This window comes from Aquarana catesbeiana, linkage group LG01 (genome assembly GCF_042186555.1).
Source record: "Aquarana catesbeiana isolate 2022-GZ linkage group LG01, ASM4218655v1, whole genome shotgun sequence".
NCBI lineage: Eukaryota > Metazoa > Chordata > Amphibia > Anura > Ranidae > Aquarana > Aquarana catesbeiana.
Window position 1 is genome coordinate 351,038,367 of NC_133324.1, and position 144,179 is coordinate 351,182,545.

General features: G+C 42.8%; 2 protein-coding genes across 2 annotated transcripts; one reads left to right on the forward strand and one right to left on the reverse strand.

Moving 5' to 3' along the window:
- Positions 1–807: 807 nt before the first annotated feature.
- Positions 808–40,176, forward strand: LOC141145776 (myosin-6). Its single transcript, XM_073632655.1, has 39 exons — positions 808–871; positions 3,765–3,809; positions 6,940–7,148; positions 7,292–7,435; positions 7,575–7,731; positions 8,354–8,381; positions 8,470–8,575; positions 8,807–8,899; positions 9,091–9,154; positions 9,578–9,676; positions 11,729–11,832; positions 13,694–13,832; positions 15,556–15,674; positions 15,823–15,972; positions 21,596–21,766; positions 21,907–22,219; positions 22,307–22,374; positions 22,871–22,958; positions 23,155–23,272; positions 23,354–23,477; positions 23,567–23,703; positions 27,666–27,921; positions 28,536–28,778; positions 28,868–29,044; positions 32,491–32,636; positions 32,717–32,807; positions 32,969–33,358; positions 34,934–35,179; positions 35,526–35,722; positions 36,235–36,418; positions 36,506–36,671; positions 36,796–36,920; positions 37,386–37,694; positions 37,941–38,144; positions 38,637–38,762; positions 38,843–39,118; positions 39,340–39,435; positions 39,773–39,907; positions 40,055–40,176. The coding sequence occupies exons 3-39, from the start codon at positions 6,948–6,950 to the stop codon at positions 40,076–40,078; spliced, it is 5,814 nt and encodes a 1,937-aa protein (XP_073488756.1). The 5' UTR covers positions 808–871; positions 3,765–3,809; positions 6,940–6,947; the 3' UTR covers positions 40,079–40,176.
- A 21,489-nt stretch (positions 40,177–61,665) lies between these two features.
- CMTM5 (CKLF like MARVEL transmembrane domain containing 5) lies at positions 61,666–112,837 on the reverse strand. The gene is made up of 5 exons (XM_073632660.1): positions 112,296–112,837; positions 93,776–93,928; positions 81,981–82,079; positions 67,397–67,484; positions 61,666–62,149 (listed from the first exon to the last, which is right to left on the reverse strand). Exons 1-5 carry the CDS (start codon positions 112,389–112,391, stop codon positions 62,133–62,135), a joined length of 453 nt encoding a protein of 150 aa, XP_073488761.1. The 5' UTR covers positions 112,392–112,837; the 3' UTR covers positions 61,666–62,132.
- Positions 112,838–144,179: the final 31,342 nt, after the last annotated feature.

Here is a 144,179-nt window from a genome sequence, read left to right on the forward strand (position 1 = left end):
CTGAGATTCATTCCCTCCCTTTGGAGATATGTCATCTCATTTCCTTTTATATCTAAATGACAGGAAGTGCAGGGAAATCTCCCCAAAAGGACACAGAGGGTGAAATAAATCTGACAGATTTACCTATTTCTTACTCCATTTAAAATGTGAAAAGGCTTTGGCTATATACGTTCATTTGTTTCATTGTTCTTTGTTTTCTGCCCAATACATAGAATCAGTGAGTGTTGCATAGAACAATAGGATGATCAGTGACTCAAGTCAGCTGTGTGTTGCAGGAATGAGTTAATACAGTGAGTATTGTGATCAGCTGCATCTTAAAAATAACTTTCTGAAACAAAAGGTTGTCAAGACGGAATATTGTATCAGAGTGAATTCACCATGCTGCCAGCAGACAGCTCAAGGCCACCCTGCTCCCTGAAATAGCTCCTCACTCTCACTCTGCCTATTGTCCTAGCCTCCGGAATGCACACAAGTGGATCCTAAATCTAGCTCTTGCAGAGGGCAGAGGGGTCAAGGAGTAAAGAGAGGGGGGCGAGGGTGTGAAATTTTAAGTGGTACCAGTCGCTCCATACATGGAAAACATGCCTTTTCTGTGTCACTGTCATCTCAACAAAATCTGCTCCATGTCATTCAAGGGTTGTGTTACACATACGCACAAACTTACGCACACACCCCCACCCAAAATTGCTGAGACAATGGCTTGTAGGTGAATGGGACTGGACAATAGATTTGGAAAGGACAGGGGGGGGGGGGTTGCCCACAATAGAATTAGATGACATGTTCCTAATATGGGAGAGAGTTGGGGATATAAGAGAACAAAAGAGGCACATATGCTATTGTCACCAAGGAAAAGTGAGCAGCCAGGTCTGGGGTAAGTCTATTGCGCATACACATTATAGGTATATGGACATAGCAGGTAGCCCATTCAAAAAGCAAGCTTTGTTGTGCAAGTGTGCATCTCTGAAATTATGCTCAGACTTTTCAATTTATATACTTCACTTTTCATACTACACTTCAGTTTATATTTTGACAGCTACAATTGTTTTGCATTACTTGGCAGTAACACAGATGCAGTGTTTTGTCAAGGTAAAGCCCCTGGCCCATGACCATCTTCCATTCTATGACAGCAGAAACAGATCCCCTACTGAGTCAGATCAGCACAGGGCCGATGTCACTTTTGTGACTTTTGTGTTTTTCTTGATTTTCTCTACATCTTGTGATGGAAGAAAAATGGACCCATGCAATCAGAATCAGAATACGTTATTAATCCCAACGGAAGATTATTGCAATCTCTATAGGGTGGATGTGCGCCTGTTCACATCAGTGTTTATTCAATCTATCCCATTCAGGTGTTTTTGTGGAGCTAAATTTACTTGGATGTGGACAGATGGAAATGGATGGACATCCGTTTACATCTGCCCATCCAAAGAAATACATTGGGGTTGATTTACAAAAACTGCAAAGTATATAATCTGGTGCAGCTCTGCATGGAAACCAATCAGCTTCCAGTTTTTTTTTTTGTTGTCAAAGCTTCATTGAACAAGCTGAAGTTAGGAGCTGATTGGCTACCATGTACAGCTGCACCAGATTTTGCATTCTCCAGTTTTAGTAAATCAACCCCATTGTCTTCTGTCTAGATCTGTACAAAATACGCACTTATCTGAAGGAGGCCTAAAGGTTAACGAGAACCCCAAACACCGAAAATACATCATTCAAAAGAGATGAGCAGGAGATTTAGGTCAGAGAGATCTTCTACAGCTATTATCACAAGATAATAATGACACACACCTCTTGGTGCCAAATAACTGCAGTGCTTTCAGTCTCAAGTTATATCCCTGTTACATGGCATTGCCAAAAATAAATGCAACTCTCTATAATCATAATGCAGTCTACCAGATGTTCTAATGAGACACAGGAAGCCATGCAGTTTATCTGCAGTCATAGGCATACAGTTTGATTACCTGAGCAATGTACCCGTGCTGCCCTATAGACACAGATAACCAAATAGCCTGCCTCTGGTTACATTGATTAAAACAAATTACATTTAATCATGCACAAACGTAATTTCCATTCCCTGTAAGGCTTTGTCATTGCTTACAAAATGTTTTAATGATATAATATAATATACTGTTAATCATAGTATTAAAATATTTAAAGTAAGAAAATACTTAAAGTACTAATTAGTACTTATTGAAGTTCTAACACATATAGCATTCTAGAAACATATAGACCATGAAAAAATGCAATGTAAAACTGGCTATACAATCTGATTTTAGTATCTCTGTACAATCTTCTCTAGCGTTACCAAAGGTATGGTATATGAGGGCCAACTGAACAATCCATTCATTTTGTAGTATTTCAGAAGGGCCCTAGCGCTACATAGTCAATGGTAGATCTAAAGAAGATTGTACAATCAGATTTTATGTTGAATGGTCGGATTAAATCATCAATTTAAGATACATGTATAGCTGTTTGATGCAAAGGTCCACACAATCCTTTCGATAGCTAATCTTCTTAAAGCAGAATTTGCATAGTGTATTTTATGTTATTATTCATTAAGCTACATGTGAGTATATTAAATACAGCAGAACAATGTAATTAAATTAAAGATTTACTAGAGTAGTTATACTACCCCAATATTTGCAATTATGGCAATATGTAAACCAACTATTCCTAATTTTTCGGTACCATATGGCATTTTAATAATAGGATCAAATTCTCAATGTAGTTGCCCCTAGACATGTTTTGGTTAATTCATATTAATTATTTAGGTTATAAAGGTTCTCTTGTTCTATGTGCTTAATGCAGCTCTGATTATCTGTTCTTGTTATGTATATTTTTAGCGCATATCCTTTTGTGCATACATATCCTATAGCTTGCTTTTGTCTGGTGCATTGTCAACGTATGTGCCTCTTGAGATGTAACATGCACCCTCATATTACTGTGCTGGCTTTTAATTTTAAATATTGGCAACTGAAGTACATTGTGCTATAGAACAAAATCTTTTTATGTTTTTCTGTAGCATACGTTTATAAGAATATTAGAGCACCTGTAATTATTTTATCACTGTAGCAATACACTGGGCAGTCTTCATAGTTAACCTTTAGAAGTTGCATAGATAAATATCACATATAACATTTTAAATTCATCGCCATCGTGGTATGTCTATAGTGACATATAGGGAAAAAGAGACATTCTTCATAAAAATTGTTTGTAACTTTAATGTGCTAAGATGTACAATTGCTAGTTCCTTGCCCTCTCTAAAGTGTATGCCTATCAGTAGAGCTTCCATTTTATCCTTATACAGTAGTAATATTTAATAGCTTCTTTTGTTCATAGCTACACATTTCAAAGTATTTCAAATACATAATCTGTGTTGATGTAGAAAGAATTTACTATGGGGTGTTAAATTAAGCTGAGTGCTTGAATAAATTTGATTATACATTTCTGTGGTCCGCACATAGTTTGATATGATAACGGTGAGATGTCCTGTCTATGCCACTATGTTTCATGTCATCTCCAACACCTCAATTATCTGTCTTGCAGTTTCTTCATATCATCCCTGTTCTATAAATAATGCTGTGCCCTTATTCTGTATCTGAATCCTTTTATCATTTGGCTCCTCTTCCTATCTCATGTTCCTCTAAAATGTTAGCTATTATTCCCAAGATTGCCTCTGCAGTAGATACTTCCAGGAACTTCCTGAGTACTTATCATATGTCTTCCCTTGCCAAGGTTTAATTGTGCTTTTTCTTTTTGCCCAGAACGAGTCCTCCCTTTGCTTCTTGTGTTGAGCAGTTGAGAACAAGGTAAGAAAAACTGTTTCTAAATTATACTTATTCAATGACACCATTTATTCCCAATAGCATCCTGAACATAAATGTGAAGATCTTTATGGTTAAAGTGACACTAAACTCTAGTATAAAAAAAACATAATAAAGTATGTCATTTAAGTACCTTCTACTTGCGTCCAGCCTCCTCCAAATCTCCAAATTCCTTTTTTTTTTGCTGCTGTGATCCAACTACCTATTAAAGAGTGGCTACATTCGTCCTCCATTGTCCAACTGTATGTATGAACATAGCCACCATCTCTTTCTCACTCTTGAGATAAATTATGGGCTATGGAATATTGGATTTGTAGTGTGCATATAGCACATGATCACAACTAAAGTGCATTGCTGGCTTCAAATTAACAAAACTGAAAAGGCGAGGTAAAGGTGAGGATCAGGTCCTCATGCAGGATGTTACAAGAGGCAGAAAAATACACTAAGAAAAAATGTAATGAAAAATAGATTACAGGGCCATTAAGTAGTGGATGTGTATGGATTATTTTTTGAGAATAAGCATATTGTTTAGTGTCACTTTAACAACTAACAGACAACACAGCTGGATACATTTTCAAACAATAGTTAGACTAATTACAGAATACAGTAATATCTTACCACTGTAGGCTTGGTCAGTAAAGCTGGGTACACATTACAGTTTTTTTTTATGCAACCCCACAGGTTGCACAAAAAATAACTGACAGCTCTGGTCAGGAGCCACTGTACTAACCATGCAAAGTTAGTCCAGCAATCTCCGACGCTGAGCTGTTGTGTTATGACAGGTGGACACCCCCCCCCCTTCCCCGCCAGAACACTCTGATCAGTGCTCTCTGCCATTGGCTGAGAGCGCTGATCGGGAGTCGGGCGCCTGCTGGTTTTCCAGCATGCACATTCGACAAAATCCGGCCGAACAGCCGGCTTCTATCGGACAGGCCAACATACACACAGGCAGAATGTTAACCGGTATTTTTTGTACCAGCAAATGTCTCCCGACATTCTGCCCCTGAGTGCAGGATTTAAGTGTCACAATAAATTTGAATGCATGATGAACATACAGAAAGCATTGATTGGTCTAATTAGCCCATGATAATTAGTTACTAAGAAACACATGCAAGCTGTAATTTAGTTATATTACTTATCTGAACCTGTGTCCTATACTTAAAACATACTAAGGCATATTTACAGAGGGAATAGGGGTTTTTGTGTGACCGGGTCAATGATACCAAGGTGCCCAAGCATAAATGCAGCTTTTCTTCATTTTCATTTACAAGTCTATTAGAAATAGACTTGAAAAACTTAACATTAATAAGTCACCGGGACCAGATGCCTTGCACTCGAAGGTCCTTAGGGAACTCAGTCAAATAATTCCCAGACCATTGTTCCTAATTTTTACTGACAATCTACTGACTGGAATGGTACCAGCTGATTGGAGAAAAGCCAATGTAGTACCAATATTTAAAAAAGGGCCAAAATACATCACTGGGAATTACAGACCAGTTAGCCTAACACCAATAGTATGCAAGCTCTTGGAGGGGATGATAAGGGACTATATACAAGATTTTACTAATGAAAACTGTATCATTAGCAGTAATCAGCATGGATTCATGAAGAATCGTTCTTGCCAAACCAATCTATTAACCGTCTATGAGGAGGTGAGCTGCCATCTAGATAAAGGGAGGCCCGTAGACGTGGTGTATCTGGATTTTGCAAAAGCATTTGATACATTTACCCATAAACGTTTACTGTGCAAAGTAAGGTCCGTTGGCATGATCCATAGGTTGAGTACATGGATTGAAAACTGGCTACAAGGGCGAGTTCAGGGGGTAGTGATAAATGGGGAGTACTTGGAATGGTCAGGGGTGGAAAGTGGGGTCCCCCAGGGTTCTGTCCTAGGACCAATCCTATTTAATTTGTTCATAAAAGATCTGGAGGATGGGGTAAACAGTTTAATCTCTGTACGTGCAGACGATACTAAGCTAAGCAGGGCCATAACTTCTCTGCAGGATGTGGAAGGAAACCTTGCAAGTAGATCTGAACAAATTAATGGGGTGGGCAACTACATGGCAAATGAGGTTTAATGTGGAAAAATGTAAAATAATTCATTTGGGTGGCAAAAATATGAATGCAATCTACTCACTGGGGGGAGAAACTCTGGGGGAATCAAGGATGGAAAAGGACCCGGGGGTCCTAGTAGATGATAGGCGCAGCAATGGCATGTAATGCCAAGCTGCTGCAAACAAAGCAGACAGAATATTGGCATGCATTAACAAGGGGATTTACTCCAGTGATAAAATGATAATTCTTCCGCACTACAAGACTCTAGGCCAGCAGCACCTGGTGTATGCTGTCCAGTTCTGGGCACCAGTCCTCAGGAAGGATGTACTGGAAATGGAACGAGTACAGAGAAGGGCAACAAAACTAATAAAGGGACTGGAGGACATTAGTTATGAAGAAAGGTTACGAGCACTGAACTTACTCTCTCTGGAGAAGAGACGCTTAAGAGGGGATATGATTTCAATTTACAAATACCATACTGGTGACCCCACAATAGGGTTAAAACTTTTCAGCGAAACAGAGTTTAATAAGACACGTGGCCACTCATTAAAATTAGAAGAAAAGAGGTTTAACCTTAAACTGCATAGAGGGTTCTTTACTGTAAGAGCAGCAAGGATGTGGAATTCCCTTCCACAGGCGGTGGTTTCAGCGGGGAGCATCGATAGTTTAAAAAAAATATTAGATAAATATTAGATAAGCACCTGAACGACCACAACATACAGGCATATACAATATAATACTGACATATAATCACACACATAGGTTGGACTTGATGAACTTGTGTCTTTTTTCAACCTCACCTACTATGTAACTATGTAGCTATGTAACTAGCTCTATGCTCACATTACATTATTTTCAAACTAAAACAACAGTTTCCTTTTCATCCATGTATCCATTCATCTATCTATCTATAGATCAAGACCATTTACCTATCTATCTATAGATCAAGAAACACTTTATTTAAAAGGGAGTGCTGTTGCAATTTTGCACATGCGCCCATGTAATATGTAAAAGCATAACATTATATATGAGGTACTCTTAATTCTGCTTTTATTTGTAGACTTCAAAATGTCTGAAGCAGAATTGTCTGAATTTGGGGCAGCTGCTTCGTACCTCCGAAAGTCTGGCAAGGAGCGACTAGAGGCTCAGACTCGTCTTTTTGACATCAAGACTGAGTGTTTTGTGCCAGATACCACAGAGGAGTATGTAAAAGCTAAGATCAAAAGTCGTGATGGTGGCAAAGTGACAGTTGAAACTTCAGCTGGCAAGGTGTGTGAAATAAAGTCTTATGCAGGGTTCTTATCGGTCTTTGTGATTCTTTCTTTATTATTTTTATGAATGAATGAATTCTTTCTCTGTATCTGACATGCTGGAATAGTAATTCTATACATTTTATGGTTCTATCTATCTAGACTGTCACTGTGAAGGAAAGTGACGTCCACCAGCAAAATCCACCAAAGTTCGATAAAATTGAAGACATGGCCATGCTCACCTTTCTGCATGAACCAGCTGTGTTGTACAACCTCAAAGAGCGTTATGCAGCCTGGATGATCTATGTAAGAGATTTGAATATTATTGATATTACATCCCATATGTATTCAGAATACTAATAAATGTCTTTTGAGTGTCCTAGTATATTATCTGTCTCTTTTAGATGCAGCTGTACATTATTTGTATCATTCTTTGTTCTACTAGACATACTCAGGACTCTTCTGTGTGACAGTAAACCCCTACAAGTGGCTCCCTGTGTACAATGCAGAGGTTGTGAATGCTTACCGTGGGAAGAAGAGGAGTGAAGCCCCACCTCATATCTTCTCCATCTCTGACAACGCCTATCAATCCATGCTGACAGGTCAGCTGCCTTGGTCATTGCCCGACCTTTTTAATATTATAATAAGTATGGGATATTAGACTACTGTCAATAACAGTGGTGATCATCTTTCTAGATATTGAGGGGCCTTGAGTGCAGCCACCTGACATCGCCAAAGGGCCACACAAAAAAATCTGTTATTTTTCATTATCAGAGACAGCAGACACACAACAGGTTATAGTCAAAGACTATGGTCATGATACAAGAAATGGTCAGAGACTGTGGACATGATAAAAGAGGTGGTCAGAGACTGTGAACATAATACAAGAGAAGATCAAAGACTACAGACCTGCCTTAGGAGACTGTCAGAGACTGTGAACATGCTATTGCAGTTGTTAGAGACTGAGGACATGCTTCAGGAGACAGTCATAGACTGCAGACATTTTACATGAGGCTGCTAGAAATCACTACTATAACGGGGCAATAGGACCGAGGGCCACACAAAAAGTGCCAAAGGGCAGCACATCAGGCACCAGGAGCTTATACTATTGGACTGTTAATCTAGTGTTATTTATATTTTTCTCTCTGAAGATGATCCGTAGACATTTAAGTTGTACTATGGGTGTATTTTTGGTAATTTTTAGTGTTTTCTTTTTACTACTAGATCGTGAGAATCAGTCCATCCTGATCACGTAAGCTGGCATTTTTTGTATCACTAGCTCTTAGGTAGATTGATGTTTTCCTAAAATATTAACACTACCTCCATCTTCTTCTACTTAGTGGAGAATCTGGTGCTGGGAAGACCGTAAACACCAAGCGTGTCATTCAGTACTTTGCCAGCATTGCAGCCATTGGAGGAAAAAAGGACTCAGCAAATGCCAACAAGGTGAGGGGGAATACAGGGGACAAAAAGGGTTGGTTACAGTAAGGGAAACTTAAGAAGTAAAAAGGGAGGAATGAGAGATTATAGAGGTGATGTAAGCAAAACCGGTTAGGAACACAACAAATAAATAATTGGAATATAGCAAACATTTTACCAAGTTGCTCATTGAAACAATGTTGGGGCATATGAAAAAATTTGAATACCTATTCATGAATAATATCAATATTTTATCAGGGAACTCTGGAGGATCAAATCATCCAGGCTAACCCTGCATTGGAAGCTTTTGGGAATGCCAAAACAGTCCGGAATGACAACTCTTCACGATTTGTGAGTACAATTGCCACATGTTCCATTAGCCAATAGCTATTTCTTCTGTACCTCTACACTACATACCTTGCTTTATTCCAATTTGCTGTGGTTGCCCTCTTTGATGTTTCCTTCTTCCGAGCAGTGGATTCTCATTCTTTCCTGATCTCTATTCCTCTGTCTTACTTCTTGTCATCTTTCACATTGGCCAGGGTAAATTCATCCGGATCCACTTTGGTGCCTCCGGGAAGCTGGCTTCTGCTGACATAGAAACCTGTGAGTTCCTCTACTTTCTCTCCCTTCATATCACTGGATGCTTTGTGCACCAGTAATAACGTTTATTTAAAAATTCTCACCTTTTTGTATGCTAAACTGCATTTAGTATACTTTAGATCAGTGGTTCTCAACCCTGTCCTCAAGTACCCCCAACAGGCCATGTTTTTGGAATTTCTCTTAGATAAAATAGCTGTCCAAAATACAAAGCCATTGACTCTGATTTAAAACACCTGTGCAAGATAAAGGAAAACCTGCAAACATGGCCTGTTGTGGGTACTTGAGGACAGGGTTAAGAACCACTGCTTTAGATCACTTACTTACAGTAATGTATTTTAATTAATATATTTAATTATAACATTGTTCATTTATTTCCAACTAAACTTTACCATCTTCTGTTTAACTAATATAATTTTGTCTGTTTAGATCTTCTGGAAAAATCTCGTTGCATCTTCCAGCTGAAGTCTGAAAGGAATTATCACATCTTCTACCAGATTTTGTCCATGAAAAAGCCAGAGCTTCTAGGTGGGTCTTGGTTTTGTCCATGTCATGTAAATCTAATTTAGAAATAGAATCTTGGAGCTGAACTCTGAGAATTAGACAAAATCTATTTTTGCAGTGGGATACCGTGCACTGCAAGGGTTAAATGCTTGTGTAGCACTACCCCTGCAAAAGGCAGCTGGTTGGGTCTTTTCTCTCTGTATAGCAGCAGCCAGGCACACAGCAGAATTTACTCCTCTGGCTCAATGAATAGCCTAAGCAAAAGTGCACCAAGGGGTTAACAGCAGCACAGGCACCCAGGTTCTGCTCTCAGGTCAGGTCAGGTCAGGTCACAAGTCCTTAAGTAGTTGGATGCTTTCCTCCTGCAGCAGGCAGACATTTGAAAAGTGGACTCTTCAGACTGAACCCTGGGTGAGACTACCCTTCTTCATTAGCCTCCGAGATTTCTAGCTTTGTGTCTGATGGGACCTCGTTGAGCTTCTTGGTAGGCATCAGCTAAGCAGCATGGGAGGGCAATAGCCCTCCATGCTGGGTGCCTCTCCTCTTGGAACAGGACCTTGACTGATCAAGCCCCAGAATATTTATGTTCTCTCCAGCCACCTTCTGAGAACGCCCCCCCAGGGATTGGCTGAGACCTCAAAAATATTCAGATTGCTCACTTAGCCTGCTCCATTCCTATGTTCTGGTGCTTTCCAGAAAGCAGGGAAAAGCAATCAAGTGTACAGCCTGGGGGACCCAGATCAGTCCAGAACAATCAACAACTGCTCCACTGATTACAGAGGAGCACAAAAATAATTAAAATGACCTGACAACTTTGCACCTAGCTAGGAGGGTGCTACACTTATTTAGTTTGGAGGTGTAGGGATAAGGTATATTACTTACCCTAACCCTTGGTCCAGCAAGCTCCAGAGTTGTTCTCTTCTACATTTTAGCACCTGTTGTTGGGCTGTGGTCAGTCCATTGGCGTTATTACATACAGTGCAGTGCTATTAAAGTAAAACTCAGGTTCCGCTGTTACTAACTGCAAGCAGGCAGGTTCGTTATTGCAGAAGAGACATGCAATGTCTCTTCTGCAATAAAATACACTTACCTGCCTGCTCTCAGCAGTCTCTGGCATTTGTAAACTGAGCTACACAGCTCAGCTTACAGAGCCAGCCTGATCCCTGGGTGCCGGGATGGCTGATGTCATCCCACTCCAGCCAATGAAGATGGAACACAAAAGAAGATGCCGAAACCAATGAGGACCAGGGACCATTGTAGGAAGGGTAAGTATAGCTCCCTTTAGTTTCACTTTAACCCTGCATTTTACATGAAGGAAGCTGCAGCCACAGCTGAGTTCGCCTTGGAGAGGAGGCAGTTACATGGATGGAGGAAGCCTGTCAGAGCTAGAAATGGGGTAATTGTTACAACTTATCCCTGCACACCTAGACTAAATGAGCACTTAACACTTATGCCCTGTACACACGATAGGATTTTCCAATGGAAAATGTGTGATAGGACCTTGTTGTCGGAAATTACGACCGTGTGTAGGCTCCATCACACATTTTCCATAGGAATTTCCGACACACAATGTTTGAGAGCTTGCTATAAAATTTTCCGACAACAAAATTCGTTGTCGGAAATTCCGATCGTGTGTACACAAATCCGACGCACAAAGTGCCACATATGCTCAGAATAAATTAAGAGAGGAAAGCTATTGGCTACTGCCCTGTTTATAGTCCCGACGTACGCGTTTTACGTCACCGCGTTTAGAACAATCGGATTTTCCGACAACTTTGTGTGACCGTGTGTATGCAAGACAAGTTTGAGCCAACATCCGTCGGAAAAAATCCATGGATTTTGTTGTCGGAATGTCTGATCAATGTCCGACCGTGTGTACAGGGCATAACAGTGCAGGAGGGCCCCACTGTAAGGGTAGATTTTGCCTAATTTCTGGAGTACAACTTTAATAATACACACATACAAACTGTCTCTGTTAAGCACCTCTGTTCATAATGGTCTAAAAGGCATGTCTGGTGTTTATTATATTAAGTATTAAAATATTTTGGTTAATTTCTATTTTGTCCTCAATGGCAGATATGCTTCTGGTTACAAACAACCCATATGACTATTCCTACATCTCCCAAGGAGAAGTCACTGTCGCCTCCATAGATGATTCTGATGAACTCATGGCAACAGATGTAAGACTAGTTTCTTTGAAGGAATTGATATACATCTAGTTTGTCTGATTACAAATATAGAATAAAAATAAGAATTACATTTTTTACATAAAACTAGCATAAGTATACGAATCTAACTTTATATCAGTCTTCAGTAATCCCTGTAAAGAAACATATTTTAATAGTGGGTAGGGCAGCAGTGTCAGCCAATACGAGCTTAAAACTGGCCATACACTGATAAAAATTGTCAGGTTTAGGCTGTTCAATATTATTCAAATATTACCATTATAAATGGGATTCATATGGTATATACACATATATTAAAGAAGGGCCACACTAGTACCACACCCATACATTCAAAATACCTACAGAGAAAAACATAAGAATGATATTTTTCTAATATTCAGACTTTACAGGTACATTTGGAGACAACAACAGTGTTTAAAACAAACATAGTTGTATTTCTACATAATAGTCAAAAGGGTATATGGGCCAATTAATGATCCTAAAATTAGTATAAAGGTTATACAGATCTAAACCTTAAAAAATGTCACCATGGCGGTTCTAGAGGGGTGGATGTCTGTGCCCCAACAAATGGCCTATATTTCCACAATAACCATTATTAAATGATATTTTGATGTAGTATACACAATATTAACAGAGGCCTTTGGCAAAGCGTCCTCTTTTTTCAACACATTTTACAGATTAAATCTGCTTCTTCAGGACAGAACTCAAACATAATAGTGTATTAGATATAACTGAAAACAATCAGTTAAAAAAAATATGACCAAAATTATGATTTTAAAAAGTAACTACAGTAGCAATGATGTATACAGTGTACACAAACTCAATTCATGTTACATCACCTCCACCTCATGGCATAAAACTCACTGCAATTGTTTGACCACCAACTATAGGTAAGTCAGCAGTGCTTGTTTCTTATCTCCTAAAAATCATTCTCCAAAAAAAATATCCCATCCATACAAGTTCCAAACTTCTTTTGTATAATAGCCACCTCATATATCCAGTATATCATTAGTAAAGCATGACATCTGAGAACAGAGGTTACTCATAGTCTAGACCTTTAATATCAAAATGAATACATTAAAAATGAATGCACTCACATATAAAAAGTGCCCCAAGAGCTATGACTGCAAACATATAAGTTATATGGGTATCTACTTCGATTCAAAATCAAAGATCTAGCAGCATGTGTGCCTACATCTCCAACCCTACCTCGGCACGTGCACTGCTGGATCTATGGCAAGGATCGTGAGTTTGAACTAAATACCAACAAATATGGTACTTGAAGCACTTTTGCTTGGACATAAGTTACTTTGATTTACCTATAGTGAGTCAGTAGTCAAACAATAGTGGTGAGTTTTAGCCCATAAGTTGGAGGCAACAAACACAAGTTAAGTTTGCATAAACCGGGTAAAGTAAATTTAAGCTTGTCATACATGGCTTGAATTTCTGTTGGTACCACCTGGCTCGACAAAAGACCAATCAAAAATCTAGGGAGCTAGATGTTAAATTGTGGTCTATCAGCTGTAGTCACTGTTCAGGTATTTAGACAGTTTCAGGTGCTGTGGCTGTCTGAATACAAAGCCGGCAGGGGAGATTCCTCCAGCCCTGCTGTTTAGCAGGGCTGGAGGAATCAAGTATGGCTAGCCTTATTATTGTGAAGAGGAGGACAATGTGTATGAACTGGAGTATGGTTTTTCAGTAAAAATAATTAACTAATAATAGTAATACACTGAAACTTAGGCAATTTATCGTTAGGATTAATAAGGTTATATTTTTGTTGGTTATCAATCAGATTTAGTTATTTGTTTTTCACATTATATTAAACTCACATTGTCTGACACCCCCTGTCTCCCAGAATGCCTTTGATGTTCTGGGTTTCACAGCGGAGGAAAAAGCTGGTGTGTACAAGTTGACTGGAGCCATCATGCATTCTGGCAACATGAAATTCAAGCAGAAGCAAAGGGAAGAACAAGCAGAACCAGATGGGACTGAGGGTGAGATATGCAACTGAATTAGTAGATGTATTCAATATAAACCACACTGTACTGTAACTTTAAAGTTGGCCATATACAGTATCTCACAAAAGTGAGTACACCCTTCACATTTTTGTAAATATTTTATCATATCTTTTTATGTGACAACACTTAAGAAATTACAATTTTCTACAATGTAAAGTAGTGATTGTACAGCTTGTATAACAGTGTAAATTTTCTGTCCCCTCAAAATAACTCAACACACAGCCATTAATGTCTAAACCGCTGGCCACAAAAGTGAGTACACCCCTAAGTGAAAATGTCCAAATTGAGCCCAAAGTGTCAATATTTTGTGTGGCCACCACTATTTTCCAGCACTACCTTAACCCTCTTGGGCATGGAGTTCACCAGAGCTTCACAGGTTGCCACTGGAGTCCTCTTCCACTCCTCCATGATGACATCACAGAGCTGGTGGATGTTAGAGACCTTGCGCTCCTCCACCTTCCGTTTGAGGATGCCCCACAGATGCTCAATAGGGTTTAGGTCTGGAGACGTGCTTGGCCAGTCTATCACCTTTACCATCAGCTTCTTTAGCAAGGCAGTGGTCGTCTTGGAGGTGTGTTTGGGGTCGTTATCATGTTGGAATACTACCCTGCGGCCCAGATCATGCTCTGTTTCAGTATGTCACAGTACATGTTGGCATTCATGGTTCCCTCAATGAACTGTAGCTCCCCAGTTCCGGCAGCACTCATGCAGCCCCAGACCATGACATTCCTACCACCATGCTTGACTGTAGGCAAGACACACTTGTCTTTGTACTCCCCACCTGGCTGCTGCCACACATGCTTGACACCATTTGAACCAACTTTTATGGTTACGGTACATAAATTTGTGTTTTCCTATTAAGCTTTAAGGCTGAATGAAACAGAACTAACAGAAGCCTTCACCAATGTTATACAGCGCGGATGGAGGAACCTTCCACTATGGCTATTGTATTTATGACTCAAACAGAGGCTGCATCTGATTGGATGTAGCCTCTGTTTGGCCAAACATTTGCCAGCAAGAACATTCAACTAAAGTGGATTGAACTATTGATTTTTCTGAAACAGAACAGAGCCAGATGGGCCACCCACTGACCAAATTTTGGCTGACCAGCTTAGGTTTCACACATCACTAAGTCACATGACCTGCAGTTACAGCTATCATTGTGATGCAGGTGCCTGCTAGATTTAAAACTGTTTTATGTGTTTATTGTAGTTTGATATGTTCCTGGGTGAAGCCTGTTGGTTTCTGGGAACACTGTCATTTCAAATTATTCTTTATTCAGATTTGCTTAACTATGACACAAATGTTCTATGGTATTTCTTGCACATAAGGACCCTATAACTGTGTCTTTTTCACCAAAAGTTGTTTTTTTGACATTGCAAGGGAATTATCTTATTTGGTCAATTGATATAGAAATAGTGCCATAAATTGCTAAAAAAAAAAAAAAATTCCATAGATTATGGAGAGGAGGTTTTCCTTAAGCTCAATATTGGTGGCAAACAGTAAAAAAACATATAATTAAAAATATATTGTATTGAACTGAAATGCAACACTGCTATTATCAATGTAAAAGGGTCATGGCTTGCAAAAAAAAAATACAAAAGTGATGCTGTTTGGCTATGGTGTGCACATAAATATATTTAATCCATCTTATAAATGCTTCTTGCTGAATGCTGGTAATACTGTACTCATGTTGCAGAGGCTGACAAATGTGCCTACCTCATGGGCCTGAATTCTGCTGACATCCTGAAAGGATTGTGCCACCCCCGGGTCAAGGTTGGGAATGAGTATGTCACCAAGGGCCAAAATGTCCAACAGGTGAAGACGATTTTATCTTGAAATATCTTTTTCTATATATTTGATTTTTAATTAAATAAGGCTTCTTTAAACAAACACTTTCTTTTGCTGTCTTCTCTATTTGTCTGCCTTTCATAATCATAACACATCAATTTTCCTCATTGTTTAGGTAAACTATTCCATCGGTGCCCTGGCCAAGTCAGTGTATGAAAAGATGTTTTTGTGGATGGTGGTTAGAATAAACACCACCCTGGAAACTAAACAGCCCAGACAATACTTTATTGGAGTGCTGGACATTGCAGGATTTGAGATCTTTGATGTAAGTATTATATAATAAAGTGTGAATTAAAACTTGAATCAAATTACAATCGTTGCACTATCAAAGGTATAAGCATAAATGCTAATCGTAAGATTTCTGTGAAATGGTAAAATAACCAATACTTAGTGATACAAAAAGATATACATATACAGTCAAGTGATTAATAACCATAAATATAAAGTGACAATGTGCAATCATATATTAGTGAAAAGTTTACATCAAGTCCGTGGGAAACAAAAATATCAATAAATCCCAAATACTGGTATTAAAAAAGTGCTGCTGTGCATTGTGAAAGTTCAAATTAATTCAATCTACAGGTGATCTACACTTAATGCGATTCAGTATGCTGTGAAAACAATCCAATAACCAGATGCTGTGTCTCTCACTCAAGTGCTCACCTTAAGATGTGTGACCTTGCTGTTAAGCTTGGTTGATACACACTTTTAGAACCACTACAGGGTTCAGCAATGTATCCGGATTCCTGTATCAGTCTCCAATATGCCTCAGTGAATCAATGGAGAAAAGAGGATTTCATGGTAAAATATGTTTATACAATTTTATTGAAACCAAAATTAAGTCCGACCGGTAACGGGATGATAAGTTGATCGTTCCTAACAGCTGATCTGCTCAACGTTCCGTCCTGTCCCCTTCCCCAACATGTGTCGATACTAGGGATTTCCGTATCTTCCTCAGGGGGCAATGTCACATACGGAAATCCCTAGTATTGACACATGTTGGGGAAGGGGACAGGGCAGAACATTGAGCAGATCAGCTGTTAGGAACAATCAACTTATCATCCCGTTACCAGCCGGTTTAGCCTACTCATTTTATGTTTGATGTAGAATGGTGCACTGAAGCGCCAAGCTAGTGTAAGTACCCTGTGTGGGACTTATTTTTGGTTTCAATAAAATTGTATAAACATACTATACCATGAAATCCTCTTTTCTCCATTAATTCACTGAGGCATTTTGGAGACTGATCCAGGAATCCGGATACATTGCTGAACCTTGTAGTGGTTCTAAAAGTGTGTATCGACCAAGCTTAACAGCAAGGTCACACATCTTAAGGTGAGCCTTCAATACATGGGGGGGAGCACTTGAGTAAGAGACACAGCATCTGGTTATTGGATCGTTTTCACAGCATACTGAATCGCATGAAGTGTGGAGCACCTGTGGATTGAATTAATTTGAACTTTCACAATGCACAGCAGCACTTTTTTAATTCCAGTATTTGGGATTTATTGATATTTTTGTTTTTTGTAAACTTTTCATTACTATATGATTGCACATTGTCACTTAGACATGTGCACACTGAAATATTTCATTCGGAATTTCGTTTTCTTCGGGAAAAATCAATTTATTTAGTTACTCCCGAAATTCATTTTTATTTATTTCGTTTTTCGTTAAAAATTGCATTCGTCAGAAAATCCAAATTAAGGTTGAATCTGTCATTGAAGGCTTATGGTGTCTGTCGAATGTTCAAAGAAGATTCGACGGAACAGCTAAACTGTACGACGCCGTATAGTTTACCTGCTCCGTCGAATCTTCTTAGAACTTTCAACAGACACCATAAGCCAAAGTACGTGTGTACTTAGTTCTAGCTATTTTACTGCTCCTCCTCTTTGGTTACAATCAGCCAATAACATTCATCATCATCATTATTTTTATTGATCTTTTCTCCCCTACGTCGAATCTTTTCTCCCCTAGTTCGAATCTTTTCTCTCTATGTCGAATCTTTTCTCTCTATGTAGAATAATCTTGGACTAATAGAGTTAAGGTTAGGCACATTCGACCACATTCGACCACAGGTTTGATGGACACAGATTGTTATTGTCATCATCATGTCGAATCTCCGATCTATATCGAACTGTTGTAGCAACGAAAACGAAAATAAAGCATTTGTTTATGTCGGATCTTTAGTTTTTCGGATTCTGCACTTTCGTAACAAAAATACCTGAAATTCCGACGAAAATGCATGCACATGTCTTTATATTTATGGTTATTAATCACTTGACTGTATATGTATATCTTTTTGTATCACTAAGTATTGGTTATTTTACCATTTCACAGAAATCTTAGGATTAGCATTTATGCTTATACCTTTGATAGTGCAGCGATTGTAATTTGATTCTAGTATTTTTGCATGGTGTATGAGACATGGTCATCGCTTGCAGCTGAGTCAAAGAGGGCTTAGTGGCTTTTATTGTTAGTGGAGACTCACAGGACGTTTTACACATATTTGAATTAAAACTTGATAGTACAGAGGTTTCTGTAAAACCACAGGAAGAGAAGAAAGGATAATGGCCAAGGATTTCCGAGATTAAACTGCAAATCTAGAAAAAAGCGAATGCCTAGGTTTGTGTATGTCCAAACATGAACAAGCTGGCCCACTCATGACATTTAAATATTGTGTGGTGCCACCCCCATAGGGGCCGCTGGAAGATGACTGTCCCCAGAGGTTGCCCTGACCTTGCAAGCTTCTCTGACACCCTGGATTCTGACATAATTCAAAGAGAGAGTGCAAATGCAAAAGACACCAAGAAATAATAGAGATTGCAAATTTATATTTTACTAGATATTCTTGAGATTACAAGGGGAAAAAAATGTAAAATGCAGGTATTCTTCAAATTGCAAACTTTACCATTAAACAGAGTTACAGAGATATGCAATGAAATGGCAGTAACAGTGAACCTGGCGGTAAAAGCCAACAGGCCTTAAGAGAACCTATGACCCCAAGTACAAGAGGGGGAGAGAAGACTTTTTGTCAGTCAACTCCCTCTAAGCCCTGATGTCACAGGTGAAAAGAAAAATCAAAAGACAATGTGTAAAACCTGGGTAAGGGTTCCCCTTTAAGATAAACAGGTGCTACACTTTGAACAATTTAACTGATGCTGTAGGCTGATTCCTTTGGGTGGAGGAGTCCTTGAAGTAAGGGTATCTGAGATCTTCAGCTATCTATGAAAGGGCCCAAAGATGTTGCTGTGCAATGGCAACCAGCAAAGGTAATTAGAATAAGCAAGGTGTTTCCAGCAAAACGCCTTTGAAGTAGAAAAGGGGGGGGGGGTAAAGGTGTCTACATGCAGTGTCTCTGAATGTAATGTTAAAGGTGAGCTTCTGCAGGCTCATTAATCCCAGAGATACCAAGTCTTGTGAAGATAGGATGTCCCAGAACAGGCTATTGAAGGATCTGCAGCCAGATGAAGGATGCCTGACTGGCAACCTAACGACCCAGGAATTCAGTGGTGCTTGTGTGGGTGTATCCACGCTGTCCAGGCCCTGGCGCCCACGCACACTGGCCAGGGGGGATAGCCTCTTGCTTCTGCAGCTGTAGGTCCTGTGTCCCAAGAGAGTGAGCCTGCCCAGGACAGTTTAATTTATCTGCTTGCCCAGAATTCTTTTAGCCTTTCAGCACTCTGGAACTTGTAGTTTCAAACAGTTTTAAGTCTAGTGTAAATCCAGGTGACCGGACTACATGTCCCACAATCCTCTGCTATCAGTGAATGGCTTGTCCTCTGCATTCAGGAAGTGATGTGATTATTCCCCATGTAAAGCACTAGAGGGAAAGTGCTCCATGTATAGCACACAAAGGAGTGTCCCTGAGTGAAGGTAAAAACACAGCTAACACTTGGCTACATCTGCAATTTCTCTCAACACCACTATTACATTAAAACTAGGTTAAAGCAGCCCACAAAAGCTCACCTGGGTCCCTGTGAACACACAAAGAACCAGCCTTTTGACAAATGCCAGAGCTGTCAGACTAACAGTCAGGGACTGAGAATACCAAACAGCAAAAAGATCCGAACTGCTTTATACTATTTGTTAAAGCTGTGTTCCACCCGCAATTTTTTTTTTTTTTTAAGTCAGCAAGCACTGTAGCTGCTGACTTTTAATAAGGACACTTACCTGTCCAGGGAGCCCGTGATGTCAGCCCCCCGAGGCCAATCCATTCATTGGAATGGGTGCAGGTGCCGCCATTCTAATTAAGGGAGACCGGCAGTGGAGCCTTGCGGCTTCACTGCCCATTTCCCACTGCCCATGCGCGTGTCACGCGGCGATTTGTGAATGGCTGGCTGTCTTCGGGGACACACACAGGTCCCAGAAGACAGCGGGGGGGGCTCGCTGAAGAAGAAGATATGACGTCCTGAGCCGCGGACCGGATGGATCAGGAGTACAGGCTGTACTTCATAAAAAGGTAAGTTATGCCGCGTACACACGAGCGGACTTTACGGCAGACTTTGCCCGGCGGACTTTTCGACGGACTTTACGACAGACTTTCTGAATGAACGGACTTGCCTACACACAATCAACCAAAGTCCATCGAATTCGTACGTAATGACGTACGACCGGACTAAAACAAGGAAGTTCATAGCCAGTAGCCAATAGCTGCCCTAGCGTGGCTTTTTGTCCGTCGAACTAGCATACAGACGAGCGGACTTTTCGACCGGACTCGATTTCGACGGATTGATTTAAAACATGTTTCAAATCTAAGTCCATCCAACTTTTGAGAAAACAAAGTCCGCTGGAGCCCACACACGATCGAATTGTCTGACGAAATCCAGTACGCCAGACCAAGTCTGCCGTAAAGTCCGCTCGTGTGTACGCGGCATTAGACAAAAAAAAATTACTAGCCAAAAACAAGGGCTGGAGAGGTGGACTTTTGTTTAAGATCACCTCTCAAAAGTGGGTGGAACTCCGCTTTAAGTAAAGCCATGTATGGTCACTAATTGACTGCAAAAGGTAACAAGAGAATGTAGGGCAAATTATTAGATACCATAACTTTAAAACTGAACTCAAGTCTTCACTTCAGTTTTGCACAGTTGCACAGGCTCCTCTACTGCACTGAAATTACTTACTCTGATTTCGCTGCACACTGTGAGTTTCTCAAAGTGTGCATTAGAAGCTGCAGGAAGTCAATTCAAGCCTTCCTGCTTTCCTGGATGATGGGTGCCCAGCGTCATCTAGCACTTTCCTTCCTAAGCTCGCTGTCCTTGGCCTGCCCCTATTATTCATTGAATTTTAGTTCTTTCAATCATGGAGGCATTTAGAATCATGTGTGTGCATGGCCTTGCTTGGTCTGCATGGAAATGCAGCCTGCCTAGAAACATCCATTCCTCCAGACTGAAATCCACCTATCAAGGCATTTTGATATTTACATACTCCCAAGAGCTAGCCCACTGCTTACATCTGGGCTCAGAGCTCTTGAGAGGAATACTGAGACAGGGTGCTGAAATGATTTCAGGAAGCTATGTACAGCACCCTGTCCGCCCCTCCCACTAGCCATGATCTACCTGCATTGCATAAAAGTTCAGAGACCAAGTGATGATATCACTGGAACAAAAATAAGGTATGTAATGAACACACAAAGGTTTTATTTAAAAATGTAATTAGCATGTTGATGCTAATGAAGTGAGGAAAGAAAGAACCAGGGAATGCAAAATATATGCAGAACAAACTTCAACTTTAACATTGATTATATATATAATAAAATAGAGCATGAAGAGCACTGTTAGTGAGAATGTTTGAATTGTATGTGTATTTTGTATGTATCTTTCTATCATGAGTAAATATTCATTTTGCTTACATTGGCCTTTCTTCTTTGTCTAACACATTTTTTACACCTTCAGTTCAACAGCCTTGAGCAGCTGTGCATTAACTTCACTAATGAGAAGTTGCAGCAGTTCTTCAACCACCACATGTTCGTGTTGGAGCAGGAGGAATACAAGAAAGAGGGAATTGAATGGGAGTTCATTGACTTTGGTATGGATCTGCAGGCCTGTATTGATCTCATAGAGAAGGTGAGAGTGACGGGAACTACTTTATTTTTCATATACTGTATGTATATATATGTGCTTCTCATGTTCTTTCTTGTCTTACTTTTCCTTTTTACATATTTACTTTTTCCCTTTATGATACACTAAGCTCTTTATTTCCACAGCCCATGGGTATCATGTCCATCCTTGAAGAGGAGTGTATGTTTCCCAAGGCCTCCGATGTGACCTTTAAAGCCAAACTGTATGACAATCATCTGGGCAAAACCAACAACTTCCAGAAGCCACGTAATCCCAAAGGAAAGCCAGAGGCTCACTTTGCTCTGGTCCACTATGCTGGCACTGTGGACTATAATATCCTTGGTTGGCTAGAAAAGAATAAGGACCCTCTTAATGAGACCGTTGTTGGATTGTATCAAAAGTCATCACTTAAGCTTTTGGCACTCCTGTTTGCCAACTATTCTGCGTCTGACAGCGCAGGTAGGACCTGCTTAGAACATTAAGAACATTGAATTAGATTGCTGCTTTTCACTGTACATTAACCCTGTGTTTTATTCCATATTCTAGATGCAGGAAAAGGTAAAGGTGCGAAGAAGAAAGGATCTTCTTTCCAGACTGTGTCTGCTCTCCACAGAGTAAGAATTTTTTTTTTTAGCTGAAGTATTTTTTGGTGACATAATAAAAATGTTCATTCTTGTTTTTCACAATTTTTTTGTGTTGAAATGCTGCGCATAATCATGTTTCAATTGCTATTGCATCCGATTATTATATACTGCAGTCTGAATGGTTGAATCTTTTTGCTGGCTGTGAAATACCCAGATAGTTCTTCAAAACAATTTGAAAACTAAGGCTAGCCATACATTATACAATTTTCATATTCAATTTCATTTAGATTTACCTTCAAATATTTAGTGCAAGGGACCTGATTGCATACAAATTGAAAGCGTTTAGGTTTGACCTCATATTATATGGTTGTTGGTAAATCTAAAGGAAAATTGTACAAGAAGATTGCATAATGTATGGCCTACCTAAGGCTACTAATTTCTAATGTTTTTGGTGGTGAACCGTGAATGTCTCCAGCAGGATGTGTTGGAACATGTCACCCTCCTTGACATTTTTTTGCTTCAACAGGAGAATCTGAACAAGCTCATGACGAACCTGAGAACAACTCACCCTCACTTTGTGCGTTGTATCATTCCTAATGAACGAAAAGCTCCAGGTAATAACTAGTCAGGAAATCAGTCAGAGTCCTATCTTTCCTTTTAGTAATACTTAGCTCTTCTTTGACCTTACCATGGCTGAAATGTAATTTTTGTCTTAGTCCTCCTAATAACCACCCCTTTCCACCTTAACTACCACCACTAGCGTAAGTTTTTTGTCTTTTCGGACACTAAATGTGTATATGTGCTTTTCAGGTGAGATGGACAATCCTTTGGTGATGCACCAGCTCCGTTGTAATGGTGTGCTGGAGGGTATTAGAATCTGCAGAAAGGGATTTCCCAACCGCATCTTGTATGGTGATTTCAAACAGCGGTAGGCACATTTACTAGAAATGAGTAGCAGTGAGCATAAAGTATAATTCAACATTTGTTTAAGAAGTGTTATTCTCAACAGCTACCGTATCCTGAATCCTTCTGCCATACCTGAAGGACAGTTCATAGACAGCAGGAAAGGTGCTGAAAAGCTTTTGGGCTCACTGGAGATTGATCACACTCAGTACAAATTTGGACATACAAAGGTAAATATGTATTTGTATCATTTTTTCCAACATTTGTGCCATTCAATTTCATTGGAAAATTACAAACAATACCCTACATTTTCATACAGGTGTTCTTTAAAGCCGGTCTTTTGGGTTCCCTGGAAGAAATGAGAGATGAAAGACTCTCTAAGATCATTACACGAATCCAAGCCCAGTCTCGAGGATTGCTGATGAGAATAGAATTTAAGAAGATTTTGGAGCGCAGGTAAATTTATGTACACTCAAAATTCAATTAGAGACACAAATAGTTTAGAACAGACAGGGATTTATAGCGCCACATGCAGGTGTAGGACACTAGGCGGAAAAGAACTTGGCACTTCCTATGGGCAGTCCTCTCTAGATATAATACCCACCCTCTGCTATAGGCAAGACAAGGAGAAAGAACCTGGCTCCCTGCTGGAACCCCGGGGTGGGGGGTCAGTAACTGCTCTGGTGGGGATCTGTGGGCGCTGTTCTCTCTCTGGGGGGTTCAAGAAATCTGATTGTGGCCGCCATGTGAGATTAACTAATTCTTTTTTGTATAATACTCCTTAAAGGGGATGTATCCTATGCCTACATGCGTTTGCTAATAGGTGTCCCTCGTTCCCATGTCAAAAAGTTGGTTTCTTTCTCTCCAATCTTTGGCTCTCACCAGAGCACCTACAGGACCTTTATGGGGCTTTGCAGGAACTGTTGTTTCGAGGAGTAATTGTCCCAGTACCCGAGTCAGAGAGGTACCAGGGATTTTACCTCAAGCAGTTTACAGTTCCCAAGAAGGACCCGATCCTAGACCTTAAAGCCTAGAATGCCTTTGTGTGGGTTCAAATGTTCAAGATTAAATCCATTCCCACTGTGGTGGCCTCTCTTCATCAAGGGGATTTCCTGGCCTCCATAGACATCAAGGACGCCTACCTGCACATTCCCATCTGTGAGGGATACCAGCGTTCCTTATGCTTTGCAAATGGGGATGCACATTATCATTTTGTAGTGCTTTCCTCTGGTCTGGCCTCCACTCCTCAGGTGTTTGCCAAGGTTTTGCTAAGACAGCGAGGGATTGCTGTGATCGGTTACCTGGACAATCTGCTCCTGCATGCGGAGACTCACTCGCAGAGGCATATCTAGTGAAATTGGTGCCTATGGCAAGCACTAAAACTGCACCCCTGTCAAAACATTTGAAACCCATCTTTCAGATAACCTTAACACTGATGCATTAATGGCTGACCAGTGGCAGTACATTAATCCCCCCCAATGCTGCATATTACAGAAATTTCAAATAGGTAGAATACTAACATTAGTAATGTCCCCCTCAGATTCCTCCCCTCCCCCAGTCGGATCTGGACAGTTCATTATTAAGTCAGTCAGATGGCCATATCCCACATGGAATTTGGCAATGGCAATGGATCATTCATTATAACACTCAGCTTAGCTTATACACACTTTTCCCTGAACTTGCTGGATACTCCTCGGGGGCTCCTCTTGGTTGCAGCTTAGGCACCGGCGGCAGCTCTTCAACCTCCTCCCATCCCACCTCCGGCCGTGAGTGACGTCACGCCCCCGGGACAGGACTACTAAGCGTCTTAGGGGGAGTGAAGTGGCAGCACTGACAGGGATGTCTGGTGCTTGTGCCGAAGCGCACTGGGCACATTGTTACAGTAAGGTAGAGAGACTCAGACCACTACAGTACAGCTAGCGGCGGCTAGTGTGTACTGTTTGAAGCACTGCTGGGCCCTTCACCTGCGCCCCCTCCCTCCAGCAAATTGTACTGTCCAGCCCAGGGTATCCGCCCCTATCTTGTATAGGTGCGGTGCTCAAAGTAATGGCTGTGCGGCTCGCACAGCCATTACTTTGACACAGGCTGGCTGTCTGATACAGAAACCGGCCCACTGAGCCATCAGCCCACCAGGAAACCCCGGTAGTCCTGATGCCCAGTACATCCCTGCTGCCCAGCCACTCACGAGCGCCTTCATATGGCGCCCATGGCACTTGCCATATGTGTCATACCCTGAATACGCCACTGATAACTCGGCCTTGGTGGACAGTGTAGAAGTCACCATGTGCTCCTGGCAGGACTTCAAGTGATTGTAAAGGTTCTTTTTTTTTTAAAATAACAAACATGTTATACTTACCTGCTTGTGTAAGGGTTTTGCACAGAGCAAAATCTGGTGGTGCTCCTGGCTCCTCCTCTTCATTGAGTGCCCCCATGGAGAGCCGCATTCCATAGGGGCACCTGTGCGGGTGCGCTCCCAAGTCTCGCTGCTGTGTCCATTGACACAGACAGCAGGATTCGGCCCCACCCCGGCTCCCGTGTCCCTGGATTTGATTGACAGCAGTGGGAGCCAATGGCTCCTGCTGCTATCAATCTATCCAATGAGGATCCAAGACAGCGGGTGGAGCTGCTGGGCTTGTGCTCATCACTGGAACGATCAGGTTCAGGTAAGAAAAAGGGAGGCTCTGGGGGGAAGCTGCAGCGCAGAAGATTTTTCACCTTAACGCATAGATTTCATTAAGGTGAAAAACCACGAGACTTTGCAACTCCTTTAAGTTGGATGTTGAACCTCAGGAAGTCTGCCTTGACTCCTTCCAGGCATCTGGAGTATCTGGGCCTATTTAAAGTTCTTGGGGGGCCCTTTGGGAAAGTTTAGAGTGTTGGCGTGTTTGCCTGGTTGTTTCCTGTGTTCGTTTGCCCACCCCTTGTTGTGGCACTGCTTTGGGACATCCCTGTTTGGTCAAGAAAAAAGAAGATAAGTGGTGTCCATCAATGAATGTTAGATAAAACAGGATTTTTTGTTACTCACTGTAAAATACCTTTCTCTGAGTTCATTGACAGACACAGTACCCACCCCTCTATTGGAGTTTTTACTTCTGACACTGCTTGTGACTAACTGGCTTGCCTACAGCACAGAGAGGGCTTTATACCCAGAGGGAATTGCCCATAGGAGGTGCTGAGTTTTTTCTGCCCAATTTCCTACTCCTGTAGTTGGCGCTATAAAACCCTGTTTGGTCAAGAATAAACAGGAGAGGCTGTGTCCGTCAATAAACTTGAGAAAGAGATTTTATAGTAACAAAAAATCTAGTTTTTGTATGTGTGGCAGTGCAAATAGCAATTATTATGGGAAAAGTGCACATTTCATACAATTCGATTTCAGTTTACTGTGGAAAAAGCAGTAAAAGATACTTTATGTTTCAGTATAAAAAACTTTATGTTTGGTGTTACTGCACTTATACCTATTACCATTGCTTTATTCAGTTACCTATTAAAAAAGCCTAAATACATTGTCCATTCTTCATTGGTTAAAGAATGCAGACTTTAAAGAATTAAATTACTATTTCTTTAGTAACATTATTTGTAACTGGACTCCACATACCTGAAAGCTAAAAAGTAACTGTAAGTCGAACAAGAAATTCCATCACTCTTTCTATGGCCATTTCTTAACAAATACTGTATTTTACTAGTGCCTAATATCACTGACTTTTTATCTCCCTTTCAAAGCTGAACTCCAGCCAAACTGCTTCATACACAGTTTAAATATTTGAACTGTCAAAACATTTTTCATTTTTCTCAGCCAGTCTTGTTATAATAATAATAATTGTATTAACAATACTAATAAAAATACGCTTGCCCTCCTTTTTCCTGTTTCACTCTTGGGGGGTTAATGAAGACAGAATGCAGGGACTAAAGATAGCCTTAGACCTGTAGAATTTCATTCTAACATTCAGATGACAAAGTATACAAATCACTTATTCACCCATTCAGTGATGCCTTCATGGACTCAACTAATTTTGACTGGCTTTTCATTCAAGCACAATGTCAATGTCTTGGTTATCATCAAACGAACATTCTACTTCCAGATTACCTTTGGCAAGCGCATAGGACCAGTTATGATTTTTTTTCAGCCGGGAACTAATTTATCAATTAGAAATTCATTTATACCCATTAATTAAAAATTGTCCATTCTTGTCCTTTGATTTGTTAACTCATTCTGGTCAAAACGGATTGATCCCTTTAACTCCTAGTCAATTGAACGAACATTTTGAAAATTCAAATTTCCTAACAAGATTCCACAGGTGTATTTAAAACATTTTGTGTGTTTTTTTTTTTTTAATCTGGCCAAAGTTTGGCTTAATGCAATACTATGTATTGCATTTGCAGCTTTCTTGGTTTATTCTTTATATTATTTATCATTTCAGAGACGCTCTTCTGGTTATTCAGTGGAACATTCGTGCTTTCATGGGTGTCAAGAATTGGCCATGGATGAAGCTTTACTTCAAGATCAAGCCACTGCTTAAGAGTGCAGAGACAGAGAAAGAGATGGCAAACATAAAGGAAGAGTTCCAGAGGTTAAAGGACGCCCTGGAGAAGTCTGATGCCAGACGCAAGGAGCTGGAAGAGAAGATGGTCTCCTTGTTACAAGAGAAGAATGATCTGCAACTTCAAGTGCAATCTGTAAGTCTACCTTAACATACTTTCCTATTAGGAAATTCACCTATTACACATACACAATAATTGTAATACTTCAGTACTTTCAGTTTGAATCTCTTTATTAAAAATAGTTAAGTTATTGAATATTGTGGCAGTACAAACAATTAGGTTTTGGGAAAAAACCTACATTAAATTTAACTGTACATTCAGACCCCCTGAAATACTGATGTTTATATAAGACATGAGCAGTCTTTCAGAAACCCCTGACTGGGTAATCCACTGATGCAGGCTAAACAGCACCCACCAGTGTACATTAAGGGATAGAAAAACAGAAGAAATTGGTAGCAAAGGGCAGAAGATTACACCGTGATATGCTTTTTTTGCCTATAACTTAAATTCCAATATAACAGTTTTTTTTAATGAACACATATTGTGATTATATCTATGTCAAGGCTAAGATAGTTCATGTGCACTAAACAGAGGTGAATAATTAAATAATCATGTAATTTAATATGGAATATCTATCACAAATGACCTTCGGAAAGCAGTACAGAATTTTCGTATAGGTTTATATATGGTAATGTTTTTTACATTTTTGCTTAAAAGTTGTATTTCTGCATAAAATCTTGTTTTAATAGGAGCAAGACAATTTAAATGATGCTGATGAAAGATGTGAACAGCTAATTAAAAACAAAATCCAACTAGAAGCCAAGCTTAAGGAGCAGACAGAACGGTTGGAAGATGAAGAGGAAATGAATGCAGAGCTGACAGCTAAAAAGAGGAAGCTGGAGGATGAATGTTCTGAGCTCAAGAAGGATATTGATGATCTGGAGCTGACATTAGCCAAAGTGGAAAAGGAAAAGCATGCCACAGAGAACAAGGTACCGTAATACTTTTTTCTTCTGGAACCTTACTCTAGTCAATGACAGTTCTCCTTTCCCTTTTAGTGTCAGCTCTTCTTTTTTTCCAGGTTAAAAATCTTACCGAAGAGATGGTTGGCTTGGATGAGATCATTGCAAAACTTACCAAAGAGAAAAAGGCCCTCCAAGAGGCCCATCAGCAAACACTAGATGACCTCCAGGCTGAAGAAGACAAAGTCAACGTGCTGACAAAGGCCAAAGCTAAGCTTGAACAGCAGGTTGATGATGTAAGTGACACCTGTACTCTGTGTAGCGGTACCCCCATAGGGGCTGCTAAGTGAAGTGGCCTCAGACACTCCAAGGCAATGAACAGTCCACTAGCTTTGTTTTTGTATTTCTATTGAGGGGATTGAACTTGGATGGGGTATAGGAAGTATGGATTTAGAACAAATAATTGGGACAACTTATATACAACTTATATACACTGTGGTATATATAGATCTCTCTTCCTCCAGCACAACTTTTACTGCAGACTATTTTTCCTCAGCTCCTCGCGCAATCTACTTGCTTGAGCTTTCAGGCACAGCTAGCACCGAATGGTTAGGCCTGACACTGGCTCAGCCAGGCCCCTTTAGTGTAGCAATGAAAAGTTCTTGGTGCTAGCTGCCCTAACTTTGTTTACTAAGCTCAATAACCCATCTTCACGCCCTGCGAGCCTCCTGGCTGCTGTTGCCCTTCTCCACTGCCCATAACATCACAGTCCACACTACTGGCTCTGCACCCATCCCAGACTGCATGCTCCGACCTTTCTTTGAAGACTTGCCCAGCAATGCTAGCTCCCGCTGTCCTCTCTTGCTCCTCCTGTGCTTCCTGTCCAGAACCTTCATGTTTTCTTGAAGTGCTCTGTCTGCACTGAAACCCCAGGCCCAAGGTCACCCCCAGACTGGGGAGCTCCCTCAAAGGCCCTGACAGCCTAGTACTCCATCTTCAAGCTCTGAACAACTCCAACTCCCCGGGCCCCCCCCCCCCCAAACTGGGCTGACCCTGGATATTTAAGGAGGCCTGCCCTCCAGTTCAAGTGAAGGTAAATTGGGTATCTGGTGCTCCAGGAGGCAATGCCCTTAGTTTGTAATAATGTACATTTGATTAGTCAGTCTTTAGGTAAAAACAAAGTTGAACCACAGTAAGGGGTGATTTAAAAAGAGGCAGCCATCCTCAGAGTGTGTCCAGCAACTCTGCAAAACATAAAAAAAACAAGGGGGGGGGTGCCTTTCTAAGTGTAGTATTAAAACAGTATAATTTATTGCACAAGATTAAAAACACTTACAAGATATAAGTGGGAGTCATGCTCGTCAGCTGGGAAAGGTTGTGGTGAGTTGTGTTGAATAGCTGTACATTCAGGAAAACCAGGAAGTAGTCAGCTCCATGTAGTCAGATGGAGCTGACTACTTCCTGGCTTTCCTCAATGTACAGCTATTCCTATACATTCTTGCAACAGAGAAAACGTCCCTCCATTGGCCACAGCCAGGGTGGCAGGCTGGTCTGATCTTGCAAAGTCAGGGAAAGAAGGCACATCCTGCTACTCTCCAACAGTCCATGTGACACATTTTCATGACCAACTGTACTCCCCACAGTCTCTTCAGGCATAAAAATGTGGGTCAGGCAGTCTCTTCCTACCTTCCTCTTTCTCCCTTATGGAGACTAAATGGCTGACATGGAAGTGGCCGGCATTTCAGGGACATTTGGCTCCTGCTTGGCAGTATTTACAGTGGCCAGGTCCCTGACCAGACTGCAGGCCATGACAGACTCCTCTTCCCTTATGTCCTCTATCTTCGCGGGGGGAGTCACTAGGCCTCGACTCTGGCTATTTAACTTCATTTTTCTCGGTTCGTCGTACATGTTGTACGTCACCGCGTTCTTGATGTTCGAAATTTCCGACAAGATTTGTGTGACTGTGTGTATGCAAGACAAGTTTGAGCCAAGATCCTTCGAAAAAAAAAACATGTATTTTGTTGTCGGAATGTGCGATCGCATGTACGCGGCGTTATAGACAGTTTATTCAACTACTACATTTATGAATTATTTAATTATTTTGTAGTTCAACTCATGCATCCAACTCTTGACGATTGGCAACAGGCCATGAAACGCGTTGAGTGTTAATCTAAGGATGCCAAGTCAAGCTTGCTCCAATAACTGCAACAAATCACCATGTTTATCGTCTGTATATATTATATGAATCAAGTATCCATTATTTTTATGTACTTAACGTTTTATGATTCCCATTGTTTGTCACAAATCATGTCTAGTAATGAATTGTTTAATATTAAATATATTATTATGTTATCAATTATATTGACTTTTTATAATTATATTTTATATCATAAATGTTTTATCTTATTGGTTAATCATGTTTACCATCATTACTATCATGAACTGCCCCTAGGGGATTGTGACATCCAATTTATCTATATTTATAATTATTTCATACATCATTATACACATCAGCATGCCTCATGTAAAGTCCCAACTTTGTTCTCCAATTTTTCTCGCATATATTTAGGGATGGAGGCATGCTGATGTTAGTTTTAGGTTGTGATAGGTCACATTCATTTTTTAGCCTCTTACTGCAGACTTACTCCTAAGCTCCTCCAGCAATCTTCTTGCTTGAGCTTTCAGGCACAGCTAGCACCGAATGGTTAGGCCTGACACTGGCTCAGCCAGGCCTTAGCAACTGCCTTTTGCAGGCAGGGACCGCGGGCCCCTTTAGTGTAGCAATGAAAAGTTCTTGTTGCTAGCTGCCCTAACTTCGGTTAATAAGCCCACTAACCTATCTTCAGGCCCTGCTAGCCCTCCTGGCTGCAGCTGCCCTTCTCTACTGCCCATAACATCACAGTCCACTCTACTGGCTCTGTACCCATACCAGACTGCGTGCTTCCAGTCCTCTCAGGCATGCCTCCCCAGTGCTCTTGACTGTGCATGTCACTCACCAGCCCTCTCCTGGCTGTGACCAGTTGTTCCTCTCCTTGAAGACTTGCCCGGCAATGCTAGCTTCCGCTGTCCTCTCTTGCTCCTCCTGTCCAGAACCTTCACGCTTTCTTGAAGGGCTCTGTCTGCACCGGAGCCCAGGCCCCAGACTGGGGAGCTCCCTCAAAGGCCCCGACAGCCTAGCACTCCATCTTCAAGTTCTGAACAACTCCAACCCCCCCCCCCCAGCTGGGCTGACCCTGAGTTTTTAAGAAGGTCTGCCCCCTGCCTTCTCTGTCTGCACCGGAGCCCAGACCCCAGACTGGGGAGCTCCCTCAAAGGCCCCGACAGCCTAGCACTCCATCTTCAAGTTCTGAACAACTCCAACCCCCCCAGCTGGGCTGACCCTGGGTTTTTAAGAAGGCCTGCCCCCTACCAATCCAGGTTGAGCATTGGTCAGAACACCCCCAGGCAGCTCCTCCTCTCCTCTCCTTCTCTCTTTCTAGTACCTTCCAGAAGGCTCTAGAAAAAAGAGGGAGGTCTTATTGATGCTGCTTGTGAGTCACCAGCTGCTACTCTGAGCCACTCCAGGCCCAGAATCAAAACAAACAGGCCTAGCAACCAGCCAGGCCTGCCTAAATGTATCTACTCTATCAACCTCTCTTGGACTTACCTACCTAGAGGGTGCTACACTTGCATGTTCCATTTATTAATATTATGTATCTGGTATGATATGAGCTTGATTGTGACACCTTTTCATTCCCAATAGCTGGAGGGATCTTTAGAACAAGAGAAAAAAATAAGAATGGATTTGGAACGAGTCAAACGAAAACAGGAGGGTGATCTGAAACTGACTCAAGAGAATGTTATGGATCTCGAGAATGCCAAGCAACAGCTGGAGGAAAAGTTAAAGAAGTATGTTACCTCAGAATTTCTTTTTTTGTTCTTAGTGGGCCTTGGTGATGTTGATATATTGTATAATATTTCTTTGACAGGAAGGAGTTTGAGACCAGCCAGCTAAATAGCAAAATAGAGGACGAGCAACTTTTAGGCATGCAACTTCAAAAGAAACTCAAAGAGCACCAGGTACATGATGCAAATATGTTACCAAATTTCCCATATTGACCACCTGAATAATATATTTATTTTAACAAATGATCTACTTAATAAATGCCTACAGTAAATACACCTATTATCTTTCCTGTTTTATATGTTTTTCCTTTTTAATACATATGTTTCTTTTTTAGGCTCGTATAGAAGAGCTGGAGGAGGAACTGGAAGCTGAGCGAACAGCAAGAGCCAAAATAGAAAAACTTCGCTCTGATCTGTCAAGAGAGCTAGAGGAGATAAGTGAGCGTTTAGAAGAAGCTGGAGGAGCTACTTCTGTGCAAATGGAGCTCAACAAAAAGAGGGAGGCTGAATTCTTGAAACTTCGGCGGGATCTTGAAGAGTCCACTCTGCAATCAGAGGCCACAGCTGCTACTCTACGTAAGAAACATGCTGATTCTGTGGCAGAGCTCAGTGAGCAGATAGACAACCTTCAGAGAGTCAAACAGAAACTGGAAAAGGAGAAGAGTGAATTCAAACTGGAGCTTGATGATATAGGATCTAATATGGAGCAGGTGGTGAAAGCCAAGGTAAGGGCATTAGTATGTTGTCCTGCAGTTTTTCAAAACCAGCTATATCCCTCCTGTTTTGTTTGACTTAAATCCAGATTTAAGTCTTAATCCATTTCAAATCTGTATCCTTATATCACATTATTTCTGACAGATTTTTGGAAATACCTTAACTTTCTATGGAAATGCTGCTTCCTACCCTTCCCCTTCAATTATCTAAACTGGCACAGCTGAGTATTAGCCACACCCTTCAGCACAAGTGTCATTGACTTGTACTGCAGCGGAAGAGAGAGGTGTATCAGACCAGTGCTGCTTGCCTTTATTAGATTTATTTTTGTGTGTCCTAGTATCCAAAGTATAACCTTTAGATTCATTAAAAACAATTCAGTTTATATTAAAGTATCATTCCAGTCAAATCCTAACCATACCTAAACCTGCCCCCTCCCCCATTCTAAGCCTATTCTAACTACCCTGCAAAGGAAAGATGTTTATACTTACCTTTTGTGTGTTGCTCAGGTCTCATGATCTCTCCAGCAGCCTGCTTCAGTGAAGAGGAAAGAATGCCGACAATGGTTGCAGAGCCTGAGCGATGATGTCACCCATAGGCTATAGGACATCCGTTGTCAGCTGCCACTCTAAGGCCCCTTTCACACTGGGGCGGTGGGGGCGTCGGCGGTACAACAGCGCTATTTTTAGCGCTGCTGTACCGTCGTTCTTGCAGCGGTATTCGGCCGCTAGCGGTTCGGTTTTAACCCCCGCTGGCGGCCGAAAAAGGGTTAAATCCACTCATACAGCGAGGCTATAGCCGCGGTATTACTGCGGTATAGCCGCGCTGTCCCATTGATTTCAATGGGCAGGAGCGGTGAAGGAGCGGTGAATACACCGCTCCTTCCCCGCTCCAAAAAAGCGCTTTGCAGGACTTTTTTCCGCCCTGCCTGCGCACCGCTTCAGTGTGAAAGCCCTCGGGCTTTCACACTGAACAAACAGCGGAGGCTGTTTAGGGGCGGTTTTCAGGCGGTATTTTTAGGGCAATACCGCCTGAAAACCGCTCCAGTGTGAAAGGGGCCTAAGACACTGAAGCAGGTGCTGAGAACTGATCATGTGACCCGACCAGAACGCACTCAGCTAGGTATCATGGGAGTAAAGTCTTTGTTATTCTCATATTTAATTTATGCCACGTGGTCAATGTGTGATAGGGAATCAATTTTCTTTTTTATATTATTATGCAAGTAGGTAAGCTGGCTGGACAAATCTATTTTCTGGGGACTTTATTCCAGTACCTGTTATCTCATACTCTTGCTTGCCTTGAGTGTCCATGTCTTATGAAGCGATACCTTATATCAGGTTTATTTACTATATCCCATTGGGGAGATAGGTGTTGCTAAGCTCAGTGCTCATGGTGCTCCAAAGTAAAATCCAGCCACAGTTTTCCAGGTCTTTGGCACAAGAAGCGAGCATGCTTCATTTGATCCAGATGTTAGTTTGCAATCTACAAACAGTACAGAATTGTTTAGTAATAATGGTGATTTACTGTTTAAGCAGAAGCAATCATTTTCTCCACACTACTTCCTCTCACTTCTACATTATGATTTCCAGGTTAATTTAGAGAAGATATGCCGAACATTGGAGGACCAGATGAATGAACATCGCACCAAGTATGAAGAGAGTCAAAGAACACTCAATGAGTTTACTTCTCAAAAGGCTAAACTACAGACAGAGAATGGAGAGTTGTCCCGCAGACTGGATGAAAAAGAAGCATTAGTGTCCCAACTAACACGTGGAAAGCAAACCTACACACAGCAAATGGAAGACCTTAAGAGGCAGCTGGAGGAAGAGAACAAGGTAAATATTATTAAGTTACTAAGATAAACAATCTCAACCAACTCTGGAATGATCTTTAAAGGGCTCAAACTTATAGACTCTAGATAATTACATTTTGACCAAAAATAGTGATATGATTTTATTTTTTTATCTTGCATGTCTTTCTGGGATACTAAAGGTGGCAAACTACTAAAGAGCTAAGTTCGCACCACATAGTATTTACACGATTTATTTATATTCAGGAGATAATTTTAAAATGGGGTACTTACAGCTGCTTTTGAAACCTCAAATAGATTTTAGTTGTCAGTTTTTTTAGGTAATTAAATATGCCTAGTTTCTTAGACAGCATTGTTTCTCTCTTTATTAGGCTAAAAATGCTCTAGCCCATGCCTTGCAGTCTGCCCGTCATGACTGTGATCTCCTACGGGAGCAGTATGAGGAAGAACAGGAAGCCAAGGCAGAGCTGCAAAGAATTCTATCCAAAGCCAACTCAGAGGTGGCTCAGTGGAGAACCAAGTATGAGACAGATGCCATACAAAGGACTGAGGAACTGGAGGAGGCCAAGTGAGTGATAACATCCTTCTAAATGCACTGTATGTAATCAGTGCCGTAATTATTAGTTAATTACTTACACAGGTGTTTTTTCCCCTTTACTCTTTGGCATTAAAAATACTTGTCATTATCTATCTCCTGCAGCTCACCCTGCTATAATAATTAATTGCTTCTTTAACATTTGGCCAGGTATCTTAATGCATCCCAGCTAAAATTCCTTTCAACAGAGAAGCTTTTTGCTTGGATTATGTTTCATACTGTTGTATAAGACGAGCATAAAGCTTGTTTGTTAGAAGGCTCTGCTTCAGCCTTTTCTATCCAGGTGGGTGAAAGAACATGAGAGTACCCAAAGTATATGTAAATGACTGCATGAACATTTCTGAGCATGACCCTTAAGGGTGAATGTCTGTTTACATATTCTTTTCTTTATTATTGCTGTTTCCACATCATGATATATAGAGATTAATGGTCCGTTAGTTCCCAAAAACACATGTATTTTGTAATTATTGCAACCTTTCCTTCAGGAAAAAGTTGGCTCAAAGGCTTCAAGAAGCAGAAGAGGCTGTAGAGGCTGTAAATGCCAAATGCTCATCTCTTGAGAAGACCAAACATCGTTTACAGAATGAAATTGAGGATTTGATGGTTGACTTAGAGAGGTCAAATGCTGCATCTGCTGCACTCGACAAAAAACAAAGGAACTTTGATAAGGTAATAAAGAAACGCTTCAGCGAAGGGGAATGCTATAACTGGTAAAATGTTTCATGTATAGTTTCTAAACTTTTTTTAATCGTTAAGATCCTTGCTGAGGGGAAGCAGAAATTTGAGGAGTCCCAGGCAGAGCTGGAGGCATCACAGAAAGAAGCTCGAACTCTAAGCACTGAACTATTCAAGCTAAAGAATGCCTATGAAGAATCTCTGGAGCATCTTGAAACTTGCAAGAGAGAAAATAAAAATCTCCAGGGTGAGAAAATTAGACCAATATTCTACTAATTGAAAAGATGAAAATGAGCTAAATGTCTATTAGGAATTCATGGGTGGATTAATATCTTAAGATGAACTTCACTAATAATAAAATTATTTCACAGAGGAAATCTCAGACCTCACAGAGCAGCTGGGAGAGGGTGGAAAGAGTATTCATGAACTAGAAAAGGTTAGAAAGCAGCTGGAACAGGAGAAGATGGAATTGCAGGCTGCACTGGAGGAAGCAGAAGTAAGTAACACCAACACTTGGTTATAATAATATTAATTAATGAAACCACTTCAGCAACTCAGTATATATATATATATATATATATATATATATATATATATATATATATATATATATACCCTGTTTCCCCCAAAATAAGACCTAGCGTGATTGTCTGTGATGGCTGCAATATAAGCCCTACCCCCCAAATAAGCCCTAGTTAAAGTCCTTGTAGGTCTTATTTTCAGGGTAGGGCTTATTTTCGGGGAAACAGGGTAGGGCTTATTTGGGGGGTAGGGCTTATATTGCAGCCAACACTGACAATCACGCTAGGTCTTATTTTCGGGGAAACAGGGTATATATATATATATATATATATATATATATATATATATATATATCAACATGTTAAAATAGCATGCATGAAAAATGCCAGTCTTTGAATGCGTTTGAAATGTTTCTACATGTAAATGTGTTTGTCTTCAGGCTTCATTGGAACATGAAGAGGGCAAGATCCTGCGTACCCAGCTGGAATATAACCAAGTGAAGTCTGAGATTGAGCGTAAACTGTCAGAAAAGGATGAAGAGATGGAGCAACTTAAGAGAAACCATCAGCGTTTGGTGGAATCATTGCAGACCTCACTGGAGGCTGAGACCAGGAGCCGAAATGAGGCCCTCAGGATAAAGAAAAAGATGGAGGGTGATCTAAATGAAATGGAAATTCAGCTTAGCCAGGCCAACCGTGCAGCAGCTGAGGCTCACAAACACTTGAAGGTGGCCCATGGTACCCTTAAGGTAAGCATATATGTAGACTCTGAATAGCTTTAATGTTTTCTAAAATTCAGTCATGATCATACTATTTATGCATTGACTATTAAAATAATAATAGTAATAAGTCTCAGGATGCTAAAAATTTTAAACTACAAATTCTAGTTTTATGGAGACCAAAGCCCCACCCTAATAAATCTGTGACTTGCACTGAACTACAACCAACTGCCAGAGGTACAGGTGAAAGTAACTCTTTTGTTTTGTCACTTACAGGACACTCAAATTCAACTGGATGACACACTAAGAGCTAATGATGATCTTAAAGAAAATATTGCAATTGTAGAGAGGAGAAACATGCTGCTCCAGGCTGAACTGGAGGAACTGCGGTCTCTAGTGGAGCAGACTGAGAGGGGACGGAAGCTTGCAGAGCAAGAACTGATAGAGACCAGTGAGAGAGTACAGCTCCTTCATTCACAGGTCAGAAAGGAACCAGGTTTTCTCAATCAATGCCTATCATATAAGCCAAAACACATGTAACACATGTAACACATGTAGCACACCACTCAGGCAAATCAGTGAAGCAATTGACAGCTGTGGGTGCTCCCCTCGGCTCGCCACCATGGATGCAATATAGGAAAAACAAGGAATGGTGGCACACCACAGACGTAGTCAAAATTCTTTGACGATATTAATTGATCATCCAGCCAGACATATACACAAGATACGTTGACACGTTTCACTCGAGCTTACTCCTAACTTGTTAGGAGTAAGCTCGAGTGACTTGAGTGAAACTTGTCAACGTATCTTGTGTATGTCTGGCTGGATGATCAATTAGTATCTTCAAAGAATTTTCACTATGTCTGTAGTGTGCCACCATTCCTTGTTTTTTCTATATCATATACGTCACTTAGACTCTCTCATAATATTGATATTCATACAGATTGTAACACTTATTATTTTCCTGAACAGAACACCAGTTTGATCAATCAGAAGAAGAAGATGGAATCTGACTTGTCTCAGCTGCAGACAGAGGTGGAGGAAGCAGTGCAGGAGTGCCGTAATGCAGAGGAAAAAGCTAAGAAAGCAATCACTGATGTATGTAAATTTTGAAAACAAAAAACTCTATTACATCCCATTATTTTCTCTTTAACTGTTTAAAAATGTCTATAACTTAGGCTGCTATGATGGCAGAAGAGCTAAAGAAAGAGCAGGACACAAGTTCCCACCTTGAGAGGATGAAGAAGAATATGGAGCAAACAATCAAAGATCTCCAGCAACGTCTGGACGAGGCTGAGCAGATTGCAATGAAAGGTGGTAAGAAGCAGGTGCAGAAGCTGGAGGCTCGAGTTCGGGAACTGGACAATGAGCTGGAAGCTGAGCAGAAACGCAACGCTGAGTCTGTGAAGGGCGTGAGGAAGTATGAAAGGAGGATTAAAGAGCTTACATACCAGGTATGACAGGTCAAACATAAATATTAAAATGTAATTTACATTTCTATATTATTTTGCATGGTAGGGGAACAATACAATAATTAAGGTTGTGGTGAACTCAGGCTGAGCTCCTTGTTTTTGGGATTGTGCTAGAAGTAAGGATGTGTAAATACCTTATGTTGTAAGAATGCAATGCTCACAGCCAAGGAGCAATTCTCACAATCACTTTCCATTTTCTACAGACAGAAGAGGACAGGAAGAACTTAGCTCGTCTTCAGGACCTGGTTGATAAGTTACAGCTTAAAGTGAAAGCTTACAAGAGACAGGCAGAAGAGGCTGTAAGTGTCTATAACAGTCTCTCTCAACTCCAGTCCTCAAGGTGCCCTAACAGGTCATGTTTTCAGACTTTCCCTCGGATGAAACGGCTGTGGTTATTACTAAGGCAGTGAAACTGATCAAATCACCTATGCGAAATAATGGAAATCCTGAAAACATGACCTGCTGGGGCATCTTGAGGACTGGAGTTGAGAAACACTGGTCTATAATATATATATATATATATATATATATATATATATATATATATATATATATTGTAATTTCTCCACTCACATTATTTTTTTGCCTGCTTTCTTCATGCATCTTCTACTCTCTTATGTTTTTTTTTTTTTTTAGGAGGAACAAGCTAATACAAATCTAGCCAAATTTCGTAAAGTACAGCATGAGCTGGATGAGGCCGAAGAACGAGCAGACATTGCTGAGTCCCAGGTCAACAAGCTACGAACCAAGACTAGAGATGTTGGTGGCAAGGTGAGTATAACATTTATCTTGACCTGGTAAAATATTTCTCCTTCATGACATGTTCCTATAGATCATTGCTGTTGTTTCTGTTTACTAGCAAATACACTATATGCTCCTATGCTTTGATACCTCAACACTGGTGTTTTATTTCAACAGCAAAAGCTCCATGATGAAGAGTAGAAAGGCTCTGCTCCAAGAAGTTCTAAAGATTCTATTGAAACTGTACATATTGTGTAAAACAAACTTAAATAAAGATTGTCTGCATAATGCAACCTCAATTTTTTTTCGCCTCCTATTTTTTCAGTGCTGTAGTTTGTGTGTTTGTACACTAATGCCCTTACTATAAAAAATAATTTGAAAACAGAAAGCCCTTGCTGTCCCATGTCTGTCAAAGCCAAAAGGTAGCAAAGGGGTTCAGGAAATTCCCCTACTTGTAAAAAAAAAAATATATAATTTGCATGAATACTTCATTCCTGATAAAGCGGTTGCGGTTTTGTGGGTAAAACAATGTTATCTGGTACTTGCTTTTAACTGATCTCTATCCACTCTAATAAACGTATGTGAATATTTCTGATGATATATTGAGGGGATTTACTAAAACTGGTGCACACAGAATCTGGTGCAGCTGTACATAGTAACAGCTTCTAGGTTTTAAAGCGGGAGTCCGGCGACCAATCTGTCGCTTATGCTGTTACAAATTCAAAAATAATTACATTTAGTTCGCAGATAAGAAAACTCGTGGTAATTAAGACCACCTCTGAGTTGGCTTACAGAAGGACAAAATGTCTTGGGAAGCTGTGGTCATATTTGGACAATGATGTCAACCAGCATCCCTGCCCATTGGTTTACTTTCAGCTGTTGGCTGAGGACTATATTGTTTAATGGGGCCAGGGATGAGTCTTTGGTTGCTAAGTTGCTGTCGGCTGCTCAGCTGATGGTGTCCTAGCTAGCAAGGAGCTGATCATGAACTGAGAACAGTATGGACACTCTGACCTCTGTGCCACTCCTCTCCATGCCACAGATTTATGTACCTGTCTGTATTCTATATGAAATCCAGGGAAAAATTTAACACAGAGATAATATTTTCATATAAAAAGAGAAAGCCTGTTTTGTATTACCAAAATGTTTATTTGCAGATATCACACATGCCTATATGCTTTGTTCCCTGTTTCTTGTTGTGTATCCCCTGTGTGGGTGATCAGTAGGGATGGGCCGAACAGACCCCTGTACGGTTTGCACCAGAACTTTTGAATACCGCGAAAGTTCGGACCCGAATAACGAACCCCATTAAAGTCAATGGGACCCGAACGTCAAAAATCAAAAGTACCCATTTTAAAGGCTTATATACATGTAAATGTGCATACAATGGTTATCTGGGTCCGGGTCCTGCCCTGGGGGACATGTATCAATAAAAAAAAAGTTTGTGAAAAACGTCATTTTTAAATGAGAAGTGATTTTGAAAGTGAAAGCATAAAAATGAAAATTCCTTCCTGGGGGGTCCCCTTAGTCTACCTGTAAAGTGGCAGATCTGTACCATGTCTAGAATCTGCTGCAGCAATAACTGAATTTATAAAGCCAAAACAAATGACATTTTCCCTACAAGTTGCCTTTATTTTGCTCAGCAACAGCTGGGGAGTCAGTGTGTATGATGAGGCCACAATGTAGTGCACTGGGAACAAGATTAGAGATTTTTTGGATACATTCTGGTGTCACTTTGACTTTGAATAGAAGTAACAGGTGCAGAAAAATTGGTCTTTGGGTGTCGGTGGCGCCTTCCCACCGTAACCCTATAGAGGTGCTCTTGATGAAGGCAAAAAATTGCAATGATATGCACCTGTCAAACAGGTGCTGAAAAATTGGTCTTTGGGTGTTGTGCCCATGAAACCTATACCAAAAACATTCTTCCAGATGAAATGATTGAACACCCTCAAAGCTATGCAGCCTTGAAGTCCTGCAGAGATTCCACATCCCAAAAAGATTTAATCAGTGACATCGGCATCAAAGGGCTTCATAGCTGGTAATCCAGGACTGATTCATTTTTATAAAGGTCAAACGGTCCATGGAGACTGTGGACAGACGCATTCTATGATCAGTAATGAAACCTACTGCCGCACTGAATGCCTGTTCTGAAAGCACGCTGGATGCAGGGCAGCCCAACAACTCAATAGCATTGAGGTGTCTGGATAAAGTGGGCCTTGAGAGGAAAGGAAATCCTTCTCTTCCTCCTGCTGCTCTGCCTCCAGTGCCCCGTCCATAATGCCACACAGAGTCTGCTCCAGCAGGAACACAACAGGGATTGTGTCACTGATGCATGCACTGTCACGGCTCATCATCCTTGTGGCCTCCTCAAATGGTGACAATACAGTGCATGCATCCTTAATGATCAGCCATTGGCATGAGGAAAAAAATCTGAGGCGGCCTGAGCTTGTCGTTGTGCCGTATTCGCATAGGTACTCATTGACGGCCCTCTGCTGCATGTATAGCTGCTGCAGCATTGACAAAGTCGAGTTCCACCTAGTGGGCAAGTCACAAATCAGGCAGTTTATGGGCAGGTGGATTTCCCACTGAATTTCAGCCAACCGAGCACTGGCTGTGTATGACAGCCTGAAATGGCTACAGACTCTTCTGGCTAGCTTTAGCACATCTTGCAACCCTGGGTATGTATTTAAGAAATGCTGCACCACCAAATTGAGGACATGTGCCAGGCATGGCACATGTGTGAACTTTCCATGCCTAAGGGCGGACAGGAGGTTTGAGTCATTATCGCACACCACCATTCCAGGCTCCAGCTGGCGTGGTGTGAACCACCTCTGGGCCTGTCCCTGCAGAGCTGCAAGAATCTCTGCTCCGGTGTGGTTCCTGTCCCCTAAACACACCAGCTGAAGCACTGCATGGCACCTTTTAGCCTGACTCTGGGAATAGCCCTTGGAACGCTTAGGGGGTACCTGATGTTCATAGGACAATTCTGAAGAGGAGGGCATGAAGGTGGCAGAGGAGGAGGAGGAGGGGGTAGAGCTCACAGGTCTGGCATCACCACCAGCTGTATGGAGACGTGGGGGCACAAGCTGCAGCACCAAGTCCTGTCCTGCATCCTTTCGAGTTGCAAGCAGCGTTACCCAGTGTGCTGTGAACAAAATATATCGTCCCTGCCCATGCTTTCTGGACCACATGTCAGCAGTAAGGTGGATTTTACGGCTGACTGCCTTGCCCAATGATGCCAGAACATTCCCTTCCACGTGATGGTAGAGAGATGGAACGGCCTTACGTAAAAAGTAGTAGCGACTGGAACCTGCCATTGTGGTACAGCACATTGTGCGAATTCACGGAGGAGGCAGAATCCACCAGGCTGAAAAGCAAAAGTTGGAGAGCCAACAGCTTTGACAAGCTTGCATTTAGACGCTGGGCATGTGGGTGGCAGGGACTGTATTTTTTTTCGCTGCAGCAGATGGGGCAGAGAAATTTGCCAGCTACAGTCTACAGCTGGGGGTGTGCTGCTGGCAGATGTGCTGCTAGGACCTGGGACACCCTGTGCTATACCATCATCCCTGTCACTGGAGGCTGCTGAGAGGTAATGACTTGGTACAGCAGGGGCAGACTGAAGTGGGTAAGGAGGAGGAGGGACAGATTTGTGCCCCTTTTGTGTGGCTTTTAGGTGCTCTTGCCAACGGGCTGAGTGGTTGGACGTTAAATGCCTTGTTAAGCATGTGGTACCCAAATGGCTGGTGTTTTTGCCACATTTGATGTGCCTGAGACGCAGTTTGCAGATAGCAACAGTGCGATCTGCTGCAGATGTGCTGAAAAAGGCCCAGACAGCTGAGCTTTCGGGAGTGGGCCGGGAGATAGCTGCAGAATGTGATGGAATAGGGTGGCTGCTCTCTACTCTTTCTTGATGTCGGCCTCCTTGCGGTTGTGATCCCTCACCTTCTGTTTCCCCCTCTGCTCTATCTGGTACCCAAGTCGCATCAGTGACATCATCATCATCATCATCTCCATCTCTCCCATCATCATCATTGGAGACAATTGGCAATACGCTGTGGCTGGGGGAACATGAATGCCAATTTGTCTACCAGTGTTCTCCCCTCTCTCTAAGCTCATGTTCCTGTCATCCCCAACCTCAGAACCAATATCTGAATCCAGTAATGGCTGGGCATCATCAAGGAGGAAGTGGCTGACGCTGTGGTCAAATAACTCAGCTGACTCCTCCATGGCTGATGTTGGGGCTATGGCAGGAATAGATGTGGACAAGGAGGCAGGTTTATCCATTCTGGCAACTGCAGGGGACTGCACACTTGTCTCTGCTTGCGTGACAGAGGATGAGGATGATGAGGAAGGTTTAGTAAGCCAGTCCACCACCTCCTCTGCATGTTGTGGCTGGATAGCACGGGCAAACTCACTAAACAGAGAAAATGATGCCCTGCCTTAGGACTGACCACCACATCCACCTATGCCTGTGGACACATTTGTTGCTGGCCAGTGGCAAGGGAACGTCTGCCTCTCCTTGTTGTCCTCCCAGACATTATTGGGAGGGAGGGGGCGGTGCTTATAAGCAACTGTAGAGAAAAAGGGAAAATCTGTATGTAGATGCACTTTAATCAATGTAAAGTGGTGTTTGGTGCACTTTAATTTGAGTACTCACACTACACACTCCACAGATACACTATAATATACTACAATATAATGCGCCAAACGTACAGTGACGCACAGAACTATATGGCATTAAACTTGCAGTAACGCACACAGAAGTAAATGGCGTTAAACTTGCAGTAATGCACAAAACTATATGGTGTTAAACTGGCAGTAACGCACACAGAACTATATGGTGTTAAACTGGCAGTAACACACACAGAACTATATGGCATTAAACTGACAGTAACGCACACAAAACTATATGGCGTTAAACTGGCAGTAACGCACACAGAAGTAAATGGTGTTAAACTTGCAGTAACGCACAAAACTATATGGCATTAAACTGGCAGTAACGCACAAAAAACTGTATGGCGTTAAACTGGCAGTAACGCACAAAAAAACTATATGACGTTAAACTGGCAGTAACGCACTGGCAGTAACGCACAAAACTATATGGTGTTAAACTGGCAGTAACACACACAGAAGTAAATGGCGTTAAACTGGCAGTAACGCACTGGCAGTAACGCACAAAAAACTATATGGCGTTAAACTGGCAGTAACGCACACAAAAGTAAAAGGCGTTAAACTTGCAGTAACGCACAAAACTATATGGTGTTTAACTGGCAGTAACACACACAGAAGTAAATGGCGTTAAGCTTGCAGTAACGCACACAGAACTATATAGCATTAAACTGGCAGTAACACACACAAAACTATATAGCGTTAACCTGGCAGTAACGCACACAGAACTATATGGCATTAAACTGCCAGTAACGCAGTAACGCATGTTGTGGCTGGATAGCACGGGCAAACTCACTAAACAGAGAAAATGATGCCCTGCCTTAGGACTGACCACCACGTCCACCTATGCCTGTGGACACATTTGTTGCTGGCCAGTGGCAAGGGAACGTCTGCCTCTCCTTGTTGTCCTCCCAGACATTATTGGGAGGAAGGGTGCGGTGCTTATAAGCAAATGTAGAGAAAAAGGGAAAATCTGTACGTTGTTGCACTTTAATCAATGTAAAGTGGTGTTTGGTGCACTTTAATTTGAGTACTCACACTACACAGACACACTTCACAGATACACTATAATATACTACAATATAATGCGCCAAACGTACAGTGACGCACAGAACTATATGGCATTAAACTTGCAGTAACGCACACAGAAGTAAATGGCATTAAACTGACAGTAACGCACACAAAACTATATGACGTTAAACTGGCAGTAACGCACACAGAAGTAAATGGTGTTAAACTTGCAGTAACGCACAAAACTATATGGCATTAAACTGGCAGTAATGCACAAAAAACTATATGGCGTTGAACTGGCAGTAACACACTGGCAGTAACGCACAAAAAACTATATGGCGTTAAACTGTCAGTAACGCACACAGAAGTAAATGGAGTTAAACTGTCAGTAACGCACAAAAAACTGTATGGCGTTAAACTGGCAGTAACGCACAAAAAACTATATGGCGTTAAACTGGCAGTAACACACTGGCAGTAACGCACAAAAAACTATATGGCGTTAAACTGGCAGGAACACACACAGAAGTAAATGGCATTAAACTTGCAGTAACGCATAAAACGATATGGCGTTAAACTGGTAGTAATGCACACAGAACTATATAGCGTTAAACTGGCAGTAACGCACACAGAACTATATAGCATTAAACTGGCAGTAATGCACACAAAACTTTATAGCGTTAAACTTGCAGTAACGCACACAGAAGTAAATGGCATTAAACTGACAGTAACGCACACAAAACTATATCACGTTAAACTGGCAGTAACGCACACAGAAGTAAATGTTGTTAAACTTGCAGTAACCCACAAAACTATATGGCATTAAACTGGCAGTAACGCACAAAAAACTGTATGGCGTTAAACTGGCAGTAACGCACAAAAAACTATATGGCGTTAAACTGGCAGTAACACACTGGCAGTAACGCACAAAAAACTATATGGCGTTAAACTGGCAGTAACGCACACAGAAGTAAATGGAGTTAAACTTGCAGTAACGCACAAAACTATATGGCATTAAACTGTCAGTAATGCACAAAAAACTATATGGCGTTAAACTGGCAGTAACACACTGGCAGTAACGCACAAAAAACTATATGGCGTTAAACTGGCAGTAACGCACACAGAAGTAAATGGAGTTAAACTGGCAATAACGCACAAAAAACTGTATGGCGTTAAACTGGCAGTTAGGCACAAAAAACTATATGGCGTTAAACTGGCAGTAACACACTGGCAGTAACGCACAAAAAACTATATGGCGTTAAACTGGCAGTAACGCACACAGAAGTAAATGGAGTTAAACTGGCAGTAACGCACAAAAAACTGTATGGCATTAAACTTGCAGTAACACGTAAAACGATATGGCGTTAAACTGGTAGTAACGCACACAGAACTATATAGCGTTAAACTGGCAGTAACGCACACAGAACTATATGGCGTTAAACTGCCAGTAACGCAGTAACGCATGTTGTGGCTGGATAGCACGGGCAAACTCACTAAACAGAGAAAATGATGCCCTGCCTTAGGACTGACCACCACGTCCACCTATGCCTGTGGACACATTTGTTGCTGGCCAGTGGCAAGGGAATGTCTGCCTCTCCTTGTTGTCCTCCCAAACATTATTGGGAGGAAGGGGGCGGTGCTTATAAGCAAATGTAGAGAAAAAGGGAAAATCTGTACATTGTTGCACTTTAATCAATGTAAAGTGGTGTTTGGTGCACTTTAATTTGAGTACTCACACTACACAGACACACTTCACAGATACACTATAATATACTACAATATAATGCGCCAAATGTACAGTGACGCACAGAACTATATGGCATTAAACTTGCAGTAACGCACACAGAAGTAAATGGCATTAAACTGACAGTAACGCACACAAAACTATATGACGTTAAACTGACAGTAACGCACACAGAAGTAAATGGTGTTAAACTTGCAGTAACGCACAAAACTATATGGCATACAACTGGCAGTAACGCACAAAAAACTGTATGGCGTTAAACTGGCAGTAACGCACAAAAAACTATATGGCGTTAAACTGGCAGTAACACACTGGCAGTAACGCACAAAAAACTATATGGCGTTAAACTGGCAGTATCGCACACAGAAGTAAATGCAGTTAAACTTGCAGTAACGCACAAAACTATATGGCGTTAAACTGGCAGTAACGCACACAGAAGTAAATGTTGTTAAACTTGCAGTAACGCACAAAACTATATGGCATTAAACTGGCAGTAACGCACACAAAACTATATGGCGTTAAACTGGCAGTAAAGCACACAGAAGTAAATGTTGTTAAACTTGCAGTAACGCACAAAACTATATGGCATTAAACTGGCAGTAACGCACAAAAAACTGTATGGCGTTAAACTGGCAGTAACGCACAAAAAACTATATGGCGTTAAACTGGCAGTAACACACTGGCAGTAACGCACAAAAAACTATATGGCGTTAAACTGGCAGTAACGCACACAGAAGTAAATGGAGTTAAACTTGCAGTAACGCACAAAACTATATGGCATTAAACTGGCAGTAATGCACAAAAAACTATATGGCGTTAAACTGGCAGTAACACACACAGAAGTAAATGGCATTGATCTTGCAGTAATGCATAAAACGATATGGCGTTAAACTGGTAGTAACGCACACAGAACTATATGGCATTAAACTGGCAGTAACGCACACAGAACTATATAGCATTAAACTGGCACTAACGCACACAAAACTATATAGCGTTAAACTGTCAGTAACGCACACAGAACTATATGGCGTTAAACTGCCAGTAACGCACACAAAACTATATGATGTTAAACTAGCAGTAACACACAAAACTATATGGCGTTAAAGTGGCAGTAACGCACAAAAAACTATTTGGCGTTAAACTGGCAGTAATGCACACAGAAGTAAATGGTGTTAAACTTGCAGTACCGCACACAACTATATGGCGTTAAACTGGCAGTAACGCACACGGAACTATATGGCGTTAAACTGGCAGTAACGCACAAAGAAGTAAATGGCATTAAACAGGCAGTAGCGCACACAGAAGTAAATGGCGTTAAACTGGCAGTAATGCAATCAAATAGACGATGTGCAACCGTCACTACACTGACGCTATCTGAACTGTCCCTACTCTAGCTATACACTAATGTCAAGATTACTGACACGATCGCACCACACTACACTGGAACTATCTGAGCTGTCCCTACTCTAGCTGCACACTATGCAAAGCTGAATGATGGTCCTCCTCACGACACTTACACTATCCCTAGACTGATACTAAACTAATTTTCTACACTGACAATTGAAGCAAAATATCACAATTTAGCACACAAACTAATTAATAGCACTGAACAGAACCCTGTTCTATCTCTCTCCATGCCAAAATCACACTGAAAATGGCTGCCATTGAAAGGATACTTTTATACTGTGGGGTGGGAATGAGCCATAATTGGATAAAGTCATGATGATAGTGTCCAATCATGACTCTGACAGTGCTCTGTGCCCAGATTGGCTGAAGCTTTCACTGTTTCAGCCAATCACGGCTTGCAATGCACTGTTCAGCGCTGCAATGCATTGTGGTCGGTTTGGGGGGGCGAACAACCGGTCGAACGACCCGTTTGTTCGGCTGTTCACCGAACGTCCGAACAACGAAAGTTAGGTCTGAACTTATGCTGGGCCGAACCTTTCGCTCATCCCTAATGATCAGGTTTACTATTGTACCAGAAAAAGGGAAAGTCCAACTGCACATGGTATTTTCTAAATTACTTAAAATATATGTGCACTGTCACTGAAGAAAACTGTAATAAATTAAAGAAATATTATGTTGATCCCATAATTGTATTTATGTATGTGAAAGATAAACCTTTATTACCTTTATTTGTTCTTCTTTTCACCACTCACGACTGCAGAGCCTTGTATTTGTTCCTTATTAAGCATAGCAGGGGGTGTGTCAACTTTACGTACATTGCGCTTCACAAGTGTGCCCCTCCTCCTTCACTGGCAATAAACCTAACCGCATTGGGTGGGGGGCGTGTCTGGTAAACTGAATATAGAGATACATGAACACTTATGCCCTGTACACACGGGCAGACTTTTCGGCAACAAAGGTCCGACAGGCTTTCCGACGGACTTTTGATGGACTTCCGATGGACTTTCTAACGAACGGACTTGCCTACACACGATCACACCAGAGTCTGACGGATTCGTACGTGATGACGTACGACGGGACTAAAATAAGGAAGTTGATAGCCAGGAGCCAATAGCTGCCCTAGCGTCGGTTTTCGTCCGTCGGACTAGCATGCAGACGAGCGGATTTTTCGACCAGACTCGAGTCCGTCGGACAAATTTAAAACATGTTCCAAATCTAAAGTCCGTCAGATTTTCGACCGAAAAAGTCTGCTGCAGGTCCGATGGAGCCCACACACGGTCGGATTGTCCACCGGATTCGGTCCGTCGGACCAGTTCGGTCGAAAAGTCCGCTCGTGTGTACGCGGCATGAGATGCAAACTGACCATATCAGCATTGATCTGCTTCCTAACTTGTTCATCTTGGAAACCACAGCAGGGGGACTAGCAGGATCACCAGATATTGGTGTGCAAAGAGACAAAAACTAACACAGGATACATTTTGACAAATCCACTTAGAAAATCGGGAATACAAAAATTTAGGGGTAGCAAACAAGTATATTTATAAATAACATGTAGCATAGTTGCCAACAGTCCTGATTTTCCCGGGACAATCCCGATTTTGGGACCCTCGTCCCGATCGGAGGCTGTCCCGAATCGGGATTTTGCCCAGGGAAATTGGGAATGTTTGCTTTTTAATTTTTGGAGAAGCTGGCTTCAGCAAAATGGCCGCCGGCGCCACCGCAGGATCGTTCCCCCTTGTGTTCAGTGGAAAGAGGAAGGGGGCTCGATCCGTGCAGCCAATGAATCGGCTTCTCCTCTCACAATACTGAAGCAGGGGTTAGCTGCACGGATCGGCCCCTGCCCTCTCCACTGAACACCCGGCGCCGGCCGCTCCTGGAGTTCTTTCTGCTCTTGACAAATGAACATGTGCTGAGGGGCATTATGGGTGGGGAGGTTCTGCACTGGCACTGATGGAGGGGGTGGTCTGCACTGAGGGAGGCCTGCACTAATAGGGGGGCTGCACTAATAGAGGGGGGTCTGCACTGAGGGGGTTCTGCACTAATAGAGGGGGGGTCTGCACTGAGGGGGGTCTGCACTAATAGAGGGGGGTCTGCACTGAGGGGGGTCTGCACTAATAGAGGGGGGTCTGCATTGAGGGGGGTCTGCACTAATAGAGGATCTGCACTGATAGAGGGGGTCTGCACTGAGGGGGGTCTGCACTAATAGAAAGGGGGTCTGCACTGAGGGGGTTCTGCACTAATAGAGGGGGTCTGCACTGAGGAGGGTCTGCACTAATAGGGGGGTCTGCACTGAGGTGGTCTGCACTGATAGAGGGGGGTCTGCACTAAGGGGGGTCTGCACTGCTAGAGGGGGGTCTGCACTGATAGAGGGGGGATCTGCACTGAGGGGGGTCTACACTGATAGAGGGGGGTCTGAACTGCTAGAGGGGGGTCTGCACTGATAGAGGGGGTCTGCACTGATAGAGGGGGGATCTGCACTGAGGGGGGTCTGCACTGGTAGAGGGGGGTTTGCACTGAGGGGGGTCTGCACTGATAGAGGGGGGTCTGCACTGATAGAGGGGGGTCTGTACTGAGGGGGCCTGCACTGATAGAGGGGGGTCTGCACTGATAGAGGGGGGTCTGTACTGAGGGGGCCTGCACTGATAGAGGGGGGTCTGCACTGATGGAGGGGGGTCTGCACTGAGGGGGGTCTGCACTGAGGTGATCTGCACTCATGAAGGTGGGTCTGCACTGAGGGGGTCTGCACTGAGGGGGTCTGCACTGATGGAGGGGGGTCTGCACTGAGGGGGTCTATACTGATAGATGGGGGGACCACACTGAGCGGGGTCTGTATTGAGGGAGAGGAGTCTGTACTGAGGGGATCTATACTGATGAGGGGGGTCTACACTGAGGGGGTCTAAACTGATGGAGGGGGTCTGTACTTAGTGGGGGGGTCTGTACTGAGGGAGTAGGATCTATACTGCTGGAGGGGCGGTCTGTACTTAGTGGGGGGGTCTTTACTGAGGGAGGGGGTCTGTACTGAAGGGGGACCATAGTTGGTGGAGGGGGGGTGACACCACCTGGTGACACCAGCTGTAGTGACACCACTGGCTGTTGTCTCTGCAGCAATTTAACTTTAATATACAGGAGGAGGGGGTAATTATATACAGGAAGGGGGGTTAGCTATATAAAGGAGGAGGGGGTTTAGCTATATACAGGAGGAGGGGGGTTAACTATATACAGGAGGGAGGGGTTAGATATATACAGGAGGAGGGGGGTTAGCTATATACAGGAGAAAGGGGGTTAACTATATACAGGAGGAGGGGGGTTGGCTATATACAGGAGGAGGGGGGTTAACTATATACAGGAGGGGGAGGGTTAACTATATACAGGAGGGGGAGGGTTAACTATATACAGGAGAGGGGTTAACTATATACAGGAGGGGGGTTAACTATATACCGGAGAGGGGAGGGTTAACTATATACAGGAGGGGGGTTAACTATTTACAGGAGGGGGTTAACTATTTACAGGAGGGGGGTTAACTATGTACAGGAGGGGTTACTATGTACAGTGGGGGGAACTATGTACAGGGGGATACTATGTACAGGGGGGGTAACTATGTACAGGGGGGTAACTAGGGGGAGAGGGGAAACTATGTACAGGGGGAGGGGGTAACTATGTACAGGGGGGGTAACTATGGTTCTGCCTGGGACACTGATTTAAGGACTGAGGCTGGGAACACTGGTGTAAAGACTGACTCTGCTGGGGGCAACTGATGCAAGAAGGGACTCTGCTGGTGGCAGGCAATGTGGCTAGTGACACGCTCAGGGATCCCACTGATTCGGCATTATGGTGAGTTGAATGATTTCATTTTATATTACAATGTAATAATAAAAATAATGCACTTCAATCATCCTGACACCATAACAATCATGGTGCCTGGATGATTGAAGCGCTAACACCAGGTGTTTGGAGTACCTTTATCTGCTGATTGTTAAACTTTCTAGAATAAACATATTTCTATTGTTGTGTAGGATCTGGGCCTGCTGTCCCTCCATTCCTCTCTCCCCCGTTCCCTCTCCATCCCTCATTCATCTCAGACTCTAACCACAACCCCTTTGAGCCACGCCCATTTAAGCCACGCCCACGATTTCACGTAAACCACGCCCATTCTTCATCACGGCGCGCCTCATTTTTCTTTTTTATTGCTATGCCACGCCTACAAATGCATGCCCCCGCCCCCTAATTATTATACGGCTCCGTCTACAGACAAAAAAGTGTCACACAAATTTTTTTTGCAATGTTGGCAACTATGCTGTAGTGAGAATAAAATATGGCTTAATATATAAGGCTGACCTCCTTCTGAAAATGATGAAGGTTTAAATATTTTCTTAGTCCAGCAAGCTGCCTCTGACAGGTGAAATCAGGACTCCTCCTAATCACAATGCATATTCTGGATCAGTGATTTCCAAATTAATGAAGTGTTTGAATCAGTTTGACAACTAGGCAACTAGCATTTTCAAAAGAAGAATCCAGCATTTCCATTTTACATACTTTCCCAGTATAGGCGTTCTTTAAAGCTTTTATAACCACTACATTAACATGATATGAAGAGTATAGTATGCAAAATAGTGTTAAATATTGCTAAATCTTTATATGTGGATTCTGATTATCCAGATAAATACAAAAAAGGTTAGAGATTTATGAGTAAGAATAAGGAAAGCCTTCATATCTCTGATATAATTGCTTTACACCATAGTTCTTTGATATAAAGGCAGATCGCACAATTTTATTAATTTGCCTAATCCCAGTTTTTATAAATCATTAATCTATCTTCTATTTCTCTACGCACTGTTGCCTTTACTTTAATACTTGTCTACATATTTATTTCTCTTTTACATTTTCTTGCGGCTTGTACATTATTGGATACCGTTGCTTTAAGTTAGTGCTGCACTCAGCCTTTTGATCTGCAAAACACCCTGCAATATGTGTACACAGCGGGTAAAATAAGTATTGAACACGTCAACATTTTTCTAGGTAAATATATTTCTAAAGGTGCTATTGACATGAAATTTTCACCACATGTCGGTAACAACTCATGCAATGCATACATACAAAGAAACAAAATCAAATACGTTCAGAAATGAAGTTATGTGTAATAAAATGGAATGACACAGGGAAAAAGTATTGAACACGCTAACTGAAATATATTTAATACTTCGTACAAAATCCTTTGTTGGTAATGACAGCTTATTAAAGACGCCTCCTGTATGGAGAAACTTGTCACATGCATTGTTCAGGTGTGATTTTGGCTCATTGTTCCACACAGTCTTTAAATCTTGAATGTTCCTTGGGCCTCTTCTATGAGCTCTAATCTTTAGTTCTTTCCATGGATTTTCTATTGGATTCAAGTCAGGTGATTGGCTGGGCCATTCTAGCAGCTTTATTTTCTTTCTTTGAAACCAATTGAGAGTTTCCTTGGCTTTGTGTTTGGGATCATTGTCTTGCTGAAATGTCCACCCTTGTTTCTTCTTCATAATCCTGTTAGATGGTAGCAGATCTTTAACAAGAATGTCTTGGTACATTTTTCCATTCATCCTATTCAATGATATGAAGTTTGCCAGTACTATATGCTGAAAAACAGCTCCACAAACTTCCAAACTTCACTTTTGGTATTGGGGTGTTTTTGGGGTGATGTGCAGTGCCATTTGACCTCCAAACATGGTGTGTATTATGGCATCCAAAGAGTCTCATCTGACCGGGCTATATTCTCCCAGTATTTCACAGGCTTGTCTAAATGTTGTGCAGCAAACTTTAAACGAGCTTCAACATGCTTTTTCTTCAGCAATGGAGTCTTGCGTGGTGAGCGTGCATACAGGCCATGGCGGTTGAGTGCATTACTTATTGTTTTCTGTGAAACAATTGTACCTGCTAATTCCAGGTCTTTCTGAAGCTCTCCACAAGTGGTCCTTGGCTCTTGGACAACTCTTCTGATAATTCTTTTCACTCCTTGGTCAGAAAAAGCCGGTTTATGGTGAAATGGTGTTCTTTCCACTTCTGGATTATGGCCCCAACAGTGCTCACTGGAACATTCAGAAGTTTAGAAATCCTTCTGTAACCAATAAAATCAGTATGTTTTGCAACAATAAGGTCGCAAGGGTCTTGAGAGAACTCTTTGCTTTTACCCATCATAAGAGGTTTCTTGTGTGACACCTTGGTAATGAGACACCTTTTTATAGGCCATCAGTTTAGACTGAACCAGCTGATTAATTTGCACTGACAAGGGGCAGGATTGCTTTCTAATTACTGACAGATTTAAGCTTGTGTCTTGGTTTTCCATGCTTTTTTGTACCCCCCTTTCTTCATGTGTTCAATGCTTTTTCCCTGTGCCATTCAATTGTTGATTTGGTTTCTTAGTATGTATGGATTGCATGTGTTGTTACAGATAGAGGTCGACCACTATATCACCCGATATTTGGCCTTTTTTAAGAAATCGGCTTCGGCCGAATATTATGCAAATGCGACCGATTAACACTGACCACACCGTGCCCTGTCGGCCCACAAGTGTTCCTCCTCCCTTCCCCACACTCCATTGGCAGAGCGGCGCTTGACGCTTGCCAGAGCCGCTGAGTGTGTGAAACTGACATATTTAACTGAATGCAGAGAGAGAGAGGAGCTGTCAAAATTCAGCATTGATGTTGGGGGTGGGCGGGACCTGGGGAGGGCGGGACCCAGCAGCTATCAAACACAAGCCAATGGGATGGGATCTTGGTGGGCCACTATGTGTATGTGGCCTGTCCCTTTCTTAAGCAGCCCAATCATTGGCTGGTGTTTGATAGCTGCTGGGTCCCACCCACCCCAGGTCCTGCCCACCCCCGACATCAATGCTGAATTTTGACAGCTCCTCTCTCTGCATTCAGTTACATATGTCAGTTTCACACATTCAGCGGCTCTGTCAAGCACCCACCCTGGGTACCGGCCACCCCCGACATCACCGCTGAATTATATATTGACTATATTGGCTCAGTGTGAAACCTGCCAGTGCCAATCAGTGCCACTTGCCAGTGCATCTGTCAGTGCCAATCAGTGCCAACCAGTGCCAATCTGTGCCACCTGCCAGAGCCAATCAGTGCCAACTGCCAGTGCCAACCAGTGCCACCTGCCAGTGCACACCAGTGCCAACCAGTGCCACCTACCAGTGCCAATCAGTGCCAACTGTCACTGCCAATCAGTGCCAACCAGTGCCACCTGCCAGTGCCAATCAGTGGCAACTGCCAGTGCCAACCAATGCCACCTGCCAGTGCCAACCAGTGCCACTTGCCAGTGCTTGTCAGTGCCAACCAGTGCCATCTGCCAGTGCCAATCTGTGCCACCTGCCAGTGCCAATCTGTGCCAACCAGTGCCACCCGCCAATCAGTGCCAACTGCCAATCAGTGCCAACCAGTGCCACCTGCCAGTGCCAATCAGTGCCACCTGCCTATGCCTATCAGTGCCACCTGCCAAAAAAAGAAAAAATCGGCATCATATATATCGGCCATCGGCCGCCCCAATTTCTAAATATCGGCATCGGCCAGAGAAAAACACATATAGGTCGACCTCTAGTTATCGACATGTGGTGAACATTTCATGTCAATAGCACCTTTAGAAATATATTTACCTAGAAAAATGGTGATGTGTTCAATACTTATTTTACCCGCTGTATGTATGAACACATAGTTTGTGCTTAGCAGGGTGAGTACTTCATGCAAATTGCATGTGCCTGGCAGTGTATCTCTGTAACACTGCTGATTTTCTGTAATTGTCTATACACATCCTGTGTAGAAAATTGCTTGCTTACTAAAGCTGTGCAAACGGCAAAGGTGATATGCAATGATTCATAGCCAATAGCAAGCAATCAGATTTCTATTTACTAAGGCTACATCAGTGGAAGATAAGTGCTGATTTTTTGCTATGGGCGCTGCATTTTGATTGTTGTTGAATATATTTGTGTACATTGTGTCCCTAATGTATCTGCAGTTTGCTGTAAATTGATTGCCATGACTTATTTATAAGTATATATTCTGTTTTGACCAGAACTGCTTGTATCTACTCATTAGTCCTGGGAAGGAAAAGGAAGACACTAGAGTACATACATCTTTGCAGTCAATTCACGGCAAACTACAAGATACAAAAGTAGAAATAAAAGAATTGTTCCACTCCAGGCCCACACTGTCACCAATGTTAAGAGCAGTATATAGCTGTCATAGCCATAATCATAAGAAGCTCCTTGCTGAGTGAAACGCTTCAGAATGTTTGCACCTCAGATGGACTGTTCTGTCTTGGATTGAGGAATAAATGAGGCAGTTAATACAGTGAATGGTTCCTTTTTCCTCTTTGGAGCTTGAGGATACAAAAGAAAATGACTTTTGGCCTACTAGTCCCCCTTACAGTAGACAGACAAATTGGCTGCCCAAATGTCCCAAAGCTTCGCTCTTTCCTAGAGTAGGGTCCCACAGAGTCTCTGCAGCTGCTGCTTCATACTCACTTCTGCCTATTAGCCATGGTGAAGAACTGGAGCTGTCTGAGGTTATGTGCTCAGGGAAGGCCAGTCAATGGCAGATTTTTGTTCAAACAGATCCGGTCTTTTGTCATAGTTAGTAGACAGAAATTTGATGAGAAAGGTAAGCATTTGTGGGAGTCAGACTAAAATTTGGTTAACAAGGAATATTCATGGACCACCAGTCTATTTTTCACTTTAGGCCCCCTTAAGATCAGGTGTAAGAAAAAAAGTTCTCACAGAATATTAAAAAGATCTAAATAATCTAAACCATTAATTTGATGTACACAATACTGCTACTAAATCTGTAACACACTCAGTACTGCCAAATAGTATCTTCAGGAAACATCAAAGACTCATCACATTATGCTATAGGGCAGTCATTCAGGAAAATTCATTGCTTTCATTAATAATACATTGGAAGCTTTATATATGGATAATTTATAAAAATGAATACACAATTTGTGAACCATTCATTTTTCTTCATTCTTCTATCATGAAGAAAGGTAGTAAGCAATGGTGTTAAAACTGCATATGGCACAAGAGAGGTACAGTGCCTTGAAAAAGTATTCATACCCCTTGCCATTGTCCACATTTTGTCATGTTACAGCCAAAAATGTAAATGTATTTTATTGGGATTTTATGTGATAGACCAACACAAATGGCACATAATTGTGAAGTGGAAGGAAAATGATAAATGGTTTTTAATTTTTTTTACAAATAAATATCTGAAAAGTGTGGCGTGCATTTGTATTCAGCCCCCCAGTCAATACTTTGTAGAACCACCTTTCGCTGCAATTACAGCTGCAAGTCTTTTTGGGGATGTCTCTACCAGCTTTGCACATCTAGAGAGTGAGATTTTTGCTCATTCTTTATTGCAAAATACCTCAAACTCTGTCAGATTGGATGGAGAGCGTCTGTGAACAGCAATTTTCAAGTCTTGCCACAGATTCTCAATTGGATTTAGGTCTGGACTTTGACTGGGCCATTCTAACACATGAATATGCTTTGATCTAAACTATTTCATTGTATTTCTGGCTGTATGTTTAGAGTCCTTGTCCTGCTGGGAGGTGAACTTCCGCCCCAGTCTCAAGTCTGTTGCAGACTCTAAGGTTTTCTTCTTAAGCTGCGTACACACGAGCGGAATGTCCGACGGAAGCTTTTCATCGTCTATTCCGATTGTGTGTGTGCCTCATCTGACTTTTTTTTTTCGAAAATTCTGACGGACCTAGAAATAGAACATAGAATATTTCCGACGGAACCAATTTCTATCGAGAAAACCACTTGTCTGTATGCTGTTCCGACGGACCAAAAACGACGCTTGCTCTGAAGCAAGTACGAGACGAAAGCTTTTGCCTACTGGCTATTGAACTTCCTTTTTCTAGTCCCTATGTACGTGCTGTACGTCACTGTGTTCTGGACGGTCGGACTTTGGTCGGACTTTGGTTTGACCATGTGTTCCGTCGGAGAAACTATCAGAGTTTATTCCAACGGCAAAACCGGTCATGTGTACGCGGCATAAGATTTCCCTGTATTTGGCTCCATCCATCTTCCCATCAACTCTCACCAGCTTCCCTGTCCCTGTTGAAGAAAAGCATCCCCACAACATGATGCTGCCACCACCGTGTTTCATGGTGGGGATGGGGTGTTCAGGGTGGTCTGCAGTGTTAGTTTTCCACCACAACTTTTTTTTAGGCCAAAAAGTTCAATTTTGGCCTCATCTGACCAGAGCACCTTCTTCCACATGTTTGCTGTATCTCCCACGTGGCTTCTCGCAAACTGCAAACAGGACTTCTTATGGCTTTCTTTCAACAATGGCTTTCTTCTTGCTTTCTTCCATGAAGGCCAGATTTGTGGAGTGCACGTCTAATAGTTGTCCTGTGGACAGATTCTCCCACCTGAGCTTTGGATCTATGGAGCTCCTCCAGAGTTACCATGGGCATCTTGGCTGCTTCTCTGATTAATGCTCTCCTTGCCCGGTCTGTCAGTTTAGATGGACGTCCGTATCTTGGTAGGTTTGCAGTTGTGCCATACTCTTTCCATTTTCGGATGATGGATTGAACAGTGCTCCATGAGAGGTTCAAAGCTTGGTGTATTTTTTATGACCTAACACTGCTTTCAACTTCTCCACAACTTTATCCCTGACCTGTCTGGTGTGTTCCTTGGCCTTCATGATGCTGTTTGTTCGCTAAAGTTCTCTAACAAACCTCTGAGGACCTCTCAGAACAGCTGTATTTTTACTGAGATTAAATCACACACAGGTGGACTCTATTAACTAATTGGGGGACTTCTGAAGGCAATTGGTTCCACTAGATTAAGTGCCACTTTGTGTTGTCTATCACGTAAAATCCCAATAAAATACATATACGTTTTTGGTTGTAAAATGACAAAATGTGTACAATTTCAAGGGGTATGAATACTTTTTCAAGGCAATGTACACTGGAAATTAGACCAGTGGCCAGTCTTGGCACAAAATAAGGCTCTACTGGCATCCAGTGAGATTCTCTGATACAAAAAGAACCTGTCCTCAGCCATGACAGTTAAATGTCAGCAGTCAGCCAGATCTAGAGGGAGCTTGCGTCAGCAAAAAGGTATTTCAGGGCTCTAATTGTAACTGTTTCTAGAAGCAGCCAACATAAGTGGTTGACTTAAAGCGGAGCTCCACCCAAAAGGGAAAGCGCCGCTTGTTCACCCCTCCACTGCCACATTTGGCACGTTTTTTGGGGGGGGGTGACGGATACCTGGATTTGACAGGTACCCACCCTGACTTCCAAGTAAGATCGCCGCTGCGATCTCCGAGAATGTCTGGCATGCGCATTAGGAAACCGGCTGTGAAGCCTGAAGGCTTCACTGCCAATTTCCCTTAGTGAAGATGCCGGCGCCTGCACCCGAAGCAGACTGAAGAATCGGCTTGGGAGGCTGACATTGCTGGATCCCTGAACAAGTAAGTGTCCTTATATTAAAAGTCAGCAGCTACAGTATTTGCAGCTGCTGACTTATATTTTTTTTTGCCCAGACTTAAGCTCCTCTAAAGTATTTGTAAATTCTAAATCTATTTTTCAGTAGGTTTATCACCATCACTCACTGTATACTGTTTATTTAGGTAAATCATTTTTTTTAAATATGTTGCAGGGTTTCCTACCTGGAGATGCCGCCAGTAATCGCATTTCCTGTGTCCAGGTGACAATGTCACTGCTTTTCAACTAGCAGCAGTAGTATCAGCCTGTCCTGTGATCACCTTCAGTTGGCCATTGGGCTACCTATCTGATAGAACTGATAGGCAGCCCAATGGTCAAATGAGGAAGCACAGCTGGCAGGCTGACAGACCAGCTGCTAATTGAAAAGCAGCGGAAAAGCCTCGTCAGTCTGCAACAAAAGGCTTGTTACTGGCAGGATCCCCATATAAGAAACTATGTAACACATTTACAGGCCTGCCATGCAAAATTCGTGTTTACACAGATGTTCTATTTCTTTTAGGTATGGCTTTTCTGCATGCATTCCCAGGAAATGTTCCCTAAAAATCTATCTATTTGTACTTTGTCCTTTATTGAAGTCATATCTACATATCTATGAAGCATCACAAGAACTACCTGCCTCATATGGTGCTAAGCATAAAAAAAAATAAAACAGTAGGTGTGCCTTCACATACAAGCCTGGCAGAGAAAACAGGGGGATTACCCAGAAGCCCTCTGTCCTTCAGCAGTCTTATTAAAAACTTTGCATTGTTCTCTTTTAATGTATATTAAGCCATTTCTACGGACCTCAACAGCAGGCTTTGATTTTACCACCAGTTTACGCATATATCATACTTGAAATGAAAAGCAAGGCACTTGTTTATTCTATCCACACAAGATAAAATAGGTTCATGATCTGAGGAAAGTAAAAAAGTGAATTAAAATGATGAAATGCATTCATTGTTTAGCTCAGTGATTGCTAAATGTGAGTTAAATTGGCAGTAATCATACAGAAATCAAGAAAATGCCATTTTTAGGGATAGAGAAACTAGAGCAGGGTGCTGGCCTGGTTTAATTCTCTTGGCCCTCCACTGAAACCACAAGTAAGCATTAAGTACCCAGACTAAATGTAAAATAAGAGAAGGCACTTGGCAGCTAGATCTGATCCTCTCAAAAGCGTTCCTAATTATAGTGTACTGAGCTCAATGCCTTAGCAGTGGTGGGGTGTTGCCTGTAATGTCTGGGCCAAGGTGGAGATAGAACCATCTTCTCATTACAATGAGCAGTATGGACACTGCTGGACCACTTGCCTTAATCACATGGGTGCTTGATGGTCTTCTGCATGCAGTGCTGACGTGAAGTTAAAAAAATAATGACAATTTCAGTGCAGGTTGGGCTGTAAATGGAAATGCTTGCTAACTAAAAGCACAACATTATGACAAACAATTTGTGAAAGGATGTGTTACTCTTTCCAGAAATAAAAGATTACATATTTGGATTGACAAGTATCCTTTATTAGCTAGTATATTCCTTATTTTCATGAAGATCAAGTAGTTTTAATTACCTATTTCACTCAATCCGAATCTACTGTGTTTTTTGCTCACTCACCTGTCCTTAAATACTGTACATACTTCATTTTCTGCATATTTGGCAAGGTTACATATTTGAAATAAAACCTACTACAGCACCAGAGTCTTACATATAGAAGAATCACATGTTTTAATAGGTACACATTTATATAACCTTAACATTGTATATCTCTTTGTAACAAATTGCTTTAGTTGTTTTGGCTCATCACAGGAGTGTAAAACATATATACTGGGAATCTAGAATAAGTTTGACATGTGACATGTAACATGTGACAAGGTTTAAATTCATCATGTTTGAAAAATGAATAACACAAAATTAAAATGCCCAGGTCATATCCCAGAGTCTGATATTAGTCTTGGTGCATGGTCCTCACGCATCAGCAGCACCTACAACACAAAAAATATATATAGGATAAGCGATATCCAACAGACAATACAGAATGCAGTAACAATTTTCAGGTCTATTTTAAGAGACAATATAGTGTATTATCTGTGAACACAATTTCAGTTATAATTGCTTTACCTAAGTGTAAATCAGTCATGCACCCAGGCAATTCACATTGAGGTTATGCTCCACGGAATCTACTTGTCAAAATAATCAATAGATCTAGGGATACAGATTTTGAATTCTTCTATAAAAGTCAAGCTGGTGCCACCCCTTTCCGATTCCTTTGCCTTCTTATTGGTTCTTTAGTGTGATGGGCAGCTGAGGCAGATGGGTCACTTACAAAATAGTAGACTCCACTGGTAGGAGGAGGGGTAAGTCAAAGCTTGAATTTTACAAGAAATTTGGAGTTTTACTTATAGCTTCATCTGTGGAACTACTGGTTTTTGCATGTGATTTTTACTGAATATGACCTCAGTTTATATATTTTTATCATAAGCTCAGTCGGTATGAATTGGCCAGTGACCAGGTTCATTTTACAATTTACAACTTTACACCTAAATATTTCTGGATCAGTGGCAGGTAGGTAAGCTTAATGCACATCAGTGCACTTGGGCCACCCATTCATTCTGGAGCTCTTCTTAAATTTGTGGAAATAAATTTTACATGGCCAACCAGGCTTATGCCCCGTACACACGGTCGGACATTGATCGGACATTCCGACAATAAAATCCTAGGATTTTTTCCGACGGATGTTGGCTCAAACTTGTCTTGCATACACATGGTCACACAAAGTTGTCGGAAAATCCGATCATTCTGAACGCGGTGACGTAAAACATGTACGTCGGGACTATAAATGGGGCAGTAGCCAATAGTTTTCATCTCTTTATTTATTCTGGGCATGCGTGGCACTTTGTGCGTCGGATTTGTGTACACACGATTGGAAATTCCGACAAACGAATTTTGTTGTTGGAAAATTTTATAGCCTGCTCTCAAACTTTGTGTGTCGGAAAATCCGATGGAAAATGTGTGATGGAGCCTACACACGGTCGGAATTTCCGACAAGAAGGTCCTATCACACATTTTCCATCGGAAAATCCGACCGTGTGTACGGGGCATTAGAGTTTTTTTTATGTAAAACACCAGAAGCTTACATGCAAAGCCACAGTGGTGTACTGGTAATCATAGTTTTTTGCTAAGATGTAGCTTAAAGTAGAACTATAGGCAAAACTTTTTTTTTTTTTGGATAAACCTGAGGAGGGTTATAACCCCTGTCAGAATTTATTTCGCCATCTGTGTCCCATTGTGGAGATTTCCCTTCACTTCCTGTCCTATAGCCACAATCTCTACAAATTAAGAGAATTGTCCTCATCAGAAGATTTCCCCATATTACATTTCTAGGGACAACCCAAAATTTGTGATTTACTTGCACTTTCAATGATAATAGTAAACAGGACAAATACAGAAGGTGTACATCGGCCGCTTTAAGAGCGATAGGGGGCGCGCGCCACCGACACTGGAGCCGATGCATGTGGCCAGCGGCCGCGATGTCCACTGGCCACCTGCGATCACTCCACAGAGAGCCAGAACAGGGATCTGTGTATGTAAACAAACAGATCCCCGTTCTGACAGGGTAGTAGAGAGAGATCTGTTGTTCCTAGTGACAAGGAACAGCGATCTCTCTCCTCCTCCAGTCAGTACACTGCCCCCACAGTTAGAAACACCTCCCTGGGGAACACTTAACCCCTTGATCGCCTCCTAGTGTTAAACCCCTTCCCTGCCACCGACATCTATATAGTAATCAGTGGCTATTTTTAGCTCTGATCACTGTATAAATGTCAATGGTCCCAAAAAAGTGTCAAAAGTGTCCGATTTGTCCACTGCAATGTCGCAGTCCTGCTAAAAATCGCAGATCGTCGTCATTACTAGTAAAAAATAAATAAATAATAAAAATGCCATAAATCTATCCCCTATTTTGTAGACGCTGTAACTTTTGCGCAAACCAATCAATATATGCTTTTTTTGCAATTTTTTACCAAAAATATGTAGAAGAATAGATATTGGCTTAAATTGATGAAGAAATTAGTTTTTTTTTTTTTTTCATTTGGGGATATTTATTGTAGCAAAAACTAAAAAATATTGTTTTTTTCTTCAAAATTGACGCTTTATTTTTGTTTATAGCGCAAAAAATAAAAACCGCAGAGGTGATCAAATATCAGCAAAAGAAAGCTCTATTTGTGGGAAAAAAAGGACGTCAATTTTGTTTGGGTACAGCTTTGCAGAACCATGCAATTGTTAGTTAAAGCGATGCAGTGCTGTATCGCAAAAAATGGCCTGGTCATTAGGGGCAAATCCTTCCGGTCCTTAAGTGGTTAACAAGGCATAGACAGCAATAAAAACCGACAAGCATTCTAATTCCTCTCCCCTCTATCCAAAACAAAAGAAAACAGTTCTGCCTTTAGTTATACTTCAAGCCAAAAGGTACAACTGTTTTACATTTACAACTGAGAGTTGCTATATGTCTGTGCTAATTTGCGAATAAAAATCATCTATGTTGTTTAGACCAGTAGTTGATGGCATTGGGTTGATGCATTTATCACTGTTTATAAATGATATGTTTTTAAATAAATCCACCCCAGCATCAAATTCATGCTGACAAAATTGTAGGACCTGTGAAGCCCACAGATATTAGAAAATGTTGGCACTATTCAACAGGGGAGCTTTCATATGTCTGTATGCCTATCTCGAGGTCTATGTGCAAGTCGTTCTCTGAAGCATACAGAACTACCCACCACTGCAAAAGAAAGGAAAAAAAGAAGACCGCAGAAAATCATATGACTGGCTAGAAGGTAGTGGGGAAAAAATTAAATTAAATAAATTGTGGGCACTAAGTATCCTCTATAAATGATGCTATCACTGCGAAACGCGTAGAGGCGGGTTACGTTTTTTTATGTCACATCTGGTGACTGAGCTTCCTCTGGTTGGAACGCACGCTGATACCCCATGCGAGAGAAGGCGGCCGACTGCCATAACGAACACTGCTGAGATCCCTGAGTGCTGGCCTAGGCACAGGACAATGTGAGTTCTATTCCTACCTTTGCCATTTTAAATATTTTTACAATTAAAACGGGATTACGCTATGGAGAGTGTGTTTGATCTCTTTTTTGGAGTACTATACTGGAACCGAGGAGAGTTGGAGAGGAGAGGGGACTTGACAGCCCACATTACGGGGAGTTTATCTGAGCGCAAAATGACCCTCAAAACACTGGGTCTTTGAGTCTGGTGAGTGTCAATGTGTTAAGTGGTGGAGAAGCTATATGGCACAAAGCACTTTTTATGCATGATTGGAGCACAAATGAAATATATCACTAAGCACTACAGTGGACTTGTACAATGGGGAAAATTTTTATTTCTCCAAACACGGAGAGTCCCCCTCCTCAAGAAGACACATGTACAGTCATGCCAATGAACATCTAAATGATTCAGAGAAAGATTGGGAGAAAGTGCTATGGTCAGATGAGACCAAAATTGAGCTCTTTAGCATTAACTCGACTCGCTGTGTTTGGAGGAAGTATATGCTGACTATGACCCTAAGAACACCATCCTTACAGTCAAGCATGGAGGTGGAAACATGATGTTTTGGGGCTGTTTCTCTGCTAAAGGCCAACTTTGCCGCATTGGGGGGCCAATGGATGGGGCCATGTATTGTTAAATCTTGGATGAGAACCTTCTTCCCTCAGTCAGAACAATGAAGATGGGTCGTGGATGGGTCTTCCAGCATGACAATGACCCAAAACATACCCCCAAGGCAACAAAGGAGTGACTCAAGAAGAAGCACATTAAGGTCATGGAGTGGCCTAGTCTCCAGACCTTAATCCTATAGAAAATGTATGGAGGGAACTGAAACTTTGAGTTGTCAAGAGACAGACAGGGAACCTTAAGGATTTAGAGAAGATCTGTAAAGAAGAGTGGACCCAAATCCCTCCAGATATTTGTGCAAACCGGGTCACCAATTACAAGAAACATGGTACATCTGTGCTTGCCAACAAGGGTTTGTCCACCAAGTATTAAGTTATATTAAGTTATGTTTTGCTTGGGGATCAAATGCTTATTTCACTGAACTGCAACTCAATTTATAACATTTGTATCATGTGCTTGTTCTGGAGTTTTGATTGATATTCTGTCTATCATTTAAAATACACCTATGATAAAAATGATAGACCCTTCATTTCTTTGTAAGTGGGCAAACTTACAAAATCTGCAGGGGATCAAATAATTATTTTCTCCACTGTATAAGCTGTCATATAATCTATAAGAATTTATATCACTGAGCACCAAAGTGGACTTTTATATGTTGGTATATGACTTATGGACACTATGAATCTATGAGTTTGAACAATTTGTGGTGTTGTACATATAATGCCCTGTACACACGGTCGGATTTTCCGACAGAAAATGTGTGATAGGACCTTGTTGTCGGAAATTCCGACCGTGTGGGCTCCATCACACATTTTCCATCGGAATTTCCGACACACAAAGTTTGAGAGCTTGCTATAAAATTTTCCGACAACAAAATCCGTTGTCAGAAATTCCGATCGTGTGTACACAAATCCGACGCACAAAGTGCCACGCATGCTCAGAATAAATTAAGAGACAAAAGCTATTGGCTACTGCCCCGTTTATAGTCCCGACGTACGTGTTTTACGTCACCGTGTTCAGAATGATCGGATTTTCCGACAACTTTGTGTGACCGTGTGTATGCAAGACAAGTTTGAGCCAACATCCGTCTGAAAAAATCCTAGGATTTTGTTGTCGGAATGTCCGAACAAAGTCCGACCGTGTGTACGGGCATAAGAGTGATTATTTGTTTTTCTAATATAAAGGGATATCACCTCCTAGTAGTTTATAGAGGATAGCTAGTGCCCACAATTTATTTTATTTTATTTCAGGTTGTGTTTTGCACATACAGGGGTGGTTCAGCAGCAGGGGTATTCTCAACAAGGTTTAATCCACAGCGCAGTAAAATACACAGTTTACACACAGAGGGGAAGAAACGTCAAAACAAATTAATGCAGAGGGTGCTACAATGTGGAGGCTGCCTAACCTAGATGTGGGCTTTAATAGAATATATGTTTATCAGGCAAAGAAAGTCATTTATTGGTTATATCGTTTACGGCCCGATAGGCAAAGTACCTAGATATGGCACAGAGAAGATAAATTGAGCAGATAAAGTGAGTTTGAAAGCTTACCTCTCTCTGCTGATTTGTCGATAATCTCCGTTTTGTATATGCTGTATGCGTCATAAGCGAACACACCAACCAATATGAAGCCAAAGAGCTTGAAAGAAACCAGGAATAAGGTTAGAAGTGGGAAACGTGTCAAACAAGTAAAGTAAACACAAAACAACAATGACTGGAATTAGAGGGAGCATTGACAAAAGAACAAGAAAGGAAGGAGTCATGGTCTCTGAAAGACCATAGAATACATTTTATTATAAAGTGACAGAACCTATTCGGAGATTGAGAAATATTATCAGCTGGGATCAGCCAGGTAAAACGGTTCCTAGGTTTAAATGCTTTAAAAGTATGTTTTCAATGTCTTTAGTATTTTGCAAACTGGATGGCAGTTACGTACACCAAGGCTAGTTTTTAGTGTCTACTCCGCACACATACACCACATAAAACATGTAATAACATTGAATCCGTACAGTATTCCATATTGTTTTGAATTATGTTGCAAAGACGTTGACGTTGACAAGTATAAAAGGTATTGTCCAGTTACCAGTTGATTAACCACCAACCTCTATCTGTAGTACCTCTATACAGTACTTCATGTTACCAGGAGGTTATCTCAGCACAAAAAACAAAAGAGAGCAACCAGTAGGGCCCATCCACATCACGTCCATTGGGGTGCATTGCTTCACGCAGACCCAACACAATGACCAACTGAAATTGATTGTTTGCAATAGGCCCAGTTCACACCAACGTGCTGCATTAAAGTGTGCTGGGTGAAGGTTAAAAAAAAATACCGCTTTTAAACACAGCACTCTACAATGCATTTTAAACACAAAATGCTGCAATATACTACAACATTTTGGCTTCTGCTGTGGAAAAACAAGCCCATCAACAGAACGCACATCAACCAAACTCCATAGTTACGAATCGAGCCCTAATGTTTAATTTTAAAAAAACTGCACACGGTACTAAATCAGCCAGTTACTGCACACGGTGCTAAATCAGCATCAATTGCAGTAAAATGATAAACAATTCTTGTAGTATTTCACAGAAAGACACAAGAATATTTACATCTTTGCTGCCAAACTGGGATATTTGTAACATGAGGTTTTCCCCTTCTTTGTAAGGTTAAACAATACATTCATTTTTAGTGAAAAAATAACGAATGCACATATTTTTGCAGGAAAAAAAAATACATTTATATTAATAAATGTATCCTTTTTTCCTATAGGAGCCTGCAAAGCATTACACCCGCAATATGTGGAATTTCAGGCTCCTGCACACTCTCCCTCTCCCTCTCGCTTTTTTCCTTTTCCTTTGTATGGGCTTTCAGGTAGAAAGTTGCAGGAAGAGTGACTGGACTACAAGTGAGCTGATCAGCACACTCGTAGTCCATTGAGTACTATAAGTCTGTCTGCCACATATACCAGAGTATTAAAGTGGCGTATATTCCTTGTTGCTGGTTGGAATATTTTGGGTGGAGCAGCTACTGTCTTCCAACCCCAATGCACTAAGGCTGGCCATACAAACATAGATTTTTTTGGGCTGAAAAAAAAATGAACAGATTCCTCCATCCATACTGTACAGATGGAATGGACAAATCTTATGTTGCAGCTATTGTATTCTGAAGGCCGGCACCAGTGTCAGAATACCCAAACAGTGGCTGCATCAGCTGACAATTTCCACCTGGCTCCTAAGATTTTTCCATTGAAGGATGTGGGACTGGAGGGTGCCAACAGGGCCACCCATGAAGCAAATTTTGACCATCATTTTCTTCTTTCCATCTATTAAATCCTCTGCCCTCCTGGTTTTAACTTTGGATAGTAAAACATTTTTTTTATGCCAGTAAATACCCATTTCCTGTTTCTTGTCTAGTCATTAGCCTAGGCTTATGACATCATGCACAGCTCTCGTTCTCACTCTCGTGAGAGTTTGCCAGGAAGGGAGGGGGATGAGTCATAAGAGGGCCAATCAGAACTGGAGGTGTGCCTCTGTGTGCTGTTTATTCATTCAGACATGAAACCACACATTTGTAGGTGTAACTACAGGTTCTCGGACAATAATTCAAATTCAGAGTTAGGTGTTAAATGTAAGCAAGTCTTAAAAACTTCTTAGCATCCACAGGTGGTCTGCATGGCTCATTATAATGCACAGCACCAAATGGTCACCTTTTGTCTTATAATTCATTCATCTCATCAGCATGCTTATCTCGCTGCTGCTTATCTTACTACTGTTAATAAATGCTATTATTTGCCCTTTTCCCACCAGTTTAAAGACTTATTCAGATATGAACTAATTATCTGCCTCGAAAGAAATGAACTGGGAAATTAATATCTATGGGCACTCTGCAAGTTGTGCAAGACACACCTTGGTCAGCAAATCTTGGGGAGGCATCGACCATCTGGGTTTCATTTTATTTGCTACTGTTCTCATATGATAAGATGGGTGCCAGAGGTGTCTGCACAGTGAACATGTATGTTTATACATGGTTGGGTGATAGGAAAACACATATACTGTATATTTTACCAACAGTAAAATCATAGAAATAAAAGAATCAAAGGTGTCAAACCAATCACGGGCTGTAAAGATCCTAAATTATTTGTGTTTTATATTCAAGAAAAAGTATTTTGACTTTTGATTCTCCTTTTTGAATCAAGGAAGAATTGCATTAGGGCTAGGGTTACATCTCTGCGGGTGGTGCTGCTGCGTGACCCACACAAATACCGGCAGCCGCAACCATCCACAGAAAAAAATGCGGGACCCGTGGGTGGGTTCCATTAATCCTAATGGCACACCGCCTGCACTGGAAATCGCTCCTGCGTGTCATGGAGCATGGCAGTCCATTCAAATTAATGGGCTTTCGTGCCCGTGCAAACCGTGGCCAGCACGACCGCACAGGTGTGAACCTAGTCTAAAGGGGAATCAGGTAAAGTGTTGACACAAACCTTATGTGTACAGTGCCTTGAAAAAGTATTCATGCCCCTTGAAACTTTACACATTTTGTCATGTTACAACCAAAAAGGTAAATGTATTTTATTGTCATTTTATGTGATAGACCAAAACAAAGTGGCACATAATTGTGAAGTGGAAGGAAAATGATAAATGGTTTTCAAATGTTTTTACAAATAAATACTTTGTAGAACCAGCTTTCACTGCAATTACAGTTGCAAGTCTTTTTGGGTATGTCTCTACCAGCTTTGCTCATCTAAAGAGTGAAACTTTTGCCTGTTCTTCTTTGCAAAATAGCTCAAACTCTGTCAGATTGGATGGAGAGCATCTGTGAACAGCAGTTTTCAAGTCTTGCCACAGATTCTGAATCAGATTTAAGTCTGGACTTTGACTGGGCAATTCTAATGCCGCGTACACACGAGCGAACTTTTCGGCCGGCAGACAATTCGACCGTGTGTGGGCTTCATCGGACCTGCAGCGGACTTTTTCAGTTGAAAATCTGACGGATTTTAGATTTGGAACATGTTTCAAATCATTACGATGGAACTCACGCTCACACGTCATACCCGGAAGAGCCGGCTGGAACGCAAGGTGGGACGCACGCTCGGATTCGTTTCCCGATCCCATTCTTTGCACCCAGCTGTGGTTGTTATGCTTTTAAACTTTTAAACATTTGAATAAACTGGACGTACTTCACTATGCAAGCCCCCTGTCTATTTCTTTGCAGGAGGAGGATCTAGCAGCACGAAGGTGGATAGTAGTGGAGGCACCTGGACCCGGACCAGCAGAAGGGGTCCCTTACCACCAGTGTAAAAGAGGGAATTCACGGAGCAGTAAAGCTTAAGAGGGACATCCATCAAAGGCAATCATCCTGAGACACCCACTCTTTTGCTCAATACCCCCTAGGGGGTGACTGAATCTGGTGAGTGGGGGAGCACGGGGGGAGCACTTGGAGCCACCAGCTTCTACATGCATGGAAGTCACTTATTACCACCCCTTGGGCATTTGTAAATGCATGTCAACTGATCCTGACGTTTCTAATATCCTTGTCTCTAAATATTAAGACTTTTTAACCCTGTTTGGGTTCATCACAGGGACTTTTTTCACAGATGTGTATTTGTATTTTTATTTCGTTATTTTTCTCATGAGTGTTAATGGTCTGGACTATTTTTATGAATTTTTATATATGAATTTATTCTATATGCATTCTAGTATTTTAAAGGTCTAATGCACTTCTGTTTCACTTTATGCACAGTGCACTTTTGTCACCATATATAATAGGGATACAAGGGGACCTCACATAGTTACTGATAGCCCCCAACTAGTGTGGTTCGTTACAAACCCCACTAACACTAGAGGAGGCTACTTAATAACAATTTTTCAATAAGTTTGATATATTTTAAAAGTGGAGTCCTGCAATGGAGGTGGGGCAAATCTAAATCAAACCCATATATTGTGAAATTTACTTATGCAATACAGAGGATTAGCACGTTCATGTTTAAGAAACACATTTTTATTTATTTACATATTTTGGCACAAATAGAGGGGTAAATTTACCTAAGGGCCACACAAATTATTATTTTTTGTTTTATACACAACTTTATAAGGTTCGGTGATCTTTTATTAACATCTATTGAAATTAGGGCAGCGCCAATTCCCCAGATCTCTCCTTTAAATACTTTGTAGAACCAGCTTTCACTGCAATTACAGTTGCAAGTCTTTTTGGGTATGTCTCTACCAGCTTTGCTCATCTAAAGAGTGAAACTTTTGCCTGTTCTTCTTTACAAAATAGCTCAAACTCTGTCAGATTGGATGGAGAGCATCTGTGAACAGCAGTTTTCAAGTCTTGCCACAGATTCTCAATCGGATTTAAGTCTGGACTTTGACTGGGCAATTCTAATGCCGCGTACACACGAGCGAACTTTTCGGCCGGCAGACAATTCGACCGTGTGTGGGCTTCATCGGACCTGCAGCGGACTTTTTCAGTTGAAAATCTGACGGATTTTAGATTTGGAACATGTTTCAAATCATTACGATGGAACTCTGCCGGACCCAGCTCCTATCAAAAAGTCCTCTCGTCTGTATGCTAGACGAAAACCGACGCTAGGGCAGCTATGGGCTACTGGCTATCAACTTCCTTATTTTAGTCCGGTCGTATGTCATCATGTACGAATCAGTTGGACCTTGGTGTGATCTGTTCGTTGGGAATGTCTGTTGGAAGTCCGCCGAAAGTCCGTCGGATAGTCTGTCGGACCAGTCCGGTCGAAAAGTCTGCTCGTGTGTACGCGGCATTACACATGAATATGCTTTGATCTAAACCATTCCATTGTAGCTCTGGCTGTATGTTTGGGGTCGTTGTCCTGCTGGAAGGTGAACCTCCTCCCCAGTCTCAAGTCTTATGCAGACTCTAACAGGTTTTTTTCTAAAGCCCCGTACACACGGGCAGAATGTTGAAAGACATTTGCTGGTACAAAAAATATCGGCCGACATTCTGCCCGCATGTTTGCTGGTCTGTCCAACAGAAGCCAGAAAACCAGCAGTCGATCAACTCCCGATCAGCACTCTCGGCCAATGACCGAGAGCACTGATCGGAGTGTTTTGGCAGGGGGGCCATCCTCCTGTCAGGACACAACAGCTCAGCAGGAGAGATCACTGGACTAACCTCGCATTAGTACAGTGGCTCCCGACCGCGGCTGTCATTTTTTTTCCAAAAAACGCCCTTAAAGCCTAGACCGGAAATGGCTTCCTTCCAGTCTCCTTTGTATAAACATGGAAGCGACGGCACAACGTCACTTCTGGTTTACTCGGCTGTCAATGGCGTTGTTTTAAAAAAAAAATGATCATTTTCAGAATCGCAGTTTTGGCGATCTGAATACTTTGAAGTGCAAAGCAGGGATTTGGGGTCTTTTAGACCCCCGATCCCTCCATAAGAGTACCTGTCACCACCTATTACTATCACAAGGGATGTTTACATTCCTTGTGACAGCGATAAAAGTGATCAAATTTTTATTTTTTTTTAAAGTGACAATGTAAAAAAATAAAAATAAATAAAATAAATAAGAAAAACATTTTTTTTAAGTGCCTTCGTCCCCACGAGCTCACGCAGCAAAGAAAACGCACGCGTAAGTCGTGCCCGCATACGTAAACGGTGTTCAAATCACACATGTGAGGTATCACCGCAATCGTCACAGCGAGAGCAATGATTCCAGCACTAGACCTCCTCTGTAACGCTAACCTTTTTTTTTTTAAGCTAAGGAGATTTTTATGTACTGTAGTTTAACGCCATTCCACGAGTGTGCGTAATTTCAAGGCATGACATGTTAGGTATCTATTTACTCGGCGTAACATCATCTTTCACATTATACAAATATTGGGCTAACTTTACTGTTTAGTTTTTTTTTAATTCATGAAAGTGTTTTTTTTCCCAAAAAATTGTGTTTGAAAGACCGCTGAGCAAATACAGTGTAACATAAAATATTGCAACAATCAACATTTTATTCTCTAGATTCTTTGCTAAAAAAATATATATAATGTTTGGGGGTTCTAAGTATTTTTCTAGCAAAAAATACGGATTTTAACTAGTAAGCAACAAATGTCAGAAATAGGCCTAAGCATGAAAGGGTTTTTAAGATTGTCCTGTATTTGGCTCCATCCATCTTCCCATCAACTCTGACCAGCTTCCCTGTTCCTGCTGAAGAAAATCATCTCCACAACATGATGCTGCCACCCCCATGCTTCATGGTGTGGATTATGTGTTCAGGGTGATGTGCAGTGTTATACACACACGAGCGGACTTTTCGACCGGACTGGTCCGACAGACTATGCGATGGACTTTCAGCGGACTTTCCCAACGAACGGACTTGCCTACACACGATCACACCAAAGTCCAACGGATTTGTACGTGATGACGTACGACCGGACTAAAATAAGGAAGTTGATATCCAGTAGCCAATAGCTGCCCTAGCGTTGGTTTTCGTCCGTCGGACTAGCATACAGACGAGCGGATTTTTCGATAGGAACTGGGTCCGGCGGAGTTCCGACGTAAAGATTTGAAACATGTTCCAAATCTAAAGTCCGTCAGATTTTCGATCGGAAAAGTCCACTGCAGGTCCAACGAAGCCCACACATGGTCGAATTGTCCGTCGGACCAGTCCGGTCGAAAAGTCTGTTTGTGTGTACGCGGCATTCGATTTCCACAACACATAGAGTTTTGTTTTTAGGCCAAAAAGTTCAATTTTGGTCTCATCTCATCAGAGCACCTTCTTCCATATGTTTGCTGTGTCCCTCACATGGCTTCTTGCAAACTGCAAACAGGACTTCTTATGACTTTCTTTCAACAGTGGCTTTTTCTTGCCACTCTTTCATAAAGGCCAGATTTGTGGAGTGCACGACTAATAGTTGTCCTGTGGACAGATTCTCCCACCTGAACTGTGGATCTCTGCAGCTCCTCCAGAGTTACCATGGACCTCTTGGCTGCTTCTCTGATTAATGCTCTCCTTGCCAGGCCTGTCAGTTTAGGTGGACAGCCATGTCTTGGTAATTTTGCAGTTGTGCCATACTCTTTCCATTTTCAGATGATGGATTGAACAGTGCTCCATGAGATGTTCAAAGTTTGGTGTATTTTTTTATAACCTAACCCGGTTTTAAACTTCTCCACAACTGACCTGTCTGGTGTATTCCTTGACCTTCATGATGCTGTTTGTTCACTAAGGTTCTCTAACAAACCTCGAGGGCTTCACAGAACAGCTGTATTTAAAGTATGGTTAAATTACACACAGGTGGATCTGAATTACTAATTAGGTGACTTCTGAAGCTAATTGGTTCCACTCGATTTTAGTTAGGGGTATCAGAGTAAAGGGCACTGAATACAAATGCACGCCACACTTTTCAGTTATTTATTTGTAAAAAAAAAAATTGAAAACCATTTATCAATTTCCTTCTACTTCACAATTATGCGCCACTTTGTGTTGGTCTATCACATAAAATCCCAATAAAATACATTTAAGTTTTTTGGTTGTAACATGACAAAATGTGGAAAATGTCAAAGGGTATAAATACTTTTTCAAGGCACTGTATGTAATTGTCACAATAATTCATTAGCAGCTAGATGAGTAAAACTCTAAAGCTGCCTATACATGAATCGAAGTTTGGCCGTTTCAGCAGAAATCTACTGACTGACTTCTGCTCAACCGCCCTGTAGATCGGCCCTGCAGGCTACAGCCTTCATCGCTGATCTCTGGGTATTACGGTGGAAGAGAAGTCTCCCCGCTGTCAGGCTAAAAAGACACAGCAGGGAAGATTCCCTCAGCCACATCAAAGGTGTTTATGCGGGAATAGATTCAGGTTTTTTTTGTTCAACTCGCTAATGTATTGGCTGCCTAGCTCTAAGTTGAAATATGTACAGGGTGCATATTCATGCCAGGAACTATGGGAATCTGTACATTATTTTTTTGTGTGTCAGGGAGATTAAATATGATAAACTTGAGGGGTAAGTGTAATAGAAACTGTAAACTATTTAAATTTTTGGGAGTGGATATTTCATTTTACTATACTTTCACTGTTGATATATGCTTCCGATTCATGCAACACTAGCCATACACATGGGGGCCCAGATTGGAACTGAACTACCAAACCCTCACATTGCTACCCAATAAGTCACATGCTTATTCACTATTTTGTGCATGCTAGGCAATCTCCTTGTACTTCCTGTGAGGCGCTATTGATTAACATAATATGTACAGTACAATGTACGACTGTATATGTATAATCATTAGAAATAAGCAACGTGTTTGCATGTATGGCCACCTCAAGATTGAGCTGCTATTTCTGTCTGGAATGACTATTACCTGACTATTACCTACAACTTACTGTTACTCCTAAAGGGAATTGGCAATCAGGCAGTTTAGAAAACCTGCTGCAAGTAAAACTACTCCCCGTTTAATGGGCCGAAGCAGACAGCCTTTTCAGTGCTCCCTCACACACCTCTTGCACACTTGTGGAGAGACTGCTACAGGAAACACTAAGGATAGCTAAGTACAGTGCCTTGCAAAAGTATTCACCCCCTTGGCTTTTTTAATATTTTGTTACATTACAGCCTTTAGTTCAATGTTTTTTTTTAATCTGAATTATATATGATGGATCAGAACATAATAGTCTAAGTTGGTGAAGTAAAATTAGAAAAATATATACATAAAACAATTTTTCAGAAGTAAAAAACTGATAAATTGGCATGTGCGTATGTATTCACCCCCTTTGTTATGAAGCCCATAAAAAGCTCTGCAACCAATTACCTTCAGAAGTCACATAATTAGTGAAATGATGTCCACCTGTGTGCAATCTAAGTGTCACGTGACCTGTCATTACATATACACACCTTTTGGAAAGGCCTCAGAGGCTGCAAAACCTAAGCAAGAGGCACCACTAACCAAACACTGCCATGAAGACCAAGGAACTCTCCAAACAAGTAAGGGACAATGTTGTTGAGAAGTACAAGTCAGGGTTAGGTTATAAAAAAAATCCAAATCTTTGATGATCCCTAGGAGCAGCATCAAATCTATCATAACCAAATGGAAAGAACATGGAACAACAGCAAACCTGCCAAGAGACGACCACACACCAAAACTCACGGACTGGGCAAGGAGGGCATTAATCAGAGAGGCAGCACAGAGACCTAAGGTAACCCTGGAGGAGCTGCAGAGTTCCACAGCAGAGACTGGAGTATCTGTACATAGGATGACAATAAGCCGTACGCTCCATAGAGTTGGGCTTTATGGCACAGTGGCCAGAAGAAAGCCATTACTTTCAGCAAAAAACAAAATGGCCCATTTTGAGTTTGCAAAAAGGCATGTGGGAGACTCCCAAAATGTATGGAGGAAGGTGCTCTGGTCTGATGGGACTAAAATTGTACTATTTGGCCATCAAAGAAAGCGCTATGTCTGGCGCAAACCCAACACATCACATCACCCAAAGAACACCATCCCCACTGTGAAACATGGTGGTGGCAGCATCTTGCTCTGGGGATGTTTTTCAGCAGTCAGGACTGGGAAACTGGTCAGAGTTGAGGAAAAGATGGATGGTGCTAAATAAAGGGATATTCTTGAGCAAAACCTGTACCACTCTGTGTGATTTGAGGCTAGGAAGGAGGTTCACCTTCCAGCAGGACAATTACCCCAAACACACTGCTAAAGCAACACTTGAGTGGTTTAAGGGGAAACATGTAAATGTGTTGGAATGACCTAGTCAAAGCCCAGACCTCAATCCAATAGAAAATCTGTGGTCATACTTAAAGATTGCTGTTCAGAAGCGCAAACCATCCAACTTGAAGGAGCTGGAGCAGTTTTGCAAGGAGGAATGGGCAAAAATCCCAGTGGTAAGATGTGGCAAGCTCATAGAGACGTATCCAAAGCGACTTGGAGCTGTGATAGCCACAAAAGGTGGTTCTACAAAGTATTGACTTTATGGAGGGTGAATAGTTATGCACATTGACCTTTTCTGTTATTTTGTCCTATTTGTTGTTTGCTTCACAATAAAAAAAAAACATCTTCAAAGTTGTGGGCATGTTCTGTAAATTAAATGATGCAAATCCTCAAACAATCCATGTTAATTCCAGGTTGTGAGGCAAAAAAACATGAAAAATGCCAAGGGGGTGAATACTTTTGCAAGGCACTGTACCATATGGGGACTGTGAGCAACTAGATCAGTGGTTTTCATCCACAGTCCTCAGGACCCACCAACAGGCCAGGTTTTATGTATTACCTTGGGGAGATGCAGACTAGAATACTGCAATCACTGAGCAGCAAATGATATCACCTGTGATGTATTTCAGTTATCTTGCAAACCTGGCCTGTTAGTGGGCCCTGAGGACAGGAGTTGAGGACCACTGAACCAGATAGAGAGTAAAAGTGTATCTAGAGAAATGTTTCTCAAATATAATATATACATTTTGAACCCCTTTATTTGATCATCCATTTACCAAGTACACCTGGTGTGTAAACTACTAAAGAGCAGGACTTTTTTTCAGGGGGAACTTGGTGGAACTCAGTTCCACCACCTCTGGCTCAGACCCTTGGGGGGGTCTGCTCACCACAATCACTTGTAAACACAGAAGTCCGGTTTCTGTGTTTACAAATGACAGCTCTGCACTCTGTGTATAACCCCCCTGAACTCTGCACTCTGTATGTAATCCAATCCTGGTATTTAATGCCCCTTTAAGACCCTCCTACTGTTCGTGAAATTTGACTGACCACACCCAATATTTGATGTGATTTGGAGGGTGTGTGTGGGTGGAGGGGTTTTGGGGAGTCGTGGTTGAGTTCCAGCACCTATTGTTTGAGAAAAAAAGCCCTGCTAAAGAGCATTTCCTGCATAAACACTCAGCTTATGGATCCTTGTTTTTTTGGCTCCAAAATCTCAGTGCTGTGACATCTCAACGCAAAACAGGTACCTTTTTGTGCTGACACTTCATACACCTAATAGGGTAAGTATGGTACCATGCTGTTAGACATTAAGGGTAGTGTTAGGGTCTAAAGTGTTATGGGTTAAGGATTAAGGGTTTACATTATGGTTTAGGGAGAATTGTAATGTTATACTATAAGTTTTAGGGTGCAAACTTTTAGTGTTAAATGTTAAAAGTCATGAGCATTGGGAATTTAGAAATGTTGTATCAGCTTGCAGCCACAGCTATCTATCACCAATGTTTTATTTTGCATCTCAAACAGCAAACAATTAAAATTGTAATGGAATTAAATCATAACCATTGCCGTGCACACTTGTTTCAATCATTTGGTGACTGAGAAACTGCTAAGACTGTGGATGGCAGATTGTTGTGGATGAGCATTGTTGTAAAGATTAAAATCTACCAGCAAAATTGTCATGTTATGTATGGTCACCGCAAAGCTTAAATTAAAGCCAACAGTCTAATGCCTCACACGATCGGACTTTCCGACAACAAAACCGTGGAATTTTGTTCGAAGGCCTTTGTCTCAAACTTGTCTTGCATACACACGGTCACACAATTGTTGGCTAACAATTATGAACATAGTGACGTACTAGACGTACTAGACGTACTACGTGGTTTTTTAGCTCTTTAGCGCCATCCTTTGGGCTCCTTCTGCTAATTTTGTGTTAGTAGAAGTTTGGTGAGTGTTGATTTGCGCTTTTCTTTTCACGCTTTTCAGTTTGCGTTTTTCATTTCGCGCTTTTCAGTTAGTTTCTGAACGGCCGTTCGTCAACCAGACAAAGGAGGAGGAGGAGATAACGTGTTATTTATTATTGGCCTTGGAGTTATTGCTTTGACATTATTTTTTTGGTTGAATAATAATGATTTGATTTGTTATATTTTCTATATTTTTGGATGCATAGAATGCACTTTTTGGTTAAGTTCTATTGGCAAATAGCATGTCTAATTTTATTTGTTTCCTTTTTTAATGCACAATAAAAAAATTGTGTAGAATAATACTTGGCTATGTGTTTTACTTCAAATTACATTTTGGGAGTAGGAAGTTACATTTTAAAAAATACAATGTAAAATTGACAAGAGACACCAACATAGTTATATCTTTGATCTTAAAAACTATGGGATAATGGTGTTGGAGTAACTTGCCCAAATAAAAAAATAAAAGCATAATAATATTATATAACTCCATCAGTATCACCAGCAAAGCAGATTCATTATTATCCCATTAAAGAAGAAGAGAATGTGCGCTGCATTTCAAGATTTCATAATTTACCAGGTCACAGATGTTAATTCTCCATTACGAACGCTAGTTTACAAGACCAACCGCTTCTGGCACGTCCTTGCTTTCGATCATGCGTGTTTGTACTTTGGACTTTTGTCCGGCGGACTCGTGTACACACAATCAGAAAATCCGACAACAGACATTTGTTGGTGGAAAATTTGAAAACCTGCTAGCCAACATTTTGTTGGCAGAAAGTCCTACAACGATTGTCCAATGGAGCATACACATGGTTGGATTTTCCGCCAACAGCCTGACATCGAACATTTCCCGTCAGAAAATCCGATTGTATGTACAGGGCTTAAGAGTATCAGTAAAGTTTTAGGCTCCATGCACACTGGGCTTTAAAAAAACATCAGTTCTCTCGGGAGTAAAAAACGCTTATATAGAGCATTTTTTGTACAAAGTTAAAACGAGTTTAGGAGGGTTTTACGTTTTTTCTGCCTCCAAGCTCCAGAAATCAGAAACACAAACCAGAAGGGGTTTTTTGTTCTGCCTCTAAACGTTAAACTAAAAATATGCCTCTAATCATCTTAATTTGCATGAACACATAGGATAACATTGAGCTGCTTATACAGGCAGAACACAAAACTCCTGTAGAAGCAACATTTTTTATGCCAATGCAGTGTGCATGGAGCCTTAAGGTTGGGTGAGGTTAGGGTGAAGTGTTAAGATCCTGTTGAGGATTAGTTATATGTTGGAGGTTAGGGGCATTTGGGTAAACTGTTTTTTCCCCTAGGTTTCAGCACCAAAAGCCATGTGCCAAGAACTGTCTGCACTAAAATTAAATACTTGAAACTGAATTCCGATCACCTCTACAAAAATGAGCATGTAGTGCCACTCAGCAAGTGTTAATTGCTTGTTTAGTCTAGGTGGTAAGGAATAAGCAGATATACATAATTTATTCCGCACCCCTCAGCTCTCTTCTCTGCTTCTGGAGTGTGGGTGAGCCCCCAAAGTCCACTGGTCCTGCATTGTATGTGATGATGTTGGAGAGGACACTACTACTATTTTTTGGGCTGGCTGGAGTTTAGTTTTAAATGTTTTTAAAGTGCATTATGTTTTATAACAGCTAAATCATTCATTCAAATGATTGTTTATTCACAAATAAAACAATTATATTAAGCAACAACAAAAGGAGGTACTGTTTTGGAGGTGGAACCTCCTTCATTGGTTACCATCCTTCATCGGTAACCTGCTCTGTAAAGACTGCACCTTTAAATAAAAAGAGTGTACCCAATCTCAGGATGATGTTACTGATTTGTGCTAGTATATCAGTTTTTGTTCCCCCCCATATACCATGTAACCTGATGTAGCACATAAATTGAGTCCAATTTGACCCTTTGGAATTGTCACTACCGAACCTCATGCAACTAATATTATTGTTTCACTATGTTAATTCTCGTGTATGTTAACCTTTGTCTTTCAATAAAATGAGATTAAACTAAAAAGAGTATACCCAGGCACAGATTTTGTTGCTGCTTTATATGATTGCATTGGATTCGTACAGTCACGCTTGCACTGGCTTCTGCTTCAGCTACTACTAAGCTTTAAATCGAGTATAGTAAGTTTAACTGGACAAGGAAGGGTCCCTCATATATTGATCAGAGCTACACCTTGAGAAACATATGCCACATGCTAAGAACCAATCTGCTGCAACAAACAGATAGCCTTTGTGAGCTGAAATACCGTTAATAACACCATTAGCAAAAAGGAAGCCAATTGTTCCCATATGACAGCATTATATTAGCACTATTTTATATTTCAGTTCATTAGAGCAGTGGTAAAAAGAAATGAAAAATCGAAAAAAAAATGAAAATAACTGAATTAGTACATTTTACTGGAGATGGAAACAATGGCTTTGGAGCAGAAAATGAAGGTAAAGCAAAGGAAAAGATGTCTGCAGAAGTACTCACAGCTGCAGTAATAGCCCCTCCATCTCCTGAACTCCGGGCTGCAGCCACAATGGAGACTACCAGAAAAATGACAGCAGCAGAGACACAGCGCAGGAAATCCTGAAAGAAAGATAAATATAGTCAGTTTAAATGTTTGCAATCTATTGTACAAATAACTGTAAAAGTGTTTTAACCAAACTCTGCGTAGAAACCCATAGAGCCAAATGCAAAGTGAACAACATGGCAGAAATCAGTTGAACACTTTTGTTAAGCTTACAGTACATTTCAGTTAGAATATAAAAGTTCTAGAGAGGCTGAATTTTATTATTTACCCTTCCAGAATGGGCAGAGGCAAGAGTTGAGTGCTTTAACGCACCCTAAACACACCACAACTATCGCAAAAGTGGGAATAGGCTCTGAATAATTACAGGTATTGACCCCATACCATTACCAGAATAATATATTGTTCACTATATTGGCCCCTTAAAGTGTACATTTGGGGAAAATAAACAAACTGACACTAACTCGGCACCTTCAGATAGCTTACATCAGCTGTGATCTCCTATACAGAGTCTGGGAGCCTCACATCCAAACAGTGCAGATAGTGAAAAACAGAAGCTGCAGATTACCATTGCATTGTGTTATTAGAGTATATGTGAAAAAAAAATCTATAAATGCCTTTTGTTTATAAATGATTACATGACCTCTGTTCTTAGCTGCATAAGGGGATAAGAGAGGTGGGGGTGAAAACTACAGGGTGGCATGTCAGCAGGAGGCAGAGAAACAGCAGTACACTAAGCTCTCCAGTGATTAGCTGTGGGGGGGGGGGTCATTTCAGCACAGGTCTGACCAAAGGAGTACAGGCAGGCTGTGCTCCCAAGTAGAATGCAAAGAAGAAAACTGACCACGCTGGAATGTGCTTCCATGCCTGGTTTGGTGGGTTTGGAATAGAAAAGCAGGGGGGCTGGCAGAATCACCAGTAGAGTTGGTCCGAACACCCCCCCATAAAGTTCGAGAAATCTCGAACATCGCAAAAGGTCAGACCCGAACCGTGAACCTTCTTAAAGTCTATGGGACCCAAACTTGAAAAATCAAAAGTGCCCATTTTGAAGGATTATATGCTAGTTATTGGCCATAAAAAGGGTTTGGGGGCACAGGTACTGACCTGGGGGACATGTATCCATGCAAAACTTTTTTTTGCATTGTACCGTGTTTAGAACCTACTGCTGCAAAACTGACATTTATAAAGAATAACCAAAGAAAATATTTATAAAGAAAACCGAAAACCCAGGGCGGTGGATGTGGGGGTCTGCTGGTAGTGAGGTTATTTGAATATGGAAACTCTTTTTAAAAAAGGGGCCCCCAGATCCCAGCCCCCCAATGTGAATGAGTATTGGGCACATTGCACCTCTACTCATTCACCAAAAAAAGTGTCAAAAATAAAGACAGGAGGCAGTTTTTGACAATTGCTTTATTAAAAAAATAAAAAAAAACAATGTTCCCTGATGTAGATCCATCGTCAATCATGACGCCCGCCGCACTGCTGGACCCGAAAAAAGAAAGATGAAAAATGCTCCATCCGAAATGAAGGCTAACTGTCGAATGTCTGCGGTGCATTTGTATCGGTGACTTCACAAGGGGGTGGTGCTGCCAGGTGACATCACCAGATGGCCCTGCCTCTTACCTATTTAAGAACTGTCAAAGGACGGAGCAGGCATTCAGAAGTTAGCCTTCATTGTGGAGAGGAACGTTTTTTATTTTTCTTATTTTGGGTCTGGCGATTGGTGGATCTACATCGGGGACATTGTTTTTTTATTTTTTTAATAAAGGAATTGTCAAAAACTGACAGCTGTCTTTATTTATATTTGACACTTTTTTTGGTGAATGAGTAGGGGTATAAGGTACCCCATACTCATTCACATAGGGTGGCCTCGGGATCTGGGGGGCCCCTTGTTAAAGGAGGCTTCCTGATTTTGATAAGCCCCCTGCCTGCAGACCCCAACAACTACCGCCCAGGGTTGTCTAGAAGAGGCCCTTGTCCCCATTAACATGGGGACAAGGTGCTTTGGGGTTGGGGGAGCCCCCCTGCTCCAAAGAACCTTCCGCTATGTTGTGGGCATGTGGCCTGGTATGGTTCAGGAGGGGGGGAGCGCTCGCTTGTCCCCCCTTTCCTGACTTGCCGGGCTGCATGCTTGAATAAGGGTCTGGTATGGATTTTGGGGTTGACCACACGCCATTTTTTTTTCAATTTTGGAGTGGGGCCCCCAAACCGCATTTTTTTCACTTTTTTCTATTGCAGGCAATGTTTTTTTTTTTTAATTCATGACTCATCCATTGCTAAGGATGTAGCGGCCGGCTTCCTGGCCCACTTCTTAACAACCAGCTTTGCACTATGCAGCGCCTAGTGCATTGTGGGGCGTTCAGTGGACGAACATCCCTCCAAGCACCCCGCAAATTTGGGTTTTCCTGGAACGGACAAACAAGTGATGTTCGGGCCCAATGTTTGCTTGGCTCGAACTGTTCACCCAACTCTAATCACCAGGTATTCATGCAAAGGAAGCCATCCAAAGAGAACAGGATAATTACAATTACATGGTGCAACAGACACATATCAGAAATATGAAATGTTGGAGTAACATACAGCTCTTTCTCCACCATTGACTAATTTATTGGTACTAAACGTCATTGAGTATGAAGTTTCCATATCTACCAATATGTTTAGATCAGTTTATGAATTGTAAACATATTAATTATATAAATAAAGCGGTTCTTCAGTCGGTTCTGCAGAGTCAGCAGCACAAAAACTGTAGCTGCTGAGTTTTAATAAACAGACACTCACCTGTTAAAGGATCGAGTGCTATCCTCACCTGGGCCAGTTTTTTCACTGGTCTATGAGTCCCTAGCGCTGGCATGTTAACTGTGTGTCAGCCAGCTGTGACTCTTTGCGGTTTCACAGCCAGCTGCCCACTGTGCATGTGCAAGCTGCACTGTGCTTTTGGAATGGTCCTGCAGCCTTCTGGGACCTGTAACGTGTCCCAGAAGGTTGCGTGATAGGAGGGGGGGGAGAACTTCCGCTTGAATCAGCTAGGCCAGTGGTTCTCAACCTATTTTAGTGCCATGACCCCTTGATAAAATTTCCCAAGTTGTGGGGACCCCTAACAGTAAAATTATTTTCGTAGCGTGGGTTGTCAGTACCCAAGGTAAGACAAATCATTCAGTATTAAAACCCCCTATGGTACATTTTAGGATGTACCACTTTTTCTCTTTGTTCTCCTTTCTTTCCCTTTTATCCCTCTCTATCCTAATTTCTTGTCCCCCCCCCCCCCCCCATTCCTCTCTCTAGCCTTCTTTTTTGTTCTTTCTCTTATTCTTTCTCTCCCTTTTTCTTTGTTTCTCCCCCTCTTTTCCTCTCCCTTCCATGTATTCTCTATTTCTGCTGATCTGAGAACTGTAGTGGGGACTTTTAATGGCAACTATAATCACAGGTAGTGTTACTCACTATATGTCCAACTTTGTGGTGTCTCGCAGCAGTGACACCTATCCCGAAATCAGGAGATAGGGTCTCCTTTAGCCCCTCCCAGTTCACATTCCTCACCAGTCAGCTGACCTCTAGTCTCTGCCCCCTAGCCATTCCATGAACTAAATGAGCGCCTGCGAAGAGGCTGAGTGGTGCGGCCGTGGGCTCTAGGAACAGCCCAGCTGGGCGGCTACAGGCTCCAGGGACAGCCCTTCTGGGTGGCTGCGAAAAGGCTGGGAGAGCGGTGCGGGATTCAGAAACAGCTCAGGATTTGGTGACCTCTGGCAAATCGTCATTCGACCCCTGAGGGGGTCCCGACCCCCAGGTTGAGAACCACCGAGCTAGGCGATCTGAGCAGAAGTGGGAGCAGGTACCTGTTAAAACCATGTACCTGCTCCCCCCCCCTCAAATATGGCAGGGGGGGGGAGGAGGAGGAAGAGCAGAACTTCCCCTTTTGGGTGAAGCTGTGTTAATTTCTTTTTGTCTATGGTTGCATAAAAAGAAAGACAATATCACCAAAAGAAGGCATTGCTTGTCTTAAAAAACAACATATGAATTACTTTGTTATCCTAAGCAATGACATAATTTCTGAATAAATAGGCTCATAGCAGAAATGTCAAGGAGGAACAGAAGGGGTACCAGACTAAGTGCAGCAGTTAAAAAAGTATCTGGATATATAAAAAGCACAATAAATTGGCAATTCGCATTTAGTGAAATGATAACAAGCATGTAGGTAAACTCCGCGGCTTGGCTCAAGGGTTCCCTGTGGTGGAAACATCAGTGTCCCATCACAGAGTGGTGTAATGACCTGGGCCGAGATTATAGGAAGCTGCCGGCCGTGATGGAAACGAGCATGGAAGGCAAATGGCCTCTGCACTTTTTTAACTGCTGCACTTAGTCTGGTACCCCTTCTGTTTCCCCATGGCTTTTGCAGAGTTTGCTTCACTTACAAGGGTGCTGCCGCAGGTGCTGCGTTTTTATCATTCATATGCCATTTGCTTGACATGCCCCATAGGTGGACTTTTATTAACTTTTAGTTTAAATGGTCCTCCAGCACTATGTTTTCATTGTGTCATAGCAGAAATTTAAAAATGACTTCATAGGTTGTGTAGTGGTGTGAAAGCTGATGTGGGTAAATAAATATTAACTTACAAGCTCATGTAAAATAAAGAAGAATTTTTGTTACATATAAACAAAACCATCCAGAATACTAACATAATTAAAACTCTATTTAAAAATGTTTTGCATTTAAACTCTTCAAGTAATCACACTCCAAAAAAAGTTCCAAAAATAGGATTTCTCTGTAACCATCCCTCCTCCCTAGCATGTCAAATTTGAGTAGATCTAAGTAGGGGAAAAACTTTAATCCAATGCAAGAGGATCTTACACATTTTGTTCTATGTGCTGTCAGTTACCTAGCATGATGTAGTGGAGGCAGTGGGTACAGACAAAAATAAAATAGGGTGTCTGACACTGAACCCCTTAGTAATGGCTTTCCTATTGCAAGTGAAGTAGATAAAGACATTGATGGGTTTTATTTAGTAATTATGACAGCTGCTCTTTTACAAACATTGTACTGCTTTTCCATTAGACCAGAAAGCTTTAAGTGCTACTTTCTGAGAGAATACATTTGGTAAAGGTCAGTTAGGGAATCTATGTAATATCATATTTAATTTAGTTAAAGAGCTTCTGTATTCATTTCCTAAGTGTCTCTATAATCAAGTAAAGGTACATTTCCCCTGCAAATGAGATACAAAAACAAAAGAAGAACACAGAGCAGAAAAGAAACCCAGAAAAGGAAGCATACAGTAGATGAGATTTAATAGGAATGGTTGAGGAGAAATTCATTCCTGTAAAAACAATAGCACTTTTGTAGAAGTAATGGCACTTTATTTTTATTGACTAAAAAACCTACCCCACAGCTACAGGAACAATTTATTAGCAATTTATTAGGAATGCTATTTTTAATAAACTAATCAGCAGAGCCTCCCTTTAGCAGTGCCTTATGCCGCGTACACACGGTCGGACTTTCCGGCATACTTGGTCCGGCGGACCAGAGTGTGCCGGACAATCCGCCCGTGTGTGGGCGTCGGCGGACTTTTCCGGCTGACTTTTTCCCAAAAGCCCGCCGGACCTAGATTTGAAGAAAGTTTTAAATCTTTCCGCCGGACTCAGTTTCGGGCGGAAAGTCCGCTCGTGTGTGTGCTGGTCCGACGGAAAGCCCGCTCGTGTGTATGCTGGCGGACCAGATACGACACGAGGGCAGGGTATTGCATCTCGCGCTCGCTGCAATAGGAAAAACAAATTTTCCTATTGCGGCGAGCGCGGGGCATACCAGGCCCTTAGGTCTGGTATGGATTATAAAGGGAACCCCCTACGCCGAAAAAACGGCGTGGGGTCCCCCCTAAAATCCATACCAGACCCCGATCCGAGCACGCAGCCTGGCCGGTCAGGAAAGGGGGTGGGGACGAGCGAGCGCCCCCCCCCTGAACCGTACCAGGCCACATGCCCTCAACATGGGGGGTGGGTGCTTTGGGGGAGGGGGGCCGCCCTGCGGGCCCCCCCCACCCCAAAGCACCTTGTCCCCATGTTGATGAGGACAAGGGCCTCTTCCCGACAACCCTGGCCGTTGGTTGTCGGGGTCTGCGGGCGGGGGCTTATCGGAATCTGGGAGCCCCCTTTAATAAGGGGGCCCCCAGATCCCGGCCCCCCACCCTATGTGAATGAGTATGGGGTACATGGTACCCCTACCCATTCACCTAGGGGAAAAAGTTTTAGGGGGCATGGTCACTGGGTGATGTTGACCACGCCCCCTAAAACGTCACAGTCCCAGCATGCCCAGGGACTGTGACATCAAAAGGGGGCGGGGTCTCCGCCTATATAAGTCACAACGCAGCCCTCGGAGAGCAGTCCAGCCGGAGAGAGCGTCGTGTCAACATCTGGAGAAGAGAAGAAGACAAGAAGTCCGGACCTCTGCTGGCAAGAGAGCTACCTGAAGACAGCAGAGGAGCCGGCCGAAGAACTGGAGAGAAGAGAGCGGAGAAGAACCAACCGGACGCCGGGAGAAGATGAAGCGGAGGGACCCCCGAAGCCGGAAGAAGACCCCCGAAGCCGGAGGAAGATCCCCCCCCGGAGCTGTTTAATAAAATATTTTAAAAACCTGTGTAGTGTGTTTTATTACTTACACTTTTTCCCTAGGTGAATGGGTAGGGGTACCATGTACCCCATACTCATTCACATAGGGTGGGGGGCCGGGATCTGGGGGCCCCCTTATTAAAGGGGGCTCCCAGATTCCGATAAGCCCTCGCCCGCAGACCCCGACAACCAACGGCCAGGGTTGTCGGGAAGAGGCCCTTGTCCTCATCAACATGGGGACAAGGTGCTTTGGGGTGGGGGGGGGGCCCGCAGGGCGGCCCCCCTCCCCCAAAGCACCCACCCCCCATGTTGAGGGCATGTGGCCTGGTACGGTTCAGGAGGGGGGGGGGCGCTCGCTCGTCCCCACCCCCTTTCCTGACCGGCCCGGCTGCGTGCTCGGATCGGGGTCTGGTATGGATTTTAGGGGGGACCCCACGCCGTTTTTTCGGCGTAGGGGGTTCCCTTTATAATCCATACCAGACCTAAGGGCCTGGTATGCCCCGCGACGGGGCTCGCAAGGTGTCAATCTCGCCGATAAAAGCGGCAAGATTGACATCCTTTTCTAGTCCCGTCGCACCTGAGTCACGTTCAAAATGAACGGACTTGTCCGTGTGTGGGCAAGTCCGTTCATTCTGAAAGTCCGCCGGAACTCCGGCGAAAGTCCGTCGGAAAGACGGGCGGACTTAGCCCGCCGGAAAGTCCGGGCGTGTGTGGGCAAGTCCGTCCGTTTTAAAGTCCGGCGCACCTGGCGGACAAAGTTCGTCGGAAAGTGTGCCGGACCAAGTAGGATAGAAAGTCCAACCGTGTGTACGCGGCATAAGTCTTTTTGTGGCATGGTTTCTACAATCCACAAACTTTTCTTTTAGGTTCATGTCGACATGAAAGGAGTGGACCCCGACCTTTTTGAAGTACAAGATGTCTCCACCCACAGAACTGGATGTTTTTTTTTTGTACAATTTTGAGACTGTTGTACGTGAAAATAACAGGACCTTTCCTCATTCTGATGTCTTATGCAAAAGACTAATGCTGTGTACGTACGAGCAGACTTTCGACAGATTAAACTCCTAAGGACTTTTTGAAGAACTTTAGACGGAGTTCCGACGCAACGGACTTGCCTACACACGATCACACCAAAGTCCGACTAATTAGAAGATGATGACGTACACCGGACTAGAATAAGGAAGTTCATAGCCAGTAGCCAATAGCTGCCCTTGTGTCCTTTTTTTTGTCCGTTGGACTAGCATACAGGCGAATGGATTTTTCGACTGGACTCGAGTCCGTCGGAAAGATTTGAAACATGTTCTATTTCTAAAGTCCATCTGATTTTTCAACAGCAAAGGTCCGATGAAGCCCACACACGATCGAATTGTCAAGCGGATTCATTCCGTCGGACCTTTGCTGACGAAAAGTCCGCTCGTGTGTACACGGCATAACTCCTACTTTTTATTGATGCAGGTGGAACAGTTTAGCGTTTGATCCCCCTAAGAGAACATGACAAGGTATGCTGTTAGCCAAACTTCCTAGCTCCTTCTCTGAGTTACATATACTATATATTCCTATGGGACCTCCTCTATAGAACCATAGACATGATAAAGATGATGTGACTGCTCTTCTAAGTGGTAAGTATTCCATCCATGACTGCCCTAGGATTAAGGTTCCATATGAATGGACAACTGTGTAGCTAATATATTCATAACAGCCATGAAATGTAACCACTTCCATGGGCGTTTGCAGGTAGGGGCAAGGGGGGGCGAGTGACCCCCCCCCTGGTGTCAGCAAGGGTCTGCAGTGGCCGCATCTGTAGCTGTGCTGGCTCTCTGGGTTTGTGTGAGTCGGCTCCACAGATGCTGCAGATCAGTGTCACTGAACTTACAGAGCGCTTTACTGCCACCTCTGGCTGCTTCCTGTATGTGCGCCCCTCGTGTTTGCTTTGCTGCCTGTTGTATTTTCTCAGGAACATGTGGAAACAGGACATGGGAGAAGGAAGACCACCTTACAAGTGGGAGCTGTGAGTACCAGTGAAGGGAGGAGGCTGTTTGTGTACAGGGGGGTAGAGCTGTGTGTGTGCTTACAGATGTGTGTGTGTGGGGGCCTGACATATATATAGATGAGGGGGCAGCTGAGTGCATACAGGTATGATCAGTGAAACGGGGTGCCATATATAGGAAAGATCATATCATCTGTATACAGCTATATACACCCATCTTTTTTTCCTGTATTCCTCTATCATCACTGACTGCAGATATACATCATCTGTCCTGTATATATAGCTGTATACAGGACAGATGATGTATATTTCCAGTCAGTGATGATGGAGGAAGGTTTCTATATACAGGTAGCTGTATATACCCACCTTCCTTCCTGTACATAGAGACCTTCCTCCATCATCACTGACTGCAGATATACATCATCTGTCCTGAATACAGCTATATACACCAACTTTCCTTCCTGTATATATATATACTAATACCATCCACCCCCTATATATACACATACTGTACACCCTCCGTACTGTACAGGCCAAATTTGATGAGCACAATGAGGCTGCAATTGATGGGCACATGCCTGAGCTTTATGTGATAATGACTAAGCCCCTCCTCTTCATGACATTGTCGAAAAGGGGTGGAGCATGGGTGACCTAAAATCATGCTCCCCCTGAAAAAAACTTCTGCGGAAGCCCATGACTTCAGCCCCGGAAGATTTTACCCCCTGAATGACCAGAGCATTTTTTGTGATGCGGCACTGTGCCGTTTAACTGACAATTGTGCAGTTGTGCGATGTTGTACCCAAACAAAATTGACATCTTTTTTTTCTCACAAATAGAGCTTTCTTTTGGTGGTATTTGATCACCTCTGGGGTTTTTATTTTTTGCGCTACAAACAAAAAACGAGCGTCAATTTTGGAAAAAACGCAATAGTTTTTAGTTTTTACTATATTAAATATCCCCCAAAAATATATAAAAAACTAATTTCTTCCTCAGTTTAGGCCGATATATTCTTCTACATATTTTTGGTAAAAAAAAATCGCAATAAGCGTATATTGATTGGTTTGCGCAAAGGTTATAGCGTCTACAAAATGGGGGATAGATTTATAGGAATTTTATTATGATTTTTTTTTTTTTACTACTAATAGCGTTGATCTGCGATTTTTATCGGGACTGCGACATTGCAGTGGACAGATTGGACACTTTTGACACTATTTTGGGATCACTGACATTTATACAGCGATCAGTGCTATAAATATCCACTGATTACTGTATAAATGTCACTGGCAGGGAAGGGGTTAACACTAGGGGGCGATCAAGGGGCGATCAAGGGGTTAACTGTGTGTTCCCTCAGTGTGTTCTAACTGTAGGGGGATGGGCTCACTAGAACATGACAGAGATCACTGCTCCCGATGACAGGGAGCAGTAGAGCTCTGTCATGTTACTAGGCAGAACAGGGAAATGCCTTGTTTACATAGGCACTTCTCCATTCTGCCTCTCCTCGCAGTGATCGTGGGCCGCTGATGGAAATCGAGTCCGCGGGATCCGCGGGCACACACCCACAGCGTGCGGCGGGCGTGCTCGTGCCGCCGCTGCCGTGCGCGTGCCTGCCACATAACTTCAGCAGAGGGACATACGGGTACACCCGTTAGCCCAGCCGTGCCATTGTGCCAACATACTTTGGCGTGTGGCGGTCAGCAAGGGGTTAAGCACATTGGTGGAATTTAGGAATGTTGAATCTCTTAGTCCCTGTCTTTACTTCAAGTTATGTTTGGATTTTTTACTCAACTTCTGCCCAAACTGAGATTAATCCAGAACTAAATGCCAAAACGGCCATATATGAATAAAAATTTGGCCGGTTCAGCAGGGACCAACTGAATTTCAATCCATGTATGGCCCCTGTGGTTATACAGAAGTTGATCAACCAATTAACTTTCATACAACCACCCTGACATATTTTCCCTGCTTGATCAGAATACAATAGCTCAGCGGAGAGGATTCCCTCATCCACATCAAGTGGTGAACAAAAAAACTGTCCCATCTATGGCCTGCCTAAGTCTTAAATCTCTCACCTAGATTTAACTGTTTAAATCAGCAGAATTCACCAATTACTATTGTAGAGATGTGTTCCGAGCATCCATGGAGCTGAGAGAGGGAGCAACAAAGAATAATTGTGACTTGGGACTACAACTAGTTGCCGTGTATGCCTACTGCTGGGGAGAACCTGAGCATGAGGACCTGATCATGAGGACTTGATTATGAGGACTGAGGCTTCTGGGACAACTGACCGCCAAGTGTATGGGACCCGGACCTGTTGCATGTCAGGACTGGTGAGCAGAACTACAAAGCTTAATCCCTTACTGCACACGGTTAATGCAATAGAGACTGCTCCTTATTTAGCAGCCCATCAGCGATCCATTGCACATTCTTAAAGGGATAGCTTTACATGCACCACGTTACAGAAGAGCCCCAATGATAGCCAGCTAATACTGACAATTAGGTTCCACATACTTTGCAATCACTTCCTGGGGTACCCCTTTGTCAGGAACTTATACAAATACCCACTATTGGAGCAGTATACGCAGTGTGCACATGAGGACTATTATTTTTGGGTTAGTTAAGGCTGATACTTTAACCTGTTTGCATCAGTTAAAGTTGGATTTTCCATTACTATAGTCCAGTTGATTGACATCTTGTGGGTCAGTGGTCACATTATCTAGTGTAGCATCTTTCAACATGTTTAATTGCTTATTTATCGATTCAAGCATTGTTCAACTGCCTTTCCATAATACATCCATTTAATCTACCAACCAGTTTATTGTGACCTACTTTCTGTGCATTATTGTAGAATGGTAGCACACTAATGTTTATTAGAATGCATGAAGGTAAACGATCTTGTGCCTTTACAACAACTTTAAAGAGTCATGGCAGAACAGACAACCCATCATATCCAGCGGCTCCTGGGGGGTAAGCACTGCATTTGCAAGGAAAAATACTGAATGTTTGCTTGCACACAATTAGGTGACATAAGCAAGGTTTTACCTCATTTACTAACTTGTGACCATTCACTTAGCAAAGTAAACATTCTCTTTTTCTTTAGTAAATGATCCCCTTACTGTACAATACATGACAGGAAGTATTCTCTGCTAACATCTATGACATTTTTTTCTTGTAACGTACCGTGCAGGGCCAGTTGAGAGCGGCGAGGCGCTCGTTGTAATGACTTGAGTAAAGGATTAGGAAAATGAGGGTGATGATAAGCTCAATCAGTGGTGCCGCCAGATAGGAGGATATGGATGCAGCAAAACAGATAAATATCACAAAGCAGAGTACCTGTAAAGAGAGAGAGACATATAGTAAATTAATTATATCTGTGAAGTCTCATAAAAGCTCTACTATTATGAATATGCTATGTTTTTGGTTGAGCATGTCAAAGATGTCAACCAACGGAAAAGTTTACCCGGGTGATACAGTACAGCGCTCCTAGTACACTGTAGATAAAGTGTGGCCAATTTACTTAAGGTGTGTCGTTCATTTAAATAATCACAATAATGCCTTTCACTCAGTTAAGCCCCTACCAATGCCTGTACACATGGGATGAATATTGTCCAAAATCAGCTTGTACAGTGGAAACCGGTCAACATTGGGCCCGTGTGTACAGCTCCCTGTCCAACAGAAGCAGGGCTCACGATTGGCTTCTTTTAAATGGGCATGTGGGAAAACCAGCATCTGATCGGCATCTGATCGCCGCTGGCAGCCAGCGGGGGAGATCACTGTACTAACATCGCTTAGTGTTAGAACAGCGATCTGTCAGGTTTTTTTTTTGTTCAGCCCACTGGGTTAAAGGAAAAAAAACAATAACTTGTACCAGGCATTAGTCCTCATGGCCCACACAAAACATAACCAGCAGTGCAAATCAAAAAATTGCATTACTGCACACGTTAATGTGTAGTGTTTTGAGCATTAAATTGTATTTCATTAATTTAATGGTTGTAAACCTCCATGGGGAAGTTGTACCCATAGGTAAGCCTATACTACCTGTAAATATCTCCTAAACTTGCACTGTTTAGGAGATATTTACTATATACGCTGCCGCCGACGTCATCAGCGCATGCACACTGAAGGAAAGGCCCGTTTATGCCGTTTCTTCAGGGCCCATGCCGTGAACGGCACCACCCGCGCGCATGTGCGGGAGTGACGTAATTTTGGCTCTGGCCAATCACAGTGCAGGAGCCCGCGAACCCGGAAGTAACTACGGGAAACATGACAGCCGTGTGAGCGATGTGCTGGGGCCGATCCAGGGCATCATTCTAAGGTAAGTTTTTCATAATGAGCTAGTATGCAATGCATACTAGCTCATTATGCCTTTGTATTGCAGGGGGTTTTTTTTGCAGGGGGTTTGGAGGTTTACAACCTCTTTAAGGCTGCACATTCATTTAAAAGAAAAAATGGATCTGAACCTTTTATTTTGCATAGAATGCATAAAGATAAAAAAAACCTTCTGACTTTAGAACCACTGTAACAAAACAAGATAAACACTTTAGCTACATACTGTTATATATTTGTACTTTCAAACCATGTTGTGACATCATTTCATTCTGAAGTTTCATAGGATGGTATCATAAACAGTGAACAATTTTTCTTGGCGTGTATTTTTAACTTTACTGGTTCTTAAAGTAACGCTCAACTCTGGTTTGAAATAAACTTTAACTCAAAAGGTCCCTTCGATTGCTCTCAGTGTCTTCCAGTGTTAATTTTGCCGTCAAATTTCGATTTAATTTTAGTCTTTTGACTAAAATGCCATTTTATTTTTAGTCATATTTTAGTCTTTTCACTAAAATGCCATTTTAGTTTTAGTCATATTTTAGTCATCTGAATTGTTTTAGTTTTAGTCGACTAAAATCTCTAGTACATTTTAGCCAACTAAAATCGAATGAGTTTAGTTAAATTTGAATGCATTCTTTAAGCATTTCTTTAGAATTGCCAAATTCATTATATACTCCTGGAGTAAAAATCTAATAACATGTTATTATTTATAGGATTAAGGTTTGAACATGTACTACAGACACAGATTTAGTCATTGCAATATTTAACGTCTTTAAAAATAAAACCAAGTTCAATAAACAAACAAATATATTGTTTTTTGACAAGCAGAAGTACAACTCGAAAATATAAAAACAAAACATAAAAAACTCTAAACTCTATTGACTGTAATGCCATTATATTACCTGAATATATTACCAACATTAAAAATCAAGAAAAAAAATAAGAAAAGCCTTTTTCTCTTATTTTTCTTTTCTTTTAGCAGCTTAGTAGATGCCCCCTACATATTCTTATGTGGTAGTGCAGTGTTAATTTTGACGTCAAGTTTTTTTTTTTTTAAAGATATTTTTTATTGATTTTACAAACCAGCTGTACAAAACAAGCACAACAAACAACCACTTAATATGCTTGGTCAGTCATTGGTAAACAGCATCAATATGTAGCTCATATAAACAAAGACAGACATTGGTGCATCAGCTAATATTTTTACACAACTACATATACAAGCAATTCGTCTGCAACAGTATTAATAATCTGCATAAATTATATGCTATCCTGGCGCGACCTGTAAATGTCCCAACTATATATATCCTACAAGCTGAGGGTCAGAGGGCTAGCAAGCCACCTACCCCAAATTTTATGGAATGTTTTTGTCCGTTACCTTAGTTCAAAGGTAAGTCTATACAGTGGTATAACATCATTGATTAATTTTAGCCATAGGGATTTCAAGGGTGTTGATACACCCTTCCATGACAGCAGAATGGTCTTTCTAACATAAAAGTAAAGGATACGTAGTAATCTTTTTGCCTGTGCTGATAGTTGTAAATCTCCAAAGATCCCCAACAGACCATTTTTTGGGTGGATGATATTGGGGAGGCCTAGAGCAGAGGAAATGAAGGAGCCTACTTCCACCCAAAAGTCCTGAACCACTGGGCAGGTCCAGAAGCAGTGCATGAAATCAGCACTCCCTCCACAACCACGAAAGCACTCAGCGGAGGACTTCAGCCCCATTTTGTGTAATCTGGCCGGAGTAAGGTGAGAGTGGTGAAAAAATTTAATCTGTATAACTCTGTATATCTCTGGATGAGATGACCGTGGCTTTATATGTGTCTCTGAATTCAGTCCAGTCCTCCTCAGTAAATGAAATGTCCATGGATGTCCATTTTTCCTGTGCTTTACTAAATCGGGGGTTAACGTCTGTCGTTAGGGCCGCATAGTAGGTAGAAATAAGCTTATTAGGGTCTGGTTGTCTTAGTAGTCTCTCTAGTGGGGGTAAATTAATGGGATTCTTTAAGGTGCCAAACTGAGCTCGTATAGCATGCCTAAGTTGGTAATAGTGGAACAAATAAGAGCGTGGTAGGTCAAAGTCTAGTCTCAGTTGTTGAAAAGTTTTAAACCCTTGGGCATCATACAAATAACATAAGTATTTTATTCCCTTGGAGTACCATCGCTTAGTGTCGGGCAATGAGTATAGTTCCTGCAGAGTAGGGTTGAACCACAGGGGATTATTTGGGGATGTGGACCAGGAATGTTTAGAAATTTTTGTAACGATATATCGAAAAAGCAAGAGGGAAGTGGCTAGCATAGAGGTGCCTGGTCGATTTGGGACCTTACCTCTATAAACAATGTTATGAAGAGTTTCCATAGAAGACGCAATGGCTCCCTCAGTGGTAGTACATGCATTTGCCGGGACTGGGCATAGCCAATCATGCACATGCACTAGCTGTGATGCTAAGTAATAAAGAAAAAAATTTGGAAACGCCAACCCCGCCATGTGTGATGGCAATCTTAACGTCTCCATTGCCACCCTGGGGGTCCCCCCACTCCACAGGAACGTTGTACAAATCGTATCTATCCTTTTAAAAATAGATTTGGGGATTTTGCAAGGGGAGTTAGCCAGCACGTATAGCAGTTTCGGTAGGTAGATCATTTTAAGTAAACTTGCTCTTCCCATAAGATCCAGGGGCAGGTCCATCCACTGTCTAGTTTGTTCCTGTAATCGACTCAATATGGGGTCTAAGTTGTTAGTAATGTAGGCGGATAGAGGCGATTGTACCAAGACCCCAAGATATCGAAAGGAGGATACTACCTGTAAGTTGGAGTCTGGGTGGATCTGGGAGATTGCTGCAGAATCCAGAGGGAACAGGCTGGATTTGTCCCAGTTCACCCGGAATCCGGAGAAATCTCCAAACCTAATGATCTTGGCCAATAGTGACTGAAGTTATGCATTAGTATCTGCCAGATACACCAAGGTGTCGTCTGCATAGAGCGAAATACGCTCCTCAATGGTAGCAATAGGCAGGCCTTTGATGGAAGGGGATGTACGAATTCGTGCCGCCAGCGGTTTCATAGCCAAGGTGAACAGAAGCGGGGACAGAGGGCATCCCTGCCTCGTGCCCCTTGTAATGGAGAATGATTTAGTGATTGAGGAATTAACTCGCACTCGGGCTCGGGGGGACTTATAAAGTAGTCTAATCCATGCCACCACACGAGGACCAAAACCATACACCTGCAACACCCGAAAGAGATATGGCCATTCCACGCTATCAAATGCTTTACATGTGTCTAGAGACACAATGGCACATGTACGGGAACACTCATGAGGGTATTGCAGGTTGTGGAATAGTCTGCGGATATTCAACCCCCTTGGTCACTATTGACCAGAGACGTAACTACAGTATTTAAGCGGTTTGCAAGCACTTTTGCTAAGATCTTAACATCCACATTTATGAGGGATATTGGGCGGTATGATTCACATTTAAGTGGATCCTTGCGGGGTTTCAGCAGGAGCACGATCAAGGCTTCTCGCATGGCGGGGGGAAGAATACCAGCATCCAAGGCCTTATTATATGTACGTAGCAGAAATGGGCACAGTAGGTCCCTAAATTGTGAATACCATTCAGTGGGATAACCATCCAGCCCAGGAGTCTTGTGGGCTGGCATTTGAGCAATGGCCGCCGCAATCTCTTCAACCGAGATGGGAGCGTCTAACATATCCCTCCCCTCAGTAGAAATGGAGGAGAGAGATATGTCAGCAAGGTAATCGTTTACCTGGGATTCAGTGTACTCAGCCCTGGAAGTGTAAAGTTCTGTGTAAAAGTTTAAAAAAGTTTCCATAATATCCCCAGGGACCTCACTCATTTGACCTGTCTTAGTATAGATATGAGGAATGGATACCGGAGGGCGATCAGGCCTTGTTAGATATGCTAAAAGGCGTCCAGCCTTGTTACCATGTTCAAATGATTTCTGTGCCGTGTGTAACAATTTCTTTTTTGTAAGGTCTAACAGACTTATTTCATATTCCCTACGTTTCAAAGCCATGCTTCTCTTGTGTCAGGGGATGGGTCAGAGGTATATACAGATTCTGCTTGTACCATGGTGGTTTCAAGTTCCGCCGCACGCTGTTGGTTATTTTTCCTCAAGGCCCCAGTGACAGACATAAAGGTGCCCCTCAATGAGGTCTTGAAGGCCTCCCACTCTATAGAAGGGTCCACTGTCCCCACATTGTCCCTCCAGTACTCCTTGATACCTTGCCTACATGTTCCCTGTACCACCTCATCCTCCAGCCAATAAGAATTTAACCTCCAAATGGAGGGGCCAGATCTCGGGAGGATGGTGAGGTCCACAGAAAGGGGTGCATGGTCTGAAACCCCTCTAGGTAGGTATGAAACCGCAGCGACAAAGGGAAGAGTGTCCGCTGGGGCGAAGGCCATATCAATTTGAGACATAGTGTGGAATGAGTCTGAATGACAAGAAAACTGACTATCATCCGGGTGTTTCCAGCGCCATAATTCAGTAAGGTCATAAACCTGCATCCAGTTCAAAAGGGAGGGAAAGGGTCTACCCCCACCCCCCAAAGCGGTCCATGGCTGGGTCCAGTATAGCATTAAAATCACCGATGTAGAGTAGAGGTCCGGGGGGTCTATCCAATAAGTACAGTGACAATTTCAATAATACCTCCGCCGAAAAAGGCGGAGGAATATAGAGGTTTACAATAGTAAACGTTATTGAGGAGATTTGCAGAGTAAGTATGACATATCTCCCATTTGGATCTGTCTTGACTTGTAAAGTTTCTGCTGGAAGGGATTTAGCCACTAAGATAGAAATCCCCCTAGAGTAATTTGTATGTGTAGCGTGATAACCCTGAGCCAGCCATGGACGCCTAAGGGCCCTTACCTTAGTATCAGTCAGGTGGGTCTCCTGGAGACACACCACATGAGGACGGCACTTCTTTAGGACTGAAAAAACGAGAGACCGTTTTTGAGGAGCATTCAAACCTCTAGTGTTCCATGACACTATTTTTAGGGACCCTGTCACTGTAAGACAAACAATATATCATGATCATAGGAACAAGTAAGCACATTCTTATCTAGTACCTCACAGGCCGCGCCAGGCCACATGCATTCAATTATATCTATACCACATTTCAAATATCTATGTTTACTCGAGTCTGTACTGTCAGTATACAGACCAGAGTAAGCCAATAAACTGCTCCGAGCAACATCTATATAAAAGGAAAAAAGAGAAAAAAAAGTTAAAAAAAAAAAAAAAAGCACAAAAAAGAGCGAACTGTGCTTAAAAAACCCATAACCCCCACCCCGCTCGGCCATCCCCAACTTAGCAAGCCTTGGATCCCAAAACCCAAATAGACCCCTCCTACCCTGTAAAAAAAAAAGGGGGGGGGGAATGTTATTGAGGGTCCAACTATTCCGTGGTCACACCACTGTCTGGTGGGGAGGTAACGAGGAGATCGGTGTGGCTCTCAACTGACAGTAGAAAAAAATAAAGTTATGTCCTGATCCAGGATGTCTTTTCTATACATTTTATGGGAAGACAAAAATAATATCAGTCCTTCTTAATAACGAAGAAAAGAAAAAGAAACAACAGGCCAAGCAGGAATGTTAAAGGTTGTTGCAGGATTACAGATTTTGTTTTGTAAGATCTCTGGTATAGGTGGGTAGCCCCATATGATGAGGTTGGCATTTAGTGGATGAGGGACTGCAGAGTTTTATCCATAGGGAGTTCAGCAGAGGGGAACATTAAACAGGTGAGGCTGTCAGTGACCTCTGCGCCTGTCTGCGGGCCTGTAGCGGTCATTTAGCCACGCCATGGCTTCTTTAGGGCTGGTGTAAAAGTGAGCTTTACCGTCGAATATGATGCGAAGCTTGGCAGGAAAAAGCATGGCATATTTCAATCCCTCCTCACGTAGTCGATTCTTCACTGCTGAGAATGATATGCGCTGGCGCTGCACCTCAGCGGAGAAGTCAGGATAAATAGAGATATTGTTGCCGTTGTATTTAAGCGGACCTTTCTCTCTTGCTATTCGTAAGATGGCCACTTTATCCTGGAAGTTAAGGATGCGAGCGGTGATTGAACGTGGAGGTGCTCCCTCTGGGGGAGGATGTGGGGGTGTACGGTGTGCCCTCTCAATCACATATGAAAACGATGGTGCATCAGTGCCAAAGATATCTCTCAGCCAGGAGTATAAAAAATTTTCAGGGTGTGAGCCCTCTGCGCGTTCAGGGAATCCAACAAAACGTAAATTGTTCCTTCTTGAATGATTCTCCAAATCGTCAATTTTGGCGCGGAGAGCTGCTAGTTCCCCAGTATTATCTCTCACTTTAACAGTTAAGGGGTGCACAGTGTCCTCCACAGAACTAATACGTTCCTCCATATCCCCAGCCCTATCACGGAGGTTCTGGACATCCTGTTTAAGGAGTGAGAAGTCCATTCTTATGGAGGCTATTTGAGTAGTGAGTGAGGCCTTACAATCTTGTATAGCCAGCATAATGGTGGCCAGGGTTGGTTCAGCAGGGGGATTCAGCTCATCATCATCAGCTGATTGCTGGGGGTCCTGAACTGTCTGGGGGTCCTGTGATAGCTGGGAGACAGTCTGTGTACGGAAGATAGCAGGAGTAGAAGCACTCACCCCACTAGCAGAGCTCCAGTCATCAGATAGATGCGCCTGCAGCGTGGCTGCCTGAGAGGCCTGTGTCCCGGCGCCATGTTGCCTCCGGAATCCCGCCAGACGGTCCGATGTGGATGGGGGCCAAGCCGGCCTGTATTTCACCATGGTAGCCAGCCTGCTTTGTGCCCACCGCCGTGGGGAACAAATTGAGACCCTCGGTGAGGAGATAGGACTCAGGATGCCTGCAGGATGGTTGTTAAGAGCCGGAGCGATGTGACTATGCGGCCGCTCGCTCCACCATCAAGCCACGCCCCCCCCCCCCCCCCCCCCCCGACGTCAAGTTTTAATTTTTTTTTTTTGCCATAGTCTTTCGACTAAAATGCCATTTTAGTTTTAGTCGTATTTTAGTCTTTTGACTAAAATGACATTTTAGATTTAGTCGGATTTTAGTCATCTCAATTGTTTTAGTTTTAGTCTAAAATAGTATTAATTTAAACGAAAATATTTCAGTCAACAAAATTAAAACCGGTGTCTTCTAAATCTCAAAAATGTATTTATTTTTTTGCTGTAATCCAACTTCCTGTTAGAGGGTGGCTATGTTAGCTCTTCATCCATGGTCCCATTGTATATAGGAATGTAGTCACCCTTCCTTGCTCCTGAGATGGACTAGGGACTCTGGTATGTGTAGTGTGCATAGAGCAGTGCACATGATCAAATCTAATGTGCACTGCTCGTACAATACCAACAGAAGTGAGCGGGAAAAGGAGAGGTTCAGGAGGAAGCTACAAACAGGCAGAAAAATAACAGTAAGGGCTTGTTTACACTTGCTTCAAAACATGGCTTCAGACATGCTTTGTGCTCTCTCAATGCCAGTCAAAGCTCCTGTCACTAAATAAAATGGTTATCTTACAGTCCTGTTTACATCTTGCGTTTGCTTTGCTTTGCTTCGGCTTTGCTTTAAAAATTATACCCCATGTCACTTTAGTGGTGCTTCAAAGCGTCTTCAAAGCCTCCATAGAACTCTATGACAAAGCTCTCTTGAAGCACCTGTTGCTTTTGAGAGGCTTTAATTCAGCTTTAGCGTTGCTTTGTTTTGGAGAAATTGCAGGTATGAGACATTCACACACACACACACAGGGCATCTCTCAAGCTTCAACAAAGCTTCAAAAGAGCATCACTGACGCTTCACTGAAGCATCTGCAAAGCTTCATCGAGGCACCACTGAAGCTTCATCGAAGCACCACAGAAGCATCAAAAACACATAATAAAAGCATGTTGAAGCGATAGGCGCTTTAATGTTTGTTGAAATTAAAAGCAAGTGTAAATGAGCCCTAAGAAACAATTTCATCAAAAATAGATTACAGGACCATGAAAGTAGTTGTGAAACCACTGTCCTAAATATACATAGTCAGACCTGTCAATGTGTATCCTTTACTAATCCACAGTTAGGAAATATAAAAAACACCATTTAAATACCTTTTGTTCCTCCTTTTGATTCAAGTGACTGACGAATGCTGACAAGGAAAACACTGATAAATCAAGAGAGGCGGGATGGGCAGGTGGCGTGGCGGGCTCATTCACAGTTGCTTCGACTTCAACACACAATAAAGCGCCTACAGCTTCAACATTTTTTTTAATGTGTTTTTGATGCTTCTGTGATTCTTTAATGATGCTTCAATGATGCTCCAGGGGTGCTTCAATGATGCTTCGGTGGTGCTATTTTGAAGCTTTAATGAAGCTTGGCAGATGCCCTGTGTGTGTGTGTTGATATCTCATATCTGCAATTTCTCCAAAACAAAGCAAAGCTAAAGCTGAATTAAAGCCTCTTAAAAGCTGCAGGTGCTTCAAGCGAGCTTTGCCATAGACTTCTATGGAGGCTTTGAAGATGCTTTGAAGCACCAGTAAAGTTACATAGGGTATAATTTTTGAAGCTAAGCAAACACAAGGTATAAGCAGGACTGTAGGCTAACCATTTTATTTAGTGACAGGGGCTTTGACTGGCGTTCAGAGAGCTTTAACAAAGCCTTTTCTTCCTCTCAGGCCTAAACACTCAGCCTGAATGATATTTTCCCTTTCTTTTTGATCCTACCAACTTCAATCAAGGTAACTTTTTACCATTACCGTTTATCTCCTTTTTAGGACAATCTGGGTTTAAATATAGAGTTATATATATATACTATTACATGTGGGCAAAGGGGATATGTCCCAGTATATCTTCCATACATATACTATATATAGACATATATGCTTCCTTCTCAGGTTTCAGTTTATATTTACCTCGCCCCCCCTATGGTTACTATGTCCATTACATGGAGTTGTCTGCTGGAAACATTCAGAAATTAAACACTCAGGCGTCGCATTTTGCAAAGTCTTCATACTCGGTAGGTCCTTCTATGCTTCAACAATATTGTTTGATTGTAAAATTCCTTTTTGGCGATATTCAATATTTACATAAGGCTCGGTTCACACTACCGCGACTTGGGATCTGACTTGTCAGACCTCAAGTCACCCCAAGTCGCTTGACATCAGAAATTCCATTGAAGTGAATGAGCGCCGTCTTAATGTACGCTACTGAAGTCGCTCCGACTTCAGAAAAGGTTCCTGTACTACTTCAAGGCGACTTATACCCATAGATTTCAATGGAAGTCACCTACAAGTCGGATCGTGGCCTATAGTGAAACGACTTTACAGGAAAAGAAATTAGTTTACCCAGGCAAACCCCTCCCTCCCAGAGAGCTGATTATTCTTTGATTGGCCACAGCCAAAGTCGCCTGTCCTGGAGGAGACTTGAAGTCGCGTTGTAAGTTGCTTAAAGTCGCACTGAAGTCGGGCTGAAGTTGCCTCCAAGTTGCCTTGCAAAGTCACGCTGTAAGTCGTGTTGCCCCAGTGTGATCCGAGCCTAATGCTGCGTACACACGGTCGGACTTTTCGACTGGACTGGTCCAATGGACGCCGATGGACCAAATCCGGCGGACAATCCGATTGTGTGTGGGCTCCACCGGACCTTTAGCAGACTTTTCCAGTCGCAAATCTGACGGACTTTAGATTTGGAACTTGCTTCAAATATTTACGTCGTAACTCCACCGGACCCAGAAATCCGCTCGTCTGTATGCTAGTCCGACGGACAAAAAACGACGCTAGGGCAGCTATTGGCTACTGGCTATCAACTTCCTTATTTTAGTCCGCTGTACGTCATCACGTACGAATCTGTCGGACTTTTGTGTGATCGTATGTAGTTAAGTCTGTTCGTTCGAAAGTCCGCCGCAAGTCTGCCAAAAGTCCGTCGAAAGTCTGTCGAAAGTCTGCCAGATGGGCTGTCGGACTTTTGTAGCCGAAAAGTCCGACCGTTTGTACGCGGCATAAGTGTATCCTTATGCACCCTTATTCTTGGTAAATTGTAACTAGTTATAATTTTGTAGTAATTAATCCCATCTTTGTTGTTGTTTTACTTTTCTCAGTAATTATTATTATTCAGGATTTATATAGCGCCAACAGTTTACGCCGCGCTTTACAATATAATCATTTCATACAGCACTCTAGAATCTCCTGAAGAAACTCACTTAAAGCGAAACACGTAGAGCGGTAGCGTCTATATATGTATATGAAATTAATTTGATATGCAACAAGGGATTTTTTATGATAATGTTATTATTGACATCAATAAAATATATTTTTTATAATTAAAAAAATACTACTTTTTTTTTCCTTGACACCTATAAAGTCCAACAATTTTCCTTTTTTTTCCTGTTTTCCTCATAAAAAATTGGGATGTGGTGTCCATTCTGATCTGGCAGCCCAAAATTGCTTTATTAGAGCCCTGGAAGATACTGACATGCTGTGTGGTTGCACAGAGTGCCTGTACCTCTGAATGGGAGTAGAAGGCACACAAACTGGCCACGCTAGCAAGGATGGGCTTCTGTGCATATCGTGGTCAGGAATTGGCAGGATCAACCAGGTATTAGATGCCACATTCACAAAAAAATGGACATAATTTTATGAAAAAAATACTGGAAAAAATTGACTATTTTTGGAGAATAAGGATATTGTTTAGTGTCACTTTAAGGTTTTTCTGTTATCATCCTCCTGTAAGACCCCTTTCACACCAAGGGCGTATTGCAGGCGCTATAGCGTTAAAAATAGCGCCTGCAATCCGCCCTCAAACAGCTGCTCCATTGTCTGCAGTGTAAAAGCCCCGAGGGCTTTCACACCGGAGCGCTGCGCTGGCAGGACTTTTTTTCGCTTCTTTCGAGCTCCTCCACCGCTGCTCCCCATTGAAATCAATGGGGCAGCGCTGGGATACCGCCGGCAAAACGCCGCTATTGCGGCGCATTGCGGGCGGTTTTAACCCTTTTTCGGCCGCTAGAGTGGGGGGTAAAAGCGCCCCGCTAGCGGCCGAAATACGCCGCTAATCCGACGGTAAAACGCCGCTAAAAGTAGCGGCGTTTTACCGCTGATGCTGAGGCGGCCCGGTGTGAAAGGGCTCTTAAGGACCACAAAGCAAAAATCAAACTGGGAGACTGGCAGTAGTAGAAGCTAATGAGGCTTTGCTTCAATACACATGTAGGAGGCGAGAGCGGTGTCAGGGTTAAACACTGCAGTCCACATTCATCTTGAGTTAAGTCAGGCATAGATGACTCAAATTTCAGAGAGATGAATGTAGGAATCTCCATCATAAGCTGTCGCTGCTGAACAGTGACTGTATCTGATATAATGCAGTCACTGTTCGGCTGATAATCTACCACCCGGCCCAGTCATTTTTCTTAATTTGTCAATCTGGGTAGTGCTTGTAGGGCCACCCGCAGCTCAGATTTTAGCTGATTTAGCAAATATCAGACAAAACTTGAGCCATACAGTGTTTCACATCAAAATTACTTTGCCAAGTGCTAATGAGTCTTCAGCCATTTGGCTCAACCTCATCTGTCTGCAAATTAAGGCCATTATGAGAAATCCCATTAAGTGACCTATTTTGTGTAAAGGCCCTAATTATTTAGACATACCATGAGATAGCAAAGAAGATCTCTTTTTAGCACACAAACGTTTAGGCATAACATACTTCCTTGTAAAAACCCTTCCTTGTGCAGACTGCAAAGAATTAAAGTATAACTAAAGGCAAATCTTTTTTTTTTTTGTTTTGAATAGTGTGCAGGAGGATTAGAATGCTTGGCAGTTATTATTGTTGTCTATGCACGATGTGGGCCCCCATTCCAACGGGTGCAGGCGCCGCCATTCCAACTAAGGGAAATTGGCAGTGGAGCCTTGCGGCTTCACTGCCGGTTTCCGACATTCACAAAGCGCGAGTCCCACGGCGCTTTGTGAATGGCCAGCTTGTCTTCTGGGACACACACATGTCCCAGAAGACAACGGGGGTGCTCACCGCAGAAGAGGGTGTGACTTCCTTGGCCCACAGCCTGGCTGAATCGGAAGTACTCTTAGTACTTTCAAAAAAGGTAAGTTAGAAAGTAAAAAACATTTTTTAAATATCAAAAAACGAGGGGTGAAGAGGTGGTCTTTTGTTTAAGGCCACCTCTCAATATTGGGTGGAACTCTGCTTTAACCCCACAAGTCCTTTTTTTTACCACTACTATTCCTTTATATTGGCTTTTGAAATTTACAAAAGTAGGAATTTAGAATTTGGATGAAAGGTTTAGCACTGGCAAACACTTTTTGAAAGATAAAAAGTGAATTTTATATGCAACTATATAGATCAGACTGAAATGAGGGACAAATGAGGAGGAAAGAGGGACAGAGGGTCTTTGTTCCAAATCAGGGACAGTCCCTCAAAGCCAGGGACAGTTGGGAGCTATGTCTGTGCCCTCGTTTAGATTCCCCCTCTCTATTTGTCCTCTTCACTATTATTATTAAAAATTAAAGTAAAAGAAAATCACAAGTTTTGGGTTGTCCCCAGAAAAGTAATAGAAGTGAAATCTTCCAATGGAGACACTAGTTCAGGTGACCTGGGGGTTCCCCAAGGAATTCCCTTATTTTGTAGGGATTTCCTCTAAATTCCTGTTTGGCTATAGGACAGAAAGTGAAGGGAAATCTCCGCAATGGGACACAGATGGCGAAAAAAAAATCTGACAGGCATTATAACCCTCCTTTACTCTATCCAAAATTTAAAAAAAGGTTTTCCCTATAGTTCTACTTTAACCACTTTTGGTCCGCTCTATTTCAGTTTTGCTGCTACAGGGCTGCACCTGTGCGCTGGATCACGTATATTTACGTGATTTGACACTTCTGGGTAGGAGGCACACATGCGTGCCACCGGCGGCTCGTTTCTACTGTGATTACCCACAACGGAAGTTGATGGGTGAGTGCAGGGTGCTCAATCAATGTCCTCCGGCACCCACCAATCACCATGCAGGCAGAACTGCGATCGCTGTTCTGACAGGGTGAAGGGATGGAGTTTGCGTCCCTGCAAAGCAGGAAATAAATTCCATCTCTTCCCCTAGTAAAAGCACCCCACACAGTATAGTAAAACACTGGCTAGGCACACAGTTAACTCTTTGATCGCCCCTGATGTTAACCCCTTCCCAGCCAGTGTCATTAGTACAGTGACAGTGCATATTTTTAGCACTGATTACTGTATTAGTGCCACTGGTCCACAAAAAGTGTCGGTTAGTGTCAGATTTGTCCGCCGCAACATGGCATTTCCGCTATAAGTCGCTCACCGCCACCATTACTAGTAAAAAAAAAAAGGATCCCATAGTTTGTAGACGCTATAACTTTTGCACATACCAATCAATATACACTTACTGGGATTTTTGTTTTACCAAAAGTATGTAGCAGACAGTCTACCCCCAGGAAAGTTGGGTCTTTTCTGGATATCTGACCAAAGACCAAAGTGCCAAAGACTTGTTCACTTGGCTTGGCCAAGAATACAGGCTTATGTGAAACGCGGGGGGAGGCTGAGGATGGAGCTGGTGCTTTCCACAAGGGGAATAGGATTTCTGCCAGAATATCTCTCCCTACCTTGCATAGAAGGGACTAACTAGCAGTGTCTATAGCCTAATAGACCATGTATCTCGGGATGCATGAGAGTGATTTTTGATCTACTGTCTACAGGTACTGTATATGGGCAAAAGTACTACTGAAACGGATAGGTAGTGACAACAATCAAAAAGCCAGGACATGCTGATCTCAAAATCATCTCAAACTGACTTCAAATGCAGGCTGAACACTGCGGAAAGCAAGCTGTTTTTGCCCATCCATACAAGCCCTTACACAGAAGGTTTGAAAGCACTAGTAATACTTTCAGATACCTTAAAAAATCCCCTTACCAATTCAAATCATCCAGATTTACTGAGTAACAAGAGGTTACCACACACAAGCCTCATGGCTAACAGAGGATAGAATTAGAAATAGACTTGAAAAACTTAATATTAATAAGTCACCAGGATCAGATGGCTTGCACCCGAGGGTCCTTAGCGAACTCAATCAAGTAATTGCCAGGCCATTGTTTCAAATTTTTACGAACAGTCTACTGACTGGAATGATACCAGCAGATTGGAGGAAGGCCAATGTAGCTTCAATATTTAGAAAAGGGCCAAGATACATCCCTGGGGATAACAGACCGGTTAGCCTAATATCAATAGTATGCAAGCTCTTGGAGAAGATGATAAGGGGCTATATACAAGATTTTAGTAATGAAAACGTATCATTAGCAGTAATCAGAATGGATTCGTGAAGAATCGTTCATGCCAAAACAATCTATTAACCTTCTATAAGGAGGTGAGCTGCCATCTAGATAAAGGAAGGCCTGTAGACGTGGTGTATCTGGATTTTGCAAAGGCATCTGATACAGTTCCCCATGAACGTTTACTGTCGGGATGGACCATAGGGTGAGTACATTGATTGAAAACTAACTACAGGGGCGAGTTCAGAAGGTAGTGATAAATGGGGAGTACTTGGAATGGTCCGGTGTGGAAAGTGGGGTCCCCCAGGGTTCTGTCCTGGGACCAATCCTATTTAATTTATTCATAAACGACCTGGAGGATGGGATAAACAGCTCAATCACACTATTTGCGGACGATACTAAGCTAAGCAGGGAAATAATTTCCCCGCAGGATGTGGAAACCTTGCAAGAAGATCTGAACAAATTAATGGGGTGGGCAACTACATCGCAAATGAGGTTTAATGAAGAAAAATGTAAAATAATGCATTTGGTTTGCAAAAATATGAATGCAATTTACTCACTAGGGGGAGAACCTCTGGGGGAATCTAGGATGGAAAAGGACCTGGGGGTCCTAGTAGATGGCATGCAATGCCAAGCTGCTGCAAGCAAAGCAAACAGAATATTGGCATGCTTTAAAAAGGGGAGAAACTCCAGAGATAAAACGATAATTCTCCCGCTGTACAAGACTCTGGTGCGGCTGCACCTGGAGTATGCCGTCCAGGTCTGGGCACCAGTCCTTAGGAAGGATGTGCTGGAACTGGAGAGAGTACAAAGAAGGGCAACAAAGCTAATAAAGGGTCTGGAGGACCTTAGTTATGAGGAAAGTTTACGAGCGCTGAACTTATTCTCTCTGGAGAAGAGACGCTTGAGAGGAGATATGATTTCAATGTACAAATACCATACTGGTGACCCCACAATAGGGATAACATTTTCTGCGAAAGAGTATTTAAAAAGACACGTGGCCATTCACTAAAATTAGAAAAGAAGCGGTTTAACCTTAAACTGCGTAGAGGGTTCTTTACTCTAAGAGCAGTAAGGATGTGGAATTCTCTTCCACAGGCAGTGGTTTCAGCGGGGAGCATAGATAATTAAAAAAAACTATTAGATAGGCACCTGAACGACCACAACATACAGGGATATGCAAAGTTATACTTACATAAAAGCACACACACAGGTTGGACTTGATGGACTTGTGTCTGTTTTCAACCTCACTTACTATGTAACAACTACAAATTCTATAAACATTAAAGGTCTATGTATAAAAGTCAGTGTATAATTGTTTTTTACTTTAACATGTCCTTTTTTGCTTCAATTGTTTTTTTCTTAAATTTTCTAAATTAAAAGTTTAAAAAAAAATCTAATTAAAAGACTGTAAATGGGTTGGTTGTTAACAATAAAAATAGCAACAACAAAATTATGAACAGAGTGCAGAGTTGGGAGGGGGTGGTCGTTCAACCTTCCTCCACAGATGCTTACCTCTGCATCCCCTATCCACATATTATTTTTACCCCCCTTCAGCTCTGATCTCTGCATGCAACCCCCCTTCCACTGCCCCTATCTTTTCTCTCCCTCCTTAATGGCTTAAGGTCCACCCTATAGCAGTTTTACTGCTATAGTGCGACACCTCTGCGCCGGATCATGTATATATAGGTGATTCGTCTCTCTTTCCGGCTCGCACCCGCTGTGATCATACACAGTGGGAGCTGAGCAGAGGGTACAACGGACTCGATGTCCGCTGGCACCCGCCAATCCTTTGGTACAGAGGCAGAACGGTGGTCTGGATCTGCACCCTGGCACCTGCATCTCCGTTGTCCCCATCCTGCACTCAGTGGGAGACGCTCAGGAGATCAGATCTGTGGGAGCAGTTGGGAGACAAGCTGTCACTTGTAAATACAGAAACCAGTCTTCTGTGTTTACAAGTGACAGTGATGAGCAGGGAGCAGAGGGCCAGAGATGGTGAAACTGAGTTCCACCAAGTTCCAGCTGAAAAAAGTCCTGAACAATAGTCATATAGCTCTTCCAGTATAATGGACAGTCTCTGTAACTATTTAAGAACTGTTCCTTGTGCTGTCCGTAGAGAAAGGACTGGCCCTGTTATGCATGTGCTGAAAAAGAAAAGCACATTTTAGTTGATGCCCATGCACAAACCAATAATAATAAGCATGTTTCTGTCAGTGTAAGAGGTATATGCATTATGGCAATGTATAGTTGGGTCTTGTGGCCTTGCATTCAACTACTACTCAGTTATGGCATTGTACTCTGTTTATGCTGTGTTGTGCTATCTTGTTTGTTCAATAAAGCACTCCTGATTTGTAAAAAAAAAAAAATGATAGTAAACATTTTGAACATTATTTGTGCTGATTGGACAATTTACCAAGGGTAGGTCAACAAGTATGTGGTAATAAGCACTTTAGACTATCAGAAATACATGTTTTTGCAAAGTTTTTTCTACCATTCTAAAACATTTCTGCATAATTGCAAATCCCTGCTCAATTGCAAATCCCTTTAAAAATAAGAAAGTGTGACATTTTAATGCATCAATTCCATTGGTTCATCAAGTCATTCCCAATGGTTTCCGTAGTACATCTGGTATCTATAGGCACACTACAAGCTTTCTGGGGGTTTGGCACAGTGATGATCACAATGAGGATGACCTCATCTATCTTCATCACCTGATGATGAGACATCAACCAGTTGGTGGCTAGCCTAAGGAAAATAGTAACTAAGTTCCCTACAGAGCTGGCATTAGGAAGAGCATTAGTCTGCAATGAATTATGTCCATAGCACTTCCTGTTTTTTTACTTCCATGGTAACGCTGCCCACCCATTAAATTTACGATACCCTACTCTGGTCAGCAGTGCCAGGAAAAGGTCCTTAGTACCTAAAGTGATTAGGATAGAGTGGGCCCCCCATGAGTTACTTTTGCAGCAAAGGTTGAAGGTCCTGCCCTTTTTGCTTTCCCCTCCTGTTGAACCACCCAAAGCGACCACCTCTTCTGCCTACCCCTTGGCCCAGTCCTACTGGTCCATGTCTAATTCTTGTTCTGGATCCGAAGAGTTGAAATGTAATTCACTTACCAGCTCTGCTAGCAAAAGCTTCCCTTTCAATGAACGAAGGAATTCTTTATCCAGAGAAAAGCCATTGGATCTCTCGTCTCCCTCTTGTTCACTCATCCCCAGGCAGGGGCTACACCGACAGATTGACAGATAACGGAGAAAAAGTAAATCAGGGAATAGGATAGAATAACGAGAACAGTAATCTACTGGTAGTGTGCGCAGGAAAGAACAGTTTATTAGTTTCCTATTAGTAGAGGAACTGTTGGAATATGTGTTTAGTTTATGGTGCCCTAAGCAGAAAGGAAGAAAACACAATAAAACATTTCTGTACACCGAAAAGAACGAAGAAAGTTTTCAGCCAGTTGAGGGCTACAAAAAGAGAGGAAGTTATTGAATGTAAATCAAATTGTTGTGAGGTGTTAAAGATTAGTAGGATTGAGGTAGGGGAAGCAGGGTGAGTTTCTTCCAGAGAATCTCCTGATGTGTGAGCAGGGTGACGAGGATGAACTGTGTCTGAAAATGCAACTGATCCAGATTTGTGTTACAGGAAGAGGGGGAGGGAGAGAGACTAGGGGAGGAAAAGAGAAGGAGAGACGCTCAAACAACTAAAGAATTTGGCGAAATTAAAAGCTAATAAAAGTTGACAGCAATTGTATTGTCACGTGCCTGTGGCAAATACAAGGTAAAATTATTCTACAGAAGCAAACAAAAAATGTGGTACTGTAGAGTATATGACTTTAAGAAACAAAAAAAAAAAACACAGTATGCATACCTAATGCACGTGACATTCCCAAAAAAAAAAGTCCAAAGGGAAGCAACGGGAGCAAAAGATAGCATCTATATAGTATACAAAACGGGTGAGAAAACTGATCTGCTGGTTTTGAAAATTGCAGCAAATCAGGCTGATTCAAGCCGGTGGATAGCTAAGTAATTTTGTTCCACCATTATGTTTTATTCATATGTTTTTATAATGGCTCAGGACATGCATGCAAGCAAAGCATCTACTGCAAACTTGATGGAATGATGCCTGCAGCATCTTACAGGCTGTGACAATGTAACAGTCATGAAAGAATATATCCCTGTCCTTGGAAGATGTCCATGTCATGCCTGTAGGGTAATATATATGAACTGAAGAGGGGAATTGTTACACATTCATTTAAGCATAGTTATATCTTCCAAGGTACCTCCTGGAGCTTTTAAATTGCACAATTAACTAGTACTCTAAATGAATGTCCTACAGCACTCAGTTGACTATCTGACTGGGGGGGGGCAGGGGGGGGGGGATGGGGGGGGGGGATGGGGGGGGGGGGGGCGGGGCGAGTCTCAATCCCATCCCCTTGCAGACATGGTCTGGCTACATTTCAACCACATGCATGCATTGATCAGCTTTCCCCCCTTTGATCTCCCTGTACATTGCGGGAAGCCTCATATCTCCTCTCCTGGAAGTCCGCTCCAGTGATTCCTCACAATGGCTATCACACCTGAGAGTCATACTGTCCTCTCTCATTGTAGCCATTTTTGTATGGCTGATTCAAACCTTCCTTTTAGCCAAACTTCCAAGCGTCAACAGTATAGATTTTTTTGTTAGGGCTCATTTACAATTGTGGTCGGAGGGTGTGGTAAAAACTAGTGGCTGAGCCCTGGTGTTACCACCCCCTTAAAGTGGTTGTAAACCTTTACATTTACCCAGTGAAGTGACTGGCCTCAGGAGATATACAGAGATCAAACAAATCCTCCTACATAAGTTGTATCTGTCTATCTGCAGCCCTCTCTTCTCTACATCCATTCAAAGTGCTGAATTTTAAAGCTTGTCAGAGAGTTAAAAAAAAAGGGGCGGTGAGCTTAAGTTACACTCTGCAGAGCACAGTGAGGAGAGATCTGACAGCTGATTGGCCCTCCTGCACACAGCACACAGGAACAGAGCAGAGGCTGTCAATCAGCTGGAGATCCTTCCCCTGTCACCATATTTCTCTTGGTATCAGAAAAACTTGTCAGAAGTGAATCATGCTGATAGCAGCAGAAAAAAAGTGACACTTAGTGCTCCTAATTGAGACAAGTAAACACTACAGAGGGATATGGTTTGTTCAAATTTCAGGTCTGAGGTTTACAACCACTTTAAAGCAATAATAAACCGTGGCATTGGGGAAAAAAAAGATCCTCTACAATGCAATGACATAATGTGCTAGTATGGATTGCCAACTAGCAGATTATGAAATACTTACCTTAGAACTAAGCCCTCCAGCGGTGCGCTGTCATGGCTGACGGGGCTTCCATCTTCACCCGGTCTTCTTTCTGGGTTCACAGGCTCCAGTGGCTTAAATGTCTGAGCCGTGAGGATGTCACAGTCGCAGAACATCGCTTTGAAGCAGTACCGATCACGAACTGTGTCCATTCATCACTGAAGCATAGTAAACTGTGTTTGCTATGCTTTGGTTTTTGAATAAACAGGAAGCCTCCGAGCACTTCCCATTCATTCACTGTCCAGTGCAGCTAAGGCTGCAGAGAAAAGGACTGATGAATCTATGTTTTAGTCCCTTTCTTTGTCTCAGATGTGAGACATCAGGAGTCTGTTTAGACCCCTGATATTTCACCAAAGGCCCTTAACAGGGCAGTTAAAAAATTGTACAAAAAAAATTAAGCACTCTCTTTGCGCTCTTCAGAGAGCATTTGACAGGCAGTGAGGAGGCATCTTGCTTCCTCGCTGCCTTCTTTAAGCACGTAGTAACCTTGTGTGTTGTGAGGCACTTTAAGAGCAGCGCTATTCAACTGAATGGGTCTTGATCGATTAGGGTATAATTTCTGCCTGGGCAGTGAAGCATAACATCATGACCGTGGCATTTTAGCAAAAATATCATTTGATATTTTTATAGTGGCAGTGATTTCTAATAGCTGCCCTCATTATAACAGCTAGCATCCTCGGCTGTCAGAATAGTGAACAGTGCCTGTATATGGTTGGATGCAGGTGCTGTTCAAGTCAATAGAAGTTCAGCAGGAAGTGGCAAAAATGTGAAGAAGGGCCTACAGCCATAGCATACCTCATCAATCTTACTGTAAACAGACAGAATGGAGAACATCTTCTAATATCTGTATGTACCTATGTAGTAGTCAACCCAAGATCTGATGAAGGCATACACTAACGTAGCGGTACCCCCGTAAGGGCTGCTGATTTGGTTATAGTAATCCGCCAATCACCCCACTGCCATACTCCCCACAACCCATTAAAGTAAGAGAACAGTCAATCTTGGGTTTTCTGCTGAATTTATTTCAGGATTTGAACTTGGATGGGAAAGGATAGCATGAAATGCCCTTTGATGCGTTGCATGAGGTAAATAGTTGTTCAGTGGCCGTGGCCTTGTAAGAACACTAGATACACCCCTTTCTTCCCAGTTGCTTTTGGTTTGATAACTTTCTTTGCAGACTATTACTTCTTCAACTTTGGTGCAAATCTTTAGTGCAATAACATACTAATGTCCTTTTTCCTCCCTTCCAATTGAACAACAAAGAGTCACACTGAATAACTCTTCAGTGTTAGACTTTAATGAGATTATCCCTGTGAACCAAAAGGCCAAAAACGGTACCCGCTTCTTCCCAATGTTGCAGAGAGTTCAGCACCCACACAGTCTTTGTAAGGCATGGTCATTATGCTAACCAGGCCGGAGATGACTCGGTATCCCCACACAATGACCTTACATATGACCATAAACGGACTATTGCTTTTTACTCAATCCAGAATTACTAATGCTGTGTTCCCCGGTCACAGCATTCTACACTGCTCTGACCAGCTTTTCTTCTAATGTTACACTGACCTTCTCCTCCAGAACAGTTCTGTGTCCCCGGTCACAGAATGCTGCTCTACTCTCCTTCGCTTGACTGCTACTTCTTCAGCTGGATCCTCTTTACATCCAAGTCCTGTATTCCCCGGTCACAGCAGCTTGATGTCTCCTTAGAGGTGAAGATCCTTATCTTTACTTCCTTCCCAGATGGTTTCTCCATACCTCCTTCGAGCATGGCGCATCCCCGCATGTGGACACCCAGAACAGCACCTGCTACTCCATGCTGTCTTTCTGTTCCTCTCGACTCCTCCCTGGAAGCATGTGATGCCAGCTTATATGAGAGGCCTGCCCCCTGCCAATGCAAGTTAATGATTGGTCAGGGCTCCTCACATGAGCTGCCTGCCACTCAGATCTCAAGTCCAACCTCTCTGCCAGAATCATCGCTCTGAAAGCAGGGGAGGCATCTCTAGAGTTAGAGTGTGTGTGGCCACACCCCCCACTACACTGATCACTCCCAGTCCCAAATCACAACAACCAGACCCAACTTAAAACACAAGCCTGGCTAAATTTACCTACACTTAAAGGGGTTGTAAAGGTAAAAGTTTTTTCACCTTAATGCATTTATGCATTAAGGTGAAAAAACATCCGACAATACCGCCCCCCCCCCCCGTTTTACTTACCTGACCCCTCGAAAGTCCCGCGCTTGCCCCCGACATCCTCTTCGACGCTCAGCCTGGCCGTTGATTGGTTACAGTGGATGAATTGAAAGCAGTGCAGCCATTGGCCCGCGCTGCTGTCAATCACATCCAATGACGCGCCGTGCCGGGGGCGAGTGATACAGTGAGCTGCTATGGCCGCCGGCTGTATCACGGGAGCGTGCCCACAAGCACTCAACACCATGCGAGGGAGATCGCATGAAAGTGTTGAGTCCTTTCAGGGGGGAGCCGAGACAGCCGCCAAGGGACCCCAGATGACCAGGTTTGGGGCCACTCTGTGCAAAACGAGCTGCACAGTGGAGGTAAGTATAACATGTTTGTTATTTAAAAAATATATATATATCTTTAGTGATCCTTTAAGCCATAAGCTAGAAAAATACTACTCTACCACCTACCTTTAGGTAAAGGGTGCTACACTAACATTTAGTTGTGCAATGCACAAGGAAGTAACATCCTGGTAAAAGTATTTAAAGCATGTGTACACTTAAAGCAGTAGTAAACCACAAAAAAAAAATCTTCTACCTGCAAATAAATCTCATAATGTGCTAGAATGCATCGGAGCCACGGCGACCTCACTCCCACGAATGCGCACAGGGCTCAGAAGGAACGGCACCGGTGGCCGTTCCTTCAGGGCACTTGCGTCAGTGATGTCACTGGCTGCATGTAATGTAAATATCTCCTAAACTGTACATGTTTAGGAGATATTTGCACTACCTATAGGTAAGCCTTATTATAGGCTTACCTATAGGTAAATGTCAGCAGAGGAAGTTTACTTCTTCTTTAAAGCGTTTGTTACCCTAACACTTCATATTCCTGATACGTGGCTGCTGTACCATGTACTTGTATGAGAACGTCTCCTGTTCTTTTTGTATTGCTTCCTTTGTGTGAAATCCCTGGTGTTTCTGCCAGTAGCTCTGTTATCCTATTAAATATTTATCACAATAAGCAGGAGAGCACACCGTGGTCAGTTCTCTAGCTATACTGCGAGCTCAGTGTGCTCTCCTCCAATGATCAGACTTGTCCTGACAAGCTCCCCCAGCTCATATGCGACTGAGAACAGAGGGAATGTGATCACTTACAAAAAAGGGGAAAAGGGTATTTATAACGTTTATTTTATATCTATACAAAAATGTTTTTCCTTTCATTTCTATTTTATGGCTTGTTTTACAAAGTGATTGTTTACAATCACTTTAACTTGTCATTAAGCTCAAATACTATTAAATATAAAATGTAGAAGTATCATTCACATTTTAGATCAATTGCTGTTCTACTTTATCCTCAAAGCCCTTTTTTATGAAAAAGAAGCTTATCCTAACAACAGTTATGCTGTCGGTGGTTCCATTGCTTTGAGAAGTCTCTATATGGAGCCACCCTTACATACATACCTATGTAGGCATAGGACACACCCCTGCAACGTCCTCTTAAAGGAGAATGATACAAAAAAAAAAATGATTAGTTAAAGCAGTAATTTTTTCATGTTTACATCTATTTAATCTTCTGCCCTTGTTATTTTAACTTTGCGTAGTAAAATATTTTTTTTTCTGTCAGTAAATACCTTATACAGCCCACTTCCTGTTTCTTGTCTGGAAAAATGCCTAGGCTTATGACATTATGCACAGCTCTCTTTCTCACTCTCCTGAGAATTTGCCAGGAAGGGAGGGGGGATGAGTCATAAGAGGGCCAATGAAAGCGGCAGAGCTGGAGGTGTGCCTCTGTGTGTCTGTGTAAACTCAGGAAGTGAACAGGCAGCAGCTTCAGCTGCCCACAGTTAAAATGATTTTAGCCAGACTCAGTGGAGGGAGAATTCTGCAGCATATTTGGTAAGTACAGAATCGCAGTATATATAAAATAATATGCAAAGTGGTTGGAGGGAAGCTTCAGAATGGCAAAGATGTTTTTATTACAAATTGTGTGAGCAGACTTCAGTTCCTCTTTAAACCCACAAGTGCTTTTTTTGTCTTTTAAAATTGTTAGATTGTAAGCTCTAATGAGCAGGGCCCTCTGATTCCTCTTGTACCAAATTGTAATGTAACTGTACTGTCTGCCTTTATTTTGTTAAGCGATGCGTAAACTGTTGGCGCTATATAAACCCTGTATAATAATAATTTACCAATGCAGCAATTTAGAAATTGGATGAAAGGTTTAGCATTGGGAAACACTTTTTTAAAGATAAAAAGTGCATTTAATATACAACTATATAGATCAGACCGATGTAGCACCCTCTTAGGTAGGTGCTAGAGAGTGTAAATCGTTTTTTTGATTTTCTGCTTAACAGAGTAGCAGACAGGCAACTTTAGGTGCTGTCTGCTTACCAGAGAGCAGTGATTGATTAGTGAGGTCTGCTCAGTGTGCTCTGGGTGTGGCTCATGCTGTCTTGATGTTTCCCACTGATTCAATAGCAAAAGCATACCTTCCAACTTTTTGAGATGGGAATGAGAGACACCTATTAGCAAAAGTATGCAGGAATAGGACACACCCCTTGCCACGCCCCCTTAAAGGAGAATTATACAAAAAAAAAACAAGATTGGTTATACCCACAAGTGCTTTTTTACCACTACTGTTCCTTTATATTGTCTTTTAGAATTTACAAATGCAGCAATTTAGAAATCAGATGAAAGGTTTAGTGCTGGAAAACACTTTTTGATAGATAAAAAGTGCTTTTTATATACAGCTTTATAGATCAGACCAAAATGAGGGACAAATGAGGAGGAATGATGTGGGACACTTTTTTGGCTGTAGGTGGAGCCGTACAATAATTAGGGGGTGGGGCATTCGTTTGTAGGTGTGGCTTAGCAAAAATTATATAAGTGTGGCTTACGTGAAAAGTGGGCGTGGCTTACGTGAAAGTGGACGTGGCTTCCGCGAAAGTGGGCGTGGCTTAAATGGGCATGGCTCAAGAGGGTGTGGTTAGAGTCTGAGATGAATGAGAGATGGAGAGGGAAAGGGGGAGAAGGAAAGGGGGAGAGGGAAATGATGGGACAGCAGCCCCAGATCCTACACAACAATAGAAATATGTGTATTCTAGAAAGTTTAACAATCAGCAGATAAAGATACTCCAAACGCCTGGTGTTAACGCTTCAATCATCCCGGCACCATGGTTGTTATGGTGTCAGGATGATTGAAGCGCATTATTTCTATTATTACATTGTAATATAAAATTAAATCATTCAACTCACCATAATGCCGAATCAGTGGGATCCCTGAGCGTGTCACCTGCCACGTCGCCTGCCACCAGCAGAGTCTGTCCTTGCATCAGGTGCCCCCGGCAGAGTCTGTCCTTGCATCAGGTGCCCCCAGGAGAGTCTGTCCTTGCATCAGGTGCCCCCGGGAGAGTCTGCCCTTGCATCAGGTGTCCCCGGGAGAGTCTGTCCTTGCATCAGGTGCCCCCGGCAGAGTCTGTCCTTGCATCAGGTGCCCCCGGCAGAGTCTGTCCTTGCATCAGGTGCCCCCGGTAGAGTCTGTCCTTGCATCAGGTGCCCCGGCAGAGTCTGTCCTTGCATCAGGTGCCCCCGGCAGAGTCTGTCCTTGCATCAGGTGCCCCCGGGAGAGTCTGTCCTTGCATCAGGTGCCCCCGGGAGAGTCTGTCCTTGCATCAGGTGCCCCCAGGAGAGTCTGTCCTTGCATCAGGTGCCCCCGGGAGAGTCTGCCCTTGCATCAGGTGCCCCCCGGCAGAGTCTGTCCTTGCATCAGGTGCCCCCGGCAGAGTCTGTCCTTGCATCAGGTGCCCCCCGGCAGAGTCTGTCCTTGCATCAGGTGCCCCCGGCAGAGTCTGTCCTTGCATCAGGTGCCCCCGGCAGAGTCTGTCCTTGCATCAGGTGCCCCCGGGAGAGTCTGTCCTTGCATCAGGTGCCCCCGGGAGAGTCTGTCCTTGCAGCAGATGCCCCCGGGAGAGTCTGTCCTTGCATCAGGTGCCCCCGGCAGAGTCTGTCCTTGCATCAGGTGCCCCCGGGAGAGTCTGTCCTTGCATCAGGTGCCCCCGGGAGAGTCTGTCCTTGCATCAGGTGCCCCCGGGAGAGTCTGCCCTTGCATCAGGTGCCCCCGGCAGAGTCTGTCCTTGCATCAGGTGCCCCCGGCAGAGTCTGTCCTTGCATCAGGTGCCCCCGGCAGAGTCTGTCCTTGCATCAGGTGCCCCCGGCAGAGTCTGTCCTTGCATCAGGTGCCCCCGGCAGAGTCTGTCCTTGCATCAGGTGCCCCCGGGAGAGTCTGCCCTTGCATCAGGTGCCCCCGGCAGAGTCTGTCCTTGCATCAGGTGCCCCCGGCAGAGTCTGTCCTTGCATCAGGTGCCCCCCGGCAGAGTCTGTCCTTGCATCAGGTGCCCTGGGCAGAGTCTGTCCTTGCATCAGGTGCCCCCAGCAGAGTCTGTCCTTGCATCAGGTGCCCCCGGCAGAGTCTGTCCTTGCATCAGGTGCCACCAGCAGAGTCTGTCCTTGCATCAGGTGCCCCCGCCAGAGTCTGTCCTTGCATCAGGTGCCCCCGCCAGAGTCTGTATAGACCCCCTCAGTGCAGACCCCCTCCATCAGTGCAGATCCCCTCCATCAGTGAAGAGCCCCTCCATCAGTGCAGACCCCCCCTCTATTAGTGCAGACCCCCCCTCTATTAGTGCAGCCCCCCTCAGTGCAGCCCCCCCTCTGTTAGTGCAGACCCCCCCTCAGTGCAGCCCCCCCCTCTATTAGTGCAGCCCCCCCTCAGTGCAGCCCCCCCTCAGTGCACCCCCCCTCAGTGCAGCCCCCCCTCTATTAGTGCAGACCCCCCCTCAGTGCAGCCCCCCTCTATTAGTGCAGCCCCCTCCTCAGTGCAGCCCCCCCTCTATTAGTGCAGACCCCCCCTCTATTAGTGCAGACCCTCCCTCAGTGCAGCCCCCCCTCTATTAGTGCAGACCCCCCCTCAATTAGTGCAGACCCCCCTCAGTGCAGCCCCCCCTCTATTAGTGCAGACCCCCCCTCAGTGCAGCCCCCCCTCAGTTAGTGCAGCCCCCCTCAGTGCAGCCCCCCCTATTAGTGCAGACCCCCCCTCAGTGCAGCCCCCCTCAGTTAGTGCAGCTCCCCCCTCAGTGCAGCCCCCCCTCAGTGTAGCCCCCCCTCTATTAGTGCAGACCCCCTCAGTTAGTGCATTCCCCCCTATTAGTGCAGACCCCCCTCAGTGCAGCCCCCCTCAGTTAGTGCAGCCCCCCCTCAGTGCAGCCCCCCTCAGTGCAGCCCCCCTCTATTAGTGCAGACCCCCCCTCAGTTAGTGCAGCCCCTCCTCAATGCAGCCCGGCCCCCGCTCAGTGCAGGAGCGGCCGGCGTTCTGCCGAGAAAGTTCCCCTCGGCAATGGAGGACCCCCTGTACTGCGCAGGCGCAGCGCTTGCGCAGTACGGGGCTGGGGAACTTTCAGCAAGACACGGCGACGGCGTAGTGTCTTCTGCTTGCTGCAGTGAAGAGGGGAGGTGCCGTGCAGCTAAAGAAGCCGCTTCATTGGCTGCACGGATCGAGCCCCCTTCCTCTTTCCACTCAGCACTTGGGGAAGATAGAGCGGCGGCGCCGGCCGCCATTTTGCTGGAGCCCGCTGCTCCAAAAACAAAAAACCAACATTCCCGATTTTCCTTATGGAAAATCCCGATTCGGGACAGCCTCCAATCGGGACGAGGGTCCCAAAATCGGGATTGTCCCGGGAAAATCGGGACTGTTGGCAACTATGGCTATGGCAAAAGGCATATTGGACAGTGGGAGGAAAACTAGCAGGTGAGAGCATGGGATGCCCCAGGGAATTCTGGGTGACTGTATTTATTTCTGAGAAGCATGTGGGCTCTGGGTTACAGTCCAACCCACCTCTAAGGAGAGAGGTTCAGGTGGGGAGGAGGCTGCTGCCTCTCCCCAGCGTAGGCTGCCATGCGGCCACAGGTAACTGACCTGAAGGCCTGAAGCCTTGAAGCTACAACCCAGGGTTCATATGCAAGCTGACTGAGGGAGGATGTCCACGGATCCGGTCTAGTGACACTGGAATAGAGTGTCGCTTGGAAGTTGGAAGGAGGCTACCAGTTGTCCCTGGACATTTTATGAGTACAGACCCCTGAAGGGATCCCTGAGACTGAGTGTTGCTGAAATCCTCCTCTTGGCCCCTGTGTGAGCTAAAGGGGATACTGGCTAGTGTCTTGAAGACACAAAGTCCACTTCTGCTACACAGGAACTTATTCTTCCATACAGACACTGTATGGTTCAGGAGATAATTTGCTTCACAGTTCTACAAAGAGAGTTGTCCTCGCTTGTGCATAGTTAAAGAGGAAGTAAACCCTAGTGGGTTTTACTTCCTCTTTATTTCCCTGCAAAGGTAAAGCATAATGGGCTACTATGCATCGCATAGTAGCCCATTATGTGTCACTTACCTGAAACCGAAGCCTGCGATGTCTCAGTTGTCCCCACTGTCCTCCGTTGTCCTCCGTTGTCCATCCTCCGAAGTCGCGTGACGTCACTCCTGCGCATGTGCGCGGGAGCCGCCAGTCATGGCATGACCCCTATAAGAAATGGCAAGATGTACTCTACGATGGCGTGCACCGTAGTCATCGGTGCTCGGCTTTTTAGTAAATACCTCCTAAACTGTGGAGGTTTAGGAGATATTTCAAGCACCTACAGGTAAGCCTTAATATAGGCTTGCCTGTAGGTAAAAGTGGTTGTACAGGGTATACAACCACTTTAATTTGGAGTATCCTACTAATTCACTTCTCCTATCCAAGTTCTCCAAATAATACATAAAAACAAATCCCCTAGACTGGTCATTGGAGACAAAGAGCGGAAGAGTGAGTGCACCTGGCTGTGTGAAAATACTGTGTAACTGGCTGCAGGATAATCAGTGGGAGGCCCGGGAAAGTCTATACTCAGCAACCCCCACGGGGGCAGTGCTACACCTATATGAGGGACAAATGAGAAGGAAAGATGGACAGAGGGACATTGCTCCAAATCATGGACAGTCCCTCAAAATCAGGGACAGTTGGGAGCTATGTTACATGCACGCTCTCAGGACTAGAGCTGTGCTTGAAAGCCAACATAGACAGCCTGCTCTGTAAACCGCAGCACTGCTGCGCTCACCAGTTCACAGACTGACAGCTGGTTTTGCTCCTACATGTGTGATATGCACAGTGCCCACTCCCCAATCAGAAGTTCAGGAAAGCTGAGCAGAGAGTCATACTGCATGGGGGTCATCTTTTGACAAAGTAAAAAAGTTTGGGAGCACAATAACAAAAAAAAATTGAAAGTGTGACTTTGGAGGAAACAGGGAATAATAATTTAAGGTTTAATACTATTTTAAAATGTATCTATAAAAAAAGAAAATTATTGCAGCCATGACATCTAAGGTCTGATAAGCTGAAATATACAACATATTCATTTTGGTGTTTCGATCCCCACTGGAGGTAACAACAGATAGTTGGTATGCAGGTGTTTGGTTTAAAAAAAATCAGGGTACATGCATGACCAAAAAAAAAAAAAAACGCAATTCAAAGAGTTTTTTGTTTACGAACCTGAACGCAGGCATATTGCTTTCAATGGGGACATCCACACAGGTGTGTAAACGTGCTCTGCTTTCAGATCCATAGCTAAGAATTTTAAAAAATCTGCCTCTGAAGACACATATACATGGATGCAAAAAGTGCATTCTGGGATTCAAAACAAAGTGGGAGATATATAACTTAAATCTCATGCATATAAATGCATACGCATCTAAACGCAAGCATTTTACTAATCGTTTATGCAGGAACTTATGTGCCAGAAAACTACAGCCATGTGCATGTAGCCCAAGCCCAGGTTCAACACAGACATCGCATGAGATTCGCACCCGCACTGCAGTGATGATCGCATGCGATGTCTGTGCAATGCGAGTTCAGCCATACAGTTGTATGGCTGAACTTGCATTGGTTTCACAGGAAAATAGTGCAGGGACTTTCTTTTCCCCTCACTTGAATCGGATGGCATGGGTGTTCTCACCCATGCGATCTGATTTCTGTGTGAGTTCACAGTTCGCACTGCGATCTGTGAACCAGTCTGCGGGTGTCATTAACATTGTATTGACACCTGCAGCGGTTCGCAGAGGGAAGTGTGAACTACCTGCGGGAGAGATACGATGCGGAAATCGGTGTTGGAATCGCGCTGGTTCCCGCATCGCATATATGTGAACCTAGGCTAAAAGTGTTTCCATTATTTCAATGCAAATGTAGATACTTGGGAATTTCAGTTAGAAGACCTGGGACTTCATATTGGATTACCTGATCCAAATATTTTTTCATGTATCATTAATTAACTTAAAGTATAATTAAAGGCAAACTTTTTTTAGTTTTAGATAGAGTGGAGAGGAATTAGAATGCTTGTCATTTTTTATTGCTGTCTGTGCCTCCTGGGACAGGAAGTGAAGGAAATCTCCCCAATGGGACACAGATAGTGAAAAAAAAATCAGACAGAGGTTATAACCCTCCTTGCTCTATCCAAAATTTAAAAAGAATCATCTGTTCAAAATAATCCAAATGATAGAAGATTATTTCTTGATGTTTGTTATGTGCGCTTGCACTTTGCACATAACTGCCTTTTTTAAAAAGTTTTTCAATATACATTTTATTTAAAATGCTGCAACAGAACACAGTGATCAACATGCAGCACTGTGGTCCTGGATTCAGGTACCACCAGGACTGTGTGTAAGCTCTCTGTGCCATAGCCATGTGCAAAAGTTTCTTCCCACAACACAAAAACATACAGCTAATTTATAGTCCAGCATTATTATTATTATTATTTGAGTTACTTATATATGTTTTAAATGTGATGAATGTTTAGGTGAGTTTGCTAAGGACACTAGACCATAAGCTTTAGGTGTGGTGTAAAGTGAATAATGTAAATCGTATTCTATGAAAACAATGTCAAATTTAGGTGTTATACAAAAAATGGAAATTAAAAGAGATAGATTGCAAAAATGTATTTTTTTTCTCTGCAAGTGTCTTTGAGCCTCAAACATATGGCTTCTAAAATGAAGATTTCAATAAAAAATATGCTTTTAACATAGCTCATTAAATGTATAGACTGCGGACAGTTTTTCCATATGGAAAATATGAGTCATTTTATAAAGAGAACAAGGCTAAATGCGAGTTACTGCGTTTGGTGCTTGAAATGCCTGTAAACTCAGCTTCTAAACCCATTTTTTGCGTTCCAAAAAATGCCTCTAAACTCAATTGCCTAGAAACGACTGTAAATGACCATCTAGGAGAGTTCAGGGGCAGTTGAAAAAAACTCCCAATTGCTCCTAAACGGCCGTTCACCAGCAGCAGTGTACATGAGGCCTTAGGGTTGGTTCACACTAGGACGACTTGGGATCCGACTTGTAAGCCCTCAAGTCACCCCAAGTCGCCCCAAGAAGAGATTTACATTACAGTGTATGGGAGCGTCTTAATAGACACTACTGAAGTCGCTCCGACTTCAGAGCGTACTCCCTGTACTACTTGGATCCGACTTGGTAGGCGACTTGTACCATAGAAATCAATAGAAGTCGCCTCCAAGTCGGATTTCTCTCTACAGTCAAGCGACTTTTCAGGGAAAAAATTTAGTTTGCCCAGGCAAACCCCTCCCTCCCAGAGAGCTGATTATCCTGTGATTGGCCACAGCCAAAGTCGCCTGTCCCGGAGGCGACTTGAAGTCGTGTTGTAATTTGCTTAAAGTCGCGCTGAAGTCGCGTTGAAGCCGCGTTGAAGTCGCCTTGCAAAGTCGCGCTGAAATCGTGTTGCCCCTGTGTGAATCGAGCCTTACTATAACAGCATTCTACTGGCTTTCGGGGACAATTACTTTCACATAGAGGTAAAAATCACCTAGTGCATTGTAAAGCTAGACATAGACATTTAGATCTCTCTCATTCAGGCTGTTGGCTGAATAAGAGAAAAAGCAACAGATTCATCCATCCACGTTAAAAAGTGTAAACATGTTTTGCAGCGCCAGAAAACCTATAAATCAAATAAAAGTGCATCAATTCTTAATCCACAGTGTATGTACAGTAAATAATGCACTCAGTGAAAAAGCCCGCTAAAAAAGTCACCATGTGTACCAGGCTTTACACTGGAGGCACATGTCTTATATAAAATCACTTTGCTATTAGAGTTGGGCGAACAGTTCGAGCCGAGCAAAAGTTCGGCCCGAGCATCACCTGTTCACCCGTTCGGCAGACACACAAATTTGAGGAGTGCTCTGCGGAATGTTCACTCGCCGAGCACCCCACAATGCACTGCACGCTGCACAGTGCATTCTAGGGCCCTAATTGGATGAAGCAATGCACCTGACTGCTGGTCAGGTGCAAGGCTTTGAACAATCGGGGTACAGAGCACAGTCAGGGCCATGATTGGACAGATTCTTGATGACTTTGCCCAATCATGGCTCAGTGCTCATAGTCCCACCTAACACTATAAAAGGTTCCTTCCCACAGGAAACTTTTGCAGTGTGTTGTTGGAGTGGAGATAGAGCAGGGCCCTGTTTGCTACTAATGAGTTAGTGTGTTATTGTGACTCTGAGTGTAGTGTCAGTGTAGTGCTAGTGTAGTTTGAGTATAGTGTGAGTATGGTGTAGTGTGAATATAGTATGGTGTGCCAGTGTAGTGTCAGTATAGTGTGTGAGTATAGTGTGCCAGTATAGTGTAGTATTAGTGTAGTGTTAGTGTAGTGCAGTGTTTAACACAGCATTACATAACATTTAGTGCTGTTTACAGTGCTGTATACCCCCTCCCCCTTTTTTTTTTTTTGGTTGCTGCTTTTTGTTTTGTTTTTGTTTGTTTTTTTGGGGGGTTTTTTTGTCCTATGCCAGCCTATTTTTTTTTAAATTGTCAGCTGCTGTTTCTCTGACTGCAACTCTGTTGTTCCCCCCTTTTTTTTTATTTTATAGTTTTTACATTTCTATCAGTGGCAGTTCCCAGTTTAAAGTGCACCAAACACCACTTTTTATTGAATAAAGTGCATCCAATTACGCATTTCCAAGTATCTATTAAATTTGGGTAATAAGCCCCCCCATCATGTCTGGAAGGCCAACAAGGAGAGGCAGACATTCCCATGCCACTACGAGAATGCCAGCAGTGTCTGTGTTCACAGGCAAAGGTGGACGTGGTCTGTCCTTAGGCAGGGCACATTATTCTCTGTTTGGTGATGTTGCCCGTGCTATCCAGCCACAGCATGCAGAGGAGGTGGTGGTGGACTGGCTTACTAAACCCTTCTCATCCTCTATCACCCATCGCCAGAGCAGCTTTTTCTGCCTCCTTGTCCACAGCTACTCCTGCCATAGCCCCGGCATCATTCATGGAGGAGTCAGCTGAATTATTTGAACACAGCCTCATCTACTTGCTTCTTGAGGATGCACAGACATTACTTGATTCTGAGGTTGGTTCTGAGGTTGAGGAAGGGAGTAACATGAGCCTACAGAGATAAGAGAACACTGATAAACATCAAATTGGCAGTCATATTCCCCCAGCCGCAGCGTATTGCCAAGTTGGCTCCAGTGATGATGAGGGTGGAGGGGATGATGATGATGAGGTCACTGACGCGACATGGGTGCTGGATAGAGCAGAGGAGGAAACTGAGGGGGAGGCACAACCCCAACAAGGCAGGATGGCCTCCAGAGGCAGCCATCATGAAACAGAAAGCAGCCACCCTATTCCATCAGATTGTGGAGCTGTTATCTCCTGGCCCACGTTCCCACAGCTCAGTTGTGTGGACCTTTTTTTTAGCACATGTTCAGCTGATTGCACTGTTGCAATTTGCAATCTCTGCAAGCAGATCAAGCATGGCAAAAACACTAGCCATTTGGGTACCACATGCTTGCAAAGGTATTTAACCTCCCACCACTTGGCAAGAGCATCTAAATGCCACACAAAAGGGACACAATTCTTCTCCTCTTCACTCCTCACCTTTCATGCCTACCGCCATTAACCCCCCCCCCCCCCCCCCCCGCTGTATCTGATGACCTCTCAGCAGCCTCCACTGACAGGGGTGATGGTATATCAAAGGGTGTCACAAGTCCTTGCAACACGTCTACCAGCAGCACACCACCAGCTGTAAAGTATAGCAGGAATATATCTCTGTCCCAGCTGCTGCATCGAAAAAAAAAATACACTTCCTGTCACCCACAAGCCCAGCGTCTAAATTCCAGCTTATCCAAATTGCTGGCTTTACAACACCTGCACTGATAGGTGGCACTTATGGACACTGTAATGCAGCACTGAGTGGCAATTGCTGGCCTGGCATAATAGATTAAATGAATGATGAGAGGAAAGGAAAGATTTTGTATTGCTATATGCTGCGACGCCCATCTTGGTACAGCTTGCACTTGGTCAGCAGTAAGCAACAGCAGAGATCTTGTTACAAGATGTCCGTTGCTGGCTTACTGAGGTCGAGTGCAGGGTGTACCAAGATGGGTGTCAGGATGTTCAACCCCTGAAGGAGACACGGAACGTAATTTCCATTATGGAATGTGACAGCCCCGGTCACCGATTCTGATGGAACATGTGGCTGCGCCCTGCACCCCTGCCTCGGCCAGCTTAACTTCCGCTGCTGCCAGCCTGTTAAAGGCTCACTCTCCGCACCGCACTCTCCACCCACTGACCTGTTGCGAGCAACACCGCCTCTTCATTCCCAGGTATGGGATTGGGCATCGGGAGCATTTGGGCGAGTACAATTACTCGCGCAAATGCTCGGTATCAGTGCAACCCTACTAAATATTTCCGCTAACAATTCATGTGCCTCTCCCCATGCAAGTCTATGAGAATGTAAAAACTCAAACTGATGCAAAAAGTACCCTCTTTTTGCCTGACAAAGCCCATTGACACAGGCTCTAAATGTGCCCATTCACAGGCAGATCATTATAGGGAAATGTAGTTTTAGATCTTCTCAATGTGTGTGGTTTACCAAAGATATCTGAGAGTGTCTAATAGACCCCTAATCACACCCCTGCACTGATATTAACCAAGCACAGATCATGCAGTACATGTGGAAGTGATGAGGTGGCTTTACAACCACCCAAATAACTTCCACAAGAAAGCCAACAGCACAGTGTGAAAATGTAAACAAAACTTCCCCGAACAATCCATGGCCAGGGATCCTGGATGAATTTTATTGACCAAATATGTTTAATTTTTTTAAATGGAATTTTTATTAAAGGACTTTTTACATGTGGGTGTCTTCATGTGTTTTTGAAATTTTTTGAAAAAAAGAGTAAAAGGGGGGATTAATGTACCAGGCTCTTATCCCGGCGTGCTGTCTGGGTGTCCAGGAAAGGAAGAGCAAGGAGCATGAATTCCCCCTTGCTCAACCAGATAAGGCCACATGCCTTTCATCATTTGGAGTGTACCCTCCCCCCTGCAAGGCACCTTGTCCCCATGTTGAGTGGACAGGGTCCTTATCCCAACATATGGTCATCAAGAAGATGTGGGGGTTTGTAAGGGGGGGGGTGAGGGGGGTTTATAAGAATCTGGAGACACCCTTTATAATAAGGGAAATGTAGAAATGTAAAAAATGTCATTCTAATTTTGGAACCAATCCCCCTGCCCCTCTTTATTTTTTGGTTGTCCTTTTTGGTCTAATGAATTGTCCTCTAGAAAAAAGAGACTATTTAACTATCAAAAGTCTTATACTGCACTAAACCTTTTATTCAACCTCCAAATTCTAGGATCCATTATAAAGGTAAAGTGGTAGTATAAAAGTAAACAATGGTAGGTTTCACCTATTCATTGGCGTAACTAGAACCTTCAGGGCCCCGGTGCAAGAAACCATGAAGGGCTCCCCTGACCGGGGTCTTCCCTCCAAGCCCTGTGGTGGAACACCAGGGCCTAGTCGCAAGTGCGACCTTTGTGACCCTGGTAGTTCCACCAATGGTGTCAGTAGTTTTTTTAATTTTTGTTATTTTTTTATTTGTTTTTTATCATTTTTTTAGGAGCCCCATTGGGGGGGCTTTGGTAAAATATCAGGGGTTTAACCTCCCTGGTGGTATTCTCGAGTGTGGCTCGGGGTTAAATTTCAGTACCATTAGCGGTAACCCCGAGCCACACTCGGGATTGCATTGCAGAATCAAAACAGACTGATGTTTCACCTTTGAAACAGAGAAAGGAGATTGGGGACACAGCCCTCAATCTCCATCTCTGCAGCCTCAGCTGCACAGAATGAATGGACAGGAATAGCTCTGTACAGAGCTTCTCGTTCATTCACAAACTGAAGCATAGTAAACAGTGTCAGTGACTATTTATTAAGACAAGGAAGGGGCCAGTAAATAACACATTACCGGCTCCTTCCCCTATCTCCACCCTGACAGCATCTACAGAGTGGCCAGTGGGAGAGGGGAGGGGGGAAGCCAGCAGAGCTGTGGGGGACAAGGGGGGCCTGGAGAGATCATGGGGGGGGGGGAGCAGAAGAGCACATAGGTGGGCAGCAGAAAGAAGCTGGCTAGAAGGAGCAGCGTGGCGGCTGCATACAGAGGAAACAGTCTCTCCATTTTTCAGCTGCAGGAGCAAAATAGAGAGATTGGTTCCTCTGTATGCAGCCACTCTGCCATCCTCTTATCCAGATATACAGAGGGACCACATGGGCCCCCTGGAGCATGGGGCCGGGTTGCAATTGTGTGCCCTGTAGGTATGCCCCTTCACCTATTACTTTTATATTTTTTAATTCACTGTGGTTCGTGTACCTGGGGATTTGGCAAGGGTGTGTCCTTTGCCTGCATATTTTGTGCTCATCTCAGATAGTTGGGAGGTATGTCTTGGGGTCTTATCAAACACAGTTCCTATTCTTATAGGAAAACTCTGGGCAGAAAAAAAAGTTCCCTTTCAGTGAAGCTCCCCTTGCACTGCAAGGGTTAAATGCATATTTATGCCCAGGGTACCAGTAAAAAGGACTTTTACTAATCTTATACTTCACTCCCACGGAATCTCTCTATGCTATAAAACCAGCCCCTGCAGACTTTTCTCTAAGGCAATTGCAGGCACCTAGACATCTTTGAGTACCAGTAGTCCTGCATGGTATGTGAGGATGCTGAGGGACAGCCCACAACCCTCAGCATCAGAGCATCCCAGCATCAGAAGAAATGAGCTCTGGCTGCTAGGAAAGGGAGGGATAAGGTAAGTAAAACTCCTAAAGAAACAAGAGTTAAAAGTGGACAGTTCAGTAAGTTTGTCTATTTAGCTTGGAGAAGGGAAGGGAGGAACAGGGAAGCGCCTTGATATCCTAAGCTATGGGACTGTGTGTTTCTACTAATGCACACAGTTTAAGGAGACACTACTCTAGTCCTTGAGTGTAGCTCCATAGTATACTGCAAGAGAAAGAGAACACCTTAAAACAGGAAACCCGGGGCAACAGTCAATATATATATAAAATAACATTGTATAAATACCTTTTTTTTGTTTGTTTTTAATTGATCACATCATTTCTGTTCTTATCAGTTCTGCATAAAGAGCTCAGGTGGTGGAGAAACAGCAATACACTTCTCTTTCCAGTGAATGGCAGTGCAGTGGGGGCATGTCAGCAGAAGTCTGATCATTGGAGGACAGGCAGGCTGTTTTCCAAACACAGCCAGAAACTGACCATGCTGGGATAGATGTGCTCTCATGCCTAGTGTGGTCAGTTTGAAAAAAGGAAAGCAGGAGGACTGGCAGGGTTTACATAAAGGAAGAAATACAAAGAGAACACGATACGCTTTAACCCAAGTACATGGTACCACAGACACATTTTAGGAATATGAAAATGTTGGGGTACCATCCTCTTATAATCAGCTGCTGAAAGTGCTTAGAAACTGAGGGTTTATTGTCACTTTAACCCTAATTCTTTAGTAAAGAAACACATAGTAACCAGAGTCCATCTTGTACTGGTCTCCATTCAGCTGAGTGATTTCTGATTGCACAAAATTTAGCACTTGCACATTAGTACTCTTTGTTAATTAGAGCCCCAACTCGCTTAGAATAAACCAATTTGCACAAACTTAGTGACTTTTCACAACATTTTAAAACCGTTTGGCACAGGATTACAGGTTTCCCTTTACTAAATGCCCCGTTAAGCCTTTTTTTCCAAGCAGAGTGATAAAATAAGTGTAATTTCAACAAAGCATTCTCAGGCAATCAGGGGTTATGTCTACACTGAGTCCTTATTAACACTGATATGTAGATAAATGCCTGTTCTAGTAAGGCACTTTGTTCTCTCTGAGGTGAATGGAGCATGACAGGAGCTGGAGCCAGCTTTCAGGAGTGTGTGTGAAGTCAAGCAGTCATGGTATCTATGATGCTTTTAGCAAAGGCCTGACAGACCAAATAAGGAAGTGGCAGCATTCAAGGTTCAACAGGCATTAGTGAAAAGCATCATGGGTATTGTTACAGCGTTCCTGTGTGGAGGTGTCTGTGACCTCGCTTCCACCTTCCTTTATTCACTATACCTATGACTAAATGCTAGCCATACACACAGGCAGAACTTTCTTCCAAAACATTAAAATGTGATGTTTCAGCTTTTTACAAATAATAGCAAAGCAAGACATTCAGGTCATTCCATGTCACATAACATGATCCTATGTAACGATGCGTAGTAGTTAGTACATACTTATCTGATTATCTTCCACATAAATGATTCAAGTTACTTCCTCGTATGTGCAAATGGCAAGAAAAGGTTGAGCAGAAGTTATATTTTTTTAGCCACTTGCCAACCAGCCGCCGTCATTATACTGTGGCAAGTTGGCACTATTACACGAATCGTTGTAGATGTATGTTGGTTTGTGTAATAGATACAGTGGGTGTGCGCAGGGTGTCGGAGGCACGCGCCCCCACGGTGCCGGAGGCGATGCGCGTGACCGGCGGCCACGATGTCCACTGGCCACCCACAGAGAGCCAGAATGGAGATCTGTCAATATAAACAAACAGATCCCTGTTCTGTCAGGGGAATAGAGAGAGATCTGCTGTTCCTAGTGATGAGGAACAGTAATCTCTCTCCTCCTCCAGTCAGTACACTCCCCCCACAGTTAGAAACACACTTAGGGAACACATTTAACCCCTTGATCACCACTAGTGTTAACCCCTTTCCTGTCAGTGTCATTTATACAGTAATCAGTACATTTTTATAGCACTGATCGCTGTATAAATGTCCCTGGTCCCAAAAAAGTGTCAAAAGTGTCCGATCTGTCCGCTGCAATGACACAGTCCCGCTAAAAATTGCTGATCACCGCCATTTCTAGTAAAAAAAATAAAATAATAAAGATGCCATAAATCTATCCCCTATTTTGTAGACACTATAACTATTGCGCAAACCAATCAATATACGCTTGTTGCGATTTGTTTTTACCAAGAATATGTAGAAGAATACATATTGGCCTAAACTGAGGAAGAAATTCGTTTTTTAACCGGAGGGGGTGTTTGCGTTTAAACGGCGCAGTGCCGTATCGCAAAAAATGGCCTGTCATAAAGGGGGTAAATCCTTACGGTCCTTAAGTGGTAAAAGCAATTCTACTAGCTGTAGTAAATATGTACATAGTAAATACGTATCAGTTCATTTTTTAGTAAATAAGTATATCGTAAATATGTATTCATTTGTTTTTTTTATTTTGTATACCTTTAAATTTCCCTCCACATTTATACACCAAGCTGTCCAGCACAAATCACAAAGACATGGAATGACAGGTGCGTGCGAAGAGCTGCGGCCGCTCAGCCAATACAGTGCAATGACAGGCTGATGGCAGCCACAGCTATCTGTGAGAATTGGCAAAGACAGCAATTACCTTCGATGATCGTGGCTGAACACGCACAGAGTGTGTCTAGACAGGATAATCTGTCCCTAACTACAGGTAATCGCTGACTGTGAAAACAGATACAGTGTATATAAAAAGTCTACACACCCTTGTTAAAATGTCAGGTTTCTGTGATGTAAAAAAATGAGACAAAGATAAATCATTTCAGAACTTTCCCCACCTTTAATGTGACCTATAAACTGTACAATTCAATTGAAAAACAAACTGAAATCTTTTAGGGGGAAGTAAAACTAAAAACTAAAATAATGTGGTTGCATAAGTGTGCACACCCTCTTATAACTGGGGATGTAACTATGTTCAGAATTAAGCAATTACATTCAAACTCATGTTAAATAGGAGTCAGTACACACCTCCCATCATTTAAAGTGCCTCTGATTAACCCCAAATAAAGTTCAGCTGTTCTAGTAGGTCTTTCCTGACATTTTCTTAGTCGCATCCTACAGCAAAAGCCATGGTCAATAGAGAGCTTCCAAATTATCAGAGGGATCTCATTGTTAAAAGGTATCAGTCAGGAGAAGGGTAGAAAAGAATTTCCAAGGCATTAGATATACCATGGAACACAGTGAAAACAGTCATCATCAAGTGGAGAAAATATGGCACAACAGTGACATTACCAAGAACTGGACGTCCCTTCAAAATTGATGAAAAGATGAGAAGAAAACTGGTCAGGGAGGCTGCCAAGAGGCCTACAGCAACATTAACCACTTAAGGACCACCTCACGCCGATTTACGTTGGCAGAATGGCACGGGCAGGCAGAATCACGTACATTTACGAGGCGGTCCGCTTCTGACCAGCGGCGTTCAGAGATGAGGGGGAGACCATCGGTTCGTGGCTCCCCCCTCGCGATCGCCACCGGGCAATCAAATCATTCCTTTGCCGCTGTATGCTAAACAGCAGCAAAGGAAATGATGTCATCTCTCCTCGGCTCGGTATTTTCCGTTCCGGCGCAGAGGAGAGAAAACTTCAATGTGAGTGCACAAACACACACACATACAGTAGAACATGCCAGGCACACAAAACACCCACCTTTACCCCCCGATCCCCCCCCCGATCACCCCCTAATCACCCCCCCCCCCCCCCCGTCACACTGACACCAAGCAGTTTTTTTTTTTTTTTTCTGATTACTGCATGGTGTCAGTTTGTGACAGTTACTGTGTTAGGGCAGTTACTGTTAGCCCCCTTTAGGTCTAGTATACCCCCCTAACCCCCCCTAATAAAGATTTAACCCCTTGATCACCCCCCGTCACCAGTGTCGCTAAGCGATCATTTTTCTGATCGCTGTATTAGTGTCGTTGGTGACGCTAGTTAGGGACGTAAATATTTAGGTTCGCCGTCAGCGTTTTATAGCGACAGGGACCCCCATATACTACCTAATAAATGTTTTAACCCCTTGATTGCCCCCTAGTTAACCCTTTCACCACTGATCACCGTATAACCGTTACGGGTGACGCTGGTTAGTTCGTTTATTTTTTATAGCATCAGGGCACCCGCCGTTTATTACCGAATAAAGGTTTAGCCCCCTGATCACCCGGCGGTGATATGCGTCGCCCCAGGCAGCGTCAGATTAGCGCCAGTACCGCTAACACCTACGCACGCAGCATACGCCTCCCTTAGTGGTATAGTATCTGAATGGATCAATATCTGATCAGATCTATACTAGCGTCCCCAGCAGTTTAGGGTTCCCAAAAACGCAGTGTTAGCGGGATCAGCCCAGATACCTGCTAGCACCTGCGTTTTGCCCCTCCGCTCGGCCCAGCCCAGCCCACTCAAGTGCAGTATCGATCGATCACTGTCACTTACAAAACACTAAACGCATAACTGCAGTGTTCGCAGAGTCAGGCCTGATCCCTGCGATGGCTAACAGTTTTTTTTGGTAGCATTTTGGTGAACTGGCAAGCACCAGCCCCAGGCAGCGTCAGATTAGCGCCAGTACCGCTAACACCCACGCACGTACCATACACCTCCCTTAGTGGTATAGTATCTGATCGGATCAATATCTGATCCGATCAGATCTATACTAGCATCCCCAGCAGTTTAGGGTTCCCAAAAACGCAGTGTTAGTGGGATCAGCCCAGATACCTGCTAGCACCTGCGTTTTGCCCCTCCTTCCAGCCCACCCAAGTGCAGTATCGATCGATCACTGTCACTTACAAAACACTAAACGCATAACTACAGCGTTCGCAGAGTCAGGCCTGATCCCTGCGATCGCTAACAGTTTTTTTTGGTAGCATTTTGGTGAACTGGCAAGCACCAGCCCCAGGCAGCGTCAGGTTAGCGCCAGTACCGCTAACACCCACGCACGCACCGTACACCTCCCTTAGTGGTATAGTATCTGAACGGATCAATATCTGATCCGATCAGATCTATACTAGTGTCCCCAGCAGTTTAGGGTTCCCAAAAACGCAGTGTTAGCGGGATCAGCCCAGATACCTGCTAGCACCTGCGTTTTGCCCCTCCGCCCGGCTCAGCCCACCCAAGTGCAGTATCGATCGATCACTGTCACTTACAAAACACTAAACGCATAACTGCAGCGTTCGCAGAGTCAGGCCTGATCCCTGCGATCGCTAACAGTTTTTTTGGTAGCGTTTTGGTGAACTGGCAAGCACCAGTGGCCTAGTACACCCCGGTCGTAGTCAAACCAGCACTGCAGTAACACTTGGTGACATGGCGAGTTCCATAAGTGCAGTTCAAGCTGGTGAGGTGGCAAGCACAAGTAGTGTCCCGCTGCCACCAAGAAGACAAACACAGGCCCATCGTGCCCATAATGCCCTTCCTGCTGCATTCGCCAATCCTAATTGGGAACCCAACACTTCTGCAGCGCCCGTACTTCCCCATTCACATCCCCAACCAAATGCAGTCGGCTGCATGAGAGGCATTTTCTTTATGTCCACCCGAGTACCCCTACCCAACGAACCCCCCCCAAAAAAGATGTTGTGTCTGCAGCAAGCGCGGATATAGGCGTGACACCCGCTATTATTGTCCCTCCTGTCCTGACAATCCTGGTCTTTGCATTGGTGAATGTTTTGAACGCTACAATTCACTAGTTGAGTATTAGCGTAGGGTACAGCATTGCACAGAATAGGACACACTTTCACAGGGTCTCCCAAGATGCCATCGCATTTTGAGAGACCTGAACCTGGAACCGGTTACAGTTATAAAAGTTAGTTACAAAAAAAGTGTAAAAAAAAAAAAAAAAAATATATATATATATATATATATATATATATATATATATATATATATATATATATAATAAAGAAAAATAGTTGTCGTTTTATTGTTCTCTCTCTCTCTATTCTCTCTCTTTTGTTCTGCTCTTTTTTACTGTATTCTATTCTGCAATGTTTTATTGTTATTATGTTTTATCATGTTTGCTTTTCAGGTATGCAATTTTTTTATACTTTACCGTTTACTGTGTTTTATTGTTAACCATTTTTTTGTCTTCAAGTACGCCATTCACGACTTTGAGTGGTTATACCAGAATGATGCCTGCAGGTTTAGGTATCATCTTGGTATCATTCTTTTCAGCCAGCGGTTTCATGTAAAAGCAATCCTAGCAGCTAATTAGCCCCCCCCCCCCCCACCATCTTTCTGTTTTCTGTTTTTCTCTGGCTCTCCTGTCTCAACAGGGAACCTGAGAATGCAGCCGGGGATTCAGCCAGCTGACCATAGAGCTGATCAGAGACCAGAGTGGCTCCAAACATCTCTATTGCCTAAGAAACCGGAAGCTACGAGCATTTCATGACTTAGATTTCGCCGGATGTAAACAGCGCCATTGGGAAATTGGGAAAGCATTTTATCACACCGATCTTGGTGTGGTCAGATGCTTTGAGGGCAGAAGAGAGATCTAGGGTCTAATAGACCCCAATTTTTTCAAAAAAGAGTCCCTGTCACTACCTATTGCTATCATAGGGGATATTTACATTCCCTGAGATAACAATAAAAATGATTAAAAAAAAAAAAAAAATGAAAGGAACAGGTTAAAAATAAGATAAAAAAGCAAAAAAAAAAAAAAAAAAGCACCCCTGTCGCCCCCTGCTCTCGCGCTAAGGCGAACGTAAACAGCAATTGCACCATGCATGTGAGGTATCACCGCGAAGGTCAGATCGAGGGAAGTAATTTTAGCAGCAGACCTCCTCTGTCAATCTAAAGTGGTAACCTGTAAAGGCTTTTAAAGGCTTTTAAAAATGTATTTATTTTGTTGCCACTGCACGTTTGTGCGCAATTGTAAAGCATGTCATGTTTGGTATCCATGTACTCGGCCTAAGATCATCTTTTTTATCTCATCAAACATTTGGGCAATATAGTGTGTTTTAGTGCATTAAAATTTTTAAAAGTGTGTTTTTTCCCCAAAAAATGCGTTTGAAAAATCTCTGCGCAAATACTGTGTGAAAAAAAAAAATGAAACACCCACCATTTAAATCTGTAGGGCATTTGCTTTAAAAAAATATATAATGTTTGGGGGTTCAAAGTAATTTTCTTGCAAAAAAAAATAATTTTTTCATGTAAACAAAAAGTGTCAGAAAAGGTTAGAAGAGTGGGTGATGTGTGACATAAGCTTCTAAATGTTGTGCATAAAATGCCAGGACAGTTCAAAACCCCCCCAAATGACCCCATTTTGGAAAGTAGACACCCCAAGCTATTTGCTGAGAGTCATGTCGAGTCCATGGAATATTTTATATTGTGACACAAGTTGCGGGAAAGAGACAATTTTTTTTTTTTTTTTTTGCACAAAGTTGTCACTAAATGATATATTGCTCAAACATGCCATGGGAATATGTGAAATTACACCCCAAAATACATTCTGCTGCTTCTCCTGAGTACGGGGATACCACATGTGTGAGACATTTTGGGAGCCTAGCCACGTACGGGACCCCGAAAACCAAGCACTGCCTTCTAAGGGCGTAAATTTTTGATTTCACTCTTCACTGCCTATCACAGTTTCGGAGGCCATGGAATGCCCAGGTGGCACAAAACCCCCCCAAATGACCCCATTTTGGAAAGTAGACACCCCAAGCTATTTGCTGAGAGGTATAGTGAGTATTTTGCAGACCTCACTTTTTGTCACAAAGTTTTGAAAATTGAAAAAAGAAAAAAAAAAATGTTTTTTCTTGTCTTTTTTCATTTTCAAAAACAAATGAGAGCTGCAAAATACTCACCATGCCTCTCAGCAAATAGCTTAGGGTGTCTACTTTCCAAAATCGGGTCATTACAGGGGGTTTGTGCCACCTGGGCATTCCATGGCTTCCGAAACTGTGATAGGCAGTGAAGAGTGAAATCAAAAATTTACACCCTTAGAAATCCTGAAGGCGGTGATTGGTTTTCGGGGCCCCGTACGCAGCTAGGCTCCCAAAAAGTCCCACACACGTGGTATCCCCATAATCAGGAGAAGCAGCTAAATGTATTTTGAGGTGCATTTCCACATATGCCCATGGCCTGTGTGAGCAATATATCATTTAGTGACAACTTTGTGCAAAAAAAAAATGTGTCACTTTCCCGCAACTTGTGTCAAAATATAAAATATTCCATGGACTCAACATGCCTCTCAGCAAATAGCTTGGGGTGTCTACTTTCCAAAATGGGGTCATTTGGGGGGGTTTGTGCCATCTGGGCATTTTATGGCCTTCAAAACTGTGATAGGTAGTGAGGAGTGAAATCAAAAATTTACGCCCTTAGAAATCCTAAAGGCGGTGATTGGTTTTCGGGGCCCCGTACGTGGCTAGGCTCCCAAAAAGTCCCATGCGTGTGGTATCCCCGTACTCAGGAGAAGCAGCTGAATGTATTTTGGGGTGCAATTCCACATAGGCCCATGCCCTGTGTAAGCAATATATCATTTAGTGACAACTTTTTGTAAATTTTTTTTTTTTTTGTCATTATTCAATCACTTGGGACAAAAAAAATAAATATTCAATGGGTTCAACATGCCTCTCAGCAATTTCCTTGGGGTGTATACTTTCCAAAATGGGGTCATTTGGGGGGGGGTTGTACTGCCCTGCCATTTTAGCACCTCAAGAAATGACATAGGCAGTCATAAACTAAAAGCGGTGTAAATTCCAGAAAATGTACCCTAGTTTGTAGACGCTATAACTTTTGCGCAGACCAATAAATATACGCTTATTGACATTTTTTTTACCAAAGACATGTGGCCAAATACATTTTGGCCTAAATGTATGACTAAAATTGAGTTTATTGGATTTTCTTTATAACAAAAAGTAGAAAATATCATTTTTTTCAAAATTTTCAGTCTTTTTCCGTTTATAGCGCAAAAAATAAAAACGGCAGAGGTGATCAAATACCATCAAAAGAAAGCTCTTTTTGTGGGAAGAAAAGGACGCAAATTTCGTTTGGGTACAGCATTGCATGACCGCGCAATTAGCAGTTAAAGCGACGCAGTGCAAAATTGGAAAAAGTCCTCTGGTTCTTATGCAGCATAATGCTCCGGGGCTAAAGTGGTTAAAGAAGCTGCAGGAATATCTGTCAAGTACTGGCTGTGTGCTACAAGTGACAACAACCTCCCGTATTCTTCATATGTATGGGCTATGGGGTAGAGTGGCAAGACGAAAGCATTTTCTTACCAAGAAAAACATCCAAGCCCGGCTAAATTTTGCAAAATCATATCTGCAGTCTCCCAAAAGCATGTAGGAAAATGTGTTATGGTCTGATGAAACCAAGGTTAAACTTTTTGGGCATAAATCCAAAAGATATGTTTGGCGCAAAAAACAACACTGCACATCACCAAAAGAACACCATACACACAGTGAAGCATGGTGGTGGCAGCTTCATGCTTTGGGGTTGTTTTTCTTCAGCTGTAACAGGGGCCTTAGTCAAGGTAGAGGGAATTATGAACAGTTCCAAATAGCAGTCAATACTGGCACAAAACCTTCAGGCTTCTGTTAGAAAGCTGAATATGAAGAGGAACTTCATCTTTCAGCATGGCAACGACCCAAAGCATACATCCAAATCAACATATTAATTAATGGCTTCACCAGAAGAAGATTAAAGTTTTGAAATGGCCCAGCCAGAGCCCAGACCTGAATCCAATTGAAAATCTGTGCGGTGATCTGACGAGGGCTGTGCACAGGAGATACCCTCGCAATCTGACAGATTTGGAGTGTTTTTGCAAAGAAGAGTGGGCAAATATTGCCAAGTCAAGATGTGCCATGGTGATAGACTCATACCCAAAAAGACAGCTATGTAATAAAATCAAAAGGTAATTCAATAAAGTATTAGTTTAAGGGTGTGCACACTTATGCAACCATATTATTTTAGTTTTATAGTTTTACTTCCCTCCACCTAAAATATTTCAGTTTGTTGTTCAATTGAGTTGTACAGTTTATAGGTCATATTAAAGGTGGAAAAAGTTCTGAAATGATTTATCTTTGTCTCATTTTTTTTATATCACAGAAACCTGACATTTTAACAGGGGTGTGTAGACTTTTTATATCGACTGTAGCTGTAGCCATCGTTGGCCTATCATTGCATTGTATGGGCTAAGCGGCCGCAGCTCTTCGCACACACCTGTTTTTCCAGCCACACAAATCCACAGATTCTTAACACTGGAATTTGCAGGGTGTGGCAATTGCCCATGTGAATATAGCCTAAGGCTGCCCATACATTATACAATTTTCTTGCACAATTTTCTCTTAGATTTACCAAAACCATATAATATGAGGTCAAACCTAAACACTTTAAATTTGTATGCAATCAGGTAGGCCCTTGCACTACATAGTTGAAGGTAAGTCTAAAGGAAATTGAAGAAGAAAATTGTACAGGGGGTGCTTGAGAAATTGCAGGCACAGTTTGCTTTTTAACCTGTCGCCTCCTGTGTAACACATACGTGCGGATGCAAAAGGATGGACTTTAACACCCACACCCCGCACATATATACTCACTGCGTGCTCCCAAAATGCAGACCGAGTTGAGCTGTCAAAGACAGCTCTCAGTCTGGACTAATGATCAGTAGCCAGCGGGACTGTCTCTTGATATGTGACCACTGTGACAGCCAATCAGATTGGTCACATGATCGCTAGTCCTTCCTCCCCCCAGAAATTCAGAACTTTTAAAAGGGACACCGGGGTGGACAGAAAAGGGGATAAGATTTAAACCATATGAATGTAAACCATCGGGCACAATACAGGAAATGCTTTTGAGGACTTTTTGGGTACTGATTTTTCTTACAACATCAATAAACTGGTAAAATACTGTAGCGGTACCCCCCTAGGGACTGCTGGTGATTGTGGTCAGTCTCTCACCCTGCACAGCCAGGCACCAGAATTTCTAGACATTCAGCAGTCAAGAAATAGTTCTTGTACTTGTTTTTATTGTTTGGTTGGCTGTTCCTTGTTCCTCCTGGAGACTTGCCTAGCAGTGTGCTCCTGCTGTCCTCCTTGCTCCCATTGCCTCCTGGTCAGGACACCTCAGTGGTTTTAGGAAGGCCCTGTCTGCACACGAGCCCAGGCCCAAGGTAACCCCCCCCTAGATTTAGGAGCTCTCTCAAAGGCCACAACAGCCTAATACTCCATCTCCAGCTTCCACCCGAACAACTCCTTCCCAGCTTGGCTGACCTTGAATATTGGAGGAGGCCTGCCCCCTGCCAATCCAAGTTGGGGATTGGTCAGGACCCTCAGAATACTCCAGGCAGCTCCTGCATACTTCCCCTCCCATCTTTCTAGAAGGTTCTAGTACATTCTACAAATAGGGGGGAGGTCTAAGTGATGCTGCCTGTGAGTCACCCAGCTTTCCCTAGATTTCTGCCCAACCCAGGACAAAAACAGACAGGCTTGGCTGCCAGCCAAGCCTGCATAAATTGACCTGCACTAGAAAAAACCTATTTACACTTCTAGTACTAGAGGGTGCTACAATTTGTATTTATTGTGTCTTTTTTAAAATACATAATTTACCAATGCTGTTCATTAACATATTATCCATAGATTTTTACATCGCAAATCCCCATGTGTGCATATCTGTATACCCGCCGCACCTAATTGTCAACCCTACTCACCACATGACATACAGTAACATATTCAAAATACAATGTAAGTCATAGTCATATATGAGCAGTGGATGGTGGGACCTCTCTACACGTTTTCTGGACCAACAGTCCACTTCACCAGGAGACACAGAGGTGAGTACGTTGTATTTAGAACAGCAATAATGGTGATTTAAAGTGTTACTAAACCCAGGACCTGCATTCACTATGTCTGGTCCCCCACGGTACACAGAACATGGAAATGCAATTATTTTAGTAAATATAAACTGCTAAATACCTTTTCTCATCAGCAGTATATAGCAGTCTTGTGACTTCTATCTGTGTCTGACTGAGCACTGGTTAAAGCTTGTAGGAGGAGTTTTCATTCTCATCTGACTGTTCTATGAGGCTGCAGGACCCCTGACCCTCTGTCTGGACAGTGCTGATTGGCCCTGTGCTGATCACATGCACTCTCCCAAGAGAAAAAACTCTCTAGCAATACACACCAAACTGAGCATGTGCAGAGTGACTCTAAAGGCTGTCTTTTTAGTAGAGCAGTGGAAGAAGGGGAGGATCAAAGAAGACAGGATCAAACAGCTTTTTTACACAATGCAGAGGATTAACCCCTTAGGTTCCACAGTGAGTATAACAAGCATGCTTTACAGCATATACAGACTGATTTTACTGTTGTGGGTT

Coding starts and splice junctions, on each gene's coding strand:
- LOC141145776 (XM_073632655.1), top strand. CDS start 6,948: ATGTCTGAAGCAGAATTGTCTGAATTTGGGGCAGCTGCTTCGTACCTC. Junction 28,779..28,867: donor AGCATGCCACAGAGAACAAG/GTACCGTAATAC, acceptor CTTTTTTTCCAG/GTTAAAAATCTTACCGAAGA. Junction 32,637..32,716: donor CTGGAGGAAAAGTTAAAGAA/GTATGTTACCTC, acceptor TTTCTTTGACAG/GAAGGAGTTTGAGACCAGCC.
- CMTM5 (XM_073632660.1), bottom strand. CDS start 112,391: ATGAGTGAACAAGAGGGAGACGAGAGATCCAATGGCTTTTCTCTGGAT. Junction 93,929..112,295: donor AGCTTTTGCTAGCAGAGCTG/GTAAGTGAATTA, acceptor CTCTCTTTACAG/GTACTCTGCTTTGTGATATT. Junction 82,080..93,775: donor CTCTCAACTGGCCCTGCACG/GTACGTTACAAG, acceptor TCTTTCTTTCAG/GATTTCCTGCGCTGTGTCTC.